Genomic DNA, 121,896 nt, shown 5'->3' with positions numbered 1-121,896 from the left:
AGCAACCTTCGTTCACCTGCGAACGTCACTCAAACACTTTTCAACTCTTTCCAGCTTCTTAAAAACCTTTGTAATAATGAACAGACATTAATAAAGAAAAGAACTTGCATTTCTATAGAGCCTTTCACAACCGCAGGACGTCCCAAAGCACTTTTACAGCCAATGAAGTATTTTTTTTGAAGTGTAGTCACTGTTGTTATGTAGGGAAACATAATGTAGATATTAACATATTCGGAGGGAAATTCTACCAGCTGATTAACTTTAGTTACTGGAAATTTGCGAAGCGCAGAATGTGATGGGTGTGACCAACCTGCCCTCTCGTTGAACAAGACTCCGCACCAAAAGTGCCAAGCGGTAAAAATCACCCACTCGAATTTTACTCATTGTTTTCTCCCCAAAAAGTGGATGCTGGGGAACAATTTGAACGTTCAGGACTGAGCGCGATGGATTTTTGTTGAGTGAAGGGTATCGAGGGATATGGAGCAAAGGCGGGTAAATGGGAGTTGAGGTGCAGATTGGCCAGGATCTAATTAAATGGCAGAGCAGGCTCGAGGGGCTGAATGGCCTCCTCCTGTTCCTAATGTTCTCTCCTCCCCTCTGCGTTTTACAAAAGATAGAGAAACAGCTTGCATTTATATAGCGCCTTTTACGACCGCAGGATGACCCAAAGCGCTTTACAGCCAATGAAGTACTTTTGAAGTGTAGTCACTGTTGTAATGTAGGAAACGCAGCAGCCAATTTGTGCACAGCAAGATCCCACAAACAGCAATGCGATAAAGAGCAGTTATGAAGGGTGTCTGCCCAGAATGGAACCTGTCGTGTTCTCTTTCCAGATGTCGTTGGACCTGTTCAGCATTGGTGACATTCTTTTCTGTTTCCATTTCATATTCCCAGCAATGGTACTTTTCCTGGTTATATACCCCCAGGTCATGGCACAGTTAAGGATTAACACGGTAGAAACTGCAGCTAATATGGATGCCCGTCCCTTCAGGGGCTCTGGTGTGCTAGAAACCTAGATACAATCCACCTCACTGTTTATTTTTACCCACAAGACTCTTAATAAAAGATGTATATATTTTTTTTTAATTAACCGCTATGAATTTATTGCTTCGCTCAAGTTTCACAGTCGCGGTTGTGCGGGGGTCGGCGGGGCGGAGAGGTCTCTGGGCGGGAGTCAGCTGGCCACTGTGTGCCCATCCCAAAACCGTACCAGGGCCTTTAAAACAAAAAAAAAACGGAATTAAATAGCCTGATTGGGCACCACACTTTCGGAAGGATGTCAAGGCCTTGGAGAGGGTGCAGAGGAGATTTACCAGAATGGTACCAGGGATGAGGGACTTCAGTTACGTGGAGAGACTTTGAGAAACTGTGATTGTTCTCCTTAGAGCAGAGAAGGTTAAGGGGAGGTAAATCATGAGGGGTTTTGATAGAGTAAATAAGGGGAAACTGTTTCCAGTGGCAGGAGAGTCGGCAAGCAGAGGACACAGATTAAGATAATTGGCAAAAAAGCTAAGGGAGAGATTTTTTTTTACGCAGCGAGTTGTTCTGATCTGGAATGCGCTGCCTGAAAGGGCGGTGGAAGCAGATTCAATAATAACTTTCAAAAGGGAATTGGAGAAATACTTGAAAAGAAACAATGGAAAGAGCAGGGGGGAGTGGGACTAATTGGGCAGCTCCTTCAAAGAGCCGGCATGGGCGCGATGGGCCGAATGGCCTCCTTCTGTGCTGTGAGAGTCTATAAACCCAAGGCCCATGTGTTCATTCAGCACAGTAAGCCCACGCTGCACCAATCATTGCTGGCCATTGACGGCACGACAAAGTTCTGTGCCATGGAGCAACTGATTGGCCCACGCGGTGATCACCCAATCTTCACCGTAGCTGGAGAACCGTCACCTCTGGTTTCCATTTTAGAAAAGTCCATTCGTCATCTTTTGACTTGGAGACATTGGTGATGAAAATCCATCGTAAACTTTCATCTGGAGCAAAGCAAAGACCAGGTCTCTGCACTTCTCTCTCAGTGTCCTTATCCTCTGGTTTGGGACTTGGCAAAAGTTGGCAACCGCACTGCTCTTTTATCGAGCCATGAGGTGGGAGCATTGAGCCGAGAACACTCCATCGCAGGGTGGTCTCTGGCCCCTCAGTGTGGCCTGGCAGAGCTCAGCCAACAGATTGCCCGTCTAGCCTTGTACCCAGTGTATGAACCGGCACTGTCACGAGGTGCTGCTGGCACTCTGCTGGAGAGTCTGCGACGGGCTGGTCCGCGAAGCAACGGGTTATTTTCTAATTTCCCCCAGGTTTTCTTCTGACCTCTCCCGAGGGCATGAACTTGGTGCCAAACAACTCCAGTATCTCACCCCCACCCACAGTCAGTCTGCGCTGCCGACCCTCAGGACGGGCTATTCAAGGTCAGTGCCAACCTCTCGTTAGCCGATGCCCACACGCACACTGATATTTACACACTCACACTGATATTTACACACTCACACTGATATTTACACACGCACACATGGTGATTCAAACTGTGATACACGTGTACACTCACACGCAGTCTCACACACATGGTAACACGCAGTGACACACGCACACATGGTGATTCAAACTGTGATACACGTGTACACTCACACACGCAGTGACACACACACACAAACATACACACAGTGTTACACACACAGTGTTACACACACACACACAGTGTTATGCATGATACACGTGCACACATTGTGATTCAAACTGTGATACGTGTATGTATATACAAAAAAGTGACATGTATATGTGTGTATACCAATAAATATACACACATACACTAACAACACACAAGTACATACACAGAGAACCACACGCACAGCGATATACACCAACACAAAGATCAATGTATATGTAGAAATACACAGGTCCACACTTACAGCACTATGTACACTCACAGAGACAACACTGTGCTTTTATACAGCACCTTTAATGAAGAAAAACAGCCCAAGACATTTCACACAGGTGTAAGGGAAAAAATGGATGCCAAGCCAAAGAACTAGGAGGGGTGACCAAAAGCCTGGTCAAAGAGGTGGGTTTTAAGGAGGAGAGGGAGGTGGAGGGGCGGAGTGAGGGAATTTCAGCGTGGGGCCCAGATGGCTGAAGGTACGGCTACCAATGGTGGAATAGAAAAGAAGGGAGATTGAGGCAGAGGGAGACAGAAGTGGAGAGACAACCAGACAAAAGTGAGAAAGGAAAAAGAAAGACAGGAGTGAAGGAGGAGAGAGAGAATTTTTTTTTTAAAATCACTCTCGGGATACGGGCGTCACTGACAAGGCCGGCATTTATTGCCCATCCCTAGTTGCTCTGAGAAGGTGGTGGTGGGACTTCTTCTTGAACCACTGATAGTGCTTTGATACAACTGAGTGGTTTGCACGGCAGTTAAGAGTCAACCATGTTGGTGTGGGGACTGGGCCTATACGTGACTCCAGTCCCACACCGACATGGTTGACTCTTAACTGCCCTCTGAAGTGACCTAGCAAGACACTCAGCTGTCACTCGGGATGGGCAATAAATGCCAACCTTGCCAGCGATGCCCACATCCCAAGAAAGAATTAAATGAAAAAAAAACAGATGGACACGCAAAGCGGTAAGAGATAAAAAGAGACAGAAGTGAAGGAGGTGAAACATTTGGTGATCCAATCTTGCTGAAAGTGTAAAATGGATCAGTAGTTGGCGTGGCCTTCCATTCATACCATTCTGTCCCACTCAAAAATGAGTTCAGCAGACAAGGCCTACTCTCCAGTTATGACATACAGATCCAGCTGATTGGTTCAAAAGGGTTAGGGTCCGCTCTGACCCCTCACCCCTCACCCCTGCCCCTCTGGATGTGGACGACACCAACCAGGATGGCACCGATGAATAAATTAGGGATATATTTTTTTAAAAAACAAAGAAATCACAAGCTTCTTAGAAAAGTTTTTATTTGAATGTCCCAGGTTTTTTTTTAACAGTCTGCAAACAAAAAAAGAAAAGAATTGTAACAATTGAGATAAATTGATGGGTTTTCGTTTCTCCCTATGAAGTGAATCATTAATTACAAGATAAGCAGTCCCATTCTCTTCCCCCTTGACTCCATTTTTTTGTTTGTAAATCATTTTTTTTGGATGAAATAAACGTTTTTAAATGTTGGCAAGCCGAATTTATTCTTGCTCACTGAGAATTCTTTTTACTGTCCAAAAATTCTCCAGTTGCACAATTACCTCAGTGAAAAATTAATCTTTCAATTCTCTTAAACGCTTTGATCAGAATGCACAACAGGTCCTGCGTTTGTTTTTTTTAAACTATATTTTAAATATTCTCTTGTGGACCTTTCATCCGATGCGGAAATGAATTTCTCTTTTTTTAATTTACCTTGTTCAAACCATAGAAAATGTTTTTTTTTTATTTTTGAAAATAAAATATATGAAAGCTTTTTTTTTTGGTAATTTTATTTATTTTTTTTAAATTTTTTTTTTTAAAATTTGGCGTGAAATGAATTAAACAACACAGCACCACACTCGCACACAGTAGAGTTCCTGATTTCGAGAAGTCACTCCCAATCCAACTCAGCAGCATTGCTCTCTGCTCTCTTATCTCACTGCTCACTGATCCATCGGAAATTGGAATCGTCACACTAGCATTAAAAACAAACCATTAAACGTCTGGAAATAAAGCAGATGCATTCCCCCTCGTTGCACTTTTCCCCAAAATCCCCCCACCCCCCGTCCACCCCCCCCTTGCCCCCAGCTGAAAATTCCTGCTTCACACAATATTCAATTCAATATTTTTTTTTAATAATAATAATTTTAAATTTTTAAAAATTTCTTCATTTGAAATTCTTGATTTGAGCTTTTGGTCGGAAAAAGGGGGTCATCGATCACATGCAAACATCTAAAATCCGCAGCTCACCCCTCTCTTGTAGAATGTCTTTTAAAAGAATATATATATATATATTTTGTTTTTTATTTCCTTTTGATCGCTTCCTTCAATGGGTGGTAAATTAAAAAGTGACATCTTTTGTTTTTTTTGTTGTCTCTGTCCCATGTTTTCCTTCCTTTTATTCACCCCGTGTTGTGGTTTTTAGCAAAGAATGGATTTCTCTCTTTTTTTTAAAAAAAATCTCTTCCACAGAAAGAAAACAAAAATCCTTTTCGTTCTCGTCCCTCGGTGAAGTCTAAAGTGGGGGAAGAAACTGTGAAAAAATTCAATGGTAAATGGCACTTAAATTCATTTGATCAATGAAAAAAAAAAATTCCTCGTTGTCTCTCTCTCTCTCTCTCTCTCCAATCGATTCTCTGGTACGAGTTTTTACTTCAAAGATCTTGCTGCATTGTTTCTCATCTCATTTCTCCTTTTATTTTGTTGTTATTTTTTTGTTTTAAAATCTCTTTTTGTTTTTTTTTGACAAAGTAACTTTTTGCATTTTTTTTTGCAATGGAATTCGGGTTTTCATGCAATAACTTTTAATATTCTCATTATCCACTTTGTAAATTTTTTTTTTTTAAAGATTTTTCCTTTTCTCTCTGTGATGTTCAATGTTTATACAGGCGTCGTTCTTCGATTGGCCGTGTTGGTGTGTAGCGAATCCTTAATGTCTTTCTGGATGCAGTTGTGAACCTGCAGGAAATTGTGATCTCGTTCGGAGTTGTAGGCTGCAGTTGGGGCGGTGGTCTTCAGGGGGTCTCTGGTTAGGGTGTACATGGATATCTCGGTCGAGGGCAGGGTGTTGAAGCCTTTGAGGCCGACGGGTGAAGCGTCCCTGGAGTGCGAGGGCTCGGTGGAGCGAGAGCTCGACCGGCTACGTCTCCGGTAACGATACCGGTAGCTGGGGATCCTCGTGATGGCCGAGGACTGCAGGTAATCCGTGGATCGAGCCCCCGCCCGGATCTGTTTGTGTCTGTCAATGAACATGTGGACTGCTAGCACTCCCACCATCTCAGCAATGATGAAGGAGAGGGCTCCAAAGTAAAAAGACCATCCATATGAGTAACTGTTCTTTTTTGAATCACTCTTCGCTGGGTCTCCTGCGTTAGCTGATATGTACACGATAATCCCAATGATATTACTCAAACCTGAGGTACAACAGAAAAAAAAAGACATGAATTATTATTATGTTTTTTTTTTAAACATTGCGAACCCTCTAGTATAAGGGCACAGTCTGGACTGCACCAAGGTCGATGAGGAGAGAAGACCAGGTAAAAGTTTCCATCACTCTGTGGCTCAGTGAGTCTCACTCTCGCCTCTGAGTCAGACGGTCGTGGGTTCAAGTCCCACTCCAGAGACTTGAGCACAAAATCCAGACTGACTCTCCCAGAGTAGTACTGAGGGAGTGCTGCACTGTCTGAGGTGCCGTCTTTCGGTTAAAACCGAGGCCCCGTCCGCCCTCTCAAGTGGACGTAAAAGATCCCGTGGCACTATTCGAAGAAGAGCAGGGGAGTCCTGGGGCCAATATTTATCCCTCAACCAACATCACTAAAAAACAGATTATCTGTTCATTATCTCACTGCTGTTTGTGGGATCTTGCTGTGCGCAAATTGACTGCTGCGTTTCCTACATTATAACAGTGACTACACTTCAAAAAGTACTTCATTGGCTGCAAAGAACTTTGGGACGTCCTGAGGCCGTGAAAGGCGCTATATAAATGCAAGTCTTTCTTTTTTTCTGTCTTTACAAGTTCAGTGTTCATTGTTTTTCCCTGTTGAGCATCAACCCCAAATACACATCTGTTAAATGCAGAGCAACAGGCCATTCCCAGGCCTGCATTTCGCTCGTTTCTGCTGGGAAACGGCTAATATATTGGCACTCCCGAGGACCCCATGTAAATACCGACACCCTCCCGGGGACCCCCTGTAAATACCGACACCCTCCCGGGGACCCCCTGTAAATACGGACACACTCCCGGGGACCCCCTGTAAATACGGACACACTTCCGGGGACCCCCTGTAAATACGGACACACTCCCGGGGACCCCCTGTAAATACGGACACACTCCCGGGGACCCCATGTAAATACGGACACACTCCCGAGGACCCCCTGTAAATACTGACACACTCCCGAGGACCCCATGTAAATACTGACACACTCCCGAGGACCCCCTGTAAATACTGACACACTCCCGAGGACCCCCTGTAAATACCGACACACTCCCGGGGACCCCCTGTAAATACCGACACACTCCCGAGGACCCCCTGTAAATACGGACACACTCCCGGGGACCCCCTGTAAATACTGACACACTCCCGGGGACCCCCTGTAAATACCGACACACTCCCGAGGACCCCCGGTAAATACCGACACACTCCCGAGGACCCCCTGTAAATACCGACACACTCCCGGGGACCCCCTGTAAATACGGACACACTCCCGAGGACCCCCTGTAAATACTGACACACTCCCGAGGACCCCCTGTAAATACTGACACACTCCCGGGGACCCCCTGTAAATACAGACACCCTCCCGGGTACCCCCTGTAAATACTGACACACTCCCGGGGACCCCCTGTAAATACTGACACACTCCCGGGGACCCCCTGTAAATACTGATGCCCTCCCGGGGACCCCCTGTAAATACAGACACACTCCTGGGGACTCCCGGTAAATACCGACACCCTCCCGGGGACCCCCTGTAAATACAGACACACTCCCGGGGACCCCCTGTAAATACTGACGCCCTCCCGGGGACCCCCTGTAAATACAGACACACTCCCGGGGACTCCCGGTAAATACTGACGCCCTCCCGGGGACCCCCTGTAAATACTGACGCCCTCCCGGGGACCCCCTGTAAATACAGACACCCTCCCGGGGACCCCTGATAAATACCGACACCCTCCCGGGGACAGTTTGGGAACCCAGCTCCACTACACTGACTGTGCTAAACGTCAGGGAACTAAACCGTTGAAGAGATGTTAAAAAAAAATCACTGTGTAGAAAAATTAATAATGAATCATCACATTCTGTTAGGATAAATCGAGTCAGGTTTGGGGCATCACTTTCGGTATCACCTCTCCTCTTCCACCTGTGTCTTATTTACTTGCGAGTAACACGAGCACTAATTAGAGGGAGGTGGACTGAAAGTTGCTGTTTAACACACTCTTAATCACATATTTCCACTGTAGCAGCCAAGTGAATAAAATTACTTCACGTGATCCATGTTCAAAGAGCAGAGACTGGAATTTTTTTTATTACTGGTGTGGTTGTCTATGAAACCTCAAGTGTAGCATGATTGCACGCAGTTTTATAGAATCAACTCCTTATCATAATTATTCATCGGATCAGCTTCTTATCATAATTATTCATCGGATCAGCTTCTTATCATAATTATTCATCGGATCAGCTTATCATAATTATTCATCGGATCAACTCCTTATCATAATTATTCATCGGATCAGCTTCTTATCATAATTATTCATCGGATCAGCTTCTTATCATAATTATTCGTTGCTCCAGGTGCAGCGAGGCAGCCTTGTGGTGGGACTGGAGAATTGCGACTCAGGTGAGATTTGCCCGCATGCAGCAAGACCTGGACAACATCCAGGCTTGGGCTGATAAGTGGTAAGTAACATTTGCGCCAGACAAGTGCCAGGCAATGACCACCTCCCCTTGACATTCAACGGCATTACCATCGCCGAATCCCCCACCATCAACATCCTGGGGGTCACCATTGACCAGAAACTTAACTGGACCAGCCACATAAACACTGTGGCTACAAGAGCAGGTCAGAGGCTGGGTATTCTGCGGCGAGTGACTCACCTCCTGACTCCCCAAAGCCTTTCCACCATCTACAAGGTACAAGTCAGGAGTGTGATGGAATACTCTCCACTTGCCTGGATGAGTGCAGCTCCAACAACACTCAAGAAGCTCCACACCATCCAGGGCAAAACAGCCCGCTTGATTGGCACCCCATCCACCACCCTAAACATTCACTCCCTTCACCACCGGCGCACAGTGGCTGCAGTGTGCACCATCCACAGGATGCAATGCAGCAACTCGCCAAGGCTTCTTCGACAGCACTTCCCAAACCCACGACCTCTACCACCTAGAAGGACAAGAGCAGCAGGCACATGGGAACAACACCACCTGCACGTTCCCCTCCAAGTCACACACCATCCCGACTTGGAAATATATCGCCGTTCCTTCATCGTCACTGGGTCAAAATCCTGGAACTCCCTTCCTAACAGCACTGTGGGAGAACCTTCACCACACGGACTGCAGCGGTTCAAGAAGGCGGCTCACCACCACCTTCTCGAGGGCAATTAGGGATGGGCAATAAATGCCGGCCTCGCCAGCGACGCTCACATCCCACAAACGAATTTTTAAAAAATTTGAAAGGGAAGTGGCAGATTAGGGCAGGGTTGGGGGAGGGGGGCGGCAAAACATCGAATTCTTGGGCCTTTATTACCTTTTAAGTGTCACCTGAATCGTAACTCCCAGGAGCAGTCTTTGCCAGGGTCAAGGCAGAAAAGTGACAGGTAAAGATGAAATGAAAGGAAACCCAGTATGATGGCAAGAAACAGAGTCTGCAAGGCAGTGACGAGGGAGACCAGCACCTTACTCCCCCCTCCCCCACCCGTTTGATGGGCTGATGAAGTGGAGATGGCCCTGCATGATATGGTTACGCCCTGTATGCTCCTCCACAGCACCATCTCTAGACACCAGCACCCCAGCCTGGCTGAAAGGAAATGGAGACACATTTGAGACCATAGTTGTCAACTGTGGCTCAGTAGTCGCACTCTCGCCTCGGAGTCGGAAGGTCGTGGGTTCAGGCCCCGCTCCAGAGATTTGAGCCCACAATCCAAGCTGGCAGTCCAGTGCAGTACCGAGGGAGAGCTGCACTGTCGGAGATGCCGTCTTTCAGATGAGACGTGAAATCGAGGTCCAGTCTGCCCTCTCTGGCGGACGTAAAAGATCCCATGGCCACTATATGAAGAAGAGCAAGGTGAGGGGGGTTCTCCTCGTGTCCTTTCCAGTATTTATCCCTCAACCTTTCAGCTACCCATTGTTTAAATCCACTGATCTATTGGGAGGAATTCTAATCATCACTACCCCTTTGAAAGAGGAGACACCACTGTAACATTCCCATGCCAGCCATCCTTTGGCCTCTGTCAGAGAGGTGGCTTTAAGCTTGCGCCAGGGGAACTAAAATCCATTTGGGATAAAAAGAGATGTGACCAACTCAATTAGGCTGAGCTGGATTCATACCCAGGAGTCAGAGGTGAAAGGACAATGTCCAAATATACAGGGCTGCCCAGTGTTCTTGAGATCACCCAAAACTCTGCTGCCTGTATCTTAACTTGGACCAAGTCCCATTTACCAATCACTGACCTACATTGGCTCCCAGTCCAGCAACACTTCAAGTTTAAAATTCTCATCCTTGTTTTCAAATCCCTCCATGGCCCTCCCGATCTCTGTAACCTCCTCCAGCCCCACAACCCTCCGGGATCTCTGCGCTCCTCCAATTCTGGCCTCTTGCGCATCCCCCACTCCCTCCACCCCACCATCGGCGGCCGTGCCTTCAGCTGTCTAGACCCTAAGCTCAGGAATTCCCTCCCTAAACCTCTCCGCCTCTCTCTCCTCCTTTAAGACGCTCCTTAAAACCTACCTCTTTGACCACCTGTCCTAATATCTCCTTAAATGGCTCGGTGTCAAATTCTGTTTGATAATCGCTCCTGTGAAGCACCTTGGGATATTTTACTACATTAAAGGCGCTATATAAATGCAAGTTGTTGTTACTTCTTCTAAAGGAGAGCTATATGTGCCAATCCTGGAAGATGGCAAGATCTGTGAGTCATACTAGGTTTCGGATGTTATTCATTTTAATTCCACATGGGCCGTGAACAGAACTTGTGAAGGACACGGTTAACCTGATTAAAAAGAGGTTTGACAAACGTTATCATGTAAAAAAGGAATAAAGCAATGACATCAGGCTTCCCTCACACGGTTCATCCCTCCCAAGATAAAAAATTGTTTTTCCTCTAAATAAATAAGCATTTTGCTCAAACACATGGCCCCTTTTACAGTAATAAGTTATAACATAGTCTTCCTGATCTAAGAGCAGTGCAGCACGTATTAAAATTAAGCCAGCTTATGAAAAAAAATGACATTTACTCGATGAACAGAATCCGATTGTGTTGTGCTCAAAAAAAAGTTTGTGAAGCACAAAAGTAATGAACCAGAAATCCCACTGCAAATACACCAGTGGAAACACCACAAGTAAAATTAGAAAACCCAATAATTCACCAAAACTGCACAACATTCACCATAAACGCACCCACAAAATACACCAGCCATCGAAATATTCCAGCAAACCTGTTGACAATACAACTCGAAACAAAATACACCCTGAAACAAGCCCAAAATATGCCAGCAAATTTCACCCAAAAACCGTGGCTAAAATGCACCAGCAAACCCACCACAGCTAAACCAGCAAACCCACCACAGCTAAACCAGCAAACCCACCACAGCTAAACCAGCAAACCCACCACAGCTAAACCAGCAAACCCACCACAGCTAAACCAGCAAACCCACCACAGCTAAACCAGCAACTACCCAAATCCACTTGAAAAAACCCCAATCACAGCAAACATATCCAAATGTATCAATAAACCAACCCAAATTAACCAACAAAACCACCATCGAGATATCACCCAATCCACCCTACACAAACCTAAAACTCCACACCCATGTACACCAGTCAATACACTTGCACCTACCCAAAATACACAGGCAAATGCAAGCATAATATGCCAGCAATATAACCGAGACTCAATCCAAATATACCCACCACCCCACCAAACACGTGTGTGTGTGTGTGTGTGTGTGTGTGTGTTCGTTCCCCCTTCTGGAGGTACTTCATTGAATGCTACAAATATAACAAAACCAACTCCTCTAAATCCACCCGCACAAGTTCACAGGCCGACCAGGATAGCGGCAGTGGCACATAAGTCAGCACATCCAAACCCCACAACTAGATTCTAGCCTGTAACTTACTCCTAGATATCCATTAATCAACATAGAAATCATTCTGACCCCTTGATTTGATTCCAGGTTGCAACTCACTCCCAAGAATCCACCATTCTATGTACAAACCATCCAAACTCCTCAACTAGATTGCAGCTAGTAAATCTCTCTGGATATCCGTTATTCTGTATTTAATACTGGATATAGAGAACAGCAAATTATTCATTATGCAAAATAACCTGGTGGTAAGTAAAGCTGTAATTTCCAATCAAAACAGGAAACGCTTGAAATGTGTGGCTAGTCCATCTATTCTGGGTAGAGAAAAGACAGATTAAAGTTTCAAATGGGACTACTCTTCATTATTAGACAAAGGGTCTCAGTCCAATACATTAATCTGCCATATTTCCTGTTTTTATTTCAGATTTCTAGCGTTCAAGGCTTTTTAATTTCATCTCAACTTCTACATCAATAAAAAATATAGAATTTGCCTGAGATTGCTCATCACTAGGGAAACCTGAAACCACATGACAGACGGAAGGCATTGGATGGTGTCAATTAACATCACTTTTACTGGAAACACAAACGGACCTACACAGGAAACTCTGGTGAATCATGCACATTATTTTATTGATTTTGCATTATTACAGTTACCAAACTATTTGGCACCATGCAGTTTACAGCACAGACCCCAGTCTCAACGTTGAGATATTATTTTGGAACAAAGCGCAATGTCAAAGGGAAAAATCTATACCCCTGATAAGGAATATTGCACACACATAACTTGGAGCTTCCTTCAATCAGGTTCAGCCGCCAGAAACATGAGGACACATCTAAAATCTTTTGCATTATCAAACTGTGCCCTCATTTCCTTATCAGCTGAAAGCTTGAAATGTTTTCTTTTTTTAAAATCAGCTCTCAGGGATCCAAGAATTCACAATTTACCATTTGTTTTGTCAACAGTTATGAACAGGATCAGCCAATGTCTTGGTTCATCCAGCTTCTTTATGACTTTCAAGTCCACTATTCTGCCAACTTCCATTTTTAATTTTTCCTCCTGTGTGGATTACTGAGGTCAACCACCCTCTGCCGGTAAACAACACAGTCCTTAAATCGCTATATTCTTCAGTGGCACCTCCCAAACCCACGACCTCCACCACCTAGAAGGACAAGGGCAGCAGGTGCATGGGAACAACACCCCCTCCAAGTCACACACCATCCCGACCTGGACTTATATCGGCCGTTAGTTCATCGTCGCTGGGTCAAAATCCTGGAACTCCCTTCCTAACAGCACTGTGGGAGAACCTTCACCACACGGACTGCAGCGGTTCAAGAAGGCGGCTCACCACCACCTTCTCAAGGGCAATTAGGGATGGGCAATAAATGCTGGCCTTGCCCACCATGCTGAGAATGAATTAAAGAAAAATTATGCTATTCTTTATCAGTGATTGTCAGTGCACTACACTCACAGGTATTAACGTGAGTTAATGCAAGTATATATCGATCAATAGGTATTCTGGGCAAATTAAAAATTTGTACTTTTGCTATGTAAAATTTAATTGTGGATTGCAGTGTCTCTCAAATTTATTCTCAATTGCACCCAGTCCCAGATTCCCTCCTTGCTTGAAGTTACCATTAGGAAAATGGAAGCTTTCATATCTGCACTTTTTTCTTCATTTTGCTAAATTCATTCAATGTTTAAATCCATCCCAATTTTCTGCAGGGTTTCCATTCACTGGGAAGCTTATCGATTTCACTTCACTCCATGGGGGTCTCTCTCTGTGCCAGTTACTTACTGCCATCCTTCACTTCCACCTCTACTTTCTCATTCAGCATATTACTGACACCTTGGGGTAAATTTTAACTGCGAGCCGGGAAGGGAGCGGCAGTGGGGGGGTTGGTGGGGAGGAAGATCTCCCGGTGCGAAACCCGGAAGGCAGGTGGGTGGGTCGCGATCATAATGAGGCCAATCAATTGCACTTCTGGGTTTCGCGCCCGGCAGCCGGCCTGATTGACAGGCCGCTGAGCCGGGGATCGGAGGAAGCAAGGTAGGTATCATGGGCCTGGAAGGAGTTCGGGGGGCCGAGGAAGGTGATCGGAGGTCGCTGGAGGTCGGGTGAAGCGTCAGAGGTATGTGGGGGTCCATCATGGTGGGGTGTCGGCCGATGGCGGGGGTCCCGTCTGCCAGGTGAGCTCATTGGGCCTGGATGAAACACTCCTGCTCCTCCGGGCCCACCAGCAGTGCAATAAAGGCCCTCACCTCAAGAATCCGGCCCTTCCCACCTGCTTTCACCTGACGTGAATGGGAAGCGATGGGAAACCCGAACAGTAAGGTTAAATTTTTTTTTGAAGTGTCCAATACACAAAATATAAAGTATCTCAATGAGGTACGTTGCCCTTTTAAGTATTGGCCAGCCGGATTTAATTGGGGACGGGACGTCTTGGTGTCTGCTCGCCACACGCAGACAAACCTGCCTGGGTTAACCCCAGAAACAGGCGAGTTGGAGCCGAGACGCGGTCCCACTCCGAAAATGGAGGATTTTTACTTCCCACCGGCCCCCAACCCAACCGTTCTTGGGGGTTAAAATTTACGCCCTTGTGTTGTATTGTTGTGATATGGTCTCCTAACAATTCAGCGTTGAATAATAAAAAAGGGAAAAAAACACAGCTAGATTTATTATGATTGAAAAAACTTGATATTCAAGGAAGTTTCTGCAGCTTGGTATTAGCTAACACCATCAGTGTGTGAGAACTGGGGCTTAATTGAAATATTGATATATCTATATGCTCACACTCAGACTGACAGATCATCACACTTGTCCTGTGCGGACGTAAATCCATAATTTTATGGCCCAACACATTGGTACAACCACATATCTCACCACCTCATCACCCATTCCCTGTTGCCCTCATATAATCCTTATCATTAGCAGTATATAATATAATACACAAACTCCCTACTCCAAAGCGTAAAGACACAACAGTATTAAGGTGGTCACCTGTCTGGCTAAGGGCGGGACAGTCTGGATTTTGGACAGTGCACCTGGAAAATTTCTAAGATGATTTACAAAAGGGAAGTTGAATTCTTCCATGACGCACAGACACGAGTTATTAAGGTTTACAATGAATTTTGAACAGCAGCAAAACCAACATCAGAACTCAAAACCACAATCCCCTCCTTTTCTCCATCCCTATGCTGCCCCCTCACCACTGTCTCGTTTTGGACCTGACCAAAAAGGTGGCAACCCGGATAGACACAAGGTTAAAAGACGTCTCTCACCTGCAGATACGAAGAAGATGCCAGCACTGAGAATGATGTTGTGTCGAGTTTTGTAGAACTCGCTAGCTGCGATGCAGAGGCCACCCATGAAGAGTAGGATCACGCTGAGGATGGGGAAGATACTAGAAGCTCGAACAGCTCCTGTGGGGCGAGAGGAGGGGATTGAGAGGGAGCAACAAAGAAATCAAGAAAGATAGAGCGAGAGGGAGAGGAAAAGAGAGAGTGACTTCGTGCAAAGAGTGAGATGGGACACACAGAACAAAAGTTGGCAGGAAAGAACAGAAAAAACAGGAGGAAAACCAGTGATAAAAAGGAGATAACAGAAAGAAAGAGAGAGAGAGAGAGAGAGAGGGAGGGAGGGATAGAAAGAAAGAAAGAAAGAAAGAAAGAAAGAAAGAAAGAAAGAAAGAAAGAAAGGAGGGATAGAAAGAAAGAAAGAAAGAAAGAAAGAAAGAAAGAAAGAAAGAAGGAGGGATAGAAAGAAAGAAAGAAAGAAAGAAAGAAGGAGGGATAGAAAGAAAGAAAGAAAGAAGGAGGGATAGAAAGAAAGAAAGAAAGAAGGAGGGATAGAAAGAAAGAAAGAAAGAAAGAAAGAAATAAAGAGGGAGGGAGGGAGGGATAGAAAGAAAGAGGGAGGGATAGAAAGAAAGAGGGAGGGAGGGAGGAATAGAAAGAAAGAGGGAGGGAGGAATAGAAAGAAAGAGGGAGGGAGGAATAGAAAGAAAGAGGGAGGGAGGGAGGGAGGAATAGAAAGAAAGAGGGAGGGAGGGAGGGAGGGAGGGAAGGATAGAAAGAAAGAAAGAAAGAAAGGAAGAGGGAGGGATAGAAAGAAAGAAAGAAAGAAAGAAAGAGGGAGGGAGGGATAGAAAGAAAGAGGGAGGGAGGGAGGGAGGAATAGAAAGAAAGAGGTAGGGAGGGAGGAATAGAAAGAAAGAGGTAGGGAGGGAGGGATAGAAAGAAAGGGGGAGGGAGGGAGGGATAGAAAGAAAGGGGGAGGGGGGGAGGGATAGAAAGAAAGGGGGAGGGAGGGAGGGAGGGAGGAATAGAAAGAAAGAGGGAGGGAGGAATAGAAAGAAAGAAAGAAAGAAAGAAAGAAAGAAAGAAAGAAAGAAAGAGGGAGGGATAGAAAGAAAGAAAGAGGGAGGGATAGAAAGAAAGAAAGAGGGAGGGATAGAAAGAAAGAAAGAGGGAGGGATAGAAAGAAAGAAAGAGGGAGGGATAGAAAGAAAGAAAGAAAGAAAGAAAGAAAGAAAGAAAGAAAGAAAGAAAGAAAGAAAGAAAGAAAGAAAGAGGGAGGGAGGGATAGAAAGAAAGAGGGAGGGAGGGAGGGATAGAAAGAAAGGGGGAGGGAGGGAGGGAGGGAGGGATAGAAAGAAAGTGGGAGGGAGGGAGGGAGGGAGGGATAGAAAGAAAGAGGGAGGGAGGGAGGGAGGGAGGAATAGAAAGAAAGAGGGAGGGAGGGAGGAATAGAAAGAAGGAGGGAGGGAGGAATAGAAAGAAAGAGGGAGGGATAGAAAGAAAGAGGGAGGGAGGAATAGAAAGAAAGAGGGAGGGAGGGAGGGAGGGAGGGAGGAATAGAAAGAAAGAGGGAGGGAGGAATAGAAAGAAAGAGGGAGGGAGGGAGGGAAGGATAGAAAGAAAGAGGGAGGGAGGGAGGGAGGGGAGGGATAGAAAGAAAGAGGGAGGGAGGGATTGAAAGAAAGAGGGAGGGAGGGAAGGATAGAAAGAAAGAGGGAGGGAGGGGAGGGATAGAAAGAAAGAGGGAGGGATAGAAAGAAAGTTACATAGATTAAAAAGAGAGCATGAGAAAGGGAAAGAGAATAGAGAAATAAAGGAACATTGAGAGAAAGAATTTATTTTTTCTTTTACAAGCCTTGAACTTAATTACTTGCCCAGGAGCACTGATTCATAAAATAAAGCATTCAAGATCAAGTTAAAAGGAACCCAAGCCAATATTGAGCGTTACTGCTGACAGGTGAGAGTCAGGGAGCATTGCTGACTCTTTCCAACACCTTCAGTCCAGTTTACGTGCTGCTTGTTTCTTCTCAATAGATTAATTCAGGTGGGGTTAAAATTTGATTACAAGAGCAAGACAACCTGGGGCCAACCTTGAGAGCAAACTGCTGGCGGGAGGCCTTGTCCGCTGATTGTGTACGTTGGTGGGTCAGAGCATACTGCCCACAGTCGTCTGTCTGTAATGGAAGGAGGGCAGATGGCCAAGGGTTGAAGAGTGGCAATGTAAGGATGGATTCTGACCCACACGTGTAAGGGTAGACATTACAAATTCTCACTCCCGACAGAGAGCATCGCACGCCAGGCGTGCTTATCGAGAATTTGTTAAAATCCGTGGATGGAAAGTCCCGTAGGATGAGCTACCTCCACACAAGACTTCCCGATAAACACTCCCGATTTGCGAAACTCTGTGTTGGGACCATGAATCTGTAAAGTCCACCCTTACACATGTGGGGCTGGGTCCACGAGACAGCGGATTGCACCTGGTCTGTGAAGGGAGTGGATTTAGTGGGGTTGAAAGGACCTTTCCCCATTCCTGTTTCTTTACAAAAAGGTGGGTCGCAGTGAGCATTGGCCCAGGAACTCATCAAACCAGAACACCCACAGAGCTGGGCACAGTTCTGAACCCTGCATTATAAGGGGGCCATCCAGAGGAGAGTCAGTAAGGCTGATCCCAGCTTTAGAGGGAAGAGGGTAAGGAATGACTTGATAAGCTGGGTTTAAAGGGTTAGATTATGAGGAAGCATTTCTTCACACAAAGGGGAGTGAAAATCTGGAACTCTCTCCCCCAAAAGGCTGTGGATGCTGGGGGTCAACTGGAGTTTTCAAGACTGAGATCAATAGATTTTTATTGGGTGAGGGTATCGAGGGATATGGAGCAAAGGCGGGTAAATGGAGTTGAGGTTCAGGTCAGCCATGATCTCATTGAATGGCAGTATAGGCTGCAGGGGCTGAATGGCCTCCTCATGTTCCTATGTGCTTGTAAGCTGCTTGAGATAAGTCCATGATTCAGTTAAAGGTTCTAAGGGATTGCTTAGACTCAAAAGGTAACCAAGGTTGTTGACCCGGGACAGATTCTATGTGTGGGATATTTACGTTGCAGTGTGAGACTGCATTGCCTCTGAAGATGGGAGTCAACACCATTAATGATGGTGGCACTCCCTGCCTCCAATGGTGAATGAACCACCATCTCCATCATTGATTGATGCAAACTTTGAATACAGTGTTTGTTTTACACAGCGAGCTGTTCTGATCTGGAATTCACCGCCTGAAAGGGCGGTGGAAGCAGATTCAATAGTAACTTTCAAAAGGGAATTGGATAAATACTTGAAAAGGTAAAAAATTTGCAGGGCTTTGGGGAAAGAGCAGGGGAAGTGGGACTAATTGGATAGCTCTTTCAAAGAGCTGGCACAGGCACAATGGGCCGAACAGCCTCCTTCTGGGCAGTATGATTCAATAGCGGCAAATTCACATGGCAAATTGGGCCATAAATAGGTTGGGTTACAAACCAGGCAGATTGGTTGTAGAATTCCCACTTGTTACCACGTGGGTCGATGCCAAATGTTGGGTCACAGTGAATCTTGTGTTGTAATACAGTGCAGAACAAACAAATAACAATGGCTGGGCCAGAGACAACCAAACTCATTACTAGTAATTGGCTGAATTGCCGTCTTGTGGTCTATGAGGTAATATGAGCCCCTTGATTGTATAACTTTGCTGCAACTCAATCACAGCCATCTATTATTCAATCAAGTGTTGTTATTTTTTTCCCTGGCACAACCCTCACTACAAACCTCAACCAATTGGCCACTCCATGTGTGGCAGTGAGCATCAGCAACCACAAGGTCTCAATCTCACGATGTCAGCGCTACACATCTTTCAACGGGACATACTGGGGACTGGTCAGGGGACAGGAACCCTGGTTGGTTTACCCCTTCCTTAGTCCAAGATAACAGAGCCCCATTCAACATCTGCTGCCTCGACTGAGATCAGCATGGACCAGGAATCGAACCCAGGACCGACTAAATCAGTGACACCAGGCGTTGCCATTACCCACTAGGCCATCAGGGAGCGGGATTCCCAGACGTTTATAAACGTAATCATATAGCATTTAGGTCCTCCCAGCCCACACAGATTACATTAGGATGATGCTGACCGATCGGCCCCTCGGGCAGCCTGCACACAGTGACCTGTAGGTGGCCCGTCCTCGTACCCTTGGTTTTTGCAAATCCTCCCCAATGGCATTTAAATCAAACGAGACGAAAGGATCGGAAGTAAGACGGGAGGGAAACTTACGTAAGAAGTATTCGGCTGCATCTGCTTCGTAATCCGCGTCGTCGGGGAAGTGGTCGATCTGTTTACATAAACCTTTAAAATTTCCTGTTTGAGAAGAGAGAGAGAAATGAGTGACTTCTCGCCATGTGAGAGACTAGTACAACTCCAACAAATGAATCCCTGCACCAGTGTGTGAAACAGAGGATCAGTTACAACCATTCTTCATGTTCTTTGAATGAGGAGGAGATGTTTTCAAGTAGTTCTGGGGGGGTGGGGGGGTGGGGGTGTCGTCTGAGCCGGGGTATTGAAGGCCGGCTCTCTGGGGAGAGGGACGAGGAGCACCACGGACTCACAGCCATGTTTATATTCGCAGTGAGTGGTGCGGTCTGTCCTGAGCACCGAGACACTCACAACACAGTGGGTATGTGAACCGTGCATCAACCCAGAGATCGCCCCCTGGAGTTGGTAGTTGGACCCCATGGGCAGAGGTCCAGGAGTCGGTCACTTGCCCAACATCTTGGGTGGGAATAGTAGATGGCTCAGCAGGGGGCACATTTGAATAGTGAGAGAGTCCAGCGTTAATAATGTACACATTAGTCATAGGAACAAGAGGAGGCCATTCAGCCCCTCGAACCTGTTCCACGATTCAATTAGATCATGGCTGATCTGTATCTTAACTCCATCTACCCGCCTTGGTTCTGTAACCTTTAATACCCTCGCCTAACAAAAATCTATCAATCTGAGTTTTGAGATTTTTAATTGACCCCCAGCCTTGATATCTTTCTGGGGGACACACTCCCCTTTGTGTGAAGAAATGCTTCCTGACATCACCCCTGAACGGCCTAGCTCTAATTTTAAGATTATGCCCCCTTGTCCTGAATTCCCACATTAGAGGAAATAGTTTCTCCTGATCGACCCTGTGGCCTACCTCTACGTAAACCACTTGTGTACCTCAAAAACCACCACAAGTACTCAGTGCCTGGAGAGATGGAGTCGAAACATGTGATTTCGCAGCAAAATTAAACTGCTGCTATTTGCAATTGGATGAGCTAGTCCCAATCACAATGGGATAAGATGCTACTAGAAATGAAGCTTGAATTACTGTTTAAATCAAACTTAGGATACAGACTTCACTCAAGATAAATGCAGATCTGGTCCATGTACAGAGTTCCATTTGGCTAAACTCCTTTCTCTTCAATCTCATTGTATAGAATCCCAAAGGACCAAACCCTTTCTCATTCACTCCCATTGTACAGCATCCAATAGACCAAACCCATTCCCAATCAAGTCCATCATAGAGAATCCCAATGGGCCAAATCACTCCCATTGCATAAAATTCCAATTAATCAAAGGCGATTCGATTCATTGTATAGAATTTCAGGACCATTCTCCTCATGACTGAACTGATGCCCAAAATTCCCCAACAAACCTTCTAGCACTCATTAGCATCCTGCACTGGCACAACAAAGCACTCTGCCACCCTAAAATGAATAACAGATCTGTGCTGTATGCGACGTTATAAAGCTACTAATCACCGACAAGATATCTGCAGACCATTATTTTGCGTTGATGTGAAAACTGCTTCTTATGAAGTGCAGCAGCAGCGGGAGCATCAGAAAAACAAGAGCAAGACCTTCGGGATAACTGCATATGAAAGTTTCATTTCTCACATTTCTGTGTGTGATTTCCATGTAGGTAGGAGTCGTGTTCGGAGAGGAATTTTCCAGGTCTTTCTTTCCCCTAATTGGCCTGGGTTTTTCACCTCTCCCATGAGATTACATGGCTCTGGATGGTCAGGAGTGTCTGTATCGTGCTGCATAAGGAATCACACCTACATCCACCAGTGGTTATTTTCCTGTCCTTCATTTTCATAGGGACATAAGAAGAGGAGGAGGCCATTCAGCCCCTCGAGACTACTCCACCATTCAACTAGATCATGGCTGATCTGTCCCTCAACTCCATTTACCCGCCTTTGCTCCATTTCCCTCGATACCCTCACCCAATAAAAATCTACCGATCTCCGTCTTTAAAGCTCCAATTCACATTTTGGGGGAAGAGCTTTCCAGATTTGACCCCTCGTTCTTGATTCCCCTGTCGAATCCTTTTAACATTTTAAACACCTCAATCAGATCTCCCATCAATCTTCTGTACTCGAGGGGATACAAGCCAAGTTTATGCAACCCGTCCTCGTAATTTAACCCTTTTAGCCCCGGTATCATTCTGGTGAATCTGAGCTGCACCCCCTCCAAGGCCGATATATCCTTCCTGAGATGCGGTGCCCAGAACTGAACCCAGTATCTCCAGATGGGGCCTGACTATAGCTCTGTACACCTGAAGCATCACTTTGTAGTCCAGCCCCCAAGAGATTAAGGCCAACATTCCATTAGCCTTTTTGATTGCTTTTTGTACCTGTCCAGTAGCTTTAAATGTTTGTTCCTGTGTTTTTTTTTAGGGGTTGCAGTTTGGTACGTACACTGCCTTGTTTTCTGACCCCTGATGCTACGTGTGCGACCAGCTCCCCTTGTGAACTCCCTCACTGCGCACAGCTCCTTACCACTAAAGAGGGACATTGTTGTGTCATCGAGACATGTTCGTTCAGCCGCAACTCCAGAAACAGCATGAAATGGATGTTCTGTTGCTGTAAGGTTTGTGTCAGGCATTGGCGGGGGGTTGTAAGGGTGGGATGGTGAAGGGAGAGGGACTTCCTCCCAGAAAATTATCCACAGCAGCAAAACACCCTCAGTTTCCACTAAAATGCTCACAATAATACTAAACTGGTAGGAGCAGATACAATCAGTGATATCATTGAGGTGTTAGCCGTGGCTCAGTGGGTCGCACTCTCAGGTGGAAATAAAAGCTCCCAGGGCGTTATTTTGCAGAAGAGCAGGGGAGAGCTCCCCCTGTGTCCTGGCCAATATTTATCCCTCAACCAACATCACTAATCATTACAGTCCCCATCAGCTAGCAAAAGGTCTCCAGCCCGTGTCCTCATCCTTGGAGAATTTGTGTGGCAGAAAATGAAACAACCTAACGGCCAAAAAAAAAATCCAACATCATTATTTTGCTTAGAGAAGATTTTTTTTGTTACAAAATGGCTGCCTCAGTAAATACTATAATTCATCTAAAATAACAAGAGCGTTTCTTGTACATGAGCCATGGTTTGCACGGTCCCCTCTCTGCATTAATGTGGTTCCCCTGATTAGTAAGCAGACTGGTGATCACAAACCACATTATTGTGAAGAAGCCACTTTGCATTTCCTGCTCCCACCCAATTAGGCCCAAGGATGTACCTCGAGGGAGGGAGTCAGCAGATTGAATCTCTCATTATTGGACAGCATTCACATTATTTTTGAGAGACTCATTTCTCATTCCGATCCCCTGTCCCTCTCAGCTCAATGCAGTCCTCCTAGATCGCCAGAGTTGCTCTGCGTTGGGTTGCTCTGGGCACCAGGGATTCTCTCTCACCTTCCATGGGAGGTACAAAGGCCCAGCTCGAGGACCCCACCCAACATTATCCGGTCTTGCTGCAACACATATATTTCCATAGGTAGCAACCCGCGTGCAGCAAGACCTGGACAATATCCAGGCTTGGGCTGGCAAGTGTCAAGTAACATTCGTGCCAGACAAGTGCCAGGCAATGTCCATCTCCAACAAGAGAGAGTCTAACCACCTCCACTTGACATTCAACGGCATTACCATCGCCGAATCCCCCACCATCAACATCCTGGGGGTCACCATTGACCAGAAACTTAACTGGACCAGCCATATAAATACTGTGGCTACGAGAGCAGGTCAGAGGCTGGGTATTCTGTGGCAAGTGACTCACCTCCTGACTCCCCAAAGCCTTTCCACCATCTACAAGGCACAAGTCAGGAGTGTGATGGAATACTCTCCACTTGCCTTGATTGGTGCAGCTCCAACAACACTCAAAAAGCTCAACACCGTCCAGGATAAAGCAGCCCGCTTGATTGGCCCATGGCTTTTGAGAATCGGTCACTGGACAGTAAGCAGGAGCAGGAGTGGGAACAGTGACGAACTAGCCCACGGGTGCTGATACCAAGATTGTAGCTCTCCTCCCATCACCACAACTGCAAATAGCTCAGCACAGACCTTGGCGAGTTGCTGCAGTCCATCCTGTAGGTGCTACACACTGCAGCCACGGTGCGCCGGTGGTGAAGGGAGTAGATGTTGAAGGTGGTGGATGGGCTGCCAATTGAGCAGACTGTTTTGTCCTGGATGGTGTCGAGCTTCGAGTGTTGTTGGAGCTGCTCCCATCCAGGCAAATGGAGAGTATTCCATCACACTCCAGACTTGTACCTTGTAGATGGTGGAAAGGCTTTGGGGAGTCAGGAGGGGAGTCACTCGCCGCAGAATACAGAGTTGCAATGGTCTTGGATTGGGTACTCTGGAGGGAACAAGGTGGCGCTCTGGGACATGTCCTAAGAATGAGATGAAACTCTGAAGTGTGATTTCACCGCCTTATCCCAGGATTGCTGCACTCTGCTACCCGACAATGATTTGTTTACTCCCAGTAGATTTATACATTCCATCACAGAGCAAAGTTAAAACACAGCAATGATTTGACATTTCTGTAGAGGTTCTGTGACACAACGAGAACACAAATGGTGATACTTCTTAGCCACGGTGTGCAGGTAAATAGAATCACAGAGTCTTACAGCACAGAAGGAGGCGGCCATTCGGCCCATCGTGCCTATGCCGGCACTTTGAAAGAGCTATCCAACTAGTCCCACTCCCCCTGCTCATTCGACAGAGCGAGAGTCAGGCAGTGATTGCCAGTGGGCTGTTCAACCACTGGGGGCATTGTGGTTAAGTCCCAATCCCATCCTTACCACCCTGTCTGAACATGTTTCCCTGCTCCCGTCTGCCTCCCCACTTCGAGAACCTCCCCTTTTCCCGACCTGTTTGTTTAGCTCTGAGCCTAAGCCCAGGTGTAGGCCGCCAGCAAGGTTGAGAAGAGCAGGAGAGAAGACGTGGATAAGTCAGCAAGCATTGTTTGGCTGACGCCAAGCTTGGGTTTTAAAAGGTTGTGGGAGAAACGGAAGACGGAGAGAGCCAAGGGGTCCTACAGTATGGAGGGAGCATTGATAGACACACTTAATAGTGAACTCTCACCTCGGAGTCAGAAGGTCGTGGGTTCAAGCTCCACTCCAGAGATTTGAGCACAAAATCCAGGCTGACACTCCCGGAGTCGTACTGAGGGAGTGCTGCACTGTCAGAGGTGCCGTCTTTCAGATGAGATGTTAAACCGAAGCCACGTCTGCCCCTCTCAGGTGGACGTTAAAGATCCAAGGGCACTATTGCGAAGAAGAGCAGGGGAGTTCTCCTGCCCAATATTTATCCCTCAACCAACACCACTAAAAAACAGGTGACCTGGTCATTAACACATTGCTGTTTGTGGGATCTTGCTGTGCGCAAATTGGCTGCCGCGTTTCCTACGTTACAACAGTGACTACACTTCAAAAAAGTACTTCATTGACTGTAAAGCACTTTGGGACGTCCTGAGGACATGAAAGGCGCTATATAAATGCGAGTTCGTTCTTTTTCTGTTTAATAGAATGAGGGCTGCAGAATATTAACTATTTACGAGGTCTGATGTTGTTGCGCCAATAACGAGAGACAATTAGAGTCTCATCACTTCTTCAGATGTCCAGTAATGAGAGTCAGTGAGCACGCAGCGTGATAAATGGAGAGTCAGTCCCTGCTGAGGTACAAATGACAGCCACAGGAAGCAAAGGTTTTACCTGTTCCCACACTGGGCAGGCACAGCAAAGGCTCAATTGAGCAGAATATCTCACCTGGAGTTTTTCCCTTGCAAGCCAATAAATATAGATTGCTGGAAAACATCCCACACTGTGTGTGTACCCTCTCCCCAACCCCCCCTTCCCAATCACATCAACAGTCACTCTTTAAACAAAACAGTTAGAAGCAAAAACAGAACTAAAGCAAAAAGGTGTTAAACTTTAATCATAGAAGGGGTCCGGAGGGTTAGATTCCCTCTTTACAAGGGCTCAGATCCACTGGACACGAGAATCCCATTGGATGTCAACCCAGAATTCGGAGCCGGCGCACAGGCCTCCACCCGCCCGGGCCGTCTGGAGCACGACCTCCACCCGCCCGGGCCGTCTGGAGCGCGACCTCCAGCCGCCCGGGCCGTCTGGAGCACGACCTCCACCCGCCCGGGCCGTCTGGAGCACGGCCTCCACCCGCCCGGGCCGTCTGGAGCACGGCCTCCACCCGCCCGGGCCGTCTGGAGCACGGCCTCCACCCGCCCGGGCCGTCTGGAGCACGGCCTCCACCCGCCCGGGCCGTCTGGAGCACGGCCTCCACCCGCCCGGGCCGTCTGGAGCACGGCCTCCACCCGCCCGGGCCGTCTGGAGCACGACCTCCAGCCGCCCCGGGCCGTCTGGAGTGTGGAATCGAGCCCTGAACCTCTGACTCCGAGGCGGGAATCCTACCACTGAGCCAAAGGCTCTCTCTCCTGCAGTGAGTCCTGGAGGCAAAAGCCTTAGAAACATTTAAGAAACTGCGACGTAATGGGCCAGGATGGCGTTCCTGATCTGATCCTGTGACTAGACACCGACAGAACATAAAATCAGATCACAAGAAAACTGAAGTTGGCCCATTGATTTCACCCTGTGATTCGTGAGTCTGCACTCAATGCTGACAATTTGTGATATTAATATGATCGATGCTGTGCATGGTTGGGGGCAAAATACTATCGGACACCTAGGACAGGCTGAGCAGGCCCCTCGGCAGAACATCAAACATAAAGATTTTACCTGGCTGTGCAGCGTATTGATGCTTCTCAGCAGTACAACCAGGTTTGTTTGGTTCAGTTCAAACAAAGGAATAAAATCAGAGACAGTCTGGTCTTGCAAGAGCTAGTTGCATGAAGCCGAAACAGTCAACGGGAAATAATAAAAAAGGGACCCAGGCATCTCGGGCTGGGCTTTCCTCTGCTGTATTGCCCAAAGTCTGGCAGTGGAATGGCAGACAACGATGGGCAATGGTGCGGGAGGGGAGGCCTATTGCTGTCTTTAGGATTCTAAAGGGACTGGATAATGTCGACCAGGACAAGCTGTTTCACCTTGTCCAGAACCGTAGATCCCGAGGACACGGCCTGAGCTTGAAGGGGGTAAATTCAAAATGAATCTGTGGAAACAATCTCTCAGTGAGCGAGTGGTCAATCTATGGACCGGGCTCCCTGGGGAGACGGTGGAAGCAGAGAGTGTTGATTCATTCAAATAGAAATTAGATAAGATTTCTTTCAGAAAATAATATTTTGGGATTCAGTATATGAGTGATTTGAGACCTGACGTGTGATGAGTGTAACAGGCTCGGGAGGAACAGATGATTTGGACCTCTGGTTCCCAAAGCTCTCCACCACTGGGGGTTTCCTCACCTCATGTCTGGGTCTGTTGTAGACTAACTGATAGAGATTGATTGCTATAATTAGTTAACAACTCCATTATCGTTGTACCATGCGACTGCCAGGATAGTAGAAGGCAAACTAGGTGGACCTGAGTCTTTTATGGTCTAGGTGATTCCTATGTTCCTGCCGCCACCTCCATGCACCTGGTAGCACCATGTGAACGGTTTCTTCCTTCCTGTCCAGCAGTGGTCTTGACCACCTGACCCTAGAACGCCGCACCATGTTTACATGACAGAGGGGAGCACAGAGCCCAGGAAAGCACCTCTCGCACCACTGAGCCCAGGGATCATCCAGAGAGGCAGTGGCAGTAGATCCCGGGACCCCCTGAAAATCACCGGTTGAAAGCCTTGGTCCAATCTTTCATGGCCTTCGGGGCACCACTGCCCATTTTAAGCGGTTCTCCTGGGCAGCAGCAGAGACCGCTCTAGGTATGGTGTCACTGGGTCAAAATCCTGGAGCTCCTGACCCAACAGCACTGTGGGAGAACCTTCACCACACGGACTGCAGCGGTTCAGAAGGTGGCAGCTCACCACCACCTTCTCAAGGGGCGACTAGGGATGAGCAATAAATGCCGGCCTTGCCAGCAATGCCCACATCCCCAGAATGAATTTTTTTTTAAAATCCCGCTTGAAGTCCAGCCTTTGTATCTGATCAATCCCCAACTCAGGAAAATGGGTTGGGTGACAGCAGTGGTTAAAGTGGCAGCTGGAGGTCCTGTCCCAACATCAGACGGCAAAACAGCCCAGAGGAGAATCAAGTCTCTCAGGCCCCTTCGAGGGCATTAGGGAGAACACAGAGGGCGGAGAGTATATAAGGCTGCAGGTCAAAGTATCAAACAGCTGTCAGATGGCGCTTCATGCTTGCTACAGCAACCCGTCTCTAAACAGTGCCTCCGACACAGAAAACATCCCAAAAGGCTTCATCAAGGAGAGATCAGGCAGCGAGCAGTCAGAGAAGGGTTGAGAGGTGGCAGAGAACCAGGTCAAAAAAGATGGGTTTTGAGGAAAGTTTTAAAAGCGGGGGTGAGAGTTAGCGAGGGACGGGACAGGAGTAGGGTTGAAACAGCCGAAGGCTCTGCATTCAGTTACGGACAGCGAGACAGCGCTGGGGCTAGAGAAGTATCAAAGAGCACATTCTGGGGTGTAGATTGTGGAACTCAGGGAGGGGTGGGGCAAGGGGAGGCAACAAAGTGATTTGTAAAAGGATTATGTAGAACATTCGGCCCAACAGGTCTGTGCTGGTGTTTATGCTCCACACGAGCCTCCTCCCTCCCTACTTCATCTCCCCCTATCAGCATCTCCTCCTATTCCTTTCTCCCTCACGTATTTATCTAGTTTCCCCTTAAATGCATCTACACTATTCACCTCAACTCCTCCTTGTGGTTGTGAGTTCCACATTCTCACCACTCTCTGGGTAAAGAAGTTTCTCCTGAATTCCCTATTGGATTTATTAGTGACTATCTTATATTTATGACCTCTAGTTTTGGTCTCCCCCACAAGTGGAAACATCTTCTCTACGTCTACCCTCTCAAACCCTTTCATAATCTTAAAGACCTCTATCAGGTCACCCCTCAGCTTTCTCTTTTCTGGAGAAAACAACCCCAGCCTGTTCAGTCTTTCCTGATAGTTAAGACCTCTCAGTTCTGGTATCATCCTTGTGAATCTTATCTGCACCTTCTCCAATGCCTCTATATCCTTTTAATAATGCAGAGACCAGAACTGTGCACAGTAACTCCAAGTGTGGTCTAACCAAGGCTCTATACAAGTTGAACATAACTTCCCTATTTTCAATTCCATTGCTTTACAAATGAACCCCAGAGCTTTGTTTGCATTTTTTATTAACCGGTGTCACTACTCGAAATGATTTATAAATGTGTACCCCGATTTGCTCCTCTTCCCCATTTAGTCCCTTATTTTCCAAGCAGTGTCTTCCTACCAAAATGCACCACCTCAGACTTATCTATATTGAAATTCATTTGCCATTTACACTATGATTAACTGTGCAATATTTCCATATATGTAAGCTGCTTCTAAATATAATTAATATTCTTTAATATATGCACAAGATATCGCGATGATATTATGCAAGTTTTTCATGTTTTTTTTTTACTCAGAGTGAGAGAGAATTCAGCCCATCTTACCTCATCTTGAAAAAACTTGCACTATTTGGGGATGAGGGACTTCAGTTATGTGGAGAGACTGGAGAAGCTGGGATTGTTTTCCTTAGAGCAGAGAAGGTTAAGGGGAGATTTAATCAAGGTGTTCAAAATCATGACAGGTTTTCATAGAGTAAATAAGGAGAAACTGTTTCCAGTGGCAGGAGGGTCGGTAACCAGAGGACACAGATTTAAGATAATTGGCAAAAGAACCAGAGGGGGAGATGAGGAGAATTTTTTTTACGCAGCGAGTTGTTATGATCTGGAATGCGCTGCCTGAAAGGGCGGTGGAAGCAGATTCAATAATAACTTTCAAAAGGGAATTGGATAAATACTTGAAAAGGAAAAATTTGCAGGGTTAAAAGGGAAAGACCCGGGGGAATGGGACTAATTGGATAGCTCTTTCAAAGAGCCGGCACAAGGCACGATGGGCCGAATGGCCTCCTTCTGCGCTGTAAGATTCTGTGACGCTGTCAAAAAGGATCGACTCAGTCGAACCGCAGAGAGCTGAACCAAGTTGAGTGGGGATAGAGTCAGAAACCCAGCGATGATTCAGCACTGACTGAGTGCTTTAATCGAGCTGCTCCACCTCACTGGGGCCAGCAAGGCTTCTGAGCAGGTGGCCCCAGTGACGAATCACCACTCGCTGCTCAAACAAAAAAAAAATTCCAAAAAAGGAAAAAAAAAAGACAGAAGCAGCGGGGGAATAGAACAAAAAGAGCATTAGTCATCGTGACTATCAATTTGCAATAGGGCCCTGATGACGAGCCACTTGATAGCGGGTTAATAGAAGAGGTGGTTTTTGTACACCGCGCTGTGGAATCTGACACATGCTCAAGTGGTTTGAAGGCGGGGGGATTCACAGCTCGGTCGTCTGGCTGCCTGACCCTCTCAGTAGGCGGAGGAAAGTGCGCCCAGGCCGGTGATGTGTTGGCGACGCATTGCGGGGGGGAGTTGGAGAGGCTCAACCTGCGATGGAATTGGGGCGGGAGATGCGGCAACTGGTGGTGTGGAGCCCTGCCCGAGTCATCGGCACATCCTCCCGGCTGGGAGAACGTGGGTGATAATTCATTGCCTCTGGTGTGCTGACCACTTATTGCCTTTTCGCCTGGGCAGGGACTGTATTTCAGTGGGACCTTTGAACTTAGTCCCTGAGCAGCTGAGTACAATGCCCACCAGACCCAGCTTTACTCTCAGGTTAACGATTACCTTAATGGGTTTAATTTTGGGCATCTCAGGGACTACAGCAGCGCCATGTTTACCTGGCATCGCTAACGCCAAATTCAGGGGTGCCAACAGCAACCTATCAATGAGGCACAAGTGGCACAGGGTGACGATCAATACCAACTACTTGCATTTATATAGCGCCTTTAACATAGTAAAACATCCCAAGGCGCTTCACAGGAACGTAAATTAGACAAAAATTTGACACCGAGCCACATAAGGAGGTATTAGGACAGGTGACCAAAAGCTTGGTCAAAGAGGTAGGTTTTAAGGAGTCCCTTAACGGAGGAGAGAGGTGTAGAGAGGCGGAGAGGTTTAGGGAGGGAATTCCAGAGCTTAGGGCCGAGGCAGCTGATGGTATGGCATGGGAGTGGGAGTGGGAGAGGGAGATGCATACAAGGCCAATCAGATATGTTTCTGTAGAGAGAAGGGATCGAGGGACATGTTAAGAAGGTGGGTAGATAGGATTAGTCTTGCTGGGCCAAAAATGGTCCTTTTCCTGTTCCTATCATCTGCAGTCAGTGCCTAGATGGTTAATCAAGTTACTGATACACATACAGTTAACAGAGTTACCTCACAGTGCATAACGTGGAGTGACTGTTCAAAGCACACGTGAGAGAAAATAAGACTTTTATATTAAGCATTTGGGTAATTATGATTATGTGTGAAAGACCAAAATTAAACCCATTAAGGTAATCGTTAATCGGAGTTTAAAGCTGGGCCTGGTGAGCATTGTACTCAGCTGCTCAGGGACTAAGTTCAAAGGTCCCACTGAAATACAGTCCCTGCCCAGGCAAAAAGGAATAGGTGGTCAGCACACCAGAGGCAATGAATTATTACCCACATTCTCCCAGTATCTTAAAGATGCACAAACACCACAGGCTGCCTCTCACACGCTGCTGCCTGACGAGAGACAATTGCAAATGGGTCCATATTTCTGCAAGTCCCTAATGGACCAGGACGTCCATCTTGGAGCGTGCAGGAACTATCGTTATCTCTTGGAAACTGCAAGAGCACCATAATGGTCTCATGAAAAGAAAATGTTGAGGAAATATTTTGTTGGTTTACAACATGGGCTAAGAAGCACTCAAGTGTGGCACTGCAGGTCTTACTGTCAGCTATAGCTCAGTGGGCAGCACACTCGCCTGAGTTAGAAGGTTCAAGTCCCACTCCAGAGACTTGAGCACAAAATCCAGGCTAACACTCCCAGTGCGGTACTGAGGGAGTGCTGCACTGTCGGAGGTGCCACCTTTCGGATAAGATGTTAAACCTAGGCCCCGTCTCCTCTCTCAAGTGGATGTAAAAGATCCCATGGCACTATTTTGAAGAGGAGCAGGGGAGTTCTCCCCGGTGTCCTGGGCAAATATTTATCTCTCAACCAGCACCACTTCAGAAAAGATTATCTGATCGTTTCCTACATTACTACAGTGACTACACCTCAAAAGTACTTAATTGGCTGTAAAGCGCTTTGGGACGTCCTGAGGTTGTGAAAGACATTATATAAAGGCAAGTCTTTTCCTTTAATTTTCTCTGTATAATTACTCCCAGGTGTCCATTATTCCTTATGTACTCACTCCCAAGGGTCTATTTTTCTTGACATAGTCATTCCTGGGGCCTCATTATTCCCTAAATAATCATTCACACTAATCCATTATTACTATTCTAATCATTCCTAGATATCCATTATTCTCTATAAAACAACTCTCAGGTACACATTAGTCCGTATATAACTCCTGAATTTCTATTATTCCTTACATAAACAATCCAGAATATCCATTATTCCCTAAATAAATATATATATCATTCCCGGGTATTTATTATTCTTCATATTATCAGATATTAGTCTAAGAAAACACTCCACTTGTAGCTGAAATATTCAAGCCAATCTAACTCGACTTTCTCCATCTGTTGCCTTAACACTTGCACGGAGGTGAGATATTACAGAGAGCGCCTTAGGCACACACACACACTCGGAGATAAAGTGTGGCCTGTGGCAGCTTAAGTTCCAAGCACACCAGGCTGGATTCCCACACGATCCTTAATGTTATGAAGGAAGCAGTTTATCAACGTGGCAGATTCTCTGTCGCTGGCACGTTTTATTTTGTCAAACAGCTGGTCAGAGCCATCCTGGGAATAGCCATTTTGAGTCAAACCACCTCTTCTTGGACTGGGAGCACTGAACATTGCTCCCGTTTACGATGTCACGGACAGCAATTCTACACAAAATGGCTGCCTCTGATCAGTAACTTCAAGGCATAAAACATAGGTGACAAAGGATACTGATTGACAGTGATCAGTTAGTGAACATACAAGAATCTGGGGATGTTCAGTAGGCTACTCTGTCCTTAACCTGGATGTGACCTTAAAACCTACCTCATTGACTAAACTTTCAGCCACCCATCCTAACATCGCTTTCTTTGGCTCGGTGTCAATTTTTGTCTGATTACGCTCCCATGAAGCATCTTGGGACGTTTTGCTGAAAACCTCATCCAGTGGTGGGGCAAAGGGAGTGGGGGATGCACAAGAGGCCAGAGTTGGAGGAGGGTTGTCGGGCTGGAGGTGGTTACAGAGATACTATCCAACTCAAACTCATCCTTTCCCTCAATGTCAAGGCTGTGGAACCTCCTCCTTTAACTCATTCCTTCCCAAGGCCTACAGGTTTCTAAAACCCAAGATTAGTGTCACCTTTAATAATACAATGTGACCATTTATAGATGTTCCTTTACTTCAGTAATCGTCAATGTTACATATCAGTTTGAGAATGTAAGTTAGAGAAATTGCTGTAACCATCAGTATCTGATAATATTTCAATTGGTTGACAGGTTTGAAGTAGACAGAGACTGTAAGATGGAGTTTGGTAGCTGAGACCAAGAACTGCTAAAAGTTTCTGTGTAATATGTTGCTTAAAACTTTCAACTATTCCTTTTCATCAATCTTGGATAACAAGAAAAAAATTCTGAAGCTAGTTCGACGTCAAAAATACTTTACCTTTTACTTGAAGCCCCATTCCAAGACTTGAGCACCTAATCTAGACTGAGATCAGTGCAGCACAGAAGAGGGTGCTACATTGTCAGAGGTGCCGCCCCTCAGATGAGACGGCCTGTTTGCCTATTGCTGTGGTTCAGATTGGTTTTAAAGATCCCATCTCACTATTCAAAGAAGAGGGGGGAGTTCTCCTGGTGTCCTGGCCAACATTCTTCCCTCAACCAGCACCACCAAAATAAAAAAAAATACAGGTTAACTGATCATTTATCTCACCGCTGTTTGTGGGACTTTGCTGTGAGCACACTGGCTGTCATGTTTATCTACATACTGCACGGTGCAATTCATTGTATGGGATCTATACTGAGAAGTGACCAAGAGACGTGTTAAAGGCAGTAGATAAATGCGAGCTCCTTCTCTTTAACTCTTAATGCTGTTTTCTCAATTAAAAAAAAAATAAATAGCAACCTCAGTTTTATATTTTAGGTATTCAGAAACGATTAAGAAGTAAAGATTCTGAATCTCACTCCCAGCACATCCTGAAATTGTGCATTCATGGCTCTCCATTTATTAAAAATTAACAGATGGGAATTCACCCATTGGCAGCACCTCATTTCCAGGTATGTGTTTTCAAAGCATTTGATTGGCTAATTTGAATTTTAAAAAGTGACGTTCTTTTATTCTTGGCTATAATATATATATTTATTTTTAAATATCTCCTGTGGCATTTGTTTCGATACAACCTATTGCTGTTTGAAGCTCCCAGGCCTTGGTTAGGTGATGGGTGTAGGACGAAACGCAGACACCCGTTCCAACCTCACTTCTGAAAGTTAACTCAAGCTCAGGCAATTTGAAGCCAAATCCAAAAATACTCAACTCATTTTTGTCTCCTAGACATCAATAACAAGAGAAAAAGAAGAATCTGGCTCAGGTCCAGGAGCCCAGCCCAAGAAATTTCCCACATCTGTGCCAACACCTTAGCAAGTGAATGGCATACAACCTTGAATTATGGCGGACGGACTTAATGTTGATTTGACATATTTACAGGTGGCCATGTGAGATGGGCAGTAGTTACCTGCACTGAGAGGGGGAGAGAAAGTTTGAGACACACCTGAGACGTAAAGGGAATAGACCCATTGATGCAGGCTCAGCTCTCCAATGAGCTACTCTGGCTGGAAGATGACTGGAGATAGGAACAGGAGGCGGGCCATTCGGCCCCTCGAGCCTGTTCCGCCAGTCCATTAGATCATGGCCGATCTCTACCTCAACGCCATTTACCCACTTAGATAACTCTAGGAGTTTGCTATAGAGGCCAAGGTAAAACAAACTGATCAATATGATATTGTATGAAAAGATAAGCAAGATATGTTCATATAGAAAGATCATACTAATAATTTAGGTGTTACTCAAATTGGGCTTAACCAGTATTGAAGGCATAAAACTCTCCTCCTCTTGTAATAAAGAGGTTTAAGAAGGTTGTGGTCTAAGTTCCAGCTCACGGTCAATTCGATACAGTCCGAGGAATGGATGACAGGTTATGACAACTAGTATCATAGAATCATAGAATGGTCCAGCACAGGGGGAGGCCATTCGGCCCATCGTGCCTGTGCTGGCTCTTTGAAAGAGCTCTCCAATTAGTCCCCCATTCCCCTGCTCTTTCCCCAAATCCCGGTAAATGTTTTCCTTTCAAGTATTTATCCAATTCCCTTTTGAAAGTCACTATTGAACCTGCTATTGAACTTGCTTCCACCGCCCTTTCAGGCAGAGTATTCCGGATCTAGAAAGAGAATTTATGAAGGCACGGAATATAAAAGGTGCTTATAGTTAGTCAAGTCAGTTGTGGACAAACTCTTGAAATCCATAATTTGAGATAAAGTGAGTAAACATTCAGGAATGCACAGGTTAAGTGAGGAGAGCCAGCATGGATTTGTTAAAGGTAAGTTGTGTGTTACAAATTTAAGAGTGTTTTTTTTTTGAAGAGGTAGCTGATTGGATAGAGTGAATGCAGTAGATACTGTGCATTTGCATGTTCAGACGATGCTTAATAAGGTGTCTCACTGGAGGCTGGTTAGAGAAATTCAGCTGGATGGTACAAGAGGAAACATAGAAGCTCAGATTAAATTGGTTGATAAACAGAGAACAATGAGTTTGGGTAAATGGGTGTTGCTTGAGTTGGAGGAGGATGGAAGGGGTGCATCCTGGGGTGTCAGTGTTGGGTCGTCTTTTGTTCTTGGTCTATATAGACGGTTTGGGCTTGGATGTAAGGAAATATAATCTTGAAATTTTCCTACGACACAAAAGTAGAGGGTTTGGTAAACAGTGGGGACGGCCGAGAAAGACTTCAGGAGGACATAGACGGGTTAGTGGAATGGGCAGGCAGGTGGCAGATGCAATCTAATGTGGATGAGTATGAGGTAATACATTTTGGGAGGAAAAGCAAGGAATGGGAGTGTATACTCAATGGAAAGGCACTGAAGGATGTGGATAGAGAGCGTGTTAGCGGTTCAAATGCATAATTCCATGAATGGGAGATAAAGCCGTAAAAAAAACATGAACAGAACTTTGGGTTTTCTAACTAGGGCATAAAGTTCAACAATTGTACAAAACATTGGTTAGGCCACATTTTGAGGACCGAGTGCAGTTTTGACCCCCCATTATTGAAAGAACATTAAAGCCATAGAGAGCGCACAGCGTAGATTCACCAGGATACCAGGGATCAGGAAATTATAGCAATGGGGAGAGACTGGGACTGAAGGAAGGCCAATGGAAAGAGAAAGTGGAAACATGTATCAATAATTTAGAAAAGGCATCTGTGAAACCCTGAAAATCGAACTACTCGAAACTACCATGATTCTATTCGTACTGAAGTTTCACAGAATGTCCTAATAAAATTAGATAGGAAGATTAAAACGGCTACTAAATTATTCCTTCCTCTACCACGTGAAACGACACACGGTGCGTCACATGCAAGAAACAGTCGGGGTTTCTCTCTGCCTAAACTACAGACTCCAATTACAACCGCCATTACTCGAAAACCAATGGCTTCAGAGCAGTCAATGGATGTTTCTTATCAATGGGTTGTGAATGACATCAAAAGACTCAGAATTGTGAAAGAATTGAGAGTGATTAAAGCTCAAACAGACCGAGCTACTCATGGGAAGGCAGCACAAGGGAGGGACCTAGTAGGAAATGTCAAAATTGGTGAGAGTTGTAACAATACAAATGGACACCATCTTATGTCGAGACTACTGCCAGTTGCACTTTATGAAAGGTACAACTTTGAATGATGCCATTTTCAATCTCAATTTATTGATACATTGCTTCTCAGGGCTAACAGGTATGGTAGTGTAGTGGTTATGTTATTAGGCTTGTAGTCTAGAGGCCTGGACTAAAAATCCAGGAGAACATGAGCTCAATTCCCTCCAGGGCAGTCTGCGAATTTAAATTAAGTTTATAAAAAAATCCGGAAAGTAAAAAAAAAAGCTGGTATCAGAAAAAGTGACCATGAAGCTATTGGATTGTGGTAAAATCCCAACTGGTTTCACTAATGTTTTTCAGGGAAGGAAGCCTCCTTACCTGGTCTGGGCCGATACGTAACTCCAGTCCCACAGCAACAAGGTTGACTCTTAACTGCTCTCTGAAGTGGCCCAGAAAGCCCCTCAGTTGTATCAAAACCACTGCAAAGAATTACACCGTCACCACATGGACTGCAGCGGTTCAAGAAGGCGGCTCACCACCACCTTCTCAAGGGCAACTAGGGATGGGCAATAAATGCCGGCCTTGCCACACCCCAAGAATGAAAAGAAATATTTACCTTATGCATACAATAACTACCCATGGCAGACCAAGTTTTAGGGAAGGTTGAAACAGATGTGAGGTGGCATTAGAAAGAATGACACACGTCTCGGGTAGTTGCTTGCTCGCAAAAGATGCCAGAATAAAATGTTGCGACAGTCGGCCATCTTAGCCATGGCTCAGTCAGAAGGTTGTGGGTTCAATCCCACTCCAGACACTTGAGCACAAAATTCATGCTGACACTCCCAGTGCAGTGCTGCACTGTCGGAGGTGCCGTCTTTTGGATGAGACATTAAACCGAGGCCCCGTCTGCACTGTCAGGTGGACATAAAAGATCCCATGGCACCACGTGAAGAAGAGCAGGGGAGTTCTCCCCGGGATCCTGGCGAATATTTATCCCTTGACTAACATCACTAAAACAGATCGTCTGGTCATTTAATTTGCTGTGCGCAAATTGGCTGCCACGTTTCCTACATTACAACAGTGACTAAACTTCAAAAGTACTTCATTGGTTGTAAAGTGCTTCGGAACATCCTGAGGTTGTGAAAGGCACCATATAAATGCAAGTTCTTTCTTTTGAGTGTACTTGGGAGACTGACCAACAGGCTATGGCCATGGATGGGGAGGCAATCTTTTACCCAAGGATGCAGGCAACAGACAGTCCATTACGGAAACCTGCTGTGGTATTCTATAGAGGGGGAAGTGTGGTCAGTTTGTTATGGAGACAGTAATTAATCCCTCGAGAAAGAGTAGAAGGAAAAGATGATGAAGTATCAATGTTTGGCAGAGAACTTTAAACCCTGATTGGTGGGACGGAAATAAACTTCTTCAGTTTTATTACAGGGTCTGAGGAAGTGGTTTCTGAAGGACAATTTGCTAATGGGATTTTTAAACATTACAGGTTATAAAACTCTCGTGTACTATATTTCCAGATTGACATTACTTTTAATACCGGCCATCTTATGAATGTTCAGTGTTCATCAATTTGACCTTTTAGTGATTTTGACAAGTAGAGGACACGCCTCCCGGATACCCGACATTCTTTTTAGGGTTATGAACTCCAGCCATTCCATAGCAGCAACTAACAAAACCAACAGGCTGCCAAATCACGCTACCCGGTCGTAGAATTATACAACACAGAAGGAGGCCATTCGGCCCATCGTGCCTGTGCCGGCTCTTTGAAAGTGAGTTCAAATTAGTCCCACTCCCCCTGCTCTTTCCCCACAGCCCTGCAAATTTTTCCTTTTCAAGTATTTATCCAATGCCCTTTTGAAAGTTATTATTGAATCTGCTTCCACCGCCCTTTCAGGCAGCGCATTCCAGATCAGAACAACTCGCTGCGTAAAAAAAGTCTCCTCATCTCCCCCTCTGGCTCTTTTGCCAATCACCTTAAATCTGTGTCCTCTGGTTACCGACCCTTCTGCCACTGCAAACAGTTTCTTCTTCTTTACTCTATCGAAACTCTTCATGATTTTGAGCACCTCTATTAAATCTCCCCTTAACCTTCTCTGCTCTAAGGAGAACAGTCCCAGTTCTGCCATTCCCTGTCCTTTTGTGCCTTGAAATTTTCTCTGCAGTTACCAGGAGATATTTGGATTCCAACAATCTCGCACTCGCTGATCATGATTGAAACTTTTTATTGCTGCGTTTCTCTTTCCAGGAAGACATTGGTTTTGGGCAGCAATGGGAGGACTCTGCTCAGTTCTCCTTGCTTTTCCCTACCTAGATGTCTCAGTGGGTCGCACTCTCGCCTCAGAGTCAGAAGGTCGTGGGTTTGAGCCCCACTCCAGAGACTTGAGCACAGAATCCAAGCTGACACGCCCAGTGCAGTTCTGAGGGAGTGCTGCACTGTCCGAGGTTGCCGTCTTTCAGATGAGACGTTGAACTGAGGCCCCGTCTGCCCTCTCAGGTGGGTGTAAAAGATCCCATTGCACTAATTGAATAAGAGGAGCAGGGGAGTTCTCTCCAGTGTCCTGGGGCCAATATTTATCCCTCAGCCAATATCACTAAAAACGATTATCTGGTTATTATCACATTGCTGTTTGTGGGATCTTGCTGCTAATTGGCTGCTACATTTCCTAAATTACAACAGTGACTACACTTCAAAAAGTACTCCATCGGTTGTAAAGCGCTTTGGGACGTCCTGAGGTCGTGAAAGGTGCTATAGAAATGCAAGTTCTCTCTCCTTCACTCCCACTCAGTACCAGCTGTTGATGGTTCTTGCCAAGATTGGCATCGACCACGTGGGAACTTGTGGGTTCAGTGGTCCACCAAACAAGCACTGCCATCCTGCCAATATCACAGGGAGGGAGGAGGCCGATGATTCATTAGATGCTCAGCATCCTCACCAGCAGGAGGCAAAATAGCATTGGCCTCCCTTACCACGGGGCTACTGAAACAGAGCAGGGCACATTTAAGAAGGGATTAGATTGACACAAAGAAAAATGTTAAAAGGATAACCCAGAAGGAGCAGGGACACGGGATTAGAGTAGAATAGAGGAACTAGAAACAGCGGATGGGCCAAATCATATCTTTAGGAACAGGAGGAGGCCATTCAGCTCCTCGAGTCTGTTCCGCCATTCAATTAGATTAAGGCTGATCAGTATCTTAACACCATTTACCTGCCTTGGTTCCATAACCCCTAATACCTTTACCCAACAAAAATCCATCAATCTGAGTCTTGAAATTTTCAATTGACCTCAGCTTTTTTGGGGAGAGAGTTCCAGATTCCCACTCCCCTTTGTGTGAAGAAATGCTTCCTGACATCACCCCTGAACGATCGAGCTCTAATTTTAAGGTTCTGCCCCCTTGTTCTGGACTCCTCCCACCGGAGGAAATAGTTTCTCTCTATCTACACTATCAAATCCTTAAAATCATCTTAAACACCTCAATTATATCACCCCTTAATCTTTTATATTCAAGGGAACACAAGCCTAGTTTATGCAACCTGTCCTCAGAATTTAACCCTTTTAGCCCCGGTACCATTCTGGTGAATCTGCGCTGCACTCCCTCCAAGGCCAATATATCCTTCCCGAGGTGCTGATACTACTATAGGGGTGACTTCTCTCGGAGGGAATTTCAGGGGGAATCACATTCCTCCTCTGAGCTTCTATCCTGTTCACTGCTCAATGCCCATCACTGCTTCTGTGAAGTACATTTGGAGCATGTTTATTGTGTGAAAGTCACTGTGGGACCGATTCAGCGAGGTTGCAATTCCACGGTTGGAGCTTCACCCTTGGGTATGAGAACCGGGAGGCAGGAGAAACATAAGAAATAGGAGCAGGAGTAGGCCATTCAGCCCCTCGAGCCTGCTCCACCATTCAATGAGATCATGGCTGATCTTCAACCTCAACTCCACTTTCCCGCCCGATCCCCATATCCTTTGATTCCCCTGGAGTCCAAAAATCTATCTATCTCAGCCTTGAATGTACTCAACGACTCAGCATCCACAGCCCTCTGGGGTAGAGAATGCCAAAGATTCACAACTCTGAGTGAAGAAATTTCTCCTCATCTCAGTCCTAAATGGCCGACCCCTTAACCTGCGACTATGCCCTCTAGTTCTGGACTCTCCAGCCAGGGGGAAACAACCTCTCAGCACCTACCCTGTCGAGCCCCCTCAGAATCTTGTATGTTTCAATGAGATCACCTCTCATTTTTCTAAACTCCAGAGATTATAGACCCATTCTACTCAATCGCTCCTCATAGGACAACCCTCTTATCCCAGGAATCAATCTAGTGAACCTTCATTGCACCTCCATTAAGGTAAGTATATCCTTCCTTAGGTAAGGAGACCAAAACTGTACTCAGTACTCCAGGTGTGGTCTCACCAAAGCCCTGTTAAATTGTAGTAAGACTTCCTTACTCTTGTACTCCAACCCCCAGATGGTATAACTTGGTCCCCTGTGTCGCACCGACCCACCCACCCCCGGCACAGGGGGGGCTCGGCACCGAGCACGCGGCCTTTGCCGTACTTGGCCCCCCCAACACTCCCTGATGGAAATGTACACTGTTAGCAGCAGTTAGCCCGGATTTACTGCGAACAGCCAACAGTGAGAAACACGTCCAGTTCTGTGTTTTAAAACTAACACAACAGACCCGCAAATATCTGCGGTCTCTGCTGGCACGAAAATCTTAGTTACTCAAAAAATTACCCCCTCCCCTTGAATGGTAAACATGATCACTAGTAAGAAAAAGAGAAAGAATTTGCATTTCTATCATGCTTTTCACAACCTCAGGACGTCCCTAAAATGGTTTACAGCCAATGAAGCACTTTTTTGAAGTGCAGTCACTGTTGTAATGTAGGAATCACGGCAGACAATTTGCGCACAGCAAGATCCCACAAACAGCAATGTGATAACGACCAGATAATCTGTTTTAGTGTCGTTGGTTGAGGGACAAATATTGGCCAGGACACTGGGAAAAACGCTCCTGCTCTTCTTCAAAATAGTGCCTTAGGATCTTTCACTTCCACCTTAGAGGGCAGACGGGGCCTGAGTTCAACCTCTCATCCAAAAGACGACACCTCTGACGGTGCAGCACTCCCCCAGTACCGCGCTGGGAGTGTCGGCCTGGATTTTGCGCTCAAGTCTCCGGAGTGGGACTCGAACCCACGACTTTCTGACTCCGAGGCGAGAGTGCGACCCGCCGAGCCACGGCTGAGTAATCTAAAACCACCAATTACCACAGGCCAAATCTAATTAAGTTAAGCCACTCTGCAGATTCCATATTTCAAACCGCTTGCACCAGCAGTGCAGTGAATCATCAATCGGACCCAAGTGTTACCCACTGCTGACAGATTTCAAGTGATACATTTAATGTCTTTTTTATTCCCCCCCCCACAATACATGACAGAGTTCCGATAAAGAATGAGCGTTTAAACCTCGCTGATGCATTACAGCGCTCTGTGAAGCACCACTAATACAAATCCACAAGCATATAGTTCAGTCCAATATTGTGCAACGAGCCAATTTGCATTACATTGCATTACTGCAGTGTGCTGAATGGATATCTGATCAACGATTGCAAATGCGGTCGCATTTGGAGAAAGTCTCAATGGTGGGACTCAGCTGACAATAGACAGGCTGTCTGATAGGGGATTGTTCTCCTTAGAGCAGAGAAGGTTAAGGGGAGATTTAACAGAGGTGTTCAAAATCATGAGGGGTTTTGATAGAGTAAATAAGGAGAAACTGTTTCCAGTGGCAGAAGGGTCGGTAACCAGAGGACACAGATTTAAAGGTAATCGGCAAAAGAACCAGAGGGGAGATGAGGAGAATTTCTTTTACGCAGCGAGTTGTTACGATGCCTGAAAGGGCAGTGGAAGCAGATTCAATAATAACTTTCAAAAAGGGAATTGGATAAATACTTGAAAAGGAAAAATTTGCAGGGTTATGGGGAAAGAGCAGGGGGAGTGGGACTAATTGGATAGCTCTTTCAAAGAGCCGGCACAGGCACGATGGGCCAAATGGCCTCCTTCTGTGCTGTAAGATTCTATTTATTGGAGAGGGTGGATTATGGTCCAAAATGACAAAGGTTATTAGAGGCAGGCACCGCACAGTTTTCTCCAGTTAGTTGAACGTGAGGGTGAAGTGAAATAATCACAGCCGACTCTTAATTCCTGTTCCAAGTCTGTTTACACAGAACTGAAAATCTCACGCAAACATCTGCTTTTCTTGTGCTTGAACAGTGAGGTGTGAACCACGTTTGCTGATGCACAGAGCACATAAGCACTGACAAAAGCCACTCCACTGAGGAAACAAACACCTCACTGCCTCACCATCCCTTCCCACCAACCGTGGCACCATGTTATTTTGTTATGCTTGTCATGGTGCATCCTCCCCGGAGCCGATTTCATGACCTCTTGTTCCTGGTGGGGAGCCTCACCCACCGGGAGCAATTTCCCAAACCTCCGACCTCGGTTTTAATGGCGAGGCGGGGGGGGGGGGGAGGGAAGAGCCCGCTAGCGGGCGGCGAACCAGGCAAGACCGGGGAGATGTGGAGGCCCTATCGATCTCAACGGCCGAATCTCCGCCCAACGGCCGGCCAGACTGACTGCCTGGTCTGGCAGGCAGGAGGCTGCAGACGGGCACCCATGGGGAACAGCCCCCTGGCACTCAGTGGATGGAGGGCTTTATAGGAGATCAAGGGTTGGTGGAGGGGGAGGGGGGGCAGGCGGGGCTGGGAAGGCCCGAGGACTGGTACTTGGGGCTGAGGGGAGCATTCTGGCTCCTCCTGGCCCACAAGGAGTAGATCTTTAATGCTTACCTTTGCCTAGTCAGTGCCGCCTGCCTTGGATCTGCTGCCAGGAGATGCTCAGTTAACTCTACGTCGGGCCACGACTCCTGGATGTTGACTCGGTTCCTGCCCACCTTTTGCTGGAGCCTCGTCAATGGCCTGATTTGGGTTTGGAACAATTTAAGAATTGGCAGGTGGTGGATTGGAGACAAAGGGTGGTATTTTTAAATTTTAACTCCTCCCCCACCACACCCCAGTCCCACTGGGCAGGGGTTAAAAATCAGGGCCAGAATCACACCTTTTGTTAAAAAGTTGGCCCTTCCCTGAGATCATCGGGTGTCGCATCAAATTGTCAGAGTCCCCCGTTTCCCCCCTCCTCCCCATATTAGTTAATAGAACAAATCAGAGAGATTGTAGCAAGTTTTCTACCCTTAGAGGTCACTGTCGGCGACATTAATGGGGTGATTTTAACCTAAGCCGCCCGTCGGGGAAACTGACGAGACCGGGTGCAACACTGGGTTTAAACCTCATCCCAATTTCATTCTCCACTGAAGTCAGCGGAGAGTAATATCGAATTCCCATCCGGTGAATTAGATTACAGTTATCCCCCCTAAACAGACAAGTGCTAAAATTGTTTGGTCCACACCCTCCCTCTGCTGCTTAACTGTCGAACTCTTAACCCATTTAAATAATAAGTTGCCACTTGCATGAAAGCAGAGGGCACAAGAGTACACCGAAGGGTAACTTTGCCACTCTGAGCTCCCAGGAGCCTCGTTAGACGGAGAGCTGGCTGTGCAATTTTGGCTCGATACCTTTCTGGCCCCATCTCTTACCCCTTCTCTGATCTAGAGAGGCTCTGCATGGTAACATGACCTCAAACTTCATCCAATAATATCACCCACAGTAATTCCAGAGCTGCAATCTCCACCTCACCACAGTCCCTGGGGATGGAACTGCAGTAGGGGGTTGCCAACCCTCCAGGAATGTCCTGGAGTCTCCAGGAATTGAAGATTGAGCTCCAGGACACTGCTGCGGAGCAAACCCGGGAGAAAAATCATAGGGGCATTTACAAAATATATACTTTCTTACAACACTTTTGTTTATTAGTTGTAAAATGTTGGAGTTGGGAAAGAAAAGGATGAACGACTGACAGTTAAGAATCATCCAATCGTATAATGAAGAGTCGGTTTGCTTTCCGATTGGTCGTGGGAAGGCGGGACGCCACGAGGATGGACATGTTGAGCGACCAATGATGGGAGTGTGGGGGCGGGGCACTTGGAGGGAGGCGGTCATGTGACAAAACCTCCAGGAATACATCCAGCCAGAGTTGGCAACCCTAATCTGCAGGCTAGTATCTTACTTTAAATTTGACGTAATTTTCTCCCCTCGTCTCCCCCATCATACCTTCAGTGCTGGGTTATAGGTACATTGGAACAGGAGGAGGCCATTCAGCCCCTCGAGTCTGTTCTGCCATTCAATGAGATCATGGCTGATCTGTATCCTAACTCCATCCACCTGCCTTGGCTCTATATCTCTTAATACCCTTGGCTAGCAGAAATCGATCAATCTCAGATTTAAAATTAATTGAGATGGCATCTACTGCTTTTTGTGGGAGAGAGTTCCACACTTCTACCATCCTTTGTGTGAAGAAGTGTTTCCTAATTTCTCTCCTGAATGGCCTGGCTCTGATTTTAAGGTTATGTCCCCTTGTCCTGGACTCCCCCTACCAGAGGAAAAAGTTTCTCTCTATCTACCCTATCAATTCCCTTCAAAATCCTAAAAACCGCAATCAAATCACCCCCTAACCTTCTATATTCCAGGGAATACAAACCTAGTTTATGGAATCTCTCATAATTTAACCCTTGGAGCCCTGGTAACATTCTGGCGAATCTGGGCTGCACTCCTTCCAAGGCTAATATATCCTTTGTAAGGTGCGGTGCCCAGAACTGTACACAGTACTCCAGATGTGGGCTAACATCTGTTGTACAGATGTTATACAGTCATAACAGCTGGAGTGGTAAAAGCTGGACCCCCAGTAGCCCAGCCCTGAGTCCTCTGTATACACAAGAGAGGCTACAAAGCAGCTAAATGGTATTTATGACAAAGATACAGTATGGATTAGTGTCACCAGAGCCTGTGTGGCTCCTCTCTGCCTGTCCTTTTGTCCTTCAAGTTTTATTGGCCATCTTATACAAGGCGGCCGTTATTGTTCTGCTCTAACTATCCAACCGATTTCCCCAAGTTGTCAGTCGTGGCTCAGTGGTCGCACTCTCACCTCGGAGTCCGAAGGTCGTGGGTTCAAGTCCTACTCTTTAGAGATTTGAACCCATAATCCAGGCCGACACTCCCAGTGCAGTGCTGAGGGAGCGCTGCACTGTCGGAGGTGCCGTCTTTCGGATGAGACATTAAACCGAGGCCCCATCTGCCCTCTCAGGTGGATGTAAAAGATTCTACGGCCACTATTTCAAAGAGCAGGGGAGTTCTCCCCGGTGTCCTGGGCCACTATTTATCCCTCAAGCAACATCACTAAAATATCTGGTCCTTATCTCATTGCTGTTAGTGGGATCTTGCTGTGCGTGAATAGGCTGCTGCGTTTCCTACATTATTGCAGTGATTACACTTCAAAAAGTACTCCGATGGCAGTAAAACGCTTTGGAACATCCTGAGGTCATGAAAAGCGCAGTATAAATGCAAGTTCTTTCTTTCTTCCCCTCCCGAAAGTACTGACAACTGCTGGCATACAGGAGCCTTCCCAGCACCTCCCCCAAGTACCACGCTGTGTGTGACTCTAGGCAGCAACATCGGCAGACTATCCGGCCACGGAAGGCATCGCAGCTGAGCCAGGTCCTGCCCTCACCAGACGTCCAGATATCGGGATTGTTCAGCGGGGGCACCAGAGAGCAACGAAGGGCAAGTAGACTTTTAACAGTGAGGGAGCAGTAGCAAGGGGTCGGGGTTTAAAGAGAGAGCAAGGACATGATGACTGGGGCGGAGGTGGGGTGGGGGGGGGGGGGGGGAGAAAGAGAAGAGAATACAGTCGGTCAGCGTGAGAAGAGCAGGGGGCGAGAGCTGGTGTGTTGGGCTGGAGAGAACTTTAGCAGAGGAAGAATGGGGTAGGGTAATGGAGGGAGCATTGACGAGGAAATCAACACATCATGGGATGGAGAGCCAGCCCAAGTCGACCAGGACAGAAGTGATAGGTGAGCAGAACGTACTGGAGGATGGGGTGCAGGTTGATAGAGCTTTGGGCATGGTGGGAGTTTGTAGAGGGCAGAATTTGGCAGGCCTAAAATGAGAATGCTGGAGGAGTCGAGCCAGGAGGTGACAAAGGCACGATGAGACAGTGGGAGTGAGGAATGGGTGCAGACAGACAATTCTAGAGAGGCAGAATAGGTGGTCTCCACGATGGAAGGGATGTGGGATTAGAAGCTCGACCTGGGGCCAGGCAGCACTCCAAATGTGTGTTCCATTGACCCTTTCCTAAATAGTGGGAGGTGTGGAGAAAGGGGTGGGAGTGGGGGTCGGCAGCAGACATGTTAATTGACCGTCAAAAATGTGTGTGTGTAGCCCCCAACCCCGTCCTCAGTAACCATTCTGGATCCTGAAAAACTGGAACAAATTAAAAAAGACCAATTTAATAGGAACAGGAGGAGGCCATTCAGCCCCTCAAGCCTGTTCCTCCATTCAATCAGATCATGGCTGGCCTGTACCTTAACTCCATTTTCCTGCCTTAGCTCTGTATCCCTTAATACCCTTACAACAAGAATCTAAGCAATCTCAGTCTTGAAAGCTCCAATTAACTCTAAGCATCCACAGCCTTTTTTTTGGGGGGGGGGGGGGGGGATAAAGAGAATTGCAGATTTCTACTATTTTGATTATTTATTAAATATTTCATCTGTTTTGAAGTTTCTAAATACATAATTTATAGCAGCCAATGGGAGCTGAGCCACCCAATGTACCTTGGCAACATGGGTTGCATTTGCTGTTGAGAAACATTAGGCACCATCAGCCTTAACACGGAGGGAATCCCAATGGATCAAAATCACTTTCCATTCTCTCTCTATAACTTGAACTAATAATCCACTCTCCTGATTGTCCCGGAACTGTTCCGGTGTATAAAGCCTTGCGTGAGACAACATCTCATCATGGAATCTTCCATCTCCTCCTGCCCAAAGACAATCTACTACAACAAACAACAACTTGCATTTATATAGCGCCTTTAACGTAGTAAAACGTCCCAAAGGGCTTCACAGGAGTAATTATCAAACAAAAAAAATTTGACACCGGGCCACATAAGGAGATATTAGGACAGGTGACCAAAAGCCTGGTCAAAGAGGTCGGTTTTAAGGAGCGTCTTAAAAGGAGGAGAGAGAGGCGGAGAGGTTTAGGGAGGGAATTCCAGAGCTTAGGGCCCAGGCAGCTGAAGGCACGGCCGCCAATGGTGGAGCGATGGAAATCAGGGATGCGCAAGAGGCCAGAATTGGAGGAGCGCAGAGATCTCGGAGGGTTGTAGGGCTGGAGGAGGTTACAGAGATCGGGAGGGGGCGAGGGCCATGGAGGGATTTGAAAGCAAGGATGAGAATTTTAAATTCGAGGAGTTAGTGGACCGGGAGCCGATGTAGGTCAGCGAGCGCAGGGGTACAATATAGGTTTACCTCACAGCCCAAGAAAAGCTCTTTTCCGTTTCGGTCATTTGTGCTGTGCTTGTCACACCAAGGGGTTTGTGTGCCATACAAGGACAATATTTGGGGACCCTTAATTATCAGCCAGTTTCCATTACCCACCATAGATGGGATGGGGGAGGGGCTCCAATCATAGCAGACACAGGAGACTCCGCTAGATTCTGAAATCCTTGAAGACAGTCAGTTTCCAGCCTTATTGAACCATTTTCCAGTCATTCCCATTATTCAGAATGACTGATCTCGACACACCTCAATGGATAATCTCTACCAAGCCAAAAGACACTCCTTGTTTATTCCTGTCCACCACAGTTTTCTACATTCAACGCTCACATCAGTCACCTTTCATGTACAAAGAAAAACCTCTTGTAGAAGATAATATTTTCATAATAAAAAGTGTTTTATTGGTCTAGGGCACAACCAGTAGAGATGAGCAGAAACCACAAGCATCTTGATCCAGGTCTGATCCTGATCTGGGTAGAATTTTATTTCTTAAACCAGTTACGCACTTGTTAGAATCTAGCTATACATTTTATATATATAAAATTAAGGCTAAGGATTGCATTATAAAATATTATAGAACACTGGCTAGTTCACAGTTAACTCTCTATATAAATATGCTACTAGAACAGTGAGCAATGTACAGGGTTAATATCACAGTATGGTGCATTCATAGAAAATGAGGAAATTAGTTCATATTCAGTGAGACCTGCCTCTTTGCTGTCTATCCGTGCGCCATTTTATCTGCAACAGAGAGGGATAGAAGCTATTCACAAAAATACGCGTAGGTGACCCATCAGATTCATCCATGAGGTTTGAATATTGGATCATTTTGTCTACAGCAAAATTGCTTTACACAAATGCCCTGCGCCACACATGGAACCCAATAGTTATTGTTTAAAAAGGTAAACTGGATGAACAGTTCAGCAATCGTGTTATTATACAATCACCACTTTGCAAGGATGGAAGACTTATTGCGACACGATATTGACAGTGCAGGAACCCCCTTATTCTATCATCACTGTAACCATGGTAGAACCATATTAGGACATCGCTTAGCAACAATGGAAACCTTATTCTGATATCAAGTCTACCATCAGGCTGTACTGTAAATCCCATAAACCAGGCCGTACCGTAAACCGCACCGCCATAAACCAGGCCGTACCGTAAACCGCACCGCCATAAACCAGGCCATTCCGTAAACCGCACCGCCATAAACCAGGCCGTACCGTAAACCGCACCGCCATAAACCAGGCCGTACTGTAAACCCTACCCCCATAAACCAGGCCGTACCGTAAACCGCACCGCCATAAACCAGGCCGTACTGTAAACCGCACCGCCATAAACCAGGCCGTACTGTAAACCCTACCCCCATAAACCAGGCCGTACCGTAAACCGCACCGCCATAAACCAGGCCGTACTGTAAACCCTACCCCCATAAACCAGGCCATACTGCAAACCCCAGCCCCATAAACCAGGCCGTACCGTAAACCGCACCGCCATAAACCAGGCCGTACTGTAAACCGCACCGCCATAAACCAGGCCGTACTGCAAACCCCAGCCCCATAAACCAGGCCATACATTTAACCCTACCGCCATTAACCAGGCCGTACCCCCGGAAACCCCACCTCCATAAACCAGGCCGTACTGTAAACCCCACCACCATAAACGAGGCCGTATTGCAAACCCCAACCCCATAAACCAGGCCGTACTGCAAACCCCGACCCCATAAACCAGGCCGTACTGTAAACCCCAACCCCATAAACCAGGCCGTACTGTAAACCCCAACCCCATAAACCAGGCCGTACTGTAAACCCCAACCCCATAAACCAGGCCGTACTGTAAACCCCAACCCCATAAACCAGGCCGTACTGCAAACCCCAACCCCATAAACCAGGCCGTACTGTAAACCCCAGCCCCATAAACCAGGCCGTACTGTAAACCCCAACCCCATAAACCAGGCCGTACTGTAAACCCATGGACTTAGGATTCAACCACTACATTTATCACATCAGAAAAATCAGCATTCTTTTTGATTTTTGAAATACAGCCCATCATTCATGACATAAAATGCTTAGATACTGAATAGAGTGGAGCCATTATTGATATCAGTCCCTGTTTCTCAGAAAAAAAATGAGCTTGCACCAGATTTGATCCCAAGGTTTCACTACAAAGATTCAAAAAAGCTGGTTCCCAAACTAATTCTGAATCTACAGGTCAGTAGTTCACACTGTAAATATTACGTTGAAGGACGTTTCCAAGCAGGCTAAACACACCAGTCATTAACTGAAAAGGTAGAATACCAATTTTTAAAACTCAGCACCAACCTTGAGTCCCCATTTATGGATCTCGGTTGCCAAACTTACAGCTGCCCCATCGCTTATAAAACTGCTGCCCACTGCTCGATGGGCCGAATGGCCATCTTCTGTGCTGTAACCAATGATTCTATGACAAACAGACTGGCAGACGATTGCCAGCATTTTCTGGTTTTCTTTCTGAATTACAGTTCATTTTTCTCCCCTTTGTTGAGCTCCTGGTTTCTTAAAATTAGTTTTCTTCTCTCTCCGTGCTTTGAAATTCATCCGGGAGCATCCAGCCCTTTCCGATTGCCTGTGCCGCCCATCACAATAGATGGATGGTAACCAGCACTGATATGACAGACTTATTCACTGCCAAGTTCATGACATCGCAAAGAAATTAGCCATGAAGCAGTTACTCTATTATTGAAAGGAAGGCAAGACCTTGGATTGTAAATGTCAGAGGGGTTAACCTCACCCAGGAACTTTAACGACTAGACATATTTTGTATATGGGAGATATATATGAATGAAAAAGGACAGATAAAGGAGAGAAAGGGACTTGCATTTATATAGCGCCTTTCACGACGTCCTGTAGCGCTCCACAACCAATTAAGTGCTTTGAAGTGTAGATGGTGATGTAATGTAGGATAAAGGCTGGTGCATTGTGCCCGTCCTATCCTGGGATGGTGCAACTTCTGCACACCATCACCCCTGTCCTCCCTCTCCCGCACACCCTCACCCACACGCTCCCAATCTCCTGAGGAGGCAAAGAACCAGAAGGGAAAAAAAAAAACACACAGGCCAAAGTAGGAAAAAAAAACCTGTGGGAAATTCCTCTCCGACCCACCGATCACGATCAAACAAGCTCCACCAGGTAACCAGGTTACTATTACAGCGATGTGTTTGGTGCATATCTCAAACTGATCTTAAGGCGTCTCACCGCTACAACAATATGAAGATCGTGGGACCTGTTGCAAAATGGAAACCAAACATGTCCCTCGATGGGAGCAATTGGGGAGGGTACGTCACCCAGTGCCTACTGGATGGGCGGGCACCCAACGAGGAGGGAACACGTGAGGGGAGCCGAGGAGAAAAATAATTAACAAAAAACGATGGCAGCAGGAGGAAACACTGAAGAGTCCAAGAAAAACTCACCGAGAATAAGTGACAACTGAAACTATTTCAAGCATTGGAAAGACCAAAAAACAGATGAGGGAGTAATAACGGTCGCCAGTTAGGTGAGAGGTGCACAATAATCACTTCATCACTTGTGCTGAGTTATTCTCCTTATTAGAACAGCTTCCAGTTTCCTTACCATTAATACTTGAAAGGAGAGATGATTACAAAACTTGTAGATAACCCTAAATGTTACAAATAGGCTGTACACATGCTGGTATTCTCCATCGTCACTTGTTGCTGTGTTCTGTAACAGGTTATTGGGGGGGGGGGAAGCTATTTTGTATAGAACCCCCCTCAAAATGATGTCACAGCATTCCATTCAGACCCCTCCCATATCCCACTGGCCCCAGCCACAACATCACTGGAGCTGAACTTCATGGCGTCACATCAGGGAGAGCTTTCAACATAAAACGTCTGTTCTCAGGCTGCCTATTGCCAAGAGAGTTAAGGCAGAATACACGGTAATAAAGGCCTGGTTGCTAAACATTCCCAAGTGTACAGCCACCTCCCTTGATAACATTTAGGTTTATGTTAAATTCATTAGAACGCACCTCCCCTTTAAATAATTATGAACGTACGAAATTGCCGGGCAGGAAAAGACCAGCTGGTCCACCAAGCCTGTCCCACACCTCGATGGCCAGAGCATCAGAGCTAAACACTTCTTCCTTCCCTCCCTTGACCTCCCCCTCCCCTCACACCCACTCCTGCAGCCATGTAATTTTAATTGCCTGATTTATATTCAAACACTACTTATTTACGAACCCTGTTGCTGCAATGCCATGTTTTGTGAGGAACTAGAAGCATCTCATTCTCTGCCAAAAGCAGCCATCTTATTTTGACATTACAAACAGCAATAGAACTAACACCATTCCCATCAATAACCAGTCTTCAAACGATGGAATTCTGACATATCACAAAGGATCACATCATCACTGCCTGTTTCATACTTGCAATTATTTTTGTGCATTTCATGTTAATCAGCTAAGGAATGTTAGTGTTGGGAACAGAACTTACAGAATGTTGTGTGCCCAGTGTAGCATGGGTTAGATACAGAGTAAAGCTCCCTCTACACTGTCCCATCAAACACTCCCAGGGCAGGTACAGCATGGGTTAGATACAGAGTAAAGCTCCCTCTACACTGTCCCATCAAACACTCCCAGGGCAGGTTCAGCACGGGTTAGATACAGAGTAAAGCTCCCTCTGCACTGTCCCATCAAACACTCCCAGGGCAGGTACAGGGTTAGATACAGAGTAAAGCTCCCTCTACACTGTCCCATCAAACACTCCCAGGGCAGGTACAGGGTTAGATACAGAGTAAAGCTCCCTCTACACTGTCCCATCAAACACTCCCAGGGCAGGTACAGGGTTAGATACAGAGTAAAGCTCCCTCTACACTGTCCCATCAAACACTCCCAGGGTCAGGTACAGGGTTAGATACAGAGTAAAGCTCCCTCTGCACTGTCCCATCAAACACTCCCAGGGCAGGTACAGGGTTAGATACAGAGTAAAGCTCCCTCTACACTGTCCCATCAAACAATGTGTTCCAACCTCAAAGAAGTGCCCCTTTAGTATCAGTGATTACTTCCCATTTCAAACACCAGTTAACCTGTACCCTCCACGAGTCAGGCTGACAATTGAGCACCAAATCTTAACAAAAATGAAACATGACTATTACCGGCAGTGACATTATTATTCCCTCCCACTGGATGGAACCCGTTGGCAAATATTATGATCCTTTTATTTTCATATGTTTTTATTATGGCATAAAACACCCTTAAAGGGTTCATCCAATCAAGACTGAAAACTTGGCAGAATCTGATCAACAGGAGCAATCCATGAGATTGCAGTTAGAAAATAAACAACTGGCCGGTCAGTAAAGATCATGAACTGGTTGTTGGGGGGCTGTGGAGAGAGAGGAATATCTGCACACATAACACACCAGTCCAAAAGCATTCATCCAACTCAGTACAGACCATCCATTATTTGGTTCTGATTCACTTTAGAAAGGTCAGAAACAATGTCCAATATAGAGATGGGCAGTGTCCTATAAACAGGTGATTTATAATATTCAACAAGACATGTCCAACATCATAGATGGAAAACTATAATCATCATTCAATATAATGCATGCAAGAAAACCCAAATGCACCAACACCACCACCAGAGAATGATAGTTACACAAAATCCAGTGCACATTTTGAATGTCACAATATGTATAATAATTTCCATTTAGCACAAGGAACTCACCATTTTTCTTTTGCAAAATTGAAATAAAAAATTAAGCCCAATGCTGGTAACCGTCACGCAAGGAGATTACAAAAGTAACTCAAGAATACCCAGTGTTACTCCACTCTCTGTGAGGGACCAAAATTGCAAGCAGGGAACATCATAGTTTTAATCAAAGTTAAATTTGAAAGCGAAATCGGAAGGAACTATCTTTTCAGCACCGAGTTTGCTCGGACTCAGAAAGGCACTGGTCTGTTCTGGCAATAGTGTCGATTCAATTGCACCCTGTTCTCACTCACGGAAATCTATTGCCTGCTGACACCAATTAGCAGTAAATTGTGAAAGGCTCCTTTGTAACACCTGAAGGCTTGTATACCAATTATGCTTAGCTCTTTGAGCCCAGGCTGCAACCATACTGGAAAAGGGAGATTGCACAAAAAGTCCAGACATCTGAAACCCACCTCTCAGCTTTCTATCAATGACCTTTTCAATTGAATAGATTCTCCCCCCTCCCCATACATAAAATAACCTTGCATTTTGCTAAACCTTGATGCTGAATATTAATTTTTTTTACTAAAAGGAGAGAAAGCTACACTCACAGTACAAACTCCAGATAAACAGACCTTCGCGAACCCTTAGTTAACGGGAAGATCCCTGAGGGCCAACGCAAATCTTTTAACGTTTAAACCAGGACCAGCTGAGAGGAGGAGGGTTCGATCCTGTACCTTCCTTGGAGGAAGTGAGACTTCTACACGCGAGAAAAAGGTTAAACATGTGTCTGCAAATAAAGAATGATCTTTTTAAAAATAGATTTAAAAATTAAAATAGCAACACATTCGGACTGTGGGTGAAGTTTTAACATATATTGAAATAGGCTAAAATGATCCAACTTTAATAAAGAATTCTGTGGATTTTAGTTTACAACTAGTATGAGTCATATTTGGCTTTTAAGTGACAAGTGTGGTGACGTCATTACTTTTTTTAGCTGTGTATTTTAAGGCTGGATTCGATAAAATATTTTTTTCTCTTTTTTTTTGTAAAAAAAAGTCGAAAGGGGAGGAAGGGGATGTTGGCCCCCCCCCCGAGGGCTTCCAACCAAAAGGAAAATATGAAACAGACCATTGGGACACTTATGTTTAATAACCCGGTGATTTATCCCTGGAGATATTAATGTTCCCCAACTCTCGATTTATTGCAGTGAGAGTCACCCCACCCCACTGCAATCCAACCTGTAATTGATGAAATTGCGCCACCCTAAGCTCTGGCATCCGTTCCATCAAACCCCAATTCATCTGATCGGTTTCAATAATTCAATTAATATTTTTTTTTCAAAAGCAGATTGAAAAACCGCGCAGCTCCTGCGTGAAACGAAGAGACCAAAAATATAAGAGAGCCTTTCATTTCCCCAAATGTCTTGTTACTGTGTTGGGACCTGGGATTTTGGGAATCCCAATTCTTTTGAAATAGACCCTCCTTCAAACGCTGCACGTTTCAAGATGCAAAAATGTCACCTTTGTTTTTTTACAAAATCAGAACTCTGGGAATATCCGCTTCTTATATTTTCCCTTTTTTTTTCCTGTCTAATTTTTATTTCCAATTTATCCACTCTTCTTTTCTGGTGTTACACCAATCGTACAGGTTCCAGCTTTCCTTTCGATCCTGGCAATGTTTTTTTCGGGGTGGGGGGGTGAGTTGTTGTTTGATTTTTTGTTTTGTTTTGAGAGGGTGGAATCGTTTTATCTTTTATTATAATAAAAAGCACACATAACATAAATAGAAAAAGATGTACCCATTTTGTCTTTGATAAGCATTAATTCTGACACACCCAAAATGGCTGTTTCCTTTCTCATTGCAATAAAAAGAGCTTGTAAAAAAAAAATTCCTGCAAAAAGAACTGAATCCCCCTTTTAAAACAAAAAAAATGAAATTAATATTTCATTAACCACCAGTTCTGATTCCTCATTCAAAGATCCCCATGTGTGAATAAAGACATGCTCCTCCAATGATTCCCTTTTGGTTTACTAAAATACCCCTGATTAATTCGTGCTATTGATTTTTTTGGGGATGGAAAAACATATAGTATTCAGCATGTTACCTTACTGCAGAATATGTTAACGGGAACCTGGATGGTGGAAAGGGGAAAGATGCAGAATGCGTCAAAGAGCACCATTGAGCGAAGTCATTTTGCTATTCATCCCATGTTCGGCCATCAGTCTCTCATATACAATAAACATGGGGGGGGGGGGAATGGGGGATGGAGTGAACAGAAAGAGATGGTACATATGGGGGAGGGGGGAGGAGGGGTGAAATACCTTCCAGGCAGCAGGTTCTCCATAATCCAGAGTGGGTCATCACTTCTTCGTTCTTTTTGCTGGTCTCATTTTCACTGACAGTCTTGCTTTTGCAAACCCCCCTGGAATATAGCCAGTAGTCTGTTCCTACAGCAATGGTCATCAGACTGAAAGCAGCAAACGCACCCACAGTAGTGAGGAGCATCTGTACACCGCGGTCAAACAGCCCCATAATGCTTCATTATATTCAGACACACATACAACACCACTCTTTTTTTTCCTTCTTTTCTCTCTCAGGAAGATGAGAAAATATCCCCCCTTCAAAAATGAAAAAGGGGGAAAAGAGATCAAATGGGGTGGGGGTGAGGACCACGTCCAGTTCCAATCCAATATATATTTTATATATATATATATATATTTATATATATTTTTTAATATAAAACAAAGGAAAGCCCCAAAAATAGATAAGTTAATCCTTTTTTTCTAAAATTCTGATCCCCAGTTTCCATAAGTGATGGCTATTTTTGGGAAAGCTTCAAAAGAAAGATGGGGAAGAGTAACTGCATCCGTGGACACGCTCCCCAGCATCAGGACCCAGGGAGATGGAGCGGACATCAATGCAGCCTACTAAAGCCTTCTTGCTCACAGTTGTTTCCAACGCCATGAAATCCTTGCAGTTCTCTTGTTCTCAGAGAAGCACGGGGTTGATACCGTACAGATTGGTCTGTATATGTATATATATGATAAAACTTAGACTTGGAGAGCAGAGAAGATAAATGCCATGCAGCTCATTCTTCGTGAAGACATTGAGTTGCTCAGCCGCTGGTGCTGAAATGGACAGCTCCCCTCTTAGACCGTGTTATTCAAAGGATAGCTCCTGGGACGCATTTCTTTCTCTCTTTCTCTTGTCTCTCTCGCTCTCTTTCTTGTTTTTTTTTTCTTCTTCCCTCTTCACCTTCTTCTTCTCGTTCCCCGGTCCTTCTCTCTCTCTCGATTCCTCTCGGTGCTGAATAGAACAGCTCCCAGGCTCCGGAGCACAAAGAAGGCGTAGCTAGTCCTCCCTAGCCTTCCTCGTCACTCCAACTGTACGTGCCCACAGCTCCCAATGCAGCCCTCACATCGCAATTAGACCGGCACACATACACAAAAAAAAAAGGAGGAAAAAAAATCGCATGGTTCTGGGCAAAGAGAAGTAAAGATCAGCATGTGGAAGGGATTTTTTTTTAAGTTAAAGCTTACTTCTTCCAATCACAAGAATTTGCCTACCAATTATCTTCCCATTCAACTCCAGATTCAACCAAAACTAGGGGTCATCAAAATAAGATAGTCACCAATAAATCAAATAGGGAATTCAGGAGAAATTTCTTTACCCAGAGAGTGGTGAGAATGTGGAACTCACTGCCACAAGGAGTAGTTGAGGTGAATAACATAGAGGCATTTAAAGGGAAACTAGATAAACACATGAGGGAGAAAGGAATAGAAGGATATGCTGATAGGGTGAGATGAAGTAGGGAGGGAGGAGGTTCCTGTGGAGCATAAACACCGGCATAGACCAGTTGGGCCGAATGGCCTGTTTTTGAGTTGTAAATTCTATGTAATTCTATGTAATATAATCCTGTTCAAACCATTTTGATTCAACTTTCCAACAGTCCAGTTCTGTCCCTCATCCTTTTAAAATTAAATTCTGACCCATGCATAACACTGAAATAGGACGTGAATTTTATGCATTATCCAAGCGGCTAACAATTCAGAGAATGTGAGTTCAAGTCCCACCGTAGGCAGTTTGAGAATTTGAATTCAGTTTAAATAAAAATCTGGAAATAAAAAGCTGGTCTCAGTAAAAGTGTCAGATTGTGGTACAAACCCAACTCGTTCACTAATGTCCCTTTAGGGAAGGAAACCTGCCGTCCTTACCCGGTCTGGGCCTATATGTGACTCCAGTCCCCACACCAACGTGGTTGACTCTTAACTTGCCTCTGAAGTGGCCCAGCGAGACACTCAGTCAAGGTGATGGGATGGGCAATTAATACCAGCAACGCCCACTTCCCGAAGAATTTTTTTAAATTTTTAAAAATTTACTGCAACTCTACAGAATTCCTGACACATGCACTGTGCAGAATGATTTTGATCCTGGAATTGATATTCCAGTACATGGAGTTTCAAAACCAGATGTGGCATTTAAACCCATAAATTCTTATCTGCATGATTGGCATAAACAGAGTATTATTAATAAACACTAAACCAGCATCTTGTGGGTTTTCTATTTATCTCAGTTATTTTTAGTTCTGCCTCCTTTCAGGAGAAAAAAAACTTTGCCTAGTTTCAAACAAGACTCACTTTTCAGAAGAGTAGAGGACAGGGGAGGATTCTTTCCTTTTACTGTCGTCCAATCCTTTTGTGATGCCTCAGAAACTATAATAACGAAAAGTTGTGTTGCAGACTGTTGTACGTCACGGAAAGTGATCAGAATCAGGAAAAGTTCAAGAGCACTGGAACAATTAACAGCATCAAAGTTTCAAATGTGAATTTAGTCAGCTATCTCCAGACTGAAATAACTCTCGGTAGTTTGGTAATATGACAGTATAACCAGGACCTAAGAATCAACTCCATGATTGTCAGGAGAGTGCACCTTTCATTTTCAAACCTTGTAATTTACTGTTGCAGAGTAATTGATGTTTGTTTCCTTTTCCTTGGCAATTCTTTATCCTATGTTGCTCAGAAACCCTCTAGTTCATTAGTGTTTCCACTTTTATCACTGGCGTTAGCATCAAACACTCCCAGAGCAGGTACAGCACAGGTTAGATACAGAGTAAAGCTCCCTCTACACTGTCCCATCAAACACTCCCAGGGCAGGTACAGGGTTAGATACAGAGTAAAGCTCCCTCTACACTGTCCCATCAAACACTCCCAGGGCAGGTACAGGGTTAGATACAGAGTAAAGCTCCATCTACACTGTCCCATCAAACACTCCCAGGTCAGGTACAGTAGAAGATAAAGCTCTCTTTACTCTGCCCCAAAGTGAGCCTTAACCCCAATCTCGGATCAGCCATTCTGCACCAATGTGACATTTTTTCTACGTCCCAAACCAGCCCTCGTTAATGTCTCTCTCAGTGACATTGCCAATTTGGGCCAAACTGTGGACAGTTATGTCCTGTGGATATCTGTAACTGGGTTAAAGCCACTCGCTTTAAGTTTAAGGTGGTGCTTTAAAGCCTCACAGTGAGAGAAAAGACTTTCATCCCATCAGTGTGAGCTAGAATCAGACTCATGCTCCAGAGACGAAATTCCTGGGTTCCAAATAAGCTATCCTCAGTAGCAGAGTTTAATTTCGATACTGAAGCAGTTTAGTGCTACTGGGATTAAATATCTATCTCCCCAAGGAGCTGCTTGTTATCATTAGGATTGTTTGCAGAAGTTGTGATACATCCTAGAGGAAATAGCAGCTGCTGGGAAGGAAGCAATTAGGCCTGCAGTTCAATTCTGGGCTTCAAGTGACTGTAACAGCCTACTTGAATTTCACTCTCATGGCCTGTGAAGTCATCTGAATCCTCCGATTTAATTACAATCTTCTTACTTCCACGAACCAATGACGTGACATGTATCCCTGCTTCAACAAGACAGTGCGAGGTATTTGTGAAAGGAATTCAGAAAACGGAGTTTAGAAAACCCAACACCTTGGAGCGTGGTTACACAGTGCCTTGAAATGGTGGAGTGTTTGGTGACTCCCGGTTTTGCTGAGTTCCCTATCTCAGCTGCATTGCTGCGAAGAGGTGTCAACTGAAGGCCAGGCAGCTGCTCTTGGGGGAGGAAGTTTGGGAGCTACCCCCAAACCACACTTTAGATTGCTATTGTTGGAGGCTGGAAACGGGTCACTTTTCCTGCCTGTTACACAGAATTATATAGAATTTATAGCACATGAACAGGGCATTCGAGCCAGCTGGTCTGTGCTGGTGTTTATGCTCCACACGAGCTTCCTCCCTCCCTACTTCATCTCACCCTATCAGCATATCCTTCAATTCCTTTCTCCCTCATGTACTTATCTAGCTTCCCCTTAAATGTATCCATGTTATTCGTCTCAACATTCTAGCCACTCTACGGGTAAAAGAAGTTTCTCCTGAATTCCCTATTGGATTTATTAGTGACTATCGTATATTTATGGCTCCTAGTTTTGGACTCCCCCGCAAGTGGAAACATCTCTACGTCTACCTATCGAAAAACTTCATAATTTTAAAGACTTCTATCAGGTCCCCCCTCAGCCTTCTCTTTACCAGAGAAAAGAAACCCAGCCTGTTCAGTCTTTCCTGATAGTTATAGCCTTTCAGTGTTGCCCTGTCTGAATCACTAATGAAGAGCAGTGTTACTGTACTCTGAGCTCATTAACCCAGACAAAGCCATCGCCATAAAATGTGTCGCAGTAACATCTTCAAAGTTGGCCAACCTCGTTCAAAACCATGTTTACAAACCAAATCTCTCAACGCAGGGCTTGCGATGCTGTTTCTATACTGATGTAGAAGAAGAGTGGACCCCAATCGGAGTACTGTTACTGTCCAGTGTAGTTTCAATAGATTGAGAAGCACAGCACTAAAACCAGACTGTAAACATTGCAATAAACAGAAATGCAAAGCCTGTTCCCCTCGAAGAGCTCCTTTGCATATGGGCCTCAATTTTCCACCAACTGACCGTGATCAAGTCCAAACACCATCCTTAAAGAAAAGAAAACTAGCATTTCTACAACCTCAGGACGTCCCAAAGCACTTTACAGCCAATGAAGTACTTTTGAAGTGTAGTCACTGTTGTAAAGTAGGAAACGAGGCAGCTAATTTGTGCACAGCAAGATCCCACAAACAGTAATGTGATAAATGACCAGATAACCTGTTTTCGTGATATTGATTGAGGGATAAATATTGGTCAGGACACCGGGAAGAACTCCCAGGCTCTTCTTCGAAATAGTGGCCGTGGGATCTTTTACATCCACCTGAGAGGGCAGGCGGTTTAATGACTCATCTGAAAGACAGCACCTCCGACAGTGCAACACTCCCTCTGTACTTCAGCGTGATAAGTAGGCCCCCGCCTGCCTGGACAGGAATGCAGCCATGACCCGCCCTCCACAAACTGCCAATTTACCAATCCGCATGTCCTATTGGCGCAGGTGGGCTAGGTTAGAATTGGGCCTAGGGAATATGAGATGTAAAAGGGTCAAGGGAAGAAAATAACTTAGAGAGGACAAGTCTCAGAATCGAAATAAACCATGTGTGAGTGAATTCAGCTCTTCTACATTGCCTCGTATTGTAAACTCCTTGACAGTAAATCCTGCAGAAGAGTCCATGGGGTTGAATTTCTGTTTTGGGGATGGGGTCCTGCTGACCGATCGACCTGCTGCCTGAAATTACGCCGATCCACCAGGAGAACCCTCAAAGGCATTAATGGCGGCTATTTCAGGATGTCAGGTGGGAACAAGATGGGGCTGAGCCCACACACTCCTCTCCACCACAGTCGTGAAGAATGGAGATTTGGGGGAAGTACAGGAGTGGGGGTGGGGGGGGGTCACATCACCCCTAAAACCATAACCCGGGAGAGGATTGGGAGGAACCGAGATAAGACCATAAGACGATAAGAGATAGGAGCAGCAGTAGGCCATTTGGCCCTTCGAGCCTGCTCCGCCATTCAATGAGATCATGCCTGATCTGATTTAGATCTACAAAAGAAGTTTCTTTGCAGCCCCAGTAAACCAGGTGAAAGCAGAACTCTGCAAGACAACACACGGCAAGGTAATAGTCACCTTTTACACATCAGCTGTAACACATTCTCAATCTTCTGTTGTGTCACTGTGAAAACTTAGTGAGTAATTAGTGATAGCAAACACAACACATCGGGAATAATGTACACAGTAAATATTACATACTGTAAATACTACATTGGGGAACATACACTGTAAATATTATACACTGTAAATACTGCACTGGCCAATATACACAGTAAATAAAATGTCAGTCTGTAGCACTATACAGACAATACAGGGAAGCACAAGAATATTGGAAAAATGGCGCATTGGTTTTTATTGCTGGGATTCCCAGTTGATGAGCCACGGACCACAGTACAAGACACCACCAAGGCTCGAAGCAATAAAAGAGAAGATGGCATGCATCAAGAAGCAATGAATAGGTGACATGAAGCTTAGGTAGATTGTAGGAGAAAGGGAAGACTGAGGGAGGGGAGGTGTTCCACTGTCTTGAGACCTTGGGAAAGAAGGAGTTACAGGAGGAGACGGTGCGATGAGCTTTGATTTCAGGAGAGAGGATGCAGTGAGGAGGACGTGTGTGTAGGACGAGGTACTTGGAGCTTAGAAGGAACCAGACCAGATGTTCTGATACTTTAAAGGACAGTCAGAAGCAAGATCCTGGGAATTCTAGACCGGTTAGCCTGAGAGCTGGAGTAGCAGAAACACTGGAGTGAGTTAGAGCAGAACTTATTTCACAGGAGTAAAAACAATATAGTCAAACCTACATGGATGCTGAAAGGTAGGTCACGCCTGATGAACAAAAGACATACAGACATACAAAACTAACGGGCAGGAAAAGACCAGCTGGTCCATCAAGCCTGCCCCACACCATGATGGCTGGAGCACCATGACTGAACACTTCTTCCCTCCCCCGACCTCCCCACCTCACACCCACCCCTCCCCCACAGCCAAGTGATCTCCTGGGAGAGGCAAAAACTGAAAAAACCCAGAGCCAATAAGAGAAAAAATACTCAGTAAACTTCCTCTCTGACCCCCTCGGGCGATCGAACCAGGACCAGGAAATCACATGGACCAAGTGTTGTCCATAAAGACACTTCCCTTCTATATGATGCAATCTTTGCCCCAGTCAGGAACTGGTCCAGCTTCCTCTTGAAGGCAGAGAGTCAGCTCCCACCACACCAGCTGGCAATGTCTTCAGAAGTTGGAACTCTTTGTATACCCAACATAATTGGTGAATGATGGTAATGTGGCTGGTGTTGGCCTTCAAAAAGTGTTGGATAAAGAGATTCACAAGAAACTTGTAACTAAAATGAAAATGCCTGGGATGAAAGGGGATGTAGGAAAATCAGATAATAAATTAGCTGAAGAATAGAACAAAGGGTGGTGATCAAAGGCAGTTAGTTCTAATTGGATGACTGTCTGCAATGGAGTATTTCAGGAATCAGCCCTGCTATCAGCTCTCTGTGCAACATATATAAACGATGCTGATAAAGGCAGAATGTCTAAGTTTGCAGATGGTTTGGGAAAGTATGATATACTTGTTCAAAAAAGGATGTAAGAATAAACCCAGCAATTATAGGCCAGTCAGTTTTTTTTATTCGTTCATGGGATGTGGGCGTCGCTGGCAAGGCCGGCATTTATTGCCCATCCCTAATTGCCCTTGAGAAGGTGGTTGTGAGCCGCCTCCTAACCTCAGTGGTGTGGAAACTTTTAGAAACGATAATCCAGGACAGAATTAACAGTCACTTGGACGAGGGTGGATTGATTAGGGAAAGCCAGCACGGATTTGTTAAAGGCAAATCGTGTTTAACTAACCTGATAGAGTTTTTTGATGAGGTAACGGAGAGGGTAGATGAGGGCAGTGCAGTTGATGTGGTGTATATGGACTTTCAAAAGGCGTTTGATAAAGTGCCGCACGGTAGGCTTATCATCAAGACTGCAGCCCATGGAATAAAGGGGGCAGCAGCAACATGGACTGCAGCGGTTCAAGAAGGCGGCTCACCACCACCTTCTCAAGGGCAATTAGGGATGGGCAATAAATGCCGGCCTCGCCAGTGACACCCACATCCCATGAACGAATAAAAAAAAAATTGGCTAAGGGACAGGAAACAGAGAGTAGTGGTGAATGGTTGTTTTTCGGACTGGAGGGAGGTGTACAGTGGTGTTCCCCAGGGGTTGGTGCTGGGACCACTGCTTTTCTTGATATATATTAATGACTTGGACTTGGGTGTACAGGGCACAATTTCAAAATTTGCAGATGACACAAAACTTGGGAGGGTAGTAAACAGTGAGGAGGATAGTGATAGACTTCAAGAGGATATCGACAGGCTGGTGGAATGGGTGGACACGTGGCAGATGAAATTTAATGCAGAAAAATGCAAAGTGATACATTTCATTAGGAAGAACGAGGAGAGGCAAAATAAACTAGAGGGCGCAATTCTAAAAGGGGTACAGGAACAGAGAGATCTGGGGGTGTATGTGCACAAATCGTTGGAGGTGGCAGGGCAGGTTGTGAAAGTGGTCAAAAAAGCATACGGGATCCTGGGCTTTATAAATAGAGGCATAGAGTACAAAAGTATGGAAGTCATGATGAACCTTTATAAAACACTGGTTCGGCCACAACTGGAGTATTGAGCCCAGTTCTGGGCACCGCACTTCAGGAAAGATGTGAAGGCCTTAGAGAGGGTGCAAAAGAGATTTACTAGAATGATTCCAGGGATCAGGGACTTTAGTTACGTGAATAGACTAGAAGCTGGGGTTGTTCTCCTTGGAATAGAGACGGTTGCGAGGAGATTTGATAGAGGTATTCAAAATCATGAAGGGTCTAAACAGAGTAGATAGAGAGAAACTGTTCCCATTAGCAGAAGGGTCAAGGACCATAGGACATAAATTTAAGGTGATTGGCAAAAGAACCAAAGGTGACATAAGGAAAAACTTTTTTACGCAGCGAGTGGTTAGGATCTGGAATGCACTGCCCGAGGGGGTGGTGGAGGCAGATTCAATCATGGCCTTCAAAAGGGAACTAGATAAGCACTTGAAAGGAAAAACTGTGCAGGGCTACAGGGAAAGAGTGGGGGAGTGGGACTAGCTGGATTGCTCTTACATAGAGCTGGCGCGGACTCGATGGGCCGAATGGCCTCCTTCCATGCTGTAACCTTTCTATGATTCTATGATTCTGCAGAGAAAAACAATAACATTCAAATAAATCTACAGGTTCTTAACTGGGCAGATGAGTCACACATAGAATCATAAAATCTTACAGCACAGAAGGAGGCCATTCAGCCCATCATGTCTGTGCTGGCTCTTTGAAAGAGCTATCCAATTGGTCCCACTCCCCACCTGCTCTTTCCCCATAGCCCCGCAAATTAATAATCAATCTAATTTAATATTGGGAAATGTAGTGGATATAGTATGAAATGTAGCAAAATGAAAACTGAAGCATACTTTTAATTAAAATGAGTCAGAAAAAAAAAGTCCAATTTAGCAACACAATGTGTGGGAGCAATTGCGAAGATAAGTCAGAGTTTGGGTGTATAAATAGATGTGAGGAAGTGATGCTGACTTAATTGGAGAGCAAAATCGGACGGGATGGAAAACAGTGGGTCCCCCCACCAACCAATCCCGTTCCCAGCGGGTGGACTGGGTTAAAATCAGGCCTGAATCTCGATGTGGGATCAAACGCGGAGTAGGGCGCCCAGTAATTATCGCTGTCATTACCCAAGAGATGTAGAAGCAGGTGGAAAGATGCAGAGACTGACAACAATGGCCATTGAGTATATGAGGAGAAGCAGAGGATCTATTCTCAATCAAGATTGGAGGGGATAGAATGCAAGTTGTTCAATGAATGAAGAGAGTTTGATAATGTTCATGCTGAGGGATTCCGAGCAAAAGCCAAGATAGAAGAAATGGAAGAAACAAATTTAAAACAAAGTTGGCACCTCAGTGAATTTCCTCATTGATACCCCCACAGCTTGCCAGTAATATGCAACCGATTTGCCCCGGGCCTGCCACTGGTCTCATTAGGCACATTCAGTGTGCGTTGCACCTGTCTCAGCCGTGGCTCTGAAGCAGATGCAATCAGCGATGCAGTGACACCATTGAGGTGCCAGCCCTGGCTCAGTGGGCAGCACTCTCGCCTCTGAGTTAGAAGGTCATAGGTCCAAGTCCCACTCCAGAGACTTGAGCCCATAATCCAGGCCGACACTCCCAGCGCAGCACTGGGGGAGTGCTGCACTGTCGGAGGTGCCGTCTTTCAGGTGAGATGTTAAACCGAGGCCCCGTCTGCCCTCTCAGGTGAACGTAAAAGATCCCATGGCACCATTTGAAGAAGAGCAGAGGAGTTCTCCGCTGTGTCCTGGCCAATATTTATCCCTCAACCAACATCATGAAGCACAGATTATCTGGTCATTTATCTCATTGCTGTTTCTGGGACCTTGTTGTGAGCAAATTAGCTGTAACATTTCCTGTATTACAATAGTGACTACACTTCAAAAAGTACTTTTATTGGTTGTAAAGCACTTTGGGACGTGTTGAAATCATGAAAGGTGTTGTATAAATGCAAGTCTTACTCTTTATTTTCCACTGGGATCACACCCCTAATTTCGAGGTCAAGGGGTTTGGACATCCAGCAGCCAATTGGTGTGTATCAGAAAGAAAGAAGGAACTTGCATTTATGGACCACCTTTCAGGTCCTTGGCACGTCCCAAAGTGCTTCACAGCCAATGAATTACTTTTAAAATCCAATCACTGTTTTTTATTCAGGAAAATAAGCAGCCAATTTGTGCATGGCAAGATTCCGTAAACTTGCAGCACTCCACCAGCACTGACCCTCTGACAGTGCAGCGCTCCCATAGTACTGACCCTCCCTCAGTGCAGCACTCCCTCAGTACTGCCCCTCCGATAGTACAACGCTCCCTCAGTACTGACCCTCCGACAGTGCAGCGCTCCCATAGTACTGACCCTCCCTCAGTGCAGCGCTCCCTCAGTACTGACCCTCCGACAGTGCAGCGCTCCCATAGTACTGACCCTCCCTCAGTGCAGCACTCCCTCAGTACTGACCCTCTGACAGTGCAGCACTCCCTCAGTACTGCCCCTCCGATAGTACAACGCTCCCTCAGTACTGACCCTCCAACAGTGCAGCACTCTCTCAGTACTGACCCTCTGACAGTGCAGCGCTCCCTCAGTACTGCCCCTCCGACAGTGCAGCACTCTCTCAGTACTGACCCTCCGACAGTGCAGCACTCTCTCAGTACTGACCCTCTGACAGTGCAGCGCTCCCTCAGTACTGCCCCTCCGATAGTACAACACTCCCTCAGTACTGACGCTCCCTCAGTGCAGCGCTCCCTCAGTACTGACCCTCCCTCAATGCAACGCTCCCTCAGTACTGACCCTTCGATAGTACAACGCTCCCTCAGTACTGACTCTCCGACAGTGCAGCACTCCCTCAGTACTGACCCTCCGACAGTGCAGCGCTCCCTCAGTACTGACCCTCCGACAGTGCAGCGCTCCCTCAGTACTGACCCTCCGACAGTGCAGCGCTCCCTCAGTACTGACCCTCCGACAGTGCAGCGCTCCCTCAGTACTGACCCTCCGACAGTGCAGCACTCCCTCAGTACTGACCCTCCGACATTGCAGCGCTCCCTCAGTACTGACCCTCCGACAGTGCAGCGCTCCCTCAGTACTGACCCTCCGACAGTGCAGCGCTCCCTCAGTACTGACCCTCTGACAGTGCAGCGCTCCCTCAGTACTGACCCTCCGACAGTGCAGCGCTCCCTCAGTACTGACCCTCCGACAGTGCAGCGCTCCCTCAGTACTGACCCTCTGACAGTGCAGCATTCCCTCAGTACTGCACTGGAGTGTCAGCCTGGATTATGGGTTGGAGTGGGTCTTGAACCCATGATCTTCTGACTCAGAGGTACCCACCATTTATCCAGGTGGAATGCAGGTCTGATGGAGAATGGGGATGTGTCTAATTCAGGCCTCACCGGATCCACCAGATGGGAAATGTATCCCACAAGGGACCATAAAAGCTCAGGACCAGAGGCTCCTCCTGCACCATCTGGAGTTATCACTTGTACAATCACAACTGCCTCAGGCACCTCCTGGGGGAGGGAACCTACAACACACAGGTGGCTGAATCGGGACACATTGCTGGGTGGGCAGCACTGACAGCAGAGCCTCTCTCTGCTTACAACTCCGCACTATCTCAGCCTCTCCCAGCTCACAGGCATCCAGATAGTCAGTGGCAGGCAGACAGTCTGCCCGTCTCTGTGCTCTCCATCTGGAACCTTCCGTGCAGACCTACCTGAAAATCGTTCTTTCTTTTTTAATAATATAATCGCTAAAGGAGAAAACACAATCTCCAATTTTATCCAGATTCTCTGTAAATGTGTTGAAGTTCCTTCTCTGTCGGGGCTTTACGTTTATGATGTTGCCCCTAGGGAGTGCTGTGTTTCTGTAACGCTATTCCTACTTTACAGAGTCTCTGTTGTCCTGTCTCTGGGGAGGTGCTTTTTCTCAATGGGAATAAAAAGGGCCAAACCCTTAGTGTAGGACACCACGAAGATTGGGGAGAAGACGATGTAAAGCAAGGGGCAGTGTTCAGGTGACGCCAAGCTTGAGTTGTTGGTTCACGTTTCCTTCCGAATCCCTAAATTTAATTTATTAAAACAGATTTAAGATAATTGGCAAAAAAAAGCCCCTTCCCTCCTCACTGCCTGCCTGGCACCCCCGCCCAAATTCTCTGTGTGACTACCCCCAGCCTTTACAAATCACTGGTTAGGCCTCAGCTGGAGTATTGTGTCCAATTCTGGGCACCGCACTTTAGACAGAATGCCAAGACCTTGGAGAGGGTGCAGAAGAGATTTACCAGAATGGTTCCAGGGATGAGGGACTTCAGACATGTGGAAAGACTGGAGAAGCTGAGGTTGTTCTCCTTAGAGCAGAGAAGGTTATGGGGATATTTAATAGGGGTGTTCAAAATTATGAGTGGTTTTGATTGCGTAGGTAGGGACAAACTGCTTCCACTGGCAGGAAGGTCAGTAACCAAAGGACACAGATTCAAAATAATTGGCAAAAAAGCCAGGGAGGAGACGAGGAGAATTTTATTTTAGGCACCGAGTTGTTACATCTGGAATGTACTGCCTGAAAGGGCATTGGAAGCAGCTTCAATCATAACTTTCTATAGGGAATTGGATATATAGTTGAAAAGGAAAAATTTGCAGGGGTATGGGGAAAGGGCAGGGTAGTGGGACTAATTGGATAGCTCTTTCAAAGGGCCGAACGGCCCCCTTCTGTACTGTTTCTATGTTTCTATGATTCTATAAATTGCCTCCTGCAACATCAAAGGGAGCAGTGTTATCCACAGGCCTGCCATTGTGCACAATTAGTCCACTGGTTGGTCACCACAACAGCTTTGTGAGCTGCGGCCCTTTAAGCGCTACTGCTGCTGCTGTGCTGGACGTTTGCACTCTCCAGCCACGTGTGTTACAGGCCAACTTTCTGGGCAAGCTTTCCCTGTGCCTGTAGCCTATTCAAATCGGGAGGGACGGGGGATGCAGTTGCAAAATACAGCACAGGCTGGCCCCTAAGCTACCTATATTGGTACACCTGTAGCAAGGGTCAAAACAATCCTTATTTTTGCCTGTCTCACAATATCAGCCTGTGATCTTTTCCAGCCTTGAGTTCTCTATGTTATAAGAGGCAATGCCCTATTGCTAAGTGAATGAAACTATAATAGATCAATAATAGCCTGTTGCCAAGTCAATGATGTCATGTAACCTCCTCTTTGGATTGGCTATTAATGTTACATGTGGCACGAATTGGCAGGCTATGTACAATTTCAATGCTTTATGCTATTTTCAGTGTTGTCAGCTGTGGCTCAATGGGTCGCACTCTCGCCTCTGAGTCAGAAGGTGGTGGGTTCATCGTCCCACTCCAAAGACTTGAGCACAAAAATCCATGCTGATACTCCCAGCGCAGTACTGAGGGAGCGCTGCCTCTCAGACGAGACATTAAACTGAGGCCCTATCTGCCCTCTCAGGTAGATGTTAAAAGATCCCACGGCACTATTTTGAAGAAGGCCAGCGTCCTGGCCTACATCAATAAAACAGATTATCAGGTCATTATCTCATTGCTGTTTGTGGGACCTTGTTGTGTGCAAATTGGCTGCTGCATTTCCTACATTACTACAGTTCAAAAATACTTTATTGGCTGTAAAGTGCTTTGGGACGTCCTGAGGTCATGTAAGGGCTACAGAAATGCACGTTCTTTCTTTATCTGAAACCAAAGCACAGTTCTATTCATTGCTCTTATCATCCGTTAGCAATTCCCACCCCAATTTCCAAGCAGGTTCCCGGCGGAAGATCATTGATTCACGCCGACTGATGAATGGGACTTTGCCAGGGTGCTGACGAGCAGAGAGGGTGGGTTGGGCTGACCCTTCAGCCCAGTGACACCTCACCCTTCCTACCCGAGCCATCTCCCCTTTGCAGCATCCTGCCGTTTCTTAGCTGACTTCTTCAAAGAGCCGGCACAGGTATGATGGGCCGAGTGGCCTCCCCTTGTGCGTAAGATTCTATGAGTCCAAAAAGCTAGCCCCCGAGCCCACTCCCTGAGCACCTTATTCCACCTGTCGGTCACCCTCTGTGTGGAACAAGGCTACTTCTTGACATCTGTCTTAAACTAGTCGTTCATTACTCTGAATGTTTCTGGCTTCATTAATAACCCAGCCAACTCCTGAGAGAGGCAGGAGGGAGACAAGAAACAAAAAACAGGATTCCACCCCCCCCTTTTTTTTCCAGTTCTTATGTAAATATTCTGTGGGTGGCAGAAATTGAGAGAGATGAAAGAGAGGATAGAAGCAGGAGAAAATAGAAAGTGATTAAAGTATTCCAGTTCAAGATCAGAAGCAGCATGTGAAAATTGCATGTATTTTGAAACAGGCAGGGCTGGAGACCGAGGTTAATGGGTCCTTTAAGGAGATCTACACAAAGCATCATTTTCTGTGTGAAAACATTAATTTGTTGGCTGTAAGTTTTGGAATTTGGCACATTACAAAATTAAACTAAGTCTTACACAAACACGCACGCACAAGCACACATGCAAACTCACACGCACAAACATGCATACACAAGCACACACGCACAAGCACACGTGTAAACCCGCAAGCACAAACATGCATACACAAACACGCACACAAACACGCACAAGCACACATGTAAACCCGCATGCACAAATACGCGCGCACACATGCACACGCACACACATAGATGTGCGTGCACACACAAACACGCGCACACATGCGCAGACACACACAAACATGCATGCACAAGCATATATGCACACACACAAACACACAGACCCCCATCTGGAGACTGCGTTCAGTTTTGGACCCAGAACCTCAGGAAGGATATAATGGCCTTGGAGGGGGGGGCAGCACAGATTCAGAATGATACCAGGGCTGAAAGTGCTAAATTATGAGGACAGGCTGCATAAAGGTGGTTTGCATTCCCTTGAGTATAGAAGGTTGAGGGGTGATCTGATGGAGGTCTTTAAATTCAATTAGATCACGGCTGATCTGCATCTCAACTCAATTTTCCCACTTTCGCTCTTGATACCCAACAAAAATCTACCCATCTCAAAGTGCTTCCTAATTTTGCCCCTGAAGGGCCTGGCTCTAATTTAAAGATTGTGCCCCCTCATTCTTGACTCCCCCACCAGAGGAAATAGTTTCTCGATATCTACCCTATCGAATCCTTTTAACATTTTACGGGGTGGGGTCCTCCTGCCAGACTGACCAGAAGGCCTCAGCTTCAATCCCCGTTCTGCACAGCGTTAGCCGGTCTCAAAGGGAGGAGGGGAGGATGCGACAATTATTCTCAGCGCCTCTGGGCTAGCGAGTTGTGGAATAAAATCATCCAGGGTTCTTACCTGCTGTCCTGTGACTCTTGCTGGAAAGTGTGCGGGCGCCAGATGGGAACAGGATGGGGCAAAATTTTTTACAGGGCTCGACAGGGTAGATGCAGGGAGGATGTTTCCCCTGGCTGGGGAATCTAGAACCAGGGGTCACAGTCTCAGAATAAAGGGTCGGCCATTTAGGACTGAGATGACAAGAAATTTCTTCACTCAGAGGGTGTGAATCTTTGGAATTCTCTACCCCAGAGGGCTGTGGAGGCTCAGTCATTGAGTACATTCAAAACAGAGATTGATAGATTTCTAGATATTAAAGGTAGATATTAGAAGCATCGAGGGATATGGGGATGGTGCAGGAAAATGGCGTTGAGGTAGAAGATCAGCCATGATCTTGTTGAATGGGGGAGCAGGCTCGAGGGGCCGGATGGCCTACTCCTGCTCCTATTTCTTATGTTCTTATGGCTCGGCTGTGAGGGGCCCCCCTGAAATAAACAGATGCTGCCATGGCCCACAGACGATGAATGACCATTTGGACATTGTGCCGGAGGCGCCAGCCAAAATACGTACAACTGCCCCCAGTCAGGAGTCAGCATACCTGAGAGGAAGAGGGGAAAAAAACGGAATCAAATAAAAACTTAAAACCTTGAACATATATAAAACCACTGAGGTATCCTTCATCAAGCTGAGTTGTTACAGAAGGAGTTACGAGCTGGATCTTTGGTTAATTAAATTTTATTGGTTTTCTGTACAACGTTAAAAATAGCAATAATGGTATGAGGGAACTCACCCCTTCAACCTCCACAGTGCAGTGTCAGTCTCACAGCTTCCAGGCACCACATTCTGGCACTCTGGCGTTCCGTGGCCCACTGGGTAGCACGCTCTTGCCTCTAAATCAGAAGGTTGTAGGGTCAAGTCCCCACTCCAGAGACTTGAGCACAAAATCCACTGAGGGAGTGCTGCACTGTCAGAGGTATCGTCTTTCAGATGAGACGTTAAACCGAGGCCCCCGTTTGCCCTCTCAGGGGAATGTGAAAGATCTTAGGGGACTATTTTGAAGAAGAGCAGGGGAGTTCTCCCCGGCGTCCTGGGGCCAATATTTACCCCTCAACCAACATCACTTAAAAAACAGATTACCTGATCATTATCACATTGCTGTTTGTGGGATCTTGCTGTGCGCAAATTGGGTGCCGCGTTTCCTACATTACAACGGTGACTACACTTCAAAAGTACTTCAGTGGCTGTAAAGCGCTTTAGGACGGGTCCTGAGGTTGTGAAAGGCGCTATATAAATGCAAGTCTTTCTTTCAATGAGGTTCCAGCTTGTGTTAAAATAATTTGTAGAAGCTCACCTTGCTATTCATGTGATGGGGATACCGCAAACTCCCAGATACGTGTTCACCAACTCCGGGAGCAGGTGAGTAATCGCTGTAAACTGTGAGGAGGAAATGAGATCGGATGGCTAACAGGAGTGAAAGATTTTGCATTGTCGTACAGACATTATACAATTGAGTTGTGTCTCAGGATTGCTGTTCTTAAAAGCTCAGGTGCATATTCATCAAATTGGTAAGTTTGTATTATTTTACGCTCTAAACAATAAAGTATTACTGAACTTTAATCAAGTGTGCTCTACAAAGGGAAGGACTGTAATCCTATTTCATATTTCTCCAACATTTTGTGGGAGCAATAGCTAAATGACTAGAATCATAGAATGATACAGCACAGAAGGAGGCCATTCGGCCCATTGTGCCTGTGCCGGCTCTTTGAAAGAGCTCTCCAATTAGTCCCACACCCCTGCTCTTTCCCCAATGCCCTGCAAATTTTTTTCCCTTCAAGTATTTATCCAATTCCCTTTTGAAAGTTATTATTGAATCTGCTTCCACCGCCCTTTCAGGCAGTGAATTCCAGATCGTAACAACTCGCTGCGTTAAAAAAAATTTCATGCAAGAGAATAACAAAGATAAGTTTTGCTGCTTACAAGCTGACATTGTAGGTTGTTATTTTCAGGGCCTTTCACCAATCTGTCAGCTTGGCTTAGTTGGTAGCACTCTCCCCAGTAAGTCATGGGTTCAAATCCCACTGCAGGACTTGAGCACAAAACATCAGTTGTTCAAAGTGTCTTTTGGATGAGATGTTAAACTAAGGTGGATGTAAAAGATCCCATAGTACTATTTCAGAATTTACAGCACAAAAACTGCCATTCGGCACAACAGGTCTATGCCGGTGTTTATGCTCCACACGAGCTTCATCTCATCCTATCAACATATCCTTCTATTCCTTTCTCCCTCATTTGCTTTTCTAGTTTCCCCTTAAATGCATCTACACTATTCACCTGAACTATTCCATGTGGGAGCGAGTTCCACATTCTCACCACTCTCTGGAGAAAGAAGTTTCTCCTGAATTCCATATTGGATTTATTAGTGACTATCTTATATTTATGGCCTCTAGTTCTGGTCTCCCCCACAAGGGGAAACATCCTCTTTATGTCTACCCCATCAAACTCTTTCATAATCTTAAGGACCTGTATCAGGTCACCCCTCAGCCTTCTCTTTTCTAGAGAAAAAGGCCCCAGCCTGTTCAGCCTTTCCTGATAATTATATCCTCTCAGTTCTGGTATCATCCTTGTAATTTTTTTTTTGCACCTTCTCCAGTGCCTCTATATCCTTTTCATAATATGGAGACCAGAAGGGCAGGGGAGTTCTCCCTGGTGTCCTGGGGCCAATATTTATCCCCTCAACCAACATCACTAAAATACAGATTATCTGGTCATTTATCTCATTGCTGTCTGTGGGATCTTGCTGTGCACAAATTGGCTGTCGCGTTTCCTACATTACAACGGTGGCTACACTTCAAAAAGTACTTCATCGGCTGTAAAGAGCTTTGGTACATCCTGAGGCAACACCTAAGAAAGCAGAAAATCTGGGGATGGGGGGGTACGAATATTAAACGGATAAATCGCTGCTTGTTGGCAAGCTGTGAGTTTTATCGTTATATCCTGTAATCCTTTTGCTCAAACAGCAACCACATGGGTTACACACTGTAGGATGCCAAATGAAAACAGCACTTCACAAATACATGAAATCTGATCTACGACCTGCTGTTTTTTTAATAAGCTTTAGAAAATATAGACTTTATTGATTTCTAGATCGATCAGAACTAAAAGATTTTGTTTTGTTTTGCAGCGTGGCCTGCATGCTTCGATAACCAGTTCCATCTGGTTGGGCAATGCTCTATCTATCAATCCCTAACTGCAGGCACGCTCAGTGCTTGTGATTTACCTACAGCGACTTTTGGGTTGGAAGGTTCTAGAAAACAGGAATAGCATTTTGGGCCGCTTCATTCACACGGGAGTAACAGGGGCCCTTAGCAACCTGTCGTCAAGTAGGGAGCGGATCAATCGGCCGCTTAAACAGGGGGTACGGTGGTGTAATGGTTATTGCTACTGGACGCATAATCCAGACAGCGTGAGTTCAAACCCCACCGCGGGAAGTTTGAGAATTTGAATTCGGTTTAAAGAAAATCTAGAAATAAATAAAAAGCTGGTTATTAGTAAAAGTGACCATGAAATTGTCAAATTGTCGTAAAAGCCCAACTGGTTCACTGCTGTCCTTCAGGGATGGAAACCTGCCGTCCTTACCCGGTCTGGGCCTATATGTGACTCCAGTCCCACACCAACATGGTTGACTCTTAACTGTGGGTGTGTGTATATGTAGGGGTTTGTGTATATGTAGGGGTGTTTGTGTTTATGAAGGGGTGTTTGTGTATATGTTGGGGGGTGTTTGTGTATATGAAGGGGTGTTTGTGTATATGTTGGGGGGTGTTTGTGTATATGAAAGGGTGTTTGTGTATATGAAGGGGTGTTTGTGTATATGAAGGGGTGTTTGTGTATATGTTGGGGGGTGTTTGTGTATATGAAAGGGTGTTTGTGTATATGAAGGGGTGTTTGTGTATATGTAGGGGTGTTTGTGTATATGTTGGGGAGTGTTTGTGTATATGTAGGGGTGTTTGTGTATATGTTGGGGGGTGTTTGTGTATATGAAGGGGTGTTTGTGTATATGAAAGGGTGTTTGTGTATATGAAAGGGTGTTTGTGTATATGAAGGGGTGTTTGTGTATATGTTGGGGGGTGTTTGTGTATATGAAGGGGTGTTTGTGTATATGAAGGGGTGTTTGTGTATATGTTGGGGGGTGTTTGTGTATATGAAGGGGTGTTTGTGTATATGAAGGGGTGTTTGTGTATATGTTGGGGGGTGTTTGTGTATATGAAGGGGTGTTTGTGTATATGAAGGGGTGTTTGTGTATATGTTTTGAAACGTGTCTAATCTCTTCATGAAAAGAGTTACTGCGACATTTTCAAGACTTGACGTGGTGACAATTAACTCGTGTATACAGAGGAGAAGTGGATCAAACAATGAGCTGGTTGTTGTGCAGATTCCCAGCACTTCAAAAGACACTTGTTATTTTTCCAGTGCCTGTGGAGATAAATAAAGTGGTGAATTATACATTTACGGGTAGATTGTCTCAGCAGAGAACACGGAGACAGGGCCTCAAAACAGTCCTGCCAATTCCCCGACCTGTGCTCCCTTCAGGTGAAGCTCCCCGCTGGGAGCACTGGATTTACCAACTAAGTCAGAAGGTCGTGGTTCAAATCTCACTCCAGGGACTTGAGCACATAATCCAGGCCGACACTCCCAGTGCCGTACTGAGGGAGTGCTGCACTGTCGGAGGTGCCGTCTCTCAGATGAGGCAGTAAACCCAGGCCCCGTCTGCCCCCTCAGGTGGACGTAAAAGATCCCACCACACTATTTTGAAGAAGAGCAGGGGAGTTCTCCCCGGTGTCCTGGGCCAATATTCACCCCTCAACCAACATCTAAATTAGATTATCTGGTCTTTATCACATTGCTGTTTGTGGGATCTTGCTGTGCGCGAACTGGCTGCCGCGTTTCCTACATTACAACAGTGACTACACTTCAAAAAGTGCTTCATTGGGTGTAAACCGCTTTGGGACGTCCTGAGGTGGTGAAAAGCACGGTATAAATGCGAATCCTTTCTTTCTAATGTAAGAGGAAGCACCGTTAAATATGACGGATGGAGCAGAGAGGAGGGGCTTGTCACAGTGACTGTGCGTTCAGTACTCACCTCTGAGTTTTGGGCTCTGCTGATGAATTGCGGTCGCCTTGACGATGCGAGCGGGTAAACAATGACTGACACCAAGCCTGGAAGTGATAATTGGTGATATTAGTGCTTTACACAATTGTGTGACACTTGTCTCTTGGCTATTTCAGTGGTTAAACCCATTTAATAAAAACAAAAGTTTAATGCCTGATTTAAAGTGAGGCACGGAGGAAGACTAAGTGGGCACACTAGGCGTTTGCCCATTAATTTCTAGGATATGATCTTCACGCACAAGTGGTAACGTCAATGACGAGCCTGCCCCACTCCACTAACTAACTGATTCCCGGACACAACAGAGGAGCCAAGCAAAGATGAGGTGCCTTCCATCGCCCACTGTGCTCGCTGACCTACATTGGCTCCCGGTCCACACACGCCCCCAATTCAAAGTTTTCATCCTTGCGTTCAAATCCTACATTTCTCCTCCAACTCTGGCCTCTTGTGCTGGCTGAAAGTCACCTCACCACCCCCTCCCCGCAAACTTGTTCCACTCAGGAGAGAGCTAATAGACTGGGACATCAAACCCAGCACAGCCCACCACCAACTGCACACTTGGGCAGCAAAGTGAATCAGTTCAATGCGACAATGAGAGACAGGATTGTGATGGAGAGAGAGAGAGAGAGAGAGGTTGGAAGCTGGAGATGAGAATCCTTTCCTCGTATCCCATTCAGGAGAGGCAGTAAAGAGTGAGCTGTAGAGGGACAGCAAAAGAGAAGGGGGGAAAAAGCAGGAAACACCTTATAAAAATATATTTAAAAAAATAAAAATCTGACCTTTGTTCTCATCCTTGAAACGTACAATTAATCTTCAGTTTAGCAAAGCTGTGTATCCAGGCATCAGTTATTCTTTAATTATATATAAAGGCAGCTCCATTTCAATGAAATCAGTAACTCCCACTTAATTGCATAACACTTAATTACACCAGACTCTACAGTGTCGATTTGTCTCCCATTCATTAAGGCTTCTTTGCGAAAAAAAAAAGTGTTCATTCCCAGGAGGTTCTCATCCCGGTTAACAATTCCCATCTGTTTATTTGCATAACGCGTTGCCACTGAGCTCTCCGATCTACCAATCAGATGTTCTCCCCCCTCCTCTGCAGAAGGCCCTTGTTCCAAAAGCCTGATCCAAGAAAGCAGCCCATGCTGTGAGTCTCGGCAGGCTATTTGGCTGTGGGAGGTATGACAGTTGAGCCCTATCCTGTTCTCAAAGTCCACACACGTGTACGCTTACCAGCAGGGTGTCACCTGATAAAAAACATTCACCAGGGTGATCCCAGAACTGAGGGGATATAAACTATCAGGAAAGGCTGAACAGGCTGGGGCTCTTTTCTCTAGAAAAGAGAAGGCTGAGGGGTGGCCTGATAGAGGTCTTTAAGATTATGAAGGGGTTCGATAGGGTAGTGTGTGACTAGGAGGGGGACTTGGAGGTGGTGGTGTTTCCATGCACCTGCTGCCAGAGGATCATAGGAGCAGGAGGAGGCCATTCAGCCCCTCGAGCCTGTTCCGCCACTCAATTAGATCATGGCTGATCTGTAGCTTAGTTCCATCTACCCGTCTTGGTTCCGAATCCTTTAAACCCTCGCCTAACAAAAATCTATCGATCTCAGTTTTGAAATTTTCAATTGACCCCCAGCCTCAACAGCTTTTTGGGGGAGAGAGTTCCAGATTTCCACTGCCCTTTGTGTGAAGAAATGCTTCCTGACATCACCCCTGAATGGCCTGGCTCTAATTTTAAGGTCATGCCCCCTTGTTCTGGACTCCCCCCACCGGAGGAAATAGTTTCTCTCTATCCACCCTATCAAATCCTTTAATCATCTTAAACCCCTCGTTAGATCATCCCTTAATCTTCTACACTCGAGGGACTGCAGTGGTTCAAGGAGAGGAGTCCATCACCACCTTCTCAAGGCCAACTAGTGATACCCTTGCCCTTCTAGGTATTTCTTGCACTCCCTGGATAGTGTACTTGAATTTTCTCCACAATCAGGGAATAGTACGGAAAAGGTTAGGATATTTTCCAAAATTGTGGTTCCAATGGTTGGGTCTAACGTACCCCATTAGCCGTCAAATGCCGTTTTCCAAAGGACCTGTGCATGAAATAGTGCTGGCCCTGACCCACGGACTACGCCATGTCCTACACCGGCTCAAAGAAAAACTTTCATTTAAAACTTTTCCAAAACGTGCCCGAGTGCAAGCCCCAGATAGCCGGCTAATGAGAAGGTGTTTCCTACATTGCAACAGTGACTACACTTCAAAAAGTCCTACTTCAATTGTAAAACGCTTTGGGACGTCCTGAGACGGTAAAATGTGCTATTGAAATGCAAATTATTTCTTTCTAACTAAGTTGTACCCCAACTGATTCAAAAAAGGTGAACCGCCACCTTCGCAGGGCGACTAGGGAGTGGCGTTAAATTCGGTTTTGCCAGCGACATCCCGAGGAAAAACTCCGGCTACAAAGTGAAACTGAATTATCTGTTCTGAGCCCATGCCATGTCCTTATCCTGACAGCATGCACAGATTCATAGTCCCACACCTCCTCTCCTGCAATTAGCTGGAGTTTGACATCATTTTTCAAGTTTGAACCCTACGTGCAAATGTCTTTGCAAATGAGGGCTGCTGGTTCCCTCGGCAACCGCAACGAAGAGTCATTTTCACACCTGCCAGGCGGTCATTTCTGTCCCTGTCCGAGTGCCGTGTCTGTAGGGAGCTGGAAAGGCATCTGATTTAAACGCCACCAATTTCCTAGCGGGCAGCGGGGATCGAGATCATTGCAGGCCCAGCCAGCGCCTGCAGGATCATCACTGCAGGTCTCAGCTACTGCCAACTCTGGGGAACTAAACCCTAACGCTGGGAATTTGCTCAGGGTTCAGCCGATCGTCCGGCATAACCTCGGCAGGAGATCGGCGGAAAGCCCCGATAGCCGTGTAAACGGGTTCCCCCCCGACGGCACGGCAGCCAATCAAGAGAATTCTCCCCCTGGCCCCCTCCCCTCGCCCCCACCCCCTGCCCCCTCCCCATTTCCCCCCTCCCCTCGCCCCCGCCCCCTGCCCCCCTCCCCACTTCTCCCCCTCGTCCCTGCCCCCTGCCCCCCTCCGCACTCCCCCACCCCCCTCCCCTCCCTCCCCTCGCCCCCTCCTCTGAGCAAGTTCCCAGTATTAATCTCAGTAACAATACATTCCAGATTTAAGATTAAAACTTTCCTTGGCACTGCTCACTACGGCTTTACAAAAAGGCTAATGGAATGTTCACCTTTATAACCAGAGGGCTAGAATATAAAGGGGAGGAAGTTTTGCTACCGCTATACAAAACCCTGGTTAGACCACATCTGCAGTACTGTGTACAGTTCTGGGCACTGCACCTTACAAAGGATATATTGGCCTTGAAAGGAGTGCAGCCCAGATTCACCAGAATGTTCCCAAGGCTCCAAGGGTTAAAATATGAGGAGAGATTCCATAAACTAGGCTTGTATTCCCTGGAATATAGAAGGTTAGGGGGTTATTTGATTGAGGTTTTTAGGATTTTGAAGGGAATTGATAGGGTAGAGAGAGAGAAAAACTTTTTCCACTGGTGGGTGAGTCAAGGACAAGGGGACGTAACCTTAGAATCAGAGCCAGGCCATTCAGGAGAGAAGTTAGGAAACACTTCTTCACAAAGGATGGTAGAAGTGTGGAGCTCTCTCCCACCAGATGCTAGCACAATTAATCATTTTAAATCTGAGAGCGATAGATTTCTGCTAACCAAGGGTATTGAGGGATATGGAGTTAAGGCGGGCGGATGGAGTTAAGATACAGATCAGTCATGATCTGATTGAATGGCGGAACAGGCTCGAGGGGCTGAATGGCCTCCTCCTGTTCCTGTGTTCCTATATAGAAGATCCATCGTTCAAATCCCAGATCTGTTCCGAGTTACCACCCCTCAGCTTCAGCACTCCTGAGCGAATGTTACAATGGACTTCACCTAACTGGGAAGTGAGCTGTCTAAACGTTCCCTTCACCACCGCTCACTTCAGAAAGGTCAGTTGCCCCTTTGGCAGACTGACAGAGTGTGTCTGGGATTAATAAACTCAACGGCCCAGAATTTGCAGGAGCCTTATTAGTCGAACTTTTTCCCTCACCCATCGGCTCGAATGTTTTTTGCCCTTTAAGTTGCCGGAAGTGGGAGCTGATAACAGGGCGGCCAGGAGAACAGGACATCTGGGACTTCAGAATGACGGGACCAACAGTCTATCTCCTTAACCAGTGAGATTAAAGGATTGAGAAATAAACAGAGGAACGACAGGAAAGGAAATAGGGTGAATTGGAGTCAAATCAGGTACAGATTATTGTGTTTGTCAGCGTTTGTCATTATTTAGTCAGCAAATTCCGGCCCACTGACGGTCATGACTCTCCTCTACGCTCACTTCAGATCCAGGGGGCAGGGCCACGCTGAGAAAATGCTGAAACCAGGAGGGTGGGACCACGTTGAGACGATGCCAATGAGCGGAGAGCTCCACTTGTTGTTGCCTGTTGTTGGGACGGACAAATAATCCCAAGGGTGTTCTCTCTGCAATGAGCTCAAACACGGCCAGGCCTAGAAATTCCAGCACTGGGGTGGGGAGGCGCAGGGGTCGATTGGCTCAAGGTGCACCCGATATTGGTCCTCGGGCCTCATTGTTGTCGAGCCAGCAATCTGTGGACACCCAATAGGCCCCCCCAGGCAGCTCACCGGCAAACAGGACTCGAAAATCGGGTCCCTGTAACACCAGGTAAGTGTTTAAAGGGGATCAGGAAGGGGGGGGCGATAAGGAAGGGGGGCAATTCACCCAGTCTAATCTCACTCTCCTGCTCACTCCACATAATCTTTCATCTTTTATCTTTCTCCAGCAGCTACTTAAGGGGTGAGGCAGCACTTGCGTGGAGTGTACCACGGATAACCACAGACTCATAAACAGGGACTTTCGACCCAACACGCTCTCTGATAGTTGTAAGGAGTCGCACAACACCAGGTTATAGTCCAACAGCTTTATTTGAAATCACAAGCTTTCGGAGCTTTCACCTGACGAAGGAGCAAAGCTCCGAAAGCTTGTGATTTCAAATAAAGCTGTTGGACTATAACCTGGTGTTGTGTGACTCCTTACAATTGTCCACCCCAGTCCATCACCGGCATCTCCACATCACTCTCTGATAGGATGGTGAACTGATAGGGTGGAACTGGCTAACTCCTTTCTAAAAGAATTCATGGGCTCTGCCTCAACAATGGAGCTGTGGGATATTAGAGTTCAGGACAATATAATCCTGCAGCACCTCCATCCAAAAATGGAACCGTCTGTAAGAAACTGCACACAAACGTACTGCCATCGCTCAGCGAACGGTCTGTGGTTTGGGGCGTAAGGGAAGAGAGGACATTGGCTGCAGCTTCCTTCATTCTTTTGACCCTGGAGTTCTGACCTTTCCCTCCCCTTACCCCACTACTCCTGACAGTCTCCCACTGGAACTCTGTCATACACAGACACGCATGCACACGTGCGCACACATACACAGAGACACACGCACACGCGTGCATGAACACATGCACAGGCAGACTGGTTTACGGGAGGAAGTGAGTGTATATATCACTTTACACTGGTTCCTGTGGATCGGACAAATGCTCGTTCCAGTTAATTGACCCTGACGCAATGTGATATAACTCACTGATGGATTGGTGACCCTCGCAACCAATGTCAGCTGCAATCCGAGTACACTCACCAACCCCTGGATATATTGGGACTCGCTCGCCTGGAAAACTTTTCTCTCCATTATTTAACAGAAGGACAATTTATTTTCCTTGAAAATATTCCACGAAATTTATATAAAGACCTGTCATTTCAATCGACAAAAAACAACCTAAATGAAACCAGTAGATGGTTGCATTTGGTGGTATTAGTATTGTCCGTGAGTTATATGGTGATTTTGGTAGTTACCGTACTTTTGGCGTCACCGCAATGTGTTAAAGAAAGAACTTCCATCTTTCACCACTTCGGGACGTCCCAAAGCGCTTTACAGCCAATGAAATACTTTTTGAAGTGTAGTCACTGTTGTAATGTAGGAAACGTGGCAGCCCAATTTGCGCACAGCAAGATCCCACGAACAGCAACGTGATACTGACCAGATAATCTATTTTAGTTGGTCAAGGGATAAATATTGGACGGGACACTGGGGAGAACTCCCCTGCTCTTCTTCCAATAATCCTGTGGGATCTCTAATGTCCACCTGAAAGGGCAGATGGGGCCTCGGTTTAACATCCCATCTGAAAGACGGCACTTTCGACAGTGGTGAGCAGTTCTGGGCACCGCACCTTCGGAAGGACATATTGGCCTTGGAGGGAGTGCAGCGTAGGTTTACTAGAATGATACCCGGACTTCAAGGGTTAAGTTACGAGCAGAAATTACACAAATTGGGGTTGTAGTCTCTGGAGTTTCGAAGGTTAAGGGGTGATCGGATCGAAGTTTATAAGATATTAAGGGGAACAGATAGGGTGGATAGAGAGAAACTATTTCCGCTGGTTGGGGATTCTAGGAGTAGGGGGCACAGTCTAAAAATTAGAGCCAGACCTTTCAGGAGCAAGATTAGAAAACATTTCTACACACAAAGGGCGGTAGAAGTTTGGAATTCTTTTCCTCAAACGGCAATTGATACTAGCTCAATTGCTAATTTTAAATCTGAGATAGATAGCTTTTTGGCAACCAAAGGTATTAAGGGATATGGGCCAAAGGCAGGTATATGGAGTTAGATCACAGATCAGCCATGATCTTATCAAATGGCGGAGCAGGCACGAGGGGCTGAATGGCCTACTCCTGTTCCTATGTTCCTATGACAGTGCAGCACTCCCTCAGTACTGCACCGGGAGTGCCAGCCTTGATTTTGTGCTCAAATCTCTGGAGTGGGACTTCCATTCCAAAAACAAAATAACTTAACAAGATTAAACCGTACGTGCCTTGCTTGCTCTGAGAACACTGCATGCCAACCCATCAGGAGCACAACGACACACTTGCACAAACCATTTTATCTATAAATTGCCACCAAGCTCCAGCCGCTAAACAGGTGGTTATGAGTTGGAATCCCAGTGTAGTCCGCATCCTAAACCAGCTTGCTGCACAATTCCTAATGGGTGCAAATTGACAGCACAAAACAGCCCATAATTGGGTAATAATTGGCACTGAGTCACAACAAAACAACTTGCGTTTATAAGCATCTTTAAAATAGTGAAACGTCCCAAGACGCTTCACAGGAACGATTATCAAACACAATTTGACACCGAGCCACATAAGGAGATATTAGGAAAGGTGACCAATGGCTCGGTCAAAGAGGTGGGTTTAAAGGAGCGTCTTAAAGGAGGAGAGAGGAGGAGAGGTTTAGGGAGGGAATTCCAGAGCTTTGGGCCCGGGCAGCTGAAGGCACGGCCGCCAATGGTGGAGCGATGAAAATCGGGGATGGGCAAGAGGCCAGAATTGGAGGAGGGCAGAGATCTCGGAGGGTTGTAGGGCTGGAGGAGGTCACAGAGTTAGGGAGGGGGCGAGGCCATGGCGGACCACACAGAGGCAGATAAGGACGGCTGGTGTGGAAAGTGGAAGAACGTAACTCCGACGGCAACAGCAAGTGCTCTTCTGAGGCTGGGTCGGATCGGGGAGCGCTTGATGCTGATGCTCACGATAAGATTCTTTGTCCGTGTAGAAGGTTACGGGCCCTTTGCTGACACTTCCCTTTGCTGTCCTCAAGCTGCTAAAGATATTGGCCAGACCAATCCCTGGTCTGTGGTCAGTTTGGTGATTTCTGGCAGGGCCCCAAGAATTGGTCTCAATGCCTCTGAGTTACAGGGGAGAAAAATCAGCCCGACAACCCCCCACCCCCCCTCCCCCCCCCCCACCCCCACCCCCCTCCCCCCCCCCCCCCCGCGCCCCCCTCCTTCCCCCCTCCACCCCCCCCCCCCCCGTGCCCCCCCCCTCCCCCACCCCCCTCCTTCCCCCCTCCACCCCCCCTGCAATGTGTACCTCTGCATACATTGGGTGTATATAAGTCTGGGCTTGACTGTGACGCCCCGCCCTCTCCTCCGCCCCGCATGCCAGAAACGGACCAGCCCCCCCCAGAACTAAACTCCCCCCACCCCCATAGCAAGATTCGGCATCTTCTGGAGAGATGGGGAGGAACTAAAGGGGGGATAGTTTTTTTTTTAAAAGGCTCTGAACTGAAGTGAGAACATTAAATGGGTGCATTCGATTCTAGCATTTAAACAAAGGGAAACCCAACGAATGGAGCAAAAGAAATCAGCAAAGATTATGATGTGACTGTAGGCCGCCTGCTGAAGCATCATTGCATATTTGATGCACACGTTCAAGCCCTTTGTGTGTCAGCCATGGCTCAGTGGGCAGCACTCTCGCCTCTGAGTCAGAGATCATGGGTCCAAGCCCCACTGCAAAGACTTGAACATATAATCTAGGCTGACACTCCCTCAGTGCAGTTAAACCAGTCTGCCCTCTCAGATCCCAGGCCACTATTTCGAAGAAGAGCAGGGGAGTTCTCCCTGGTGTCCTGACCAATGTTTATCCCTCAACCAACCTCACCAAAACAGACTATTTGGTCATTATCAGTTTGCTCTTTGTGGGATCTTGCTGTGCACAAATTGGCTGCCACGTTTCCTACATTGCAACAGTGACTACACTTCAAAAAGTACTTTGTTGGCTGTAAAGTGCTTTGGGATGTCCTGAGGTCGTGAAAGGTGTTATATAAATGCAAGTCTTTCTTTCTGACAGTCCACATCTACATAATCGAAGGGTCCCTCCAAACGACTTACCTTGCACACACAAGACAAGTCGACACTAAAGTAAGTAATGTATGAATACTGCACAGGAGAACCCTCCTCCATCTCAGGGACCCGCTGAAACTGATGGATTTACTTCAGCCATTTGTAACAACCTCCTTTCCCCAACCCCTCCCCCAACGGCTAATTAGGAGACAGCGCTGAGAACTCTTCCGAGAAAGTCCATGGCAGCACCTGCCTGGGGGGAATTGTGCAGCAAGAAGCTCCTGCAGGAATAGCAACGGAAAACTCTTTCAAGTCTCCGGGAGTGAATACGGAGGATGGCCCCCCTGCAAATCACCAGCCTCCACCCCACCCAAACCTCCCAAAAGTCAAACTCTCCTGCGCAAGAGATGTCTCCTTTACAGTTCTCAAGGACACTTCTGTACACAGGCAACAGGCAGCTACTTCCCTTTGAGGACCCAGATATTCCCGTCTTGTGACAACCAGGCAGCGGCATAATTTACAGCTCGGCTGCAGAATTCAGCCGCAAGAAAATCATCCTGGAAAGGACTAAGCATCCAGTACCCCTGAGCAGAGCCGACCTAGTTTTGTGAAAGTGCGATGTGCTAGCTGCCAGAATCACAAATTTAATAGGTTCTATAGTTAGAACCTTTATTGTACTCAGTAACCTTTGATTCCAGCAGCATATGGACGAATTTTTCATTGTGAATTATCTGTGATCACTATGGCAATGATACTGTGCAAAGTGATTCACCTGAAATCTATAAGGATATAATATATAGTGTGTATATCTATGTATATGTATACATATATTGTATATAACATGTATATATAACTTTGATTTTTCCATTTATAGGATCCCTAAATCTGAGTCCATTACCATGGCCACTATGTTTTCTCCAACACAACACAACACCACAATACCAAAACTAACATTACCATGACTACTAACACCAAAACCAGCACCAACCTCAACCTCAACACTAAAATCAGCTTCAACATTAATACCAGGCCCAACACCAACTCAAACACAAGCACCAGGCCCAACACCAACTCAAACACAAGCACCAGGCCCAACACCAACTCAAACACAAGCACCAGGCCCAACACCAACTCAAACACAAGCACCAGGCCCAACACCAACTCAAACACAAGCACCAGGCCCAACACCAACTCAAACACAAACACCAGGCCCAACACCAACTCAAACACAAGCACCAGGCCCAACACCAACTCAAACACAAGCACCAGGCCCAACACCAACTCAAACACAAACACCAGGCCCAACACCAACTCAAACACAAGCACCAGGCCCAACACCAACTCAAACACAAGCACCAGGCCCAACACCAACTCAAACACAAACACCAGGCCCAACACCAACACCAGGCCCAACTCAAACACCAGGCCCAATTCAAACACCAGGCCCAACACCAACTCCAACACAAACACCAACTCCAACACAAACACCAACTCCAACACAAACACCAAGACCAACTCAACACCAAGCCCAACACCAACACGAGAGCCAAAACAATCCCAGCACCATCCCCAGTATTAAGAACCCCAGCAATACCACCCGAAACACCCACACTATCCCCAACACCAACTCCAATATCAGCAACAGTTCCAACACCACTACCTCCACCAATACCAAAGCTAACAATGTCGTCAGAACCAACATCATCAGCAACACTGCTCCGCCCAGCCTGGCGGGCACTGTACCCTATTGGTAAACGTATTCCATGCTGAGCTGCCAAGGTGGTGGGTTCCTGTCGAGCAACGCTGGTCCTTTTAGTGTTACATTTCCACTCAGATGATGCATGTTGCTCCATCTAGTGGCCTTGTTGGGAGCAGGTTGCTACCCTCTTTATATTGTGTCTTGATACTTCCTCTCCCCCTTTGTGATTTTTAATCCCAGGTTTATCGCTGCCTCAAAAAACTCTGCGTCAAGTTTGCATTTTTTACTCCTGCCTTTTCTCCACTCCTATCCTGAGGGCACTCCCTCGAGGTGGGGGATTTCAGTGTCAGCTATGGCTAATCGGTAGCATGCTCGCCTCTGAGTTGGAAAGTCATTGGTTCTAAGCCCCACTCAAGCCTCGGTTTAACATCTCATCCAAGAGACGACACTGCAGCACTCCCTCAGTACGGCACCGGATTTTGCGCTCAAGTCTCTGCAGTGGGACTTAATCCCTGTTAGGGTGGTGTGTGTGCCTTGGAGGTGGTGGCGTTCCCATGCACCTGCTGCCCTTGTCCTTCTCGGTGGTGGTGGGTTTGGGAGGTGCTGCTGAAGAAGCCTTGGTGAGTTGCCGCAGTGAACACCTCTCCCTCACTTCTGCCCCCAATTCCTGAGGAAGCCGGAGCTTAATAAGAGCTTTCTGTCCCGTTTAAAGATGGCTCCTGCTCTTTCCAGTGCTGTCAAGTTTTGCTCCCAATGTGTGGCACAGGTCCACAGGTGCTGGCTCTGCGTCTACAATAAGCCCCAAGCCAGGACGGTGGGCCAGGTCCAAGGGCTGGTATGTCAGGTGGAAGGAAAACCCAACTCATCTACTCACACCTACACAGCACCTTTAATTTAGAAAGACATCCCTAGATGCTTCACAAAGAGGAGCAAGAGGAGTTAGGAGAAGTCAAAGATAAATTCTATGGTGATGGTCGAAGACTTTGAAAGCAATGAACCGCAGACCGTTAAAATTTACAGCACAGAAGGACGTCATCGGGGCCCGACTGCAATTTTATCTCGGCAGGCTGAAAGGGACATGGCAGTGAGTTTCCCGCCCAATTGGGAAGAGGATCGGGGCCAGACAGGCCCAAAAAAGGCACCTTCCGTCTGCCCTCTCAGGCGGACGTAAACGATCCCACTGCCTCTATTCGAAAAAGAGCAGGGTAGTTCTCCCCGCAGGAAATACTATCGAATAGGTAAGTCTTGTTGTACATTTTTATATCTTTATTATGTTTATTAAGGTGTCAGCCCTGGCTCAGTGGGGAGCACTTTCGCCTCTGAGTCAGAAGGTCATGGGTTCAAGTTCCACTCCAGAGGCTTGAGCGCATAATCCAGGCCGACGCTCCCAGTGCTGCGCTGAGGGAGTGCTGCGCTGTTGGAGGTGCCGTCTTTCGGGTGGAACATTAAACTGAGGCCCCGTCTGTCCTCTCAGGCGGACGTAAACGATCCCACAGCACAACTGGAAGAAGAGCAGGGGAGTTCTCCCCGGTGTCCTGGGCCAATATTCCTCCCTCAACCAACATCACTAAAACAGATTATCTGGTCTTTATCACATTGTGTTTGTGGGATCTTGCTGTGCACAAATTGGCTGCTGCGTTTCCTACATTACAACAGTGACTGCACTTCAAAAGTACTTAATTGGCTGTAAAACGCTTTGCGTTGTCCTGAGGTCGTGAGAGGTGCTGTATAAATGCAAATCTTTCTATCTTTAACCCATTCTCTACGAATGAATTAATACATCCAGCACTGACATCACAGCATATTTTCGATGCGTAAGAGTGAAGATGGTGAAAATCAGGACTTGGCATTAGGTGATGCCAGGCTCAGATTTTAAAAGCACGTTGAGGGAGGGAGGACTGGGGGAAGTGAGGAGTTCCCCAGCTTTGAGGTCCTGGAGGAGAGAATTCTTAATTTCAACATATTGATGCAGTCTCAGTGAATGAGGCACCAGGCAGCTTTCTGGTATTTAGACTAAAAACAACCAGGAAATGGATGCCATCTGCACTTTACAGTGAGTTAAATGAAAGACAAATTGGATGATAGACTGAAGTCAAGTTAATGGTCTCTAAAGTGGGGCTGGTAGACAATGCACTGGTGTTGGGTAAATCAACAGTACGATGAACTAATATGCACTGCAATTGGTTCCAGCCTTGACTTTCAAGACAATTAAATGGAAAATAAATTGGCCCGATAAAATAGAGAGAGGCACATACATACATACATACACAAACACACACACATACACACGCACACATACATGCACACATACATGCACACACACATGCACATGCACACACAACACATGTGCACACACACATGCCCACATACATGCACACACATACATGCACACACATGTGCGCGCATGCACAAACACACACATACACACAACACACACGCACACATACATGCACACACGCACACACAACACACACACACGCATACATGCACACACACGCACACGCACACACATGCACGCACGCACACACTTACACACATGTGCACATGCATGCACACACATACATGCACACACATGTGCACACACACATACAAGCACACACACGCTCACATAAAGGAAACATTTTGGGAAGGAGTAAGATTGGAGGATTCAGGTGAGAGTAGATCACCTATCAAACGAATGATATCCACCACAAACAGCCCCTGACCAGCAGTCTGGGAATGTGCCCCCTACCCCCTTCTCCCCGAGGCAGGCGAGGATGACTGAAAGAATTTGCACGGTGGCCCAATGCTTGCGAGCGACAGTCTGAGTTCTCGGGGAGCACGGTGCAGTGTAGCAGGGAGCGCAATGAAGCTCTGCGTCCATTTTGCTGGGAGCCAAACACATGGTGACACATGTGCGTGCTTGTTTCTGCCTGATCGCTCCGTGTCAGGAGCTGACAGTGTCATCTCTCTTACAGTAAGCAGATGGTCCCTTAATGGGTTTTACCGTCAGCTGGGCTCAGGTTGCGAGGATGACTGACACACTGGAATGCAAGTGAGACTCGCTCCCTCCCCTACACAGAGAGACCTCCCCCCCCGACCTCCACCCCCACCCCCGCTGCCCGACAACCTATTACGCTGCAGTCCCTTAAAGAATCTAGAAGACAATGGACAGCAGAAGATTTAAAATTCAACCACACTCCTCTCTGTCTCCCGGCTCAATGAGAAGACCCTGATCTGACTCTCACGTGAACTCTAGTCATTATTATTGTAATCCTAACGGATAAGGAGTTAGCACTTTCATCCACATTGCTTGGTTCATTATTTAATGCAAACATTAAACCGTTTATTTTAGACAGGTTTTGATACCTTCACGGAAATAACTGACAGAGGAACTTGTTAAATGTTTAGACACTAATATCGCTAACAGCAACCTCTCGGCTATGGTTTTTTGTTGCTAATGGTTTGCTCCACGCAAACTACCTCTCACCCTTCTCGTGCTTAAGTCCTTCAAGTGGCCCCCTTGGACTGTGCGAAACACCCACAAAGCAGAGTCCCTATTTATTGGGTTGCGTTGTGGGGAATAATCAGCAGCTCAGAAATTACAGGATGAGCTGGAGAGAATATGCAAATGGGCAGGAAAATGGCAGATGGAATTTAACTCTCGTCTCAGAAGGTCGTGGGGTTCAAGTCCCCACTCCAGAGGCTTGAGCCCATAATCCAGGCTGACTCTCCCAGTGCAGTACTGAGGGAGTGCTGCGCTGCCGAAGATGCCGATGAGATGTTAAACCGAGGCCCCGTCTGCCCTCCCAGGTGGATGTAAACGATCCCATGGCACTATTCGAAGAAGAGCAGGGGAGTTCTCCCCGGTGTCCTGGGCCCAATATTTATCCCTCAACCAACATCACTAAATGTAAGGAATCTTACAACACCAGGTTATAGTCCAACAGTTTTATTTGAAAATCACAAGCTTTCGGAGGCTTCCTCCTTCGTCAGGTCATTATCACATTGCTGTTTGTGGGATCTTGCTGTGCGTAAATTGGCTGCCGTGTTTCCTACATTACAACAGTGACTGCACTTCAAAAAGTGCTTCATTGGGTGTAAAGTGCTTTGGGAGGTCCTGAGTTAATGAAAGGCGCTATATAAATGCAAACTCTTTCTTTCTTCGGCAGTGGATTTTTCCTTCAAAAGCACATTGACTATGAGGACGGTGCTTTGTAAAGTCTGCCTAGAATGGAGAAAGATGTCAGCCAGTAACGCCAGTGTAATGGCAGTGCACTGCCTGTGTTCCGTTTAACGCCCTGTGACACTACTGCGGGCCGAGCAGTTGTGTGCAGTAGTCTCACAGTACCGTCGAAGACAACTTTGTTACCTGAATTTTCTCACCTTCTCCCTTGGGTGTCTGCTGATTCTCCCGACACAGGGAACCATTGGCCCCCTCGTGCTGATCGCAGTGTAGAAATGGGAGGTGGAGCTCCGTTGGTTGCTGCGGTCGCTGTTTGGTTTTGAGGCTTCTCTTGCAGTGCGACAGTGTTAGTAATGAGATTAACCCTTTCTTTTTTGCTCTGAATAAATAAAAGGTTTAGGGCAACCTGAAACTACAAGGGCCCTCAAACAACCCCTAAATCCCCAGCCCATATGGATACACCTCACACCTTCGTCACATGTCTGAGTGTTCAGACTCACAAAATCATCCTTTGATTGAAAAGTCTTTCTCCTTCCCCTTACTCCTTCCCCCCACCCATTAGGGAGGAGAGGAGAAGGGAGGGAGAGGGGAGGAATGGGAGACGGGAGGAGAGGGGAGGGAGAGGAGAAGGAGAGGAGAGGAAAGAGAGAGAGGGGAGGGGAGAGAGAGGAAGGGGCGTGGTGAGGGGAGGGAGAGGAGAGGAAGAGGAGAGGACAAGGAGGAGAGGATAGAAAGAGAGGAGAGGGGAGGGAGAGGAGAGGGAGTGGTGAGGGGATGGAGAGGATAGGGAGAAGAGAGGAGGGGGAGGAGAGGGAGAGGAGAGGAGAGGGAGAGGGAAAGGAGAGGATAGGGAGAGAGGAGAGGGGAGGAAGAGGAGAGGGGAGGGAGAGGAGAGGAGAGGGAGAGAGAGAGAGGAGAGGAGGGGGAGGAGAGGTAGAGGAGAGGAGAGGGAGAGGGAAAGGAGAGGAGAGGAGAGGAGGGGGAAAGGAGAGGAGAGGAGAGGAGGGGGAGAGGAGAGGACAGGGAGAGGAGAGGAGAGGGAGAGGAGAGGGAGAGAGGAGAGGGGAGGAAGAGGAGAGGGGAGGGAGACGACAGGGAGAGGAGAGACGAGGAAGAGGAGAGGACAGGGAGAGGAGTGGAGAGGGAGAGAGAGAGGAGAGGAGGGGGAGGAGAGGGAGAGGAGAGAAGAGGGAGAGGAGAGGAGAGGGAGAGGAAAGGAGAGGGAGAGGAGGGGACTGGGAGAGGGAGAGGAGAGGGAGAGGAAAGGAGAGGGAGAGGAGAGGGAGAGAAGAGGGGGAGGAGAGGACTGGGAGAGGAGAAGAGAGGGAGAGGAAAGGAGAGGGAGAGGAGAGGACTGGGAGAGGGAGAGGAGAGGGGAGGGAGAGGAGAGGACTGGGAGAGGGAGAGGAGAGGGGAGGGAGAGGACAGGGAGAGGAGAGGGAGAGGAGAGGAGAGAAGAGAGGAGGAGGAGGAGGAGAGGGAGAGGAGAGGAGAGGGAGAGGAGAGGAGAGGAGAGGATAGGGAGAGAGGAGAGGAGAGGGAGAGGAAAGGAGAGGGAGAGGAGAGGGAGAGGAGAGGAGAGGAGAGGATAGGGAGAGGAGAGGAGAGGAGAGGGAGAGGAGAGGAGAGGATAGGGAGAGGAGAGGAGAGGAGAGGATAGGGAGAGGAGAGGAGAGGGAGAGGAGAGGAGAGGATAGGGAGAGGAGAGGAGAGGGAGAGGAAAGGAGAGGGAGAGGAGAGGACTAGGAGAGGGAGAGGAGAGGAGAGGAGAGGATAGGGAGAGGAGAGGATAGGGAGAGGAGAGGAGAGGAGAGGATAGGGAGAGGAGAGGAGAGGGAGAGGAGAGGAGAGGATAGGGAGAGGAGAGGAGAGGAGAGGACTAGGAGAGGGAGAGGAGAGGGAGAGGAGAGGAGAGGGAGAGGACTAGGAGAGGGAGAGGAGAGGAGAGGGAGAGGAGAGGAGAGGAGAGGGAGAGGAGAGGAGAGGGAGAGGAGAGGAGATGGAGAGAAGAGGAGAGGGAGAGGAGAGGAGAGGGAGAGGAGAGGAGAGGGAGAGGAAAGGGAGAGGTGGGGGAGAGGAGAGGACAGAGAGAGGAGAGGAGAGGGGGAGGAGAGGAGAGGGAGAGGAGAGGGAGAGAGAGAGGAAAGGGAGAGGTGGGGGAGAGGAGAGGACAAAGAGAGGCGAGGAGAGGAAGAGGAGAGGACAGGGAGAGGGAGAGGAGAGGAGAGGGAGAGGAGAGGAAAGGAGAGGAGAGGAGAGGGGAGGGAGAGGACAGGTAGAGGAGAGAAGAGGAAGAGGAGAGGACAGGGAGAGGAGAGGAGAGTGAGAGAGAGAGGAGAGGAGGGGGGCGGAAGTAAATCAGGAAGTAGTGCACAGATACAATCAGCCCTGAAGATTGCCCGAGGAAGGGAAGTCTGAGGAAGGATCGAGGAGCTGCTACTCTGAAGAAGAAAAAGCTGTGATTAGGACGGAGGAGCCTGACTCCATTTGTGTAGCACCAAAGATGGACAATCAGTGAACGGCAGTATTCTCCTGTACAATGGTGACCATGAGCAAACCAGCAGCTGCTTTCAAACAGTGGATAGTAGCCGATTAAAAGTCTAGTTTGGGGTCACTATCATTTTCCTATTTTAGTTGCTTTCAAAAATAGGTTACAGGCCTCCTAATGAGGTGATCTTCACCAGGAGCTGTCTGCAGCCTAACTGCTCAGTTTTCTGTGCCACTTGTCCGAGGCCTGGTTGGTTTTCATACAGGGGTTTTTTTTAGATGCTGGAACACATTGGTCTCTCCCCTCTGATCGTTGTGGCTCCTCAGTGTGTGTGGGTGTGTGTGTGGGTGTGTGTCCCACCACCCCCTCTTTCTCAGTGTACAGTCTGACATCCATCGCTAGGCCTCAGCCCCCCGGACTGGCCTCAGCCCTCGGCTGGGTGGGAGCGAGCCTCTCTGGGCTGAACGCTGCGATGCTGAACCGGCAGTTTATCAGAGACTGAACCAACCATTGCACTTAGGCTGCCTGGCACCAGATGGACTGCCATGTGAAAGTGATTAACCCTTTTTTGCCCAGAATACGCCAGCTCAGCACGAACTATAAATCCAACAAGGCCTGAGGCTCCTAGGCCACATCTTGGTGATCTGTGCATTTTTAAACACTTCCTGTCGTAATTTTTTTTTTGCCAATTTATCAGTTCAGTAACCCTGCCACTACCTCTCCTTCACAGTGCTGAGTGCCTGAGGGACAAGGGATGGACTAGTGAAGGAGAAGAGAGGCGAGAGGACGGGAGGAGAGGAAGGAGAGGGGTGGAGAGGAGAGGGGAGGAGAGGGGAGGGGAGTAGAGGAGAGGAGAGGGGAGGAGTGGAGAGGAGAGGGGAGGGGAGGAGAGGGGAGGAGAGGAGAGCAGGAGAGGGGAGGAGAGGGGAGGAAGGAGAGGGGAAGAGAGGAGAGGGGAGGAAGGAGAGGGGAAGAGAGGAGAGGGGAGGAGAGAGGAGGAGAGAAGAGGAGAGGGGAGGAGAGGAGAGGTAGGAGAGGGGAGGAGAGGGGAGGAAGGAGAGGGGAAGAGAGGAGAGGGGAGGAGAGGAGAGGGGAGGGGAGGAGAGGGGAGGAGAGGAGAGCAGGAGAGGGGAGGAGAGGGGAGGAAGGAGAGGGGAAGAGAGGAGAGGAGAGGTAGGAGAGGGGAGGAGAGGGGAGGAAGGAGAGGGGAAGAGAGGAGAGGGGAGGAGGGGAGGAGAGGAGAGGAGAGGGGAGGAGAGGAGAGGCAGGACAGGGGAGGAGAGGGGAGGAAGGAGAGGGGAAGAGAGGAGAGGAGAAGAGAGGAGAAGAAAGGAGAGGGGAGGAAGGAGAGGGGAAGAGAGGAGAGGGGAGGAGAGGAAAGGAGGAGAAGAGAGGGGAGAGGACGGGAGGAGAGGAAGGAGAGGGGTGGAGAGGAAGGAGAGGGGAGGAGAGGAAAGGAAAGGAAAGAAGAGGAAAGGAGTCAGAGAAAAAAAAGTAGTTTCCTTTATTCAAGGGGAGTTTTCCCAATTTTCTCCCTTATTTCTGACCCTTGCTGGCATCTGAGCTCTAGCGGCCCTCCCTCACCTCGCTCGAGTGCGCATCCTTCGTGCATGAACCTATACAGCAAATCGCAGCTGGGGATTTCCACCATGAGGGGCATCGCCACTGAGACCAATTCCGCTTTCACCCGATGTCCACCAGCGAACAATTTCCATCCTGAGGGACTGCACCTTGACCCGAGAACATGACCCTGCACCTTGACCCGAGAACATGACCCTGCACCTTGACCCGATAACATGACCCTGCACCTTGTACCGGGAAGGTGACCCTTCACCTTGACCCGGGAAGGTGACCCTTCACCTTGACCCGAGAAGGTGACCCTTCACCTTGACCCGAGAAGGTGACCCTTCACCTTGACCCGGGAAGGTGACCCTTCACCTTGACCCGAGAAGGTGACCCTTCACCTTGACCCGAGAAGGTGACCCTTCACCTTGACCCAGGAAGGTGACCCTTCATCTTGACCCCGAGAGCTGTGCTGGGGGGTGTATAACTCCTGGTCGGGCCCACCCAAGCCCGACAGGTCAAAAGGTAGGAGTCAGACTAATAGCTGTCCACGCCCTCCTGGCAGGGGGTCGTAAGTCAGACTGACGACCTTTCCGCATAAAAATACCTTTTGTTATGGAAACAACCCAGAGACGAGACAAGTCTGTTACAGACTAACAAATATAAACACCAACTATGGAAAACCACAATCTGCTGTGTGTGCGGGAAGATGATACTCCAATCGGAGTCAAATATCTTACTTTGGGCAGACAGCAGTGGAAGAAGTGAGTTGCCTCATGTGTCACTAGACACAGGATCCTCTAAGGGATAGAAATTGGTTGGAGCTGCACCTGTTTCTTGGGCATAAAATGGGCTCACAGCTCAATCTTCGCAGGTGTGGGTCTCACTGCCAACCTCGTGGGGCCCATTTATTAGGCCTCCCTGCTGAGGTGGAGAGGTTTAGGGAGGGAATTCCAGTGCTTAGGACCTCGATGGTTGAAGGCACGGCCGCCAATGGTGGGCCGATGGGAGGGGGATTGCAGATAAATGGGTTTTCAGTGTACCTGCTCCACACGGTGGCTTCATCTGCCCCACTATTTCTCTGCCCCATTATTTCTCTGCCCCACTATTTCTCTGCCCCATTATTTCTCTGCCCCATTATTTCTCTGCCCCACTATTTCTCTGCCCCACTATTTCTCTGCCCCATTATTTCTCTGCCCCATTATTTCTCTGCCCCACTATTTCTCTGCCCCACTATTTCTCTGCCCCACTATTTCTCTGCCCCATTATTTCTCTGCCCCATTATTTCTCTGCCCCACTATTTCTCTGCCCCACTATTTCTCTGCCCCATTATTTCTCTGCCCCACTATTTCTCTGCCCCACTATTTCTCTGCCCCACTATTTCTCTGCCCCATTATTTCTCTGCCCCATTATTTCTCTGCCCCATTGCTTCTCTGCCCCACTATTTCTCTGCCCCACTATTTCTCTGCCCCATTATTTCTCTGCCCCACTATTTCTCTGCCCCACTATTTCTCTGCCCCACTATTTCTCTGCCCCATTATTTCTCTGCCCCATTATTTCTCTGCCCCATTGCTTCTCTGCCCCATTATTTCTCTGCCCCACTATTTCTCTGCCCCACTATTTCTCTGCCCCATTATTTCTCTGCCCCACTATTTCTCTGCCCCATTATTTCTCTGCCCCATTATTTCTCTGCCCCACTATTTCTCTGCCCCACTATTTCTCTGCCCCATTATTTCTCTGCCCCATTATTTCTCTGCCCCACTATTTCTCTGCCCCATTATTTCTCTGCCCCATTGCTTCTCTGCCTCACTCTGGAGATGGGGGGAAAAAAGGGCTGTTTCACCAACAGTCAAGATTAATCCAATTGGGTAACAAAGAGGCTGTTCCCTTTCCAATTGGCCATGGGGAGGCAGTGGCGCCTGGAGAATGGACCAATGGCGGGAGTGTGGGGGCGGGGCAGTTTGAGGCTGGAGGTCATGTGATGAAACCTCCAGGGATATGGCCAACCAGAGTTGGCAACCCTCATATAGGCAGGATGTTGAGGCAATAGAGTGGGATCAGTCCAGATTCACCAGGATGCTGCCCAGTGTGAGGGAATACAAATACAAAGACTTGAGAAACTGGGGCTGTTTTGATTAGAACAGAAGGGAATAAAGGGTGATTTGACAGCGCTGTTTAAAATTCTGAAGGGGTGGGGCAGAGTAGATAGAAACAGACTGTTTCCAGCGACTCAGGGGCCTAGAATGAGGGGACACAGATATAAGATTAAATGTAAGAGCTTTAGGACAGAAAACAAGAGAAACTTTTTTACACAGAGGGATGTGAGATGCAGTAGTGGAATCAGTGACTGAAGCAGAGAGCGTGTCAACATTTAAGACTAGGTTAGAGAGGACGCTGAAGGAAAGGGGGATAAAGGGATAAGGGAACAGGCTGGGGCTCTTTTCTCCAGAAAAAAAGAAGGCTGAGGGGTGACCTGATAGAGGTCTTTAAAATTACGAAGGGGTTCGATGGGGTAGACGTAGAGAAGGTGTTTCCACTTGTGGGGGAGACCAAAACTAGGGACCATAAATATAAGATAGTCACTAATAAATCCAATCGGGAATTCAGGAGAAACTTCTTTACCCAGAGAGTGGTGAGAATGTGGAACTCACTCCCACAAGGAGTAGTTGAGGCGAATAACATAGATGCATTTAAGGGGAAGCTCGATAAACACATGAGGGAGAAAGGAATAGAAGGATATGCTGATAGGGTGAGATGAAGTAGGGAGGGAGGAGGCTCGTGTGGAGCATAAACACCAGCATAGACCAGTTGGGCCGAATGGCCTGTTTCTGTGCTGTACATTCGATGTAATTCACTGCCTCACTCTCTCTCTATCCCTATCTTACTTCTCTCTCTCTCTCTCTCTCTCTCTCATTTCCGGCCTTCCTCTCAGTACAGCAGAATCCCCAACAACTGCAGCAAGCAGCATAAGTTAACAAAAAAAAAAGAAGAAAAATCAATACCATTTCAATTTGCAGAGGTTAGGCTGTGGTGTGCATCACAATCAGTGCCAACCCCTCTCTCTGCTCATTAACCCTACAAGGCCACAGGAGGGCCACATACATCCTGTCACTACAAACAGCCCCTTAACCCTCTCAGCCTGCTGCCGGCTGCATCTTCGGAGACGTTAGACTCAAGGCTCTGCAGACGGTAACGACAGCTGCAGACACAGAGCCCGAGGGACAGATGCCCCTTCCAAACCCCAGCTCCCAGGGATCTCCGCCGAGGGGATTAATCATAGGGGCGATAAATAAAACTGTTTACTTTTTCGTTTTCTTTCAACACTTCGGTTTATCGGTTATAACCATATTGGAGATGGGGGGGGAAAAGGCTATTTGACCAAGTGAGGCAGTTGGAGGTCATGTGATGGGACCTCCAGGAATACGTCCAACCAGAGTTGGCAACCCCTAAAAGTAGGGCAGGAACTTTGGGGCCATTTAGGGAACCGTGGAGGGGTCCACAACCTCGTGGGTGGGGGTGGGGGTGGGGGCTGGGGGTTGCTGTGGCGTCTTGATGCCGTGTAGCATGGGTTGCGTTGCTAAGGGGAAAATCATTCTATGACAATATCCCATTATTTGCACCTTATTCTAATACACTTGCCTATATTCAGCAAAGAAATTATGATAAATCTTTATAAATCACTGGTTAGGCCCCAGCTGGAGTATTGTGTTCAATTCTGGGCACCGCACTTTAGGAAGGATGTCAAGGCCTTGGAGAGGGTGCAGAGGAGATTAACCAGACTGTGACCAGGGATGAGGGACTTCAGTTACGTGGAGAGACTGGAGAAGCTGGGGTTGTTCTCCTTCGAGCAGAGAAGGTTAAGGGGAGATTTGATAGCGGTGCTCAAAATTATGGTGGGTTTTGATAGAGTAAATAAGGAGAAACTGTTTCAACTGGCAGGAGGGTCGGTAACCAGAGGACACAGATTGAAGATAATTGGCAAAAGAACCCAGAGGGGGAGATGAGGAGAAATTTTTTTATGGAGCATAATGTTATAATCTGGAATGCGCTGCCTGAAAGGGCGGTGGAAGCAGATTCAATAATAACTTTCAAAAGGGAATTGGATAAATACTTGAAAAGGAAAAATTTGCAGGGCTATGGGGAAAGAGCAGGGGGAGTGGGACTAATTGGAGAGTTCTTTCAAAGAGCCAGCACAGGCACGATGGGCCCAACGGCCTCCTCCTGTGCTGTAAGATTCTCTGATTCTATGCTGTGATGGGGGACTAGCTATGGATGAGCTAGGATGAACCCATTAGTCTTGCCCATCTGAATCTACCTCATGTAATAAAGGAAAGGAGAACGAGCAGCACTGAGCTGGCTTCTGTTTTAATGACAAGCTAAAGGAAGGACCAAAGCCTGCACTGGAGGACAACATCACGGTTGAAAAGACCCCGCAGTGGGGCAGGCCATCAATAGAAGCCCAGAGGCAAACGGAGAAGAAAGTGAGTGTAGGCCAACAGGTGAAAGAAATGAAGGCCGGGCTGTCTTAACAAGTATCACTGCAGCAAGCTTTCATTAAAAATTCATCCTGGTTTCAACCTACTCTATCCCTCCATCCAGCCATTAATGAGACCAAGATAACATAAAGGCTTCAAGGGGTCTATCCATCTGCCTCTGTTCTTCCCTCTCATGAACACAGACTCATGCTGGTGCTATTTGCACCTGTTCCCTGTTCCTGCTTCTCCACATCCATCTCATTGATTCCCTTCACGACTTTCAAATCTTTCACCATTTTTCCCCCTTTCCCCCGTTTATTTTCCAACCCCCTCTCCCCAACCCACGGTTCCTAAGCGATCCCATTGGCCAGCCCTCACTGTGAGCCCAGACATTCGCGGCAAAGAATGAGGGGAGATCCAGTCGGTGAAGCCTATCTCCGACCCCATTTCCCACTGCCCACCCCTCCGCCCCTTCGTCTGTCCACTTCTCTCTACACCTTTAAAAAACATTAGGACTCATCTAAGCAACCCAGCTTCAGGCCCCCTCTCCCACCAGGGCTCAGGGTCTGTTCCATTAATTCTCTTCTCCCCTCTCTATGAAGCGACCTGGGATGTCTCCCACGTTAAAGACTCTGGCCCTGAGATTCCACAGGGGGGGGCAAGGGGGGGGGTCATAGGAACAGAAGGAGGCCATTCAGCCCCTCGAGCCTGTTCCACCATTCAACGAGATCATGGCTGATCGGTACCTCAATCGATACAGCAAAGGCTATGGGCCCCGACAACATCCCGGCTGTAGTGCTGAAGACTTGTGCTCCAGAACTAGCTGCGCCTCCAGCCAAGCTGTTCCAGTACAGCTACAACACTGGCATCTACCTGACAATGTGGAAAATTGTCCAGGTACGTCACGTCCACAAAAAGCAGGACAAATCCAATCCGGCCAATTACCGCCCCATCAGTCTACTCTCATACATCAGCAAAGTGATGGAAGGTGTCGTCGACAGTGCTATCAAGCGGCACTTACTCACCAATAACCTGCTCACCGATGCTCAGTTTGGGTTCCGCCAGGACCACTCGGCTCCAGACCTCATTACAGCCTTGGTCCAAACATGGACAAAAGAGCTGAATTCCAGAGGTGAGGTGAGAGTGACTGCCCTTGACATCAAGGCAGCATTTGACCGAGTGTGGCACCAAGGAGCCCTAGTAAAATTGAAGTCAATGGGAATCAGGGGGAAAACTCTCCAGTGGCTGGAGTCATACCTAGCACAAAGGAAGATGGTAGTGGTTGTTGGAGGCCAATCATCTCAGCCCCAGGACATGGCTGCAGGAGTTCCTCAGGGCAGTGTCCTAGGCCCAACCATCTTCAGCTGCTTCATCAATGACCTTCCCTCCATCATAAGGTCAGAAATGGGGATGTTCGCTGATGACTGCACAGTGTTCAGTTCCATTCGCAACCCCTCAGATAATGAAGCAGTCCGAGCCCGCATGCAGCAAGACCTGGACAACATCCAGGCTTGGGCTCATAAGTGGCAAGTAACATTCGCGCCAGACAAGTGCCAGGCAATGACCATCTCCAACAAGAGAGAGTCTAACCACCTCCCCTTGACATTCAACGGCATTACCATCGCCAAATCCCCCACCATCAACATATTGGGGGTCACCATTGAACAGAAACTTAACTGGACCAGCCATATAAATACTGTGGCTACGAGAGCAGGTCAGAGGCTGGGTATTCTGCGACGAGTGACTCACCTCCTGACTCCGCAAAGCCTTTCCACCATCTACAAGGCACAAGTCAGGAGTGTGATGGAATACTCTCCGCTTGCTTGGATGAGTGCAGCTCCAACAACACTCAAGAAGCTCGACACCATCCAAGATAAAGCAGCCCGCTTGATTGGCACCCCATCCACCACCCTAAACATTCACTCCCTTCACCACCGGCGCACTGTGGCTGCAGTGTGCACCATCCACAGGATGCACTGCAGCAACTCGCCAAGGCTTCTTCGACAGCACCACCCAAACCCGCGACCTCTACCACCTAGAAGGACAAGAGCAGCAGGCACATGGGAACAACACCACCTGCACGTTCCCCTCCAAGTCACACACCATCCCGACTTGGAAATATATCGCCGTTCCTTCATCGTCGCTGGGTCAAAATCCTGGAACTCCCTTCCTAACAGCACTGTGGGAGAACCTTCACCACACGGACTGCAGCGGTTCAAGAAGGCGGCTCACCACCACCTTCTCAAGGGCAATTAGGGATGGGCAATAAATGCCGGCCTCGCCAGCGACGCCCACATCCTGTGAACGAATAAAAAAAAAACTCCATTTAACTGGTATTTGCTCCTTATCCCTCGATACCCTTAGAGAAGAAAAATCCATTGATCTCAGTCTTGAAAGCTTCAATTGACCCCCAGCATGCACAGCCTTTTGGGGGAGAGAGTTCCAGATTTCCATTCCTCTTTGTGTGAAAAAGTGCTTCCTGATTTCACTCCTGAACGGCCTGGCTCTAATTTTAAGATTGTCACCCCTCGTTCTTGATTTCCCCCACTACAGGAAATAGTTTCTCCATATCTACCCTATCGAATCTAATTATGAATTAAAATATTTTGATTAGATCACCCCTCAATCTTCTAAACACGAGGGAATACAAACCAAGTAACCTGTCCTCATAATTTAACCCTTTTAGCCCTGGTATCATTCTGGTGAATCTGCGCTGCACCCCCTCCAAGGCCGATATATCCTTCCTGAGGTGCGGTGCCCAGAACTGAACCCAGTCTCCAGATGGGGTCTGACCAAGGCTCTGTACAACTGGAGCATCACTTCCTCCCCTTTGTACACCAGCCCCCAGTGGGATCCTGCCTGGGGTAATTGGGTGGCGGGGGGGGGGAAATGCGGGGGAGGTGTGGGCGTGTGCCGGAGATGTGCTGCAGTGACGCCTCGCTCGCCTGTAATGGTAATGAGGTGCCCGCCACGCTAATCCCGCAAACCTTGGTGGGGTCGTCGCTGAGGGGCAAGGTATCAGTGGGGAGGGGGGGGGAAACTCATGGAGCTGTACCCCAAAAACAAAAAGAGAAAGACTTGCATTTATATAGCGCCTTTCACGACCTCAGGGCGTCCCAAAGCGCTTTACAGCCAATGAAGTACAGCCAGTGTAGTCACTGTTGTAATGTGGGCAGCCAATTTGTACACAGCAAGATCCCACAAACAGCAGTGTGAAAATGACCAGATAATCTATTTTAGTGATGTTGGTTGTGGGATAAATATTGGCCAGGGCACCGGGGAGAACTCCCCTGCTCTTGTTCAAAATAGTGGCCGTGGGATCTTTTACGTCCACCTGAGAGGGTGGATAGGCCTCAGTTTAACATCTCATCCGAAAGACGGCACCTCTGACAGCGCAGCACTCCCTCAGTACTGCGCTGGGAGTGTCGGCCTGGATTATGGGGCTCCAAGTCTCTGGAGTGAGACTTGAACCCACGACCGGCTGATTCAGAAGCGAAAGAGAGTGCTGACCACTGAGCCACGGGGGGAGGCTGACACCTGACCCAGGGCGAATCAACACCTTCACGAGAAGAGGGGGATGTTTCTCTTTTGACTCGCGGACACCCAGCCTCCCCGTCGTGAGCACAGACACAGGATCGACTCAGAGCCCAGCTGCACATTTGACTGAAGCCCTCCACATGTTATATGGCTACATTCTGACACAGCTGAATCAACCTAAATTTAATTCCTTTCTTTATTTATTTAGGGTGTCCGTTCCAATTTGCTTTTCGATGTCATTTTTTCCCTCTCCCTCTCTCTCTCTCTCTCTCTCCCCCTCCGCCCCTCCTCCTCACCATGGCACCAAGCCAAGGAGCTGCAGACAGAGAATGATTCCAGTTCTGAGTGAGCGAGTGAGGGGAAGACTACAGAGATTCATTAAGTAGCTGCGAGCGGCCGGCCAGGTTTCTCTGCATTCAATTAACTTTGCAACACTCAGCAGATCTGCTTCCCGCTCCCCGGGGGGACTCTTTGCCTGGCTGTCGATAGGCCTCCACTCACTCCCCGTGCTAGAAACAGTTAGAAGCCGTTCGTTCAATTGGGGAACCCGGCAATCTGTAAACTCCTGGCAACGCCTGATATCCGCGAGTCATTTCAAAATCCCAATTCTTTACTCTCGACGTGACGGTGACGCTAAAACCCTCGATTTTAACCCCACCTGCCCTCTCGACATCACTGTTTGTGGGATCTTGCTGTGCGCAATTTGACCACCACAGGCAGGCGGGGGGGGTTCCTCCTGAATATATTGAAACCGGTGTCGTAATTAGGATCCCTACGCCATTTTAACACAAAATCACGGAGGTCAGAAAAAACCTTGGGGGGGCCATTGGCCGTTTCAGGGCCCCTGAAGCAGTATTTAAAGGGACACTCACCGGAAGCTGATTGGATCGCACGGTTCTTTCTGCTGTTTGGATTGCCAGGGAAGTTCCCAGCTTCCAGGTCACTTCTTCCTGCCTTTTTTTTCTGCTTTAACGCCCTCAGTAAGCTTCAACTGCCTATAATGGAAATGGAAATTAAGATCGGGAGAGATGTAAAACAGATTGCCGATTCACTATTGCCCGTTTTACACTATCGCCCGTTTTACACTATCGCCCGTTTTACACTATCGCACAAAGTCAAACTGACCCCCCAGTGACTCCAAGGATATATTTCTAGCAGGCATGTGACTCTAACTTGTAATTCTTCAAAGAGTCTGTCAATAAATAACAATCAAACATCCTGTGCCATAACACCAAGTGACCCAGAGAATTCAGTTCACATCTTCAAGAGGTGTTTAAGATGATTAAAGGATTTGATAGGGTAGATAGAGAGAAACTATTTCCTCCGGTGGGGGGAGTCCAGAACAAGGGGGCATGACCTTAAAATTAGACCCGGGCCGTTCAGGGGTGATGTCGGGAAGCATTTCTTCACACAAAGGGGAGTGGGAATCGGGAACTCTCTCCCCCAAAAGGCTGTTGAGGCTGGGAGTCAATTGAAAATTTCAAAACTGAGATTGATAGATTTTTGTTGGGTGAGGGGATTAACGGTTACGGAACCAAGGCGGGTAAATGGAGTTAAGATACAGATCACATTGAATGGTGGGACAGGCCCGAGAGCTAAATGACCCACTCGTGTTCCTATGTTCCTAGAAAGAAAGAAAGACTTGCATTTATATAGCGCCTTTCACAACCTCAGGACGTCCCAAAGCGCTTTACAATCAATGAAGTACTTTCGAAGTGTAGTCACTGTTGTAATGTTGGAAACGCGGCAGCCAATTTGCACAAAGCAAGATCCCACAAACAGCAATGAGATTATGACCAGAATAATCTGGTTTTTAGTGATGTTGGTTGAGGGATAAATATTGGCCCAGGACAACAGTCCCCTGCTCTTCTTCAAAATAGCACCATGGAATCTTTTACCCTTACCTGAGAGGGCAGACAGGGGCCTCAGTTTAATATCTCATCTGAAAGACAACATCTACTGAGAGTGCAGCACTCCCTCAGTACTGCACTGAATCCAACCTAGATTTTGTGCTCAAGTCTCTAGAATGGGACTTAAACCCACAACCTTCTATCTCCAGAAGCCAGAGTGCTACCCACTGAGCCACAGCTGACACTATTAGATTAACCTATCAACACCAATTAACTGTCGGCTTCCCATCAAAACAGCTTGGCAGGAACAGGGGCGCAATCTTCCCCCTGTGTGTTCTCCATTTCTCTCCTCTTGCCCTCCCTCCTGAGGGTGCAGGGGTATGATTCCACGGGCAATGGGAGGTTAAAGGTACTTCGTCCACGCAGGCCATTCACCATCCGTCCGTTCAGAGAGCGTCGGGAATTCTGACTGCAGGACACCTCGGCTCAGCTCGATCCCACCCTCATCCTCACACTTTCCAGCAGGGGTCACAGGACAGCGATCAGGAGCGGGAACTCTGGCTGGTTTTATTAGTTAACCCCTTGCCTACCTACTTCAGGGACGCCGATGCCCCTCCTAACACCTGAACGACTATCCCAGGTGAGATCCGCCAACCCGGCGCGGAGCAGGTTAAAAAAAAAATCAGGCGTTGCAATTCAAACTCTTCTCATGCCAGGAGGCAGTTTTTTTTTTGGGGTGTGCCCATAATTTGAACAAGCCCCAGTAAAAATAGAGGACAACAGCTCTCTAAACATCACGAGTGGTCAACCAACATCACAGATTATCTGGCCATTTATTGCTATGCCCCTGCTGGAAAGTTTGCACGTGGCCATAGGCTGAGACGAGGAGGAGGTCGTTCACATTCGAAGGTCCTCCCAACACTCACAGTCTGAATGACCGGCCACTCGGGGTGAGGCACCAGGTGCCCGTGGAACCTTCTTTTGAATTTATTCTCGGGATGTGGGCATCGCCGGCATTTATTGCCCATCCCCTGAGAAGGTGGTAGAGGGCCTTCTTCTTGAACTGTTGTTTTTCTTTGTAGTGGTTTGATCCGACCGAGTGTTTTGCTAGGCTGCTTCAGAGGGCGGTTAAGAGTCAACCACATTGGTGTGGGGACTGGAGTCACGTATAGGCCCAGACCGGGTAAGGACGGCAGGTTTCCCTCCCTAAAGGGAACTAGTGAACCAGTTGGGTTTTTATGACAATCTGACAGCTTCATGGACACTTTTACTGAGACAGCAACTTTATTTCCAAATTTTTTTAAACTCAAACTGCCCATGGTGGGATTTGAACTCACATTCTCCACATTACTAGCTCAAGTAACTATAATCACTACAGCCCACCGAGAGTCACCCCTTCAGGAGAGGAGGGGAGAGAGGGAAGTAAGGAATGTGGCTCAAGTTGGGTTTACAGGCTGATGGGCAAGGGTTTGTGGTCTTTATACAGACCTTCAAAACCAGATGATCTGCTCATTTATCTCATTGCTGTTTGTGGGACCTTGCTGTGCGCAAATGGGCTGCCGCATTCGCCTACAAAACAGTGACTGCACTTCAAAAGCAATCCGTCGGCTGTAAACGCTTTGTGACGACCTGAGGAGGTGAGAGGTAGTATCGAGATGCAAGTTATTTCTGTTCTTCTTAAAAGCAGCCTTCAGTTGAAGGACACGGTGGGGGGAAGAGGCAGTCCGTGCTTTAAAAACTGCAACCTATTGACACGAGCATCCTGAGTTAATGTGAGGCAGTGACAGAAGAGACGGTCCCATCGGCTCCCTCACAATTAGCTCGAGGCCGGGTGCCGACAGAGATCAGACCGAAGCGGTGGCGGGCGTTGGCACACGCATGTCGTGTGAAACAACTGAGAACTTAATCAATTCCCCACCAGTATTACACTGGGAGCTGCATCGATCCAGCCAACGGGACCACGGAAACCGGTTCATAACAGCGCAAATAAAGCTCAGCGTCTGTGGCTTGACTAGTGTGGGATGGTGGCACATGGCATGGGGTCAACGCTAACATTCCCGGGCCTGGACCGCCCGTAAAAAAAGGACTTGCATTTATATAGCGCCTTTCACGACCTCAGGACGTCCCAAAGCGCCTTACAGACAATGAAGTGCTTTTTGAAGTGTGGTCACTGTTGTAATGTAGGAAAACACGGCAGCCAATTTGAGCACAGCAAGATCCCACAAACAGCAATGTGATAATGACCAGGTAATCTGGTTTTGGTGTTGGTTGAGGGATAAATATAGGCCCAGGACACCGGAGAGAACTCCCCTGTTCTTCTTCAAAATAGTGGCCGTGGGATCTTTTACACCCACTGAGAGGGCAGACGGGGCCTTAGTTTAACGTCTCATTCGAAAGACGGTACCTCCAACAGTGCAGCACTCCCTCAGTACTGCACTGGGAGTGTCGACCTGGATTACGTGCTCAAGTCTCTGGAGTGGGTATAAAAGATCCCTCCGCCAGTATTTTGAAGAATAAAAGGGGAGTTCTCTCCAGCGTCCGGGGGCCAATATTTATCCTTCAACCAACATCACTAAAAACAGATTACCTGGTCATTATCACATTGCTGCTTGTGGGATCTTGCTGTGCGCAAATTGTCACTGCTTTTCCTACATCACAACAGTGACTACACTTCAAAAAATACTTCATTGGCTGTAAAGCGCTTTGGGACTTCCTGTGATGGTGAAAGGCGCTATATAAATGCAAGTTCGTTCTTTCTTTCTGAAGCCCCCTAGTGAGCATTAAAATGGGGTCTGGACATGGGACTGTAACAAATCCAAACTTTGAGAATCCCAATAAAGCAGAGATTTGTTTGTTTTTTTTGGCATGCGATGCTATTCATGCATCATGAAGATATTTGCAGGAATTCACATTGAAGTATTAGTGCAGTCATTTCCTGCCAGGTCATTAGCCTGTTTGTCACAGATCTCTGGTTACCAGGGGACTAGCCACCTCGCTGTGCTGAAATATTAGACCATTCAATTCCTGTCAGTGTAATGATCTACTGATGGAAAGATGTACTTACCACAAAGTCATGAAGAAAAAGCTCTCACTTGAATCAGCCTGCTTAGCAAAGGCGATTCTTGTACGTTTCCCGTGTGTGAATCTTCCCCTTTAACGTAAACACGCACGGATCATCATGACACCCACCCCGGCAGCCATGCAACCTCCTGGGAGAAGCACTGCTGAGTGATTCAGAGGTTCGTCTCTCAATTCGAGGGAGTGCTGCACTGTCGGAGGTGCCGTCTTTCGGATGAGACGTTAAACCGAGGCCCCGTCTGCCCTGTCAAGTGGACATAAAAGATCCCACGGCCACTATTTCGGAGAAGAGCAGAGGAGTTCTCCCCAGTGTCCTGGCCAACATTTATCCCTCAAACAACATCACTAAAGCAGATGATCTGGTCAATATCACATCGCTGTTTGTGGAATCTTGCTGTGCACAAATTGTCTGCCGTGTTTCCCACATTACAACAGTGATTACAGTCCAAATAGTACTTTGTTGGCTGTAAAGCACTTTGGGACGTCCTGAGGTCGTGAAAGGCGCTATATAAATGCAAGTTCTTTCTCTATTACTGTTCAGGGAGCTTCACTCTGCATCTAACTCATGCTGTACCTGCAAGGGAGGTGCTTGACACTGACACTAGGTGCCTGAACTGGTAATTGTTCCATTCCCCAGCACTAACATCCCTCATGGTGATAAGCACAACTTTGTGGCACTGCCCAGTGTGGTCCTGAGGCAAAGAGACCAGGAAAGTCCCAGGTTCATTCAGTGGCCTGTGCTGATCTCAGTCCAGGCAGCTATTGGGGGTGCTGTTATTGGTCTCAGTACCCGTTGGCTAGAGACGGGGGAGGGGGGGGGAATTAAATCAACTAGGGTCGCTGCCCCTGATCATCATCCAGTGACCCCCTCCCCCCACACTGCGCACATGGGTGGGTGAGGACTAGAACGGGTGACACCTTTAGTGGTCGTCCAGACTGTCAGAGTTTACATGAGAAATGGCCACTTGTGTGAGATCCCGGAGAGTGCCCAGCACTTCTTGGAACTAAGAACGTAAGAAATAGGAGCAGGAGTAGGCCATTCGGCCCCTCGAGCCTGCTCCCCCATTCAATCAGATCATGGCTGATCTTCAACCTCAACTCCACTTTCCCGATCGATCCCCATATTCCTTGATTCCCCGAGAGTCCAAAAATCTATCGAACTCAGCCTTGAACATACTCAACGACTGAGCCTCCACAGCCCTCTGGGGTAGAGAATTCCAAAGATTCACCACCCTCTGAGTGAAGAAATTCCTCCTCATCTCAGTCCTAAATGGCTGACCCCTTATCCTGAGACTATGCCCCCTAGTTCTCGACTCTCCAGCCGGGTAAAGAGCATCTCAGCATCTACCATGTCAATCCCTCTAAGAATTTTATTCGTTTCAATGAGATCATCTCTCATTCTTCTAAACTCCAGAGAGTATAGGCCCATTTTACACAATCTCTCCTCATAGGACAACCCTCTCATCCCAGGACTCAACCTAGTGAACCTTTGTTGCACCGCCTTAAGGCAAGTATATCCTTCCTTAGGTAAGGAGACCAAAATTGTACACAGTACTCCAGGTGTGGTCTCACCAAAGCCCCGTACCATTGTAGTAAGACTTCCTTACTCTTGCACTCCAACCCCCTTGAAATAAAGGCCAACATACCATTTGCCTTCTGTACCTGCATATTAACTGTGCCCCAACAAGAGTCCGTGCCTTGGGGGGGTGGGGCGGGGGGGGGCGAGGAAAATTAGAGGGGAAAGAGGCAACAGACACATCTTTTGTGAAGATGGTGCCTAATGTTTACAGGTGGATGTAAAAGATCCCACGGCCACTGTTTCGAAGAAGAGCAGGGGGAGTTCTCCTTGGTGTCCTGGCCAATATCCATCCCTTAACCAACATCACTAAAACAGATTATCTGGCCATTGCTGTTCATGGGATCTTGCTGTGCATAAATTGGCTGCAGCGTTTCATAAATTACAATCATGACTACACTTCAAAAGTACTTCATTGGCTGTAAAGTGCTTTGGGACGTCCTGAGAGGCACCATATAAATGCAAGTTCTTTCTTTCTTTTTCCTTCTGGAGAAGAGAGAAAGGAAAAAGGAAACGAGAACCTGGCTATCATTTCTTTGCCAAGCGGAATGGCCTTCCTCGGAGGTTAAGCAGTTAACAGAACCGAACATGGTGTCCCCAGCCATACTGGTGTGTGGTGTGCCTCACTAGTCGGGACCAATCAATCGATTCATCTCTGAAAATCTCCAGGACTGCGACTTACTCAAGGTCACTTCTCCACTTATTAGGACGCAGTGCTTATCCCTCGCTTGAGGTTTTGTCAATGAATCTCGTCTCTGGCATTTGGAAAGAGAACGAACTGCCATCTCCCCCACGAGGGAGAAAGTATCTCAATTGATCATTGCAGCGTGCAGTGAAAGAGAAGGGACACTGCACACCACTAGTGCTCACGCCACTAGTGCTCATACCACTAGTGCTCAAGCCTCTCGTGCTCACACCATTAGTGCTCACGCCACTCGTGCTCTTGCCACTAGTGCTCACGCCACTCGTGCTCACGCCACTAGTGCCCACGCCACTAGTGCTGACACCACTCGTGCTCTTGCCACTAGTGCTCACACCACTCGTGCTCACGCCACTAGTGCCCACGCCACTAGTGCTGACACCACTCGTGCTCTTGCCACTAGTGCTCACACCACTCGTGCTCACACCACTCGTGCTCACGCCAGTAGTGCTCACACCACTGGCCAGCCTCGCTGCATAAACTTACAACATTGTCTTTTTTTCTCCCCCTCTCCTCTCCTGAAGGTTTTGGCCTATCGCTGGGGGTACAGTCAATGTGGGCCAGACACCCAGCAACCTTCCCAAGTAGCCATTGTTCAGATGTAATCCCCGGGAGAAGCAGCAGGTTATTCAACCATGGAAGGACCCTGGAGACTGCGTTCAGCTCTGAGCACCGTATCTCAGGAAGGATACATTGCCCTAGGAGGGGGTGCAGCACAGATTCACCAGAATGATACCGGGGCTTAAAGAGTTAAATTATGAGGACAGGTTGGGTAAACTTGGCTTGTATTCCCTTTGAGTTTAGAAGGTTGAGGGGTGATCTGGTCGAGGTTTTTAAAATGATAAAGGGGTTCGATAGGGTAAGTACGGAGAAACTATTTTCTCTGGTAGGGGAATCAAGAACAAGGGGGGCACAATCTTAAAATTAGAGCCCGGCCGTTCAGGAGTGAAATCAGGAAGCACTTTTTCACACAAAGGGGAGTGGAAATCTGCAACTCTCCCCCCCAAAGGGCTGTGGACGCTGGGGGTCAATTGGAGCTTTCAAGACCGAGATCGATGGATTTTTGTTGGGTATCGAGGGATAAGGAGCAAAGGCCCACTCCCGAGACTTGAGCACAAAATCTAGGCTGACACTCCAGTGCCATTACTGAGGGAGTGCTGCACTGTCCAAGATGCCGTCTTTCGGATGAGACATTAAACCGACGCCCTGTCTGTCCTCTCAGGTGGACGTAAAAAATCCTACGGCATTATTCGAAGAAGAGCAGGGGAGTTCTCCCCGGTGTCCTGGGGCCAATATTAATCCCTCAACCAACATCACTAAAAAAATAGATTATCCAGTCATTATCATACTGCTGTTTGTGGGATCTTGCTGTGCATAAATTGGCTGCCACGTTTCCTACATTACAACAGTGACTACACTTCAAAAAGTACTTCATTGGCTGTAAAGCGCTTTGGGACGTCCTGAGGTGGTGAAAGGTACGATATAAATGCAAGTTCTTTTTTTCATACAGCGGTACCATAACAGGTGGTGTATCTCCCAGCTGGCTCATTTGGCAAGCGGGAATTCTGCTTAAAATCTGTTCCCAAGCTTCAAAGTCCTGGACCAAACAAAGTTGTGTTTCTGCAAAGTGCCTGTTACTGAGGGCAGTGTTCTGTATGACGACTCGTCAAAACATCACAAGTTAAATATCTTTAAATAAATGCAGCAAATATCTTTCCCCTCGCACAAGGTCCAGGAATCAGTGCCTCTAAAATGAAGTTACACCAGGGAGGGGGTCAGAGGGCTTGTAATGAATAACAGTTAGGATACGTTCGACAGACAAAAAACAGAGGCTCAGCACAATTCTCCCTGCAAAGCATCTTTCCTTCCTCTGGTTATGTGGTTTTCATTTTTAATGACAGGGTTCTTTAACAAGAATAAATTATCTGTTATTTTGCGTTTCTCTTCAAAACATAAATCACCCCTTCCCAGTGTGTAAAGGAAATCAGCCACAGAATGCTAGTCACCGTGTTAGAATGTACTCACCAGGACAATTCAACCGGAATCAGCACCCCAAGGTCCCCTCCTCTTGTGTCGAGCCACCATTCGGTTGTAACGCCGAGACTGGGAAGAGTCTCGGGTTTGATCCTGAGGTCTGTGCTGAGTTTGGCTTGGCCTGTTGGTAGCACTCTGGTACTGGACCTGCAAGGAGCTGGTACTGAGCCTGTAATAAGCTGGTAGTGGGCCTGTAATAAGCTGGTAGTGCGCCTGCAATAAGCTGGTACTGGGCCTGTAATAGGCTGGTACTGTGTATAATGGCACATAGGAACAGAGGAACCTGAGGTTGTGAAAGACGCTGTATAAATGCACATACTTTCTTTTGTTTTTCGTTTTTTTGGACTGTGGGCCTATGTCCCCCTCGGAACTCTGTTTAAATTCACCTCACGTAAGACCCTTGCAGCTAACAGAAGGAGGGACACCGTCCTATCCGTCTTAGCTGCATTCAAAGGCAGGTCCCAGAGGTGAAAGGGTGGTGTATGAACCCACTGGAACAATCCAGTCCCAACAGGAGAGAAATGGAGGCTCAGCATGTAGATGTACTCCCAGAGAGTTGTGCTGAGTTAACTTGGCTATTGGTAGCATTCTTGCCTCGGAGTTAGAAGGTTATAAGTTCATAGTCCTGCTCCAGGGGCACATAGTCCAGGCCGACACTCCCAGTGCAATACTGAGGGAGTGCTGCTCTGTCGGAGGGTCAGTACTGAGGGAGCGCTGGACTGTCGGAGGGTCAGTACTGAGGGAGCGCTGCACTGTCAGAGGGTCAGTACTGATGGAGCGCTGCACTGTCGGAGGGTCAGTACTGAGGGAGTGCTGTACTGTCAGAGTGTCAGTACTGAGGGAGCGCTGCACTGTTGGAGGAGCAGTACTGAGGGAGCGCTGCGCTGTCGGAGGGTCAGTACTGAGGGAGCGCTGGACTGTCGGAGGGTCAGTACTGAGGGAGTGCTGTACTGTCGGAGGGTCAGTATTGAGGGAGTGCTGCACTGTTGGAGGGTCAGTACTGAGGGAGCGCTGGACTGTCGGAGGGTCAGTACTGAGGGAGTGCTGTACTGTCGGAGGGTCTGTATTGAGGGAGTGCTGCACTGTCGGAGGGTCAGTACTGAGGGTGCGCTGCACTGTCGGAGGGTCAGTACTGAGGGAGTGCTGCACTGTCGGAGGGTCAGTACTGAGAGAGCGCTGCACTGTCGGAGGTGCCGTCTTTCGGATGAGACGTTAAACCCAGGCCCTCTCAGGTGGATGTAACAAATCCCATGGTGCTATTTGAAGAAGAGCAGGAGAGTTCTCCCGTTGTCCTGGACAACAGTTATCCCTCAACCATCACCTCCGAAAACAGATTGTGCGGTCATTTATCTCTGCTGTTCCTGGGGCCTTGCTGTGCACAAATTGGCTGTTGCATTTCTCTACGAAACAACAGTGACTGCACTTCAAAAGTAATTCATTGGCTGTGAAATACTTTGGGACATCCTAAGGTCGTAATGGGTGCTATATAAATGCAAGCTCGCTCTTGCTTTCGCTGCGTTTTTGAAGTATTACAATTGACCTCAGCATTACTGGACGGGAAGAGGCTGGGGATCAGGATTCCCATGTCCAGTGACTCCGGCCCGCAACTGAATATTAGGTGAGAACAGGACCAGTCTTGGCTGTGATACCCCCCCCTCCCCCAGTTGAATAGCTTGCTGGCACTCACTGCCTGTGCTCACACATTTGGGCAAGCAGAGGGTGATGGTTACCATGAAACCGTAGCCCAGCAAGAGTCAGTGCCATCGGGAGAGGCGGGGGTGAAATGCTGGATGAAAGTCCCAGGCCCACAGTGCAGGACCAGCCAAGGTTGTAATGAGCAGAAGAGAACGTGCGATTTCCTGGCACGAATTACCAGCGGGCGAGGCTTCGCACCAGGACTGTGTACTGGGACACCGGACCCCGTAAACTTTAAATCCCAGTAGTTTGCAGATATCCCAAGTTGCCAATACTGACAGATCTCCGGATTGATTTGGGATTTGTCCACCAATGAGGCAACAGCGATAAGAGACGCCCATTCCGAACCTCCCGACTATAAAATTCAACCAGGATAAACCAGCGAGGAGGAAATATAAACACAGATTGGTCTGAGTTACTTGGGCTCTGAGGGTCTGAGGACAAGTGAGCCCACAGGACACAGTTAGGACACACTCCACCTCCACTGTCCTCGAATCATGGGTTATTATTGAATTTTGAAGCTACTGAATTCAGGATCTAAGTCAACGTGAATGCTCATTTAGTAATTTGAGACGTGGCATGTATAAGTGTAATATGTTTAGAAGGAAAAAAGTGACTTTGGACCTCTGGTTCCCAAAGCTCTCCACCACTGGGGGATTTTCCTCACCTCATGTCTGGGTCTGTCGTAGATTAATTGATAGAGATTGATTGCTCTGATTAGTTAACAACTCCATTATCGTTGGTAGAAGGCGAACTAGATGGACCTTGGTCTTTCGTCCTCTGGCAAATTCCTATGTTCCTGTGGTCATTGCCTGTCACCAATCAATGGCCCCCATGGCTTGACACATACATATGTAGTGGTTATGTTACTGAACCAATAACCCAGAGAACGTGAGTTCAAATCCCACTGTAGGCAATTTGAGAATTTGAATTCAGTTCTAAAAACCTGGAAATAAAAACCTGGTCTCAGTAAAAGTGACCATGAAGCTGTCGGATTGTCGTAAAAACCCAACTGGTTCACTAATGTCCTTCAGGGAAGGAAACCTGCCGTCCTTACCCGGTCTGGGCCTATATGTGACTCCAGTCCCACACCAACAAGGTTGACTCTTGACTGCCCTCTGAAGTGGCCCGGCGAGACACTCAGTTGTATCAAACCAATATCACCACCACCTTCTCAGGGCAACTAGGGACGGGCAATAAATGCCGGCCCTGCCAGCGATGCCCACATCCTGAGAATGAATTAAAAAGAAAATTTGTACTCAAAGCTATGTTTATTTCTTCTGAGAAGGTAATGCTGATGTACTTTGCCTCAGTATTACACAGCCTCGGTTGTGTGTCCAGTGGAGGAAAACAAAAGCAAGTGACAGTGTCCCTTTAAACAGCTAAAACTGAGAAACTATTCAGCTGCATAATCAAAGATACCAATTCCGCAGAGACCAGCTACTGGACCACAGCTCAAAGATTCCGATCTATCCCAATTAGAAGCTGTCTCTCAAAAAAGCCTGCAGCCTGACAGAGCTGCTGACACACGGAGAAAGGAATCATTCATATTCCCTGCACCACTCTCCGTCTCTCACACTCGCTTATACTCTTTGTTTCAATTAGTGGTCAGAAGACGCCTGGCGGAACAGCAGATTGGCTGCTGCCGGTTACTCCACTTAATACTGAAATGCATAAGAGCAATTTCCCCCTCTGGACCAGTTCCTGGGTCGGATGGAAACCATGGTGAAGGCAAGGTCTTTGTAAAAAAAAAACAATTTTTGGTCGAGAGCTAACCTTTATGGAGGCTGAAAACGCAATGCTACCTCCTTCTAAAAAGGAACTTACTGTACTCCTACAGTGAAGGCTATTTATAATCTCTTGCTTCTAGGCGTCTAAGCCAGGGCGTCTTACCAGAAGATTGGAGATACTTCAGCCTACAGCCGCCCTTAGGGGCCAGTAGCCTGAACCTTACCAGCAAGGCTGAAAGCATCCTTCACTCTGCTTTTAACCATTTCATTGCTCAACTTTTTAAGACATATTTCCAGCAGTGAGGCAGCTTATTGTTGGTCTGCTGCTCCGTGTCGTAGAGTGAGAGCCCATGGTGCCCACTCTGTCGGTTTCAGCTGTGGCTCAGTTGGCAGCACTCTCACCCCTGAGTTATGATAGGTCGTGGAGTTCGAGACCCACTCCAGAGACTTGAGCACAAAATCCAGGATGACACGCCCAGCGCAGTACTGAGGGAGTGCTGCACTGTTGGAAGTGCCGTCTTTCAGATGAGACCTTAAACCAAGTCCCGATCTGCCCTCACAGGTGGACGTAAAAGATCCCATGGCACTATTTCAAAGAAAAGCAGGGGAGTTCTCTCTGGTGTCCTGGGCCAATATTTATTGCTCAACCAACATCACTAAAACAGATTATCTACTCATAATTTAGTCCAGTTTGTGGGATCTTGCTGTGCGTAAATTGGCAGCCGTGTTCCCTACATTACAACAGTGACTACACTTCAAAAGTACTTCATTGGCTGTAAAGCACTTTGGGACGGCCTGAGGTGTTGAGAGGTGCTATATAAATGCCCTAAAGATGTTCCTTAAAACCTACCTCTTTGACCAAGCTTTCAGTCACCCATCCTAATATCTCCTTCTTTGGCTTGGTATCAAATTTTGTCTGATAATGCTCCTGTGAAGCGCCTTGGGGACGTTTCATTATGTTAAAGGCGCTATCAAGTTGTTGCTGTTGTCTCTCTCTAGTTTATCGGTTATTCTCTGGTCATTATACCTCTGAACATTCTGACACAGTGCCTCAGGACTGTAGAACTCCTCGCTCCCCGGGTCTACCCTTCCTCCTACAATCTACAGGCCTTTAAACCCCAACCCTATAGCTGTTACTGCTTCTCGATTCACCTCACCTTCTCTCCTAATCTCTCCTTCTTAAGATCAGTGGTGTCCTATACTGTGGGCTTTTGCCGTTTATGTAACTTACTCCTGGGCTCGCATGTGTTATATTCACCAGTCGATCTCCAGCCTCATTGCACAAGGGAACTCAAAACCAAGTGTGGTCTGAAGGTGAAGCGGGTTGGAGGGAGGGGGATAATTGTACCAGGGCATGTACATGTCATACAGTCCGTCCTAATTTTATATTTCCATTACATAAATTCCTATGTCCATATTTATAATAAAAACTGCCTGTGTAAATTTGTCTCACTGTAATTAGACCCTCCTGACAGTGGTGGTGTTGCAGCGCCTCCACTGGCGAAAAAGTGTAATTACACCATGACACGTTTACATAGGCAATTTCCATTATAAATGTGGAAATGGGAATTTTTAATAGAGAAAGGTGACAGGAAGTGCACACAGGTATAAAATTATTGATATATAGATACTAGCAGGATAGGAAAGTATTGGCATGATAGGAGGTTCAGTTGACAGTACAAACCACGAGTGATTGCATTGGTCACTATTTTGTATGCATTACAAGGCTAATGTTGTTCAGGAACTTGCCACATTATTTGCTGCCTTGCATGCATGTAGTTATTGACAGCTGTGAGTGAGCAGTTAATTGAAGGGTTCACATACAAGTCAGGAGAGCAAAGCTAAAATAATCCAATGGCATTTCCTGAACTCTCGAGATGAAATTACAGCGTAATAGACACTGTCTAACAGTGGTCTTTAGGCAGTGAGAGCAATGCTAACGGCATCTTAAAGTGGGGTGAAGTGACACTAAAGGCAGTGAGAGGCTATCGGTTTCACTTCATTGTCAGGAGGACAGAATAAGGGAATTACTTTGTAGGTCAAAAGTAGGATTAAGAGGCTGTCATCTCCTGCAAACATTAGGCACGGAATCCGCCATTCAGACCAGGAAAACATGGTGACCTGTTGGTGTCTAGGCACACACATGAAGACTAGCCTCTGGGGTGAGGTCCCAGAGGATTATCGGTGCCGGTAATTTAAAAAAAGGCAGTATCCAGTGACAACGGTGTTGGCATTAGCAGTTTCTAACCTAACTCTAATATTAAACCCCGACCCTAAACCCTGACCCTCAACCCTGACCCTATACCCTAACCCTAAACCTAAACCCTAACACTAAGCCCGATCCTAAACCCTGACCCTAAACCCTAATCGTAAACTTTAACCGTAAGCACTAACCCTAACCACTAACACTAAATCCTAACCACTAACCCTAACCACTAACACTAAATCCTAACCACTAACCCTAACCACTAACACTAAATCCTAACCACTAACCCTAACCACTAACACTAAATCCTAACCACTAACCCTAACCACTAACACTAAATCCTAACCACTAACCCTAACCACTAACACTAAATCCTAACCACTAATCCTAACCACTAACACTAAATCCTAACCACTAACCCTAACCACTAACACTAAATCCTAACCACTAACCCTAACCACTAACACTAAATCCTAACCACTAACCCTAACCACTAACACTAAATGCTAACCACTAACCCTAACCACTAACACTAAATCCTAACCACTAACACTAAATCCTAACCACTAACCCTAACCACTAACACTAAATCCTAACCACTAACCCTAACCACTAACACTAAATCCTAACCACTAACCCTAACCACTAACACTAAATCCTAACCACTAATCCTAACCACTAACACTAAATCCTAACCACTAACCCTAACCACTAACACTAAATCCTAACCACTAACCCTAACCACTAACACTAAATCCTAACCACTAACCCTAACCACTAACACTAAATCCTAACCACTAACCCTAACCACTAACACTAAATCCTAACCACTAATCCTAACCACTAACACTAAATCCTAACCACTAACCCTAACCACTAACACTAAATGCTAACCACTAACCCTAACCACTAACACTAAATCCTAACCACTAACCCTAACCACTAACACTAAATCCTAACCACTAACCCTAACCACTAACACTAAATCCTAACCACTAACCCTAACCACTAACACTAAATCCTAACCACTAATCCTAACCACTAACACTAAATCCTAACCACTAACCCTAACCACTAACACTAAATCCTAACCACTAACCCTAACCACTAACACTAAATCCTAACCACTAATCATAACACTAAACCCTAACCCTGAACCCTAGGACCAAGATGAGGAAAATTTCTTCACTCAGAGGGTGTGAATCTTTGGAATTCTCTACCCCAGAGGGCTGTGGATGTTGAGTATATTCAAGGCTGAGATCGATAGATTTTTGGACTCCAGGGGAATCAAGGGATATGGGGATCGGGCAGGAAAGTGGAGTTGAGGTCGAAGATCAGCCATGATCTTATTGAATGGCGGAGCAGGCTCGAGGGGCCGAATGGCCTACTCCTGCTCCTATTTCTTATGTTCTAAACCCTAAATCGCAAGGTGTCAATGATCACTCCATCTCTTTGTGGGCAGCCCCCCAATGGTTCAGTGGACCAATGCACTGTGTGGAGAGGTACTGATCCATAAAACACAGAAAGGTCTCAGACACTGTCCCTGGCCCACGCTGAGTTAAGCTGAATTGGACCAGGGTGATGGTGCGGGGACTGTCCCCCAGAGCCGAGGCTGTTTATTGCAATCCGGTGACCCACCCTGCAAAGTGTGTGTGTGGGCTGGATCAGGGCCAACTGTTGAACAGCCTGCCCCTTACATGTGAAGAGTAGCCACTTAAGAGCGGTATCAGAGGGCCACCCGCAGCCAACACCCAGTCACCACCTCCACGAGAAACAGCTGAAATTGTGATGGCTTTCCAGCCTGTTCTGATCAAGTCAGAAAGAACTGCAAGGTCATTAATTCTGGGAAAGGGGAATTAATTTGTTTGGACGCTGGTTATAATTCCTGGGACTGGACACTTGCTTTAAATCCTAGTGATACCCATGAAGGCACTCTGATCTTGACAGGCCGTGCGTCTCTGACAGGAGATATGCCATCTTGTCCTTGGTACAGGCATTGATTTACAAGGAGCTCTGGGTGGCACAGCACAGTTGACAGAATAATACGCACTGCACTCCAGAGGGTTCAAAACAGATCTATTTTTTTTCTTGAAACTCACTGACTGAAAATGCTCCAATTCAGGATCAGAAGAGGTTTCCAAAGTCATGGTGGCAAGTGTATCAAGCCGGGGGCCAGAGACAATGAAGAACTTTTTGAAGTGTAGTCACTGTTGTAATGTAGGGAAACACCTCAGCCAATTTGCACACAGCAAGATCCCACAAATCGAAATGTGATAATGACCAGATCACTCTGTTGGTTGAGGGACAAATGTTGGCCCAGGACACCGGGGAGAACTCCCCTACTCTTCTTCCAATAGTGGCTGTGGGATCTTTTACGTGCACTGGAGAGGGCAGACGGGGCCTCGGTTTAACATCTCATCCGAAAGGCAGCACCTCCGATAGAGCGGCACTCCTTCTGTACTGCACTGGGAGCGTCGGCCTGGATTATGGGCTCAAGTCTCTGGACCTTCTGCCTTCACACGACCTCTATCCGTGCTGTATAACTCTATGACTCTATGACTCTATGATCTTCTACCTCAGAGGCGAGAGTGCTGCCCACTGAGCCAGAGCGGAGATTGATTGGTGTTATATATTCACACGCATGTATACAGAGATGCAGTTATTGAGCCTATCCAGTGGTGACTCTTTATATATCTGTGTTTATACAGCATCAACCGCTCTGCTGTAGACTCCATGCTGCTCTTTGAGGAGAGGCTCTGCCAGCTTTCTCTCTGACAAAACTCCAGATTATCTCTCTAATCTTACACCCTCCATTACTCATTCCCGATGAGCCACTTTCCTTGAATTGACATTTCCGCGATCCCTGCACCTCAGGAAGCTTTATGTTCCACATCCCCTTCAATCATCTTGATCTCACTTTGTGACCCTTAATCCTGCTGCTAACTATCTATTCGCCAGCTCTCTTGTAGCAGTAATGATAACACTGCGTAAACTGCTTCACGTGGCCTACTCCTGTTCCTATGCTCCTAATGTCTCTCCCTCTCTCCCTTTCTTTCTGTTTCTCACTCTGTGACTGTCTCTGTGTCTCTTTCAGTCTGTCGTTCTGTTTCTGTCACTGCTTCCACACGTCTGTCTCGAGGTCCGTCCTTATCTCCTTGTCTGAAAATGACTTTGGGCCATCTCATCGAATTGCTAACGGGGCACAATCTCGGAGCAGCCATCGGCCCGACTCGCAATATCCAATTATAAATGGAGAATGGAACCAAGCCTGAATATTAGGCGAGGCTGAAACTTGTCCAGGCCAATCAGAACTGAATCTACTTTTAAATCCACGTTCACATTAAATCTCACTTGGTTTGATTTATCTGATAATATTACAGTGTTGAGATGTTGACGGGTGTAAACTGTGGAGGGGGAGGTACGGAGGTGAGATGCAGGAAGTGCTGACAGTATTCCCAGGCCCTGTGCAACAAGGAAGAGAAGGCCCAGT

The 121,896-nt window shown here is 47.1% G+C and overlaps 1 protein-coding gene and 1 long non-coding RNA gene across 3 annotated transcripts; one reads left to right on the top strand and one right to left on the bottom strand.

The window, feature by feature from the left end:
• Nucleotides 1-4,852: 4,852 nt before the first annotated feature.
• On the bottom strand, nucleotides 4,853-65,020 carry LOC137305322 (voltage-dependent calcium channel gamma-2 subunit). 2 transcript variants are annotated; one of them, XM_067974163.1, is made up of 5 exons: nucleotides 64,987-65,020; nucleotides 56,060-56,257; nucleotides 19,546-19,629; nucleotides 15,238-15,378; nucleotides 4,853-6,077 (listed from the first exon to the last, which is right to left on the bottom strand). In XM_067974163.1, the coding sequence occupies exons 1-5, from the start codon at nucleotides 65,018-65,020 to the stop codon at nucleotides 5,545-5,547; spliced, it is 990 nt and encodes a 329-aa protein (XP_067830264.1). In that variant the 3' UTR covers nucleotides 4,853-5,544. The 2 variants fall into 2 exon arrangements, with proteins under 2 accessions (XP_067830264.1, XP_067830265.1); XM_067974164.1 differs by lacking the exon at nucleotides 64,987-65,020 and having other exon boundaries at nucleotides 56,060-56,270.
• On the top strand, nucleotides 8,457-13,473 carry LOC137305321 (uncharacterized). Its single transcript, XR_010958700.1, has 3 exons — nucleotides 8,457-8,555; nucleotides 12,382-12,565; nucleotides 12,921-13,473. It is a non-coding gene; the product is annotated as an uncharacterized lncRNA (long non-coding RNA).
• Nucleotides 65,021-121,896: the final 56,876 nt, after the last annotated feature.

Source organism: Heptranchias perlo, chromosome 40, assembly GCF_035084215.1.
Source record: "Heptranchias perlo isolate sHepPer1 chromosome 40, sHepPer1.hap1, whole genome shotgun sequence".
NCBI lineage: Eukaryota > Metazoa > Chordata > Chondrichthyes > Hexanchiformes > Hexanchidae > Heptranchias > Heptranchias perlo.
Note: the sequence above shows the minus strand (reverse complement) of the source record. Positions and strands in the feature narration are given on the sequence as shown.

Bases quoted from the DNA above. Each gene is read 5' to 3' on its own strand.
- LOC137305322 (XM_067974163.1), bottom strand. From the start codon at position 65,020: ATGTGTGACTCATCTGCCCAGTTAAGAACCTGTA. The intron at 56,258-64,986 runs GATTTATTTGAA...TGGGGCTGTTTG, and splicing joins TGCCCAGTTAAGAACCTGTA to ACCGCGGTGTACAGATGCTC. The intron at 15,379-19,545 runs GTAAGTTTCCCT...CTCGCCCCACAG, and splicing joins TGCAGCCGAATACTTCTTAC to GAGCTGTTCGAGCTTCTAGT.